At 40.9% G+C, this 126954-nt stretch overlaps 3 protein-coding genes across 4 annotated transcripts; 1 reads left to right on the forward strand and 2 right to left on the reverse strand.

Annotated features, from left to right (window-relative positions):
* Window positions 1-1385: 1385 nt before the first annotated feature.
* On the reverse strand, window positions 1386-23278 carry ATG3 (autophagy related 3). Its single transcript, XM_058825111.1, has 12 exons — window positions 23122-23278; window positions 20409-20450; window positions 17208-17257; window positions 16022-16092; window positions 14192-14299; window positions 12578-12627; window positions 10631-10712; window positions 10082-10116; window positions 9188-9343; window positions 8433-8560; window positions 2917-2985; window positions 1386-1672 (listed from the first exon to the last, which is right to left on the reverse strand). Exons 1-12 carry the CDS (start codon window positions 23191-23193, stop codon window positions 1591-1593), a joined length of 945 nt encoding a protein of 314 aa, XP_058681094.1. The 5' UTR covers window positions 23194-23278; the 3' UTR covers window positions 1386-1590.
* Window positions 23279-23464: 186 nt separating this feature from the next.
* On the forward strand, window positions 23465-34276 carry SLC35A5 (solute carrier family 35 member A5). Of its 2 annotated transcripts, none has more exons than XM_058825519.1 (7): window positions 23465-23542; window positions 24875-25027; window positions 25770-25868; window positions 27039-27175; window positions 30473-30540; window positions 31740-32535; window positions 33960-34276. In XM_058825519.1, the coding sequence occupies exons 2-7, from the start codon at window positions 24898-24900 to the stop codon at window positions 34026-34028; spliced, it is 1299 nt and encodes a 432-aa protein (XP_058681502.1). In that variant the 5' UTR covers window positions 23465-23542; window positions 24875-24897; the 3' UTR covers window positions 34029-34276. The 2 variants fall into 2 exon arrangements, with proteins under 2 accessions (XP_058681502.1, XP_058681501.1); XM_058825518.1 differs by lacking the exon at window positions 23465-23542 and adding an exon at window positions 23634-23872.
* A 4218-nt stretch (window positions 34277-38494) lies between these two features.
* Window positions 38495-60591, reverse strand: CCDC80 (coiled-coil domain containing 80). The gene is made up of 8 exons (XM_058825640.1): window positions 60006-60591; window positions 57723-59623; window positions 53217-53373; window positions 49220-49356; window positions 48433-48581; window positions 43416-43519; window positions 41750-41830; window positions 38495-39771 (listed from the first exon to the last, which is right to left on the reverse strand). Exons 2-8 carry the CDS (start codon window positions 59613-59615, stop codon window positions 39437-39439), a joined length of 2856 nt encoding a protein of 951 aa, XP_058681623.1. The 5' UTR covers window positions 59616-59623; window positions 60006-60591; the 3' UTR covers window positions 38495-39436.
* Window positions 60592-126954: the final 66363 nt, after the last annotated feature.

Raw genomic sequence — 126954 nt, forward strand, 5'->3', positions numbered from 1 at the left:
TGGTTTATACATTAAAAATAAAAAAATTATGCCACTTGCTTTCATCAAAAGCCTGCCAAGGAAGAATGTGCTATTTTATAACTTAACTCACTGGAGACTTATGAAACTAATTCACCTTGTTACAGGAGAAGAACAGATACCTTTTAGGGAAAAGGATGTTTCAAAAGATTCTGATGCATCAAAGGAAAAAATATACATCACTACTGGTTATTTTAAGTGATACTCCCTCTCTTTGCTCCCCTATTTTTTGGGTGGAGGACAGCTGCTTCCTTTGTTACCAGAAAGCCCAAAACACATTTTGAGATTAGCCTCCTAGGCAAATTCCTATGGCATGACTCAGTGGGTGTGGTTAAGTTTTTAACAGGTTTCAGCCAGCATTTCTCTTCAGTTACATAGACATTGCTTAAGATCTGTCCAAAAAAGAGGAAGTAAAGACATATCAAGAGGAAAGTCAATTTTAGCTTGAAACACACAACCTGATTATGTGTTCCCATGTAAGACCATGGTACAAAGGACAGCCAAAACAGGGACCAGCTGTGCCAGGAGTGGGACCAATCTTCCTGTCCAACAGTAAATTTAGTCCACTGCAGACACCCAACTTCTGATTATCTTGCAGAATGCAAGATGGATGCTTGGGAGACAAAAGTGCTTTCCTGAAAGGCAGTTTAAGTGAATCTAATGACTATAAATATATGCACAAATACATATACAGAGACATGATGGTCCTTTCCTCCAAGTTTCATTAATATAAACCTTACATTTTACAGGGCAGAAAGTGGCTGCTAAAGCCTGGATGCTTCTGCAATATCTGAATCCACAAACAACTCCATGCATGTTCATCCCAAGGAGGAAACCATGCTGTTAGACTGGCAATTAGTGTAGCTGAGGCAGACAAATAATCAAGATTGAACCTTGCTCGGACATAGCAATCTTTTCCTTTACCCTCCAGCTGTATTTTTGTCAATAAGACTGTTCTTTATTACAAGAGAAACAGACCACATAATGAATATCCTTCCTCTGCCTCCTCAAATATTCCATCTCTAGTCTTGCTCAAGTATAAATCACCTTTCAAAGACTGGTTAGTTAAAGTTACTTGTTAAAGCTGAAGTCAAACTTTCTTAACAAGACAATCACTTATTTTTTTCATCTTTTAAAATATTCCTCCAGCTAGATGAAATATAACCATTCATAGCTGGAAAAAAATCCCTCCACAAAACTCCCAAGTGAATTTAAATGGGAAAAAAAGTACATTTTTAGGAATCAGCAACAAAGCCATAACTATTAGGCTTCTACTACAAAAGTAGATTTCAGTTTCTAACATACATGAAAATAATCTCATGGAAGGAAATTAAGGAATTATGGAGAAAAAAAATCCCACCTCTTAGTGCAGCATCTGTACTGGAATGAAAGTGATTTATTTATATTACACACAGATTTTTATTAAAAAGGCTGGTAATGGAACATTTTATTTTAATGCATCAAGTTGATAAAAGATTAGTTACAGAAATTGTGTATAATGTTGTATAAGTGACATGGATGGGTTATTTAAAAAAAGATTTGATAATTAGAGGAACACATCTCTTATTTTAGTTACATCGTAAAGTGCCTTGTGTAGTCGTATTCTATCGTTGGAATGACCGCCTGTACAAATTTCAAGAAAATAAGAAGGTACCTGAGTTTCTTATTAAGGAAAATGTTCTATAGCTAGAAATCCAGCAAAACAAAGCAGAAGTCACATTCTTTGCAGAGAAAAGTTCCCTTGTATATGCCACTTTCAAATGCTTGCTGGGCCTGAATTTGCAGTCTGAAGTATCTTGAATAATTACAAGCTAAAGTCTCTGTCCATGTGGGAAAGAGGCAGATAGGAAACTAAAAATTTAATAGAAACCACTACTTTCAATTTACTATTAAGTTACGTTGGTATTGGATGTAAGTAAACCCAACTGTTTTGACATAACAGTCTCACAGACCATTTCTTCACAAAGAGAAGATGTATGAAAATGAGCAAAGAAATGCTAAAAATGTCCCAATTTGTTAAGTGATTAAAAAAAAAGAAACACAAGAAAAAAAAAAAAAGCTACCTGCAACTACTGAGGACTAGGAAACTTGAACAACCATGACAGACAAGTTATTTTCCAGTTCAGTTCCAGTTGCTCGTTGCACAAATTGAGCAAGTCTCAACTCATACAGTAAATGAGAATTTACTGATTCAAGACCTTTAGCTGCTCAGTAATTCCTGCTTATTTGCCCTACAGCAGCAAAGAACACTTTTGAAAGGACATACTTGCTTTTATCATGGAGGTTGCTCTAGTCAGAAAGTATACTATTGATTACTACAAAGCATAACTAAGATCATTCAGCTTCCTGAAAGAAAATTTTAATTGTGAGGCATTTGATATTGATGTTCAGAGTAGTTTAAGTGATTTCCATTGCTTTTTGTCAGCAACGTTGTTTAACCAAGATATTGCTCACATGCAGAAGAGAGCATAGTGGGACCTCTACACCTTTCAGAAATTAATTTCAGATTAAAATCTAATACAAAAGCTGCTCTGCCAAGCAGTGACTACACAGTGGATGGAGTCTGTGAACTCCAGTCTCACCTTCCCTACAGTGGCATCTTCCATTGGATGCTCACAGCTACCTCCTTCACACCTTTACAAACAAGGGCTCAATCCTGTCCCTTCAAACCTACCTGCCCTCTTCAGTGCTCCTGCCATACCCCACCTCATGTTCCCCCAAACACTTAATGGAGTCTGTTTGCACAAAGGAGCTGATGCCAGAACTCCAGCAAGTGTTACCCCAAGCTGCTATTCACTGCTTTCACACATAATTGTGCTTCAGCTTATGACCCTTGAGGTAACAGACATTACACTGCAAGAAGGGTCCAAGAATCTGTGTAATAATGAAAAAGGATACATGTGAACTCCAAGTTCTCCCCCACCTTCTGCAACAGTCTCGATTATTTTCTTCATGACTTCTGCATGCCTGAAAAATAAATCAGAAACAAAACATTTTAAGGAAGAGGCAACTCCCTCTTCATCAGGATGAATAGGTTTTGTGCAAATTAAATAATTTTGGACCATTAGGTTCAGAAGCAGCAAGATGAAATTTTCAGTTTACTGAGAAAGTAAAACAGCAACAGTAACTCAAAATTAACATTAAATGACGAATGTAACATTACTTAACAGCTCCTTACATTCCCACAGAAAGCCAAAACTGGGTATGCTACAATGTAGACTCAATGCCCTATGTCAAATGCATGCTCTAATGTAGAGTGCCACTAGAGTGAATGCATACCGCTTGACACCAGTATAACTTTCAAATGCTAAATGCCAATAAAGTCCCCAGGTAAGTCCCTAGAAGGTAATACTGACCAGCAGCCAGCCACCAGAAGTTCCCAGATGCCCCTGAAGATGATGTCTAGAAACTGCTGTATCATTTTTAGCTGCCTCTGCCGCACTCAAACTTGTAAGCCTTGAAGAGGTTTAAAACACTAAAACAATTAATTTCCTAGGAAAGGCAGATTAAATCAACCCTGCATCAATTCAGAACTATTGCTCTAGGAATGGTTTAGGGTATGGAAACTTTCTCTGGTGGTAACTTGGGTTCTATAGCAAATCAACAGTTTCTAAGCTAGCTTCTTCCTGTAATTCTATTATTGTAAAGCACTACAGGGAAGGATAAACACTTCTCAGCTCATTGAGTTTTTACCTTCTCATCAGTGACATCTCAGATCTGCTATCAACCACACAGCATTTGTGCAAAAAGCTGATCCTGGGAATGCAACACAAAATTACAGAATAGCCAGGGCTGGAAGAGACTGTCTAGTCTAAAGCGCTCCTTGCTCAACGAGAAGTTAACTAGAACAGATCACTCAGTGTTGAGCGCTAAAACTTGTCTGCTATAGTTTGAATATCCTTAACTTGTCTGCTATAGTTTGAATATCCTTAATGATAAAAACTTCAAAACTTTTAATGACCAGTTACAATTTGGAAGTAATGTTCTTGTTTTCAAAGCAGTTCTTGTATCCCATAAACTAAGGGATGAAGAACATATCAAATCAAAGGGGAGAACCACTGTATGTTAAATTATGTTTTATTTATGTACCTTTAACACAAACTCCCAGGCTGTATAATCTTACTTTTATGTATACTTCAACCTCGTTTGAAACAGAGGATTCTGCAGGTAGTCTTCACCAGTGATATAATACACAGCTGTGGGTGTCCATCTACACAGCACTGCAGCTAAGTGAGCAGCAGTAGTTTAAAAATACCCATCCCAAAACAACCAAAGTGCCAGCTCAAAAGAAGGATGAGTGGGAAGCTGAGTTTGCATAACTTTCTGACCATGCCTTGATACCAGTATGACAATCTACACAGCGGAGCAGCAACTGGCATTCAGTAATTACCTCCAAAGTTATCATGCTGCCAGTGGCTGCAAACAAGGAAGGAAGCTGTTGCAAAGTTACCAAGACACACTGTAAACAGGAACATGCAAGTCTGGGGAAATATTAAAGGTCAGCATTTGTCATTTACTGTTGGTCTTTGCAAGTCAACAAACCCTCAGAGCTGATTCCAATTCTGGATCCCCATGATGCCCTGCAGAACACATGCCATTTCAGGTGCCAAGACCAGCTGCTTCTCTGCAGGAAACTAGCCACTGCCAAAACCTAAGTTTTGACCTTATGCATAACTGTGGACTGTTTTTTTTACTGGCACAGAATACAGGTCACCATGCAGCCATTAGAAGTCCTTAACAGCATTCTGACTCAACTTCATACATCTTAATTACATTTGTTCTTTTTTGTTTCTTAAGAACTATTCCAGTACCTCAAATTCTATAATGGCCACAGAGTAATGGTCATTCTTGCTGTCATACAGTTACTCATGAAAAGCTTTGCAGGTGCTTTATAAACTTCATAAAGTTTGTTTCATGTTTTCAGCTCCTTCTGTAAGAAAACTTGGAGGAAAGAGCATAAAATATATAAATACACTACAAAAAGGAAATAAATAACTTTTGAAGAAATGTGATCTAAAATATCCTGCTATCTAGAAATCTTTCCCTGCAGATATTTAGAGCACATTAGAAGCAAAAAGAGTTCGGAAGCCTATCACTATTCTGAAATGGAGACAAATAAGTCCTTGGAATCAGTGCAAGAAATTACAATTTAATTGTAAATGTGTTAAGTAGTTAACCTGTTTGATAGTCCCTTCATAGCACACAAAGAAAAAGCTGACAATTGTGATTAAAGCAGCTTACAGCAATTAATGAGGAAGTTGACTAAGTTCCTCCCAGTATCATAAAAATGCTAACAAAAACTACAGCTTACAGAAGAGCTGTTAAGATGAACAATTTTCACTAACTACTCAAAACAGAAGTTATCCCAAGCAGTGACAGTGGCATCCTACTGCCATTTCTTTCCTTTCTCTGACACCTGACACGAGGATATGAACATTGTAATAAAAATGTTTGGAATCATACAAATATCCTACATTACACAATTTATATAACATGATGGGAAGCAACAGCAGCAGATATAACTAAACACTCCTAGCTCCTAGCTGAATTAAAAACAAAGCAACAGTTTGGCTATTGGTTTTTATCCAGAAGCCCAGACCTTCTTAGCTGTTAGCCTTACCAATTTGAAAAAAATATAACAGCTTACTTGGAAAAGAAGAAAACATTCTTAAAACCTCCATTTTAGATATGCTGTTAACCTCTTTTTTCACAGCCTGAACAGTACCTTTTAAACTCTTTCCAGTGTTAAGCAGTTGCAGATCCATGACATCACTCTTTGAGAAGGGCAACAGTTTCCTCCATTTTTAAGACTTGCAACAGACCTGTTTCACCTCACTATCAATCATCTCTTTCATGCTTAAAGCTAAAAGAAGTCTCATGATGTAAACCATTCCTTCAAGCGTAAGTGTAGACTACATAACAAAGGAACTGGCGCTTCACTGGCTTCAGAGGAAGTAAAAACATGACCACAGAGCTCTCACCTGTGAAGAGACTCAACCCAAATGCAGAGATTAGCAGTGCACTGCTAACACCTCTGCAGAGTAGTAACTAAAATTAAGCAGATAAAATTGCAGCCACAGCCCAATATAAACCCCACAGTTTTACCTAGTCAGTGAGGGCTATCATGCTGAAATATCTCTGCATCTTTGTTTGCTCTTAGAGTGCCCTCCAAATACACATCAACAGGAGCTTCTTCCCAACCAATTTACTAGCAAGGCTTCCAGCAAATAGAAAGTAAATTAAATTTTGGCTTCAGGATTTTTTTCTTCCTTTTCTCCTATTAATCATCTTCCCAGTCAGTCTATTAAGACCTCCTACATTCCTCCCACTTGACACTCCATCAAAAACACTAGTTGCACAAAAAAGATACATCCATTTTTTGTCCAAAATTCTTCGGACAGCAAAAAGTCAAAGTCACTAACAGGTTGAGATTGTTTGTTCATACAAGGTACAAATCATAAGAACACCTTTCTGGATTCAAACCAAAGACCTACCTGGTTCTCCTTTTTATTTTACAGTACATGCTCAATAAAGAGGCTGGAACAAGCACCTCATAAATGCTCTGTCCAAAGCACTACTAGAACTGCATTTCTAGCATACTACTGGAAAGTACCTGGGGACCTTCTTATTCTGAACCCTTCTAGTAACTATACTTTAAACTTTGACAAATCTTTATTTCATTAACATACTATTGCTTAAATAAGAACTTAGTTAGGTGGTGTGTGCAGAAATGAATCGTTTCTGGCTTTGAAAATGTCATCAGAGTAGCATTCAATGCCACCAGTTTCACTATTAGAAGAAAACTTAAATCCTATTACTTCACCTCCTGTGTCATTCATAGTGATGGTCATCAATATCATAACTCCCTGCTCAGCTTTTTTCAAATATTAAGGGACAGAGATTATGCAATCCTTTCTTATGAGAAAGACCTATATAACTTTAGTTATCCCACACGGATCTCCATATCTTGCCCAGTTTTAGTCTTCTTTCACCTCACAGACTACAGAACAGATGACCAGAGCTGTACTCCAGTATTCAACATGTGGTGGTCCCACAGATTAACAGAGGCCTTATGTTGTTTTATGTTCTATTCTTTATCATTTGCTTTGCAGTTCTTCCAGTTCTGCTTCTTGTATTACTCTTGAGCACCCAGACTGACATTCTCATGTTATTGCAGACTTAAACCTGATGATTTAAAGATCAAGCATAAATTTTACTACTCCAAAATTTTCAACTAGACCACTAGAGGGAAAAAAATTACTTCCCAGTATAATGGCTTCTCTGCTCAATACTATCCATATGTATTGTCCATATGTATGTAGACTGCTTGGCAAAAGCAAACACTTCTGAAAAGCAGCAGCTAATGAACTGTGATCTGCAAGAAACATACAGATTTACAAAGCACATGAATATATATCCTCTTCAGACCAAAATTAGCCATAAAATACTTGTTGCAAAGTTCCCTTGCTCTCTTCTCTAAAGACTGATGAACAAATAAATGCTAAGCCAGAAGCTCAGAGTTCAAAGAATGCTTTAAGTCTGGAAATGACCACAAGCTGGTCAACAAGTTGATTATTTGACACACAGCTAGTGACATGGATAGCCCAAGTTTTTAAGTCAAAGGAAAGTAAACTTAAACTGGCAATCTGAACTCTAATTTTTTTCTTTTAAACCTATGCAATCATACAAGGATTTTCTTAAAGGTAAAAGCCCAGATTTTTACCTACAGGAACTTCATACCGTCAAGAAGAGTTACACTGTTTCAGATACTGGCTCTGTATCACTAAGACACCTAAGAGGATGTTAGGGCTGACATCTAAGACAAGATGCACCTTTCAAAGACTCAAACTACAGTCTCCTTATGTCTTGGGTGAGAAACATGGAAAATGGAACACTAAATACCCAAAAAAACCAACCGTGTTTTGCAGTTGTATTCAACAAATACTTTGGTTTTGTTATATACAATACAATCACAGTCTCTCTATTAATCAGGGCAAAATTTAAGGGGGAGCAGGAGGTAGTTAGCATAAAACAAGAAACTGCTATTTAATGTTCAAATAGCCTTTTCATCTGTCAAAAGTATACACTGTACTTCTATTCTCCCCTAAAAGTAGACAAAAGGATAAAACTTTATTTCATGGAATTCTGGTAGTCTGCCACCTCCTGGAGTACATAGGGAAGATGAGTTAAAAAAGTAAGTTGATCAGAGAAGACAGTGCTAACTGCAGAACACACTGCAGTGAGCAGTGGAATGAACTTAGATAACTGCCTCCTTTCATACTGCCTCAGAAGCTAACAGGCCACTACAGCAGCCAATTGTAGATACATGTCCAGAAGACCTGAAAAAAACCTTAACAAGAGCAGTGAAGTGCCTTGTATCTGCAGGCTGTATCAGACCAGAAACAAAGACTTACCTGCATGGATGAACTGAACACATGGGAGGTGGAGGAAGATGAGGATGGTTTTCAATGGTCACTGTTTTTTTGACATGATCTTGACTAATATCTTCATACATATGCTCTACTGTCAAAGGCTGCCGCTGCTAGAGAGGAACAAGGAACACGAGAACAAAAGCGTTACTAACAAAGAATCTTGCTCCTTTCTAACATCAGTAACAGATGATACCCCAAAAATTACAGGCATCTAAAATATAAATGTTCTGAAGGTACAGTGACAGAACTGTGTTAAAATCCATATGGTATAAAAATAGTACTGCACAGATTTTCCTTTGAGTGGTGTGGTCAACATATTTAAAAACCAACTGTGTATCCCATCTGGGTATTTGAGCAGTGGGCCCTACCCAACTTTAACTCAAGAAACGTAGTGATTAAAGGGAAGAACTATTTATATATTCCTTTCTTTCAGAAGGAGATGAAAAGACATACCTGCTTACCTGACTGAGTTTACTGGGGTAATTACCAGTTCTACAGTGCTAACAAAAACACCAGTGGCTTCCTTCAAAATGTGTTCAGTTATCGTGCAGTTTTCAGTGACTTGTTCCAACTTACTCCAAGTACAATAAAAGTCCTGCCTACAAGCCTATACTGCTTAATGGTTTTCTCACCATTTTTTCCTTTACATTTCTATTGCGAATAAGCAACAAAATAGTCTATTTAATACAGTGAGCCTAATTTCACAGAAGTAGGAGAAAAATCCAAAATAGATATACCTCATCATATCCAAATAACCAGAGCCTTGGAGTTTGGTAATATTTGTCATAAGTGATGTAGAGGTCATAGGTTCTAGTCTGTAGAATAGCATCTTCCCCTCCAACATCAGCTTTAGTTTTGTTAGTTTCTACAATCTGTCGTGTGTCAAGCGTTGCCTGGTTCAAGGTAAAAATAACAAGATTAGAATAATCTTGCTTGAGTTCCCTCCTTTCCCATTCTAAGTAGTTATGTAAAACTGTAAAACTTTTAATAATGTTCTTAAGTGGGTACAAAAACCCCTAACTTATGGTTTGGTTTTATTTCTAAATTAGGAGCATCAGTTTCTTCCTCAAAAGGTTTTTTTTTTGTATTTTTGGGGATTTTTTTTTTACTTTTCAAAAAAGGTCTGATTTCGTAAGGAAGTAGGCAGCTATGCTGTTACACTCCCCACCTTCTTTCACAAACAACAGACAATTCCTATGAAATTCAGAAGGCAAAGGTCTCAGTTTGTGCAGGTTCATGAAGACCTTAGCATAGTACCACAAATAATGACGCCTTCTGTTTTCTCTATAAAAGCCTGATGGATTGGTGTAATCTAGTGAACCTACAGGCCACTCATCCTCCCTGTGTAAGCCCCAAGAACCACCACTGCATTTTTTAACTTCTCGTGAACACAGCGCTGTGTGTACAAGCAGAGCAAAAAGGATTAGCAAAACCAAGGAAAATTTCATGGGAAAAATCTTTGAGGACCCAAGGGTTCAAGTTAGTGCAGCAGATTGGCAGGAGACAAATCCATAGGAATGCAAGCTCAGTAACCCTACTACTCATAATCTTGTTATTTCAGCCATTTATCATTATTTTTGTTTTGCTTGTGCCTATATTGTAACAGGTAAGATAGAGAACTGTTCACTCACATCATCTGTCTCCAATAGCCCACTTTCTTCATACTCTGAAAAGAAGACCCATAAAATTCTGTGTTCAGCTTGTAGCCAGTTATTGTATTTGTCATTCATAAACAACTACTTTAAAAAAATCTACATGTATCTAAAGAAGATTTATTCAGATAACCTTCCCAATCCCCAAACCAGACTATCCCTTTTATAACACAAATTTGACCAAGACTACAGTAAGTAGGTGGAGCTATATTTCAGTGATTTTATATAGGCAGATTGAGTTTAAGTGTAGGTACGAAACTGGAAGGAAGCTGTGCTAAATCCCTAATTTATACTCCCTTAGATCTGCTCTGCTACACAATTTTCCAGTCACTAACATTCAGTCAGGTTTTTGGTACACAAGTTAGAGTAAACATGCATCAATAAAACCATACAAAGGACGCTAAAGAGCACAGGCCTACTGAAATTTTTCAGCATGAATTCCTTGCAAAGAATGATTGGTGTTTTAGAGTGTATTGCTTTAGTTAAAGACCTGAAATATAATATGTCCCACCCAAGTTAAGGAAATACCTTCCATATCTGCAGCTTCTCCTTCATCTTCCTCATCATCATCTTCACAAGATGCTGAACAGTCTGGTATTTTTAGATTATCCTTTAGAAGTTAAATTGAAAATACTGCTTTAATGACTGTTGCATCTACATAGCCTAACAGCCCTAAAAAATTGAACTAATAATTTCTGAAATATTAAACTGGACTACACTGAACTCAAATATTTGCTTAATAACTCATTCTTGTTTCAAAGACCTAGTATGACATCAAAACCCCATTTAAAAAGTTTTCCTTTGACTTTAAAATCTGGAATTATTTAATTACTAAACAAAGAAAAGAGACCATGGTGTTAAACAATCAAGAGATCCAAATGAAGGGCAATAACTAAACAGCTAAGACTAAACATGTAGGTTAAGATTTTTTTAAGTCCTAACCCACAGCCAACTGTGCAGCAGTTATAAAACATCTCAAGGAAGGGACCCATAAGGATGATTGAGTCCAACCCCCTCCCCATTGTGGGACTACATAAACTCTATTATATGACTAAAAGTGTCACCTGGTTTCCCAGACTGTGAGCCCTGTCCACAATTGTTTTAAAACACAAGAATCACAAAAGGTATCACATTTTGATATAATTCTGCAATGCAAGAATTACAGTCTAACAGAAACAAATACAGCACAAGCCCACCAGTAACTTTTGGGCCTTGCATAGCATAGAATCCAATGGACAGACAACGCCAAAGACATTCAGAAAGTAAAGGTCTTAATTTACAGAGACTTCATAAAGATTTTAGAATACTCCTAATAACTACTACAGTTAGAAGCTCCTCTAATTCTGAGCATGAGGTAGCTGATTTTCATTTAAAAAATCCAAACCACCAAAACCAGTAAGAAACTAAGTAACAAAGTGCATTGTCAATCAGAACATCAGCAGGAAAGAGTTGTCCTCCTGGACTGGCCCCACAAGCAAGCAAGTTTTTCTATACACAACAGAAATAAAATCCAATGCAAAACACACAACAAGAGTTATAAATCAAAATAACATTCTGCAAGTATTGTGTTTTGCAGAAAAAGTGATCAACTTAAGTTATTCCTTGAGTACTTCTTCCACCCTCATGTTATTGGCTTGTGAAAAGAGCAGTATTTTTACTATATTCAGTAAAGTCATTTGGAATACCTGCACTTCACTGTTCATCAAATCGATAGCATTTTGAGCTGCTTATAATTATGCAGTAGCATAGGGTCGCTCATTTTTTCCCCCTAATTTTTAGAATCCAAAGATTCTTGAATGCTCACAGCACACGGACAGAACTCCCCATACAAGTTCATCTTTAAAAGCATTTTGTGTCTCTGTGACTTTCTTCATGTTTCTTAAACATGACAGCCAATACATTTGCATTTCAAGTACCTCCTGAGGACTTAAATTTCAGGTTTGTTTCCTGCTGAAGTGACTTTTTGGAAACATGCAGAAACTGAGGACTTCCTAACATGTACACATTTAAACAAGTAAAGTTCTTCTAAACTGAAGGGCATAAACCTGTCAAACTGGACCAAAGTCTGCTTGCTATAGTTGAAGATCACAAAGAAATACTTTACATTCCCACATTACTTTTCCACATAAAAATTTCTTTACATTGGATTTCCAAACACTAATGTCTTGGAACACAAACGTGTGACATCAGTGTAAAGAGAATTTCATTTTCAGTTTGTAGAAGCCTGGCACAGGACCACACTGGCTAAAGACATTTCAAAAAGACAAATGCTGCAATAAACACAGCGATAAGGAGATGCACATGCTTAGACTAATATCACGGGCTCTGAGGGTCAATGTACATCTGCAAAACAATTCATGACAAAGTATAATTTAATCTTTCACAGGGAGCACTGGAGTATTAGATTGACACTGGTAAAACTATTATTACCTTCAGGTCTGTAATAAAGCATCAGAAAAATTGAGAAACAAGTACCTTACTGTCTAGTGTAATCTCCTTAACTGCCTCTGTTGCACCCACTATACCTGTAAATTGAACAGGAAGTTTGTGTTAAAAAAAGCTTCGTTCTTAGTTAGAGAACAGCATAGAAAGAGTTTGCAAGGATTTCAAATGCAGCGTCTCATCATTCCAAGTCACATCTCAGCAGGCTGTTCATTCGGTACTGGACATCCCTAAGCAAACCATGCCAGTAACACAGAGCGCCACAGCACAGATGTGCCATGTCTTAAAAAATCCGTGACAGAACTCTGTGAATTTGAACTTCTATTTCAAGGTATTTTTGCATAAAAGTGAATTCAGGAGAGGCACTCACATCACAACAATGAAACTCAGCTTCATTAAGAAGGCAGGCACTTATGAGTATTTCTGAGCTTCCTGAAAGCAATGACAAAGCAAAATGTAGCAGAGCACTCAATGCTTTTAGCTGAGGAGAAGTGAGGGTATAAAACAACCCCAAATCATAGAAGTGTCCAATCTTGAGATGCTCCCCATAGAAGTGTCCAATCTTGAGATCCTCCCTTCTAGTCGTACTGCAGTTCTCACACAGGACCTTTTGGGATACACGCCAAGATTCTGCTTTGACAGAGTACATTTATCTGATTAACTCTTCAGCTGTGGAAACAGATTTTATCTCATTTGACAGCATTTGGAGTCCTGGCAAGCTTTAGCCAGGGTGTTACAGCTGTGCTGTACTGCATGGTGCCCAAACCAATCAACTCTAAAACGAAAAACCTGGCAAGGAATCTATTCACAGCAGGAATGGATACTGCACACTTAATTCAAGGACATGATTAAGCTATTTCAAATTATTTCTTTGGTGTAGGGGCATGAAATTATGAACTATGATACCTTTAAGAATTGCCAATGATGAAAAATGTATGTCTGCAGAAAAAAAGGCATCTCCAACCCTTTTTCTCCCCACCCTGGCAAACTATTTAGAGAACTTTCTCCACATTACAGTAAAAAAAAATTACACCAAAGAAAGTAAAAACTTAGAGGAGTACTTTTGGAAATGGTGGAGAAACATCACTGAAGGACAGAATTTTATTAACACATGATAGAACATCATGAAACAGATTAAAACTAATAAAACTGCCAATTAGAAAAAAACAGAAGTATTTTTAAGACACTGCACTAGAAAAGCCAATGAGATAGATTCATATAAACAGTATTTTTTAGACTTCTTTATAAACATAAGCTCATTTAAGGGCTTATTGTAAAATAGGATCATCTCTCACTCTCATCTCTGAACTTAACATGTTTCTTTTTAGTACAGCATCCACAATTTAAACTAACATCATCTTCACAGGATTTCCTTACTAAGGAATGAGTCACTACACAGCCCATATTCTAAAATAATTTCCTAGAACTTTAGTGCCATCATCTCCAAAAAGGAGCCTGTTTCAAGCATATACAGCCACACAGTTAAACATCATGTACCAATCAGATGGGTAGCTGATAACAGAACTTTATTTCCTCCAGACTACACACTGATACACAGACATGTATTTAAAAAAGATTTTACTTTCTAAGAGTGGAAACTGAAAATCAGATTGCCAAATGCAAAGCCTGCAGCAAGACCTTGAATACCTGCATTGTGAAAAGTGTCTACCCATCCCCCATCACCATCATCTTCCTCTATAATTGCTTCCTGCTCGTCCGAATACTCCATCTGCTTACACCTTTTATAGCACGGCACTACAAAAAATGACAAAACAAAAAGAATGCAGTCAGTCATTGTTATACAAAACCAGACCAGAGCATGATATTGTCCTACAAGGCCTTCTAAAATGTGCCAATCTTTCATATATCCCCATTTAAGGAATCCTATGGCTGTATTTCAAATGCAAAAGTATGAACTTCCAAAAATATGTTGATATGCTGTACCACATATTTTACTTAATGTAAAATGCAATGATTGCTGTAGCCTTAGAAGTTCATCTTTCTGTTAAGTATTATAGCAGTTTCATCCAATCTCTTAAGGATTAGAATAGAATTCATTTCTCATTTGCTAACAACTAGAAAGAACTTGTACGTTTTCTTCATACTGGTAAACAACTAAGGACAACTTTGCCTGGATTTTCATGAATTTTCCAAACTCATTTAGTTTTTAGAATTGTGCTAAAAGTTTGCAGCAGCTACTTAAGCAATACATTAGGTATGTCTAATTATAATTTAACATCTAGAAGTTTAGAAAGTCAGAATTCATGTGATATTAAGTCTAACTTCTGTCATATGCATTACAGAGCCATTTAAATAGAGATTTAGATAACGTTTTCAGAAAATAGTCAAAGAAAGACTGAATATCTGATCAAGGCAAATCAGGCATTTTCCAATAGTGTAAACAGGCACTATGTAGAAAATCCTCCTTCCTTTCTATTAACATGGAGAAAAATAGATCTGCTGCATGAAGCGCAGCATTTGAAAACTGCTCTTTAATCTTTCAGAAAGGGATAAAAAGAGGTGTGAAAGTCAAAGTGAAGTCCTCCAAAGACTTCTAAAATGAGGTCTTGTAGGATGGTTCCCAGTCTCAACTACAGCCCACTTTTACTCAGGTGGGAGGCCAATGTGACACCAGCAGCAGGAAGCACGTTATTTTGGAATGTGATCAAGAGGATCAGAGCAACAAGGAACCTCACTAGAGGCAGGAAAAGAAACAAAGCAGATCAGTTGGCTATCAAACCATGAGGTCCCTGTCAGGAGAATATCCAATGCTACTGCAGTAATTTTCACATGATAGTGCACTGCAAGACTCCAAAAGCCAGCAAGGAAAATCGATGTATATAATACAATCCTCTGTGGGCATAAAATTTCCTCAGGCTTTTTTAGTGCTAATGCTTCATCAAATAGCTTTGACACATTTTCATACAAAATCTGAAAGATTTCCTCACAGTTGTGCCAAAATGTTATCCTTCTTATCCATTAAAAAGTCGTCACCACATGTACTATATAAACACAACTGTGAAGCCGAAAAAAATTAATTTAAGATTGTATCTATATTATTCTAATTGACAAGGGCATTGACATTAACTGCATACTTGAATTAGAAGTATCAGTGTCACTATGAAAAACATTTTGAGAACACTTTAATAGCCTGAGTTTTCAAAGGAATGAGGAAAATAAACACATCTTCACCTTAGAGACTGAACATGAGTTGCAGCAAAGACAAAGAGGTTAATAATGTTCAAAGTTCATTTATACTTCACCAAGGCAAGCTTTATGTCTCATATAAAACTCTACTATAAAGTGGTCTAAGAAAAAGCATTAAGGAGTGCAGGAAATACTTCTTCAACATTGCAAAGCCAGAGCATCCAAAGTGTGAGGTATTTGCTTCCCTTATCAATACAATTGGTAGAGCTGACAGCACAGTCAACCATACTGTCAATTCTAAGAACACTTATATTTAAATTTCAGGCTTACCATTTTTAGTTACCAGAAACTGTTTGTCTGTTGGCAGATAAGCTTTGACTTTTAGTTCTTCTCCTGAAGCCCTGTAAAATAAAGTGCACCATTTGAGAATTTGTTAACTGCAAACAAAAGAACCCTTCTATTCTCATGTTGTGTCAGGAACATTTTATATAATCCTCCTGACCTATTCTCAGAATTGGTTTGCTATGACTTTACTCTTCCCTACCTACATTTGGTATGGTGTTAGAAAGCTTGGCCACCCCTAACTGTTCTGAGATCAAAACCATTTTATGCCTCAAAAACTTTCACCTTGAGATGGCCAAGCAAAGATAGGTTGACAGAATAATCTATTCTGTATACAATTTTCTAGGATCAGCATCAACAAAGTAGCAAATGTCAGAAGAAAGCAGCTTCAGAAAAGCAAGAAATAGACCTCTATAAATACAAAATCTGTCCATAGTCACTAGTGCTTAAGTACTCTTAATTTCACATTACTCAAAACCATTTGTCTTTAGTGGTTTTTGGTTTGAAATAAGAGTAACATTCTAAATAGCCCATTCCAAATTGCTGCCAGACTCAACATCATGTTTTCTCTGAAGGAGGTGGCAAAGGGGTAATTTTTCCTTCAGCAATTTGAGGCTCAGTACAGAGGCAAGACCCTGATGACACCAACTGCACAAACAATGCTCATTTAGGAGCAGTTTCATAATGCAGGACACCAGTAAAACATAAGGAAGCACCTTATCTGCATCCTTACTGTGCACTAAACAGAAGGCATTTCTAAGGGCAAACACTGCACAAAGTGAACTGCTGTGGGCTAACTTGAATACATTTATTAGCAAATGCTTGTCAAAATACACCATTTACAGCTACTGCCTGGCAGTTCCAGTTGCACAGAGCCTTTGCTTTCTCAATCACCCAGACAAACCTGGGGAGAAATGCTGCTACTGCAGCTAAGCACTAAAAGCATTCACAGTACATAACAGATTATTTCCCCTAAAACCTTAGAAAAACAAACAAATAATCCCCAAGTTAATCCTCATCTCAACTACTGCTATACAGCAATTAGTAAACTCTATAGAGCCATCATAAAAGTTTTACTGGAAAAGTACACTTACTGCTCTGACAACTGTATGACTAGATCCAATGAAAACACACCAAAGCACAGCTTTTCTACAATTCTTTGAATTTTCCTTACCATTGCCAAGTAGGACAGTGGTGAACTAAGTGGTCTCCAGCTGCAACAAACTGTTAAGGCAGGAAAAAAAATCACTGTTACATATGGCCAAAGGCAACAATCTCAATTTTTTTTCTCAGCATTAGTATTTCAGTTCCACATTCCTTTGACCAAATAACTGTGTAATTAACAAATGCTTCAATCAGATAGATTCTTTGTTTTAACCCCGTATCTCAGCTAACCATGAAAAAGCAAAGATTAAATCAACTTGACCTGACATGCTTAGTAAGCACCATAGCAAATTCAGTGTTTCAGAAGCTCTGATACTACCTGCCAGTCTAGTAAGAACCAAAATAGTATCTGCACCTAGTAAGACTGTTTACTTTGTAATAAAGAAATTATTTTTATTTGCCACTATTCAAACTTTTGCAAAGATAAAAAAGAGCTTAATGTAAAAAAAAAGTTTATCTCTCTTTCCTTGTTCAAAACAATTTTGCAGTAAGAAAAGTGAGACCATCAATCCACTGAATCAGTGAGAGAACTGCAACAAAGAAATAAATAGCACAGATTTTATATAATGACCATCACTGTAATAGCTGATCGCTGATGTAAACTAAAAATGGATTACCACTTACTTAGCACACTAAAAATCTTATCAGTGACTTTGTTCTGAATAAATAGTTTTTAAAAATATTCCCTCTGCTTGTTCTTAGTATCAAAGATGAAGCCTTTTATAAAAGTGCATTACTATTTCAAAGTGATACTGTCACGTTGAACTTGCCAGCAATGTCATGCTAGACTTGTGTACAAACTCAAAATTCATGCAGCAAAGCCTAACCCTCTGGGCTTCTCTTTGTAAGCATAAATTGAGGAAGGCAAGCCTGCACTCAAGTGATTTTTGTGGGCTTTGCAGCAGTCCCTGTGGACTATGAGGTGCACAGCTCTTGCTACGGGTGCTCTCTTGCGTTGGAGTGCCAGTTTACACAAGCACCCTCCCCAGCTGCCCAGGAGCTGCTGCAGTGTGATGTAACAGGCTTGCAGCAGGTCACAGCCATTTCCTCACCGCGTCCTCCAAAGGGAGGCGGATCAGCACAGCAGAAACCACCACAGTGCACACGGATTAACAGCCTTAATCTCTGCAGAAGTGCTTCCCTTTCACCTATTTTGAACTGAAACCTCCAGCAAAACTGAACCCTTTAAAAAAGGATTCTCAATACACATGGAAATTTTAAAACTCGTTATCTCTTACATAGTAAACATAAATGAAACTCCAGAATTATTTAAAATTCTCTGTTCAAGGAATTGGAACTCTGCTTGTGACAGCAATGTTGAAATATATTACGAAAGATGAAAAACCAGTGTAGTTTGTGGGTCTAACAGATACATAGCCCTAAAACAGCATTTGAAATTTCATCTACATTTTTTCACCTTAGGCAGGAAAATTGTCTCGTTGGTTTCACTTTCTATTTCTCAAGCACTAATGCTACCACATATCTAAATCAGCACCAGAAAGTGGAAGGAGATCAATTTTAGGACATCTTCTTTCTAGTCCTGAAGAGAATGATTTTCACAATTTCCCTGTATTCACACACATAATTAAAATAGATGTCATCTTTTGGAGGTATTAACTAGTAAGAACTCATGACAGGCAAGAATTTTTTGAAAATAAATCAAGTGCACAGATAAGTGAAAAAGGGAGTAGGTGTTGAGTTTGATTAATGAGTCATCTTTAGCCCTAATTTATTCATCCTCAGAGCAAGCCACAGGAACCCCACAAAAATCTATACACCAGTTAGTGTCTCAGACTAAAATACCCAAGAAATCCAAACTCATTCAAAGACAACATCCTAGTGTTATTATTCTTCTTTAGCAATCATTCCTATATAAAGACTGTCAAAGGGACAATCAGCAGGTCCATGCTCCAGCTTCATCTAAATTTACCAAAAAATTTAATCTTCCTATACAACTGGTTCCCTTGACTACTGTTTTGAAGGATCCAATTTATTCATCCCAGCAGCATCTAATCTGACACAGAGAACATGGACTATTCACATTCCTAGTGGTGTTTAAAGCCTGAAAACTGTTTAATGTAATACAGTGTGGTTCTTGCTATGTTCTATAGAAGGTGCCTTTTCTTAAAATGCTACTGCAAATTCTTCTCCCATAAACCACAAAGGGATTAAGTATTGGTAGAGCATTTGTCCAGACTTTGTTATTCTAGCTTATATACAATAAAGACTATGTATCATTGTTTAACATATATGAATATTTATAGACACACATACTTACAGTTATCAGAACAAAACACCATGTTGCTAAGCCTGTTTTTCTGTGTGGTACTTCTGTGTCAGAGGGAGAGAATGGCTGTTTGCTTGCAGGGCAACACAGCAGAAAAATAGAGGCACCAATATTGGGAAAAATATCTCTGTCTACATTATCTACTTGCATCAGTCATCATTTGTTCCACTTTTTTTCCACCTCATCTTTACGATTTTTTATTGTTTTATTTTTTTCATTCTACCTAACAGTCTTGACACTGTTTAATTAGAACTCTGTAAAGATGAAGTATTTGCAGATCAATAGCACCTCAATATGAGAAAAAGTGTAAGGGAAAATTAAAATAGCTCAACACAGTCAGTGTTCTTACTGTTCCAGGAAAAAATCCTGTTTGCTGCTCTTTGCATTAGAGTTCTTAAAAAATACAACTGCTTGGCAGCAATTCAAAATACAACCTGCCTAAAGCAGCCTATAGAGAAGAAGAGGGAAAAATAATAATCATTGGATACACAGTCTGGAGAAATATATGAAATGATCTTCACAGAGCCTTGGAAGAAACAAAAACAGAGGTAAACAAAGACTGTTCCAAAGATAAAGGCTCCCCTTCAAGTTCCTCAGAAGAAAGATTTTAAAAACCAATATATTCCCATTTCAGTCCTGAACCCCCATGACAAATGGAGCTGTTGACCCAGCTTCTTTACAAACTTTTCACAGCATAATAGAGGAAAGAAGCATCTCACATTCAGATGCCTAATGCCGTCTCAGGAGAAATTATGTTGATCTACTTCAATCTGTAGAGTAAAAAAGGCTACTTAGAAATTTCACTTTATGGAAATTGTTTCAAGAAGCAATAATTGGCAAAGACACGATATGTTTAACATGGTCATTTTGCATTAAAAAATGCATCATTACTTTCAAAATAAATTTAGGTTTCTATATACTTACTTCTTCAGGTGTAATTACTCCAGTTTCTTTGAACTTGGACTCCTGGAAGAGAAAAGTTTAGAAATTTTGAGAACTGCTGACAAATCAACACAATCCACTTTACTGGAAAGACAAACACCTTCTCTACTCTCATTTTGCAATTAGTTATTTGGAATCAGTTCTGTCCAGAATCAGCCTGGAGGAAACCTCTGCCACAACTGACAGGAAACTTACATTAGCATATAAGAAATTACTTGTTGCAAATTATGAGGTATTATCACCTACACAAAATAATTGTTTTTGCTATGGCCAATTATAGCAACAAGGAAGAAAAGATGACTGGCACTCAGTAGTACATTTGCCAGTAAGAAACAGAAAATCAGTTGGAATTGGTGATCCAGACTGTCAAGGACTCCAGAGTTCTAGGCATTGAACAGCATTGCAATGCATCAATATGAGATCAATATGAGGCTTTGCAGTTAAGTAAAGTCATGAATGAAAGACCAAACCAACTTTTCTCTGGGCTAGAAAAAATTAAATACAAAGATTTAGTAATATACTCTCTTTTAATGCCCTTTTCTGTGCTTTCATCATGCATCCCATGGAAACTTCAGTTTTTGCATATTGTTGTGGGGAGTTCTGTTGATGAAAGAATAGATGAATACATGGTGAGCAGACACCAGACTTATTCTGCCTAAGAGAAATTAAGTACTTTAGCATTAAAGGCAACATTTATGAAGCTTAAGGATAATATATCTTCTGTCATATTCAAATTTAGATGAAGTGTATTATGTTTTGACTTCTGGTAGTTTGTTTCTTCAGAAAAAACTCAAGTACCAAGGTATCTTACTGTTCCTCAGCATTAGAGCTACTCAAAACCACCTTTGACAGAGAATGCAATTTCCACTATGGCACAGCTGACTTCTTGCCCTAAGGAATCTATTTTTCCCCCCTATCTAGACGAAAAGCATCAACTGAACATGTCTTGCTCCCAGCCACAACCTCACCATATTCAATCAGCCAGAAAACACTGAGCAAAAGCAGCCCCAGCTAAACTTGGTTATTCACATTCCTTCTCACAGTGTACACTATCACCTGTGCTACAGAAAATGAAAGGAGCACACCTGCTTCATACGTACTGATTACTGCCCTTCTGCCTAAATTCTAAGGAAAAAACGCTTAAGAACAAGACAAAGATGAGGAAAATAGCAGCTCTACAAACATTAGAATATGCTAGGTGACTGAAATCAAAGTAATTTCAAGTGCTATAAAACTCAGAATCCCCAATAACATATTGAGCAACACCATAGTGGAGACAACTTACTGGTTCCCCTCAAAATGAACCATAAGCAGTAGGGAACATGCACAAACTTGTGTCTCTGGAATTACAGAAAGAAAACATGTCAAGTATCCACCCTCTGTTCCCTGAGGGTAAATAGCTCATTTTTCTGTGTAAGTAAATTCTTCAATTGTGAGAGACACAGGTCTAGTTTCTTTCAAAAATTACCAAGTTGGAGTATTTAGTATTTCCCCCTTGTAAAGGGAACTTATACACATGATATCAACACCTTCCATTTCTGGAAGTTTCTACTGCTGCCTCTTCCCAGTAATCCATCTGGACACAAGAATTCATCCACTATTACAACAGCTGTGCCAGAACAACTGTACTACTGAACAACTCACTTCATCTTCCCATGGCACAACTTCACTGCAACCCATACATTTCACATTGGTGGGCAACTCTAGGACCAGACAAGAGTATCCCAAACACCACAGAGGGACAAGTTCAATTAATAATTGACTGTCCCGGCTATCTACCCAGAGAAGTAAGCTGCAGGGTGCAAAGCACATAAAAGGTCAAACCACAAAGCCACAGGCAGAGAGACTGCTGTCATAAACAAGAGGTTTTTTCAAAAGCATGCAGAAGCATCAAAATCAGTAATGAAAAAACTGCTGCCAAGTTAAGCACTTGTATACAGATTTGGGGTTTATATAAGAAATTGTTTGCAAATAAGAGTCAGAGAATGGGATGTAGTCTCACAACTGCAGAAAACCGTAATTTGTTTCTACCTAAATATGCAGTGACAGGACCTATAACAGATGTGCTGCCTACTTTTATAATGGCCCCATTGGGCCTCATTTCTACTATTCTCACCTACTTTGGTGGACAGAGGCTTGTATATTAATACTGTAATTCTGACACAGGAATAAGCTGGCTATGTAAAACCTGCTCACACAACAAAGGTGTGGCTAATTTTGTTGTTTTAGTCTGTGTTTTTTTATGTCAGCTGAAAAAGTTGCCCTTTACCCAAAATAAGCATTGCAACGCAATTCCTGAAACCAGGCTCAAGCCTGTCTGTACGCTCGGATTTCAATTCCTGGACACACAACCATGTAAAACTATCGTGACTTTTACAGAAAACGGCAGCACGTGTAAATCATTCCTTGAGCAGCAGGAGCAGCAACACCTATTCTTCGAGAGGCCCGCCCCTCCCAGACAGATGCTCCCCCCGCTGCGGGACGCGAGCGCCAGCCGGGGTTCCCCCGATCCCAGCGCGGGATGAGGGCCGATGGCCGGGCCGGCCCGCCCGGCACCGCGCCGCTCCGCTCCTCGGGCCCGGCTGACAAGGGCACCGACAGCCGCCTCCCGGGGCTCATGCAGGAAAGTGCGCCCGCAGGCGGGGGCGGCCATGGCTGTCCCTCCTCCCCACCCCGGCTCCCGCGCAGACGGCACCTTGAGCACGGGCGTGAGGTACTCGGCCACCTCCAGAGCCTTCCCCTTCACCGTGTTGATGACGTTCTGCATTGCGGCGGTCGGTCGGGCGGACGGACGAACAGCGGCCGCCCCCCCGCCCTCGGCACGGCGCTCCCGCGGCCGCCGCCCACGTGACCCGCCCCTCACGTTCCCCCCGCCCCCCGTCGCACGCGCGTGACGACGCACGGTGCGCGCGCGCAGGGCGGGAAGGCGGGGCGGGGCCGCAGCTTACGCAGCCGCCGGGGGGCGTGCGCGAGCCGGGGGGCGGAGCTCGCGGGTTCCTGGAAGCCGTGGGGGCGGGGCCGAGCCGGCGGTGCTGGAGCGGGGGAGGAGGGGAAGCGCGTGCCCGCGCGGGGCGGGGCAAGGCGGGGGGCGCGCGCAAGCGGCCCCGCCCCGCCAGGTGAGGCCGGAGGGTGGAGGCGGGGGGGGTGAGTGGGATGCGAGGGGGCGCTGAAGGGGTTTCGTGCGGGACGCCGGGGGCAGCCCGGCCTTGGGCGGCGGGGATGAGTGAGGGGGACCGTGCTGCCGCAGCCTCCCGGGACCCGGTGCGCCCGGGTGCGCCTGGCCGCGGTGTCCATGCAGCGGGCGCTCGCTGCTGTCTCGGAGTCCCGCTCGCCTCGCGCGGCCGCCGCCCCGCCGCTCGCGGTTGCAGCCCGAAGCAGCGACGTGGCAGGAGGCGGTCGGCAAAGCCCTGCGGCTGTTCCTCCTCCGCTGCGGAGGAGGTGGCGAGGTGGGTGTCCCCCGAGTCCGGTTAGCCGCGCTCCGGCCGCCCTGCCGGCATAGGACGGAGCCCAGCCCGCAGCTGGTCCAGAGCGGCTCTCCCTCCCCGCTCCTCCCTCGGCCGGCTGTTGCGGCCCCGGGGTCCGTTAACGGGTCGGGCGAGTAACGGCGGCGCTGGAGGCGGAGGGCGCGGCTCCGGTGCTCGGCTCCGGCTGCCCTGTGCCTCCCCCCCCTCTGGGAACGAGCCGGCGCCGGGTCAGCCCTGAGGGGTTGGTCTCGCTCCGCTGCTGTAGCGCTTCTCCTTGCTGGGATTAGGAGCAAGAGCACTTACAAATATTAAAGAAAAAGAAGCATATGAAATATTTAATCCTTTTAGCTAGCCCGTATGCCGTAGTTGCGGACTTCTCAGGAAGCAGCCTCCTTGTGCCACCTTCAGCGTCGCAGTGTATCGTTTATCCCCCTTCGATGGTCCTTGTAACGCATCCTTCTCTCAGGGGTGACCTTATCGCTCTCTGCCTGAAAGGAGGGTGTAGCCAGCTGAGGTCAGCCTCTTCTCCCAGGCAACCAGCAACAGGACAAGAGGACACAGCCTTAACCTGTGCCATGGGAGGGTTAGGTTGGACATCAGGAATAAGTTATTCACAGAAAGGATGATTATATATTAGAATTCTAGGTGATGGAGTCACCATCCTGTTTTAAAGAAAGACTGGATGTGGCACTTGGTGCCATGGTCTAATTGATGGAGTCACCATCCTAGGCGGTGTTTTAAGGAAAGACTGGATGTGGCACTTGGTGCCATGGTCTAATTGACATGGCAGTGTTCAGTCATAGGTTGGATTCAATTTTTTTTTTTTTAAAGTAAGAAAAGGATAGTTGTAGAACAAGATCATGGCTTGTTCTATTATATAAGCATCTTTGAATTACACAAAGCAGTAAAATGCACTTATTTTGTCTCGTGTAACCAGTTTCTGGAAGTACTGTTTACAGTGGTTTTTTATCCTGCCATCCAAAGGGCACTGACGGTGAGGCAGCAGGATGAAGGTGGAGTGGTGTAGTCGACTTGCCCTTTGCTCCAAGACAACCAGCCAGACCTTTCTGCTTGGAGGAGTGTTCATTGTGTTGGGCTCGAGTCGAATCCTCCTGATGAAGTATTCTGCCAATGAAGGTACAGTTGGGCAGTACCCATAATGTACCAGTACCTTAAATAGGAAAGCATTGATATTTGGGCTAAAACATACCCCAAAAACCTACTTCTCCATCCACAGAGTTCTTTGCATAAACATTCTCTTATATTTATAGGGATGTGTTTCTGCACTGGAAAATTTCTGTCTAGCCAGTAGACTACCATAAAGCTGTAACTTGGGCTGCAAGGTGTATGATCTCCATTTAAAAGATGAGGCAGGTGATTTATTTTATAGCTAACTCTTCAAAGATAACATTGTTGTGTAAGCACTCTTGACGGTAGATGATTTGATTGGAATGTTTTCCTTGCAACAGGCTTAGAAGAGAAGTGGTATCCTACTGGATAAAGTGCTAAAACTGGCTGGTATTGCCAGTTCTAAAATAAGGTTATGTCATCCTGTTTTTTGTGGGGGTTAAAAAATACCATATTGGTCTTTGGGGAAAGCCTTCCCATTTTAATTTGTTTTTAAAACAGCCATATTCTTAAGTTCTTCAAAAAAAGTTCTGCTGTAAACTGGGACCAAATGAGGAAAGATTTCAACTCAGAAAAGAGGCTCTTCAGGAGGTTGTATGCCATAAACTTTGAAACATTTATAACTGAAGTTCTGACAAAGCCTTTTGTGACTAAAATTGTGATTGTAATGGTTATAATAGATTCTTGCTCAAATTATGAATGCAGGAGACAGAAACTGATTGTGTACTCTCTGATTTGCTGGATCCCACAGATAACAAGTATGATTATCTTCCTACAACAGTGAACATGTGTTCTGAAGTAGTAAAACTGGTCCTATGTGTAGTGTTGGCAGTCTGGAATAGGAAAAAAGGTTAGTACTGATGTTTTAAATAACTAAAATGTGTTGACTTTCTAAGATTTGCTGTCCTACAAGCACTTTTTTTTTTGAACAATAAATGACACTCTCCACTTGCTCCAGGTTTTGCATTGCAGGTGATTTTTGCTTTTTCTTTCTTTTCTGTTCTGATGTAAAAACTATGAGAGATTAACTTAAAAGCATTTCAAAATGGTACAGATCAAATATTTAAGTTGGCTGAGGACGTTCATGTTAAATTGAACTGTTGATTTTGTCTCCTTCTCCAGGAAGCAGTCATGGCTCTGGCAAGCTGATAAAATTTTCACCTTCCCCAGTTAGTACAGTCTTACCTAAGACAGTAAATATATTCAATCAGTGTTTGCCATCATTGCCTACTGCTGACTGCATGTTTTCTGGTTTTCTTTATTTTTCTTTCTTTTTTTAAAAATCCAGATGGCTGAGTTTTGCTGAACTCAATGTGTTGATGCTTTAGGAGAGGATTAGATATCATTTGGTAGTTTTAAATCTATGCTAACAAAGTACTTTTGGCAGCAGCTCTAGAGTAGTCTAAAGTTTATCACAGTCTTCCTCCTAAAGTTTGTGTCCTGAATACCTAAGTAAATGTCATTCTTTGTGCTTTGTCCTTTCTTTCTTCTTTTCTTCCTATATGTTCTCTTTATACCCAGATCATGTGCTGTGGTCTGCAAATACTGAATTCTGGTTTATTTTGTACTTCTGACTTTACTGGCTGACCTTTGGGTGCTCTCTGAAGGAATCTACTGTCTATGTTGTTGTTCCTGTTGTAGATTTGATCAGTAATCAATAGGAAGTCACACCCAGTAAGGATGTCACTGTATGGAGGGACTCTGGAGGGCTTTTTGGCCCTCGAAGAATGGTTGACAATGGAATTTTTTCTCAGAGTGGACAAACACTGTGATGGATGTAACAGATTCTGTGACATTTTCTTTGCTGAGGCAAGGAAGTGAGCACCACACAGGGTTGCTGCTCCAGCTGTGTTCTGCCCTGGAACACAGGCTCCTGTGTTGCCAGAGAACTGAGGAACCCAAGGATTTTCAGTCTAATGGTGTTCCTCAAAAGAGGACAGTGGTACCTATTCTGTTACAAGGGAACAGACTTTCTACAATAGGAATGAATATCTTTCTTACTGATTTCTTTTCCTTTCAGAAAAGAGTTGTATGGATCATCTCTCTGAATGTTTTTCCTGGAAGAATGTATGTAATTCCATGAAATGGTCAATTCCTGCCTTTCTTTACTTTTTGGATAACTTGATTGTCTTCTATGTACTGTCCTACCTCCAGCCAGTAAGTATACTTACACTGAATAACATGACTTCTCATGTCTTAGTGGGTAATACTGCTCCTAGGCTATCTGCTGTGGTAACACTGGCAAGGCAAGATTGTAACTGAGCTGTCTGCTGTTTTAACACAGAAAGAATAATCTGTTACCTTCCCATTGTCTGTCCCACTGGTCAGGATTGTACAGCTTTCAGCACGGACAACTCTTTATATTTTCTCCATCCAACGTGATTCAGAAATAGGGTGAAAGTGCTTAAGAAGTTGGAGGGTTTTTGCTACTTTTCTTCCTTTGCCTTCTTCAACTCTGTATTTCTCTTTCAATCAATTTGTTTCTCTTGCTATTATTTGAGCTGCACGTTTCTGTGGGGCTTTTGCCACTCTGTGTATGTGATGTAAAGTGAATAAATGTAATCTCACAAAGGGAATAGGTGTAACAGAAACTGAGGAGGGGGTGAAGAAAATGGACTCAATTTTTGCATTTGTGTATTAGCTATGTTTAGGTACAAAATTTAGTTGATATTTTCTTCTAGCTGCCCTCCTCCTTTTGGATGAACCTGCATATGCTCAGGAAATTGTACAGGTTTTGTGCTTGCTCTTATTTTTGTACCATGATGCTTTTTGGTTCAGAATCTATGTTTGCAGTAAGATGGAAACAGTTTGTTTGTGATTGCTATAAAGTACTGTGGCTGCCCCTGTTGAACATTAAAAAGAAATGGTTTTCTACCTTGTCTATCAGAATTTCTCTTTAAAATAGTGTTCTCTTAGGTGTATATTTCTGCCAGGGACAGACCAGACCAGAGTCTAGACCAGGACTCAGCTGACAGCTCAGATATCTTAAAATAACATGCACAGCTGCTTGGTTCTGTGGTTTTTTGTATGTTTTTTTTATTGATGGGATTTTTTTGTTGGTAATGGTTAGGGTGTTTTTTGATTGGTAGGGTTGAGTTTGGGTTTTTTTTTTGGTTTTTTTTTTTTGTTTGTTTGTTTGTTTTGGGGGTGTTTTTGTTTTGTTTTTTGGGGCTTTGTTTTGTTTATTTGTGGGTCATTTTGGTTTGTTTTGGTTTCTAGTTTTAGGAAGGAAATTCAGTGATAATATTTGTAGAAGAAAAGCCTGATGCATAGGAGGTTCCATAAATGCTATTTTTCTCTTAAGCAATTTAATTTGGTTCAGTTTAGGTAATCCTTGGGAAATGGACAGCTTTTGTTTTACATTCACCCACACCCAGGCATTACCTTGTCTCTGTCTCCTCAGAACATGTGCTCTAAGATTCCTCTTTTTAGAACTCTTAGCGTCTTTTAATTAGAGAAATTCTATAATGGTTAACTGAATCTGTAACATTATTATGACAAAGAAGTATTAAAATGGATAACTAAATATCTCTATGATAGAATATCTTGATAATGTACGAGACCATGAATGTGAAACGTGAAGATGCTTAAAAGGAAGATGGCCATACCAGACTGAACTTGGTCATGTGATTTTAAATACAAAGTAGTTTTGGGACTAAGTAGTACCTGGGTGAGCAGCTGCTGGAATTGGGGTTGCTTTGGTGAGATTCTTTTTGCTTGAAACTTCAGCTACAACTGTGGATCCTTTTTAGTGGCTAAATTTCCTAGAGACTTACCTTTTGAGGCTTTACTTGGGATGTGCAGATTAGTGGCATGGGGAACTTTGGTATTCATATTCCTTTTCATCTAGAACAGAGATCTCTTGAGGTTTCAGAGAACAAAAGGAGTCAAAATTAATTTTTTAAACTATCCTTTGAAATATTTTGCTCATAATGTTACCAGAGGTGTTGGATGGGGAGCATTGACTGTAAAGCAAAACCAGAGTGTGCATGAACTACATCTGCATTTTGCATAAAGGCTCTTTTGTTTCTAGAGTGATTTCTGCCAAATTTCCTTGTTTATTGCATATTTTTCTCCTTCCACAGCGTTCACTTAACATGAATATTTACTGAGTTTTAATTTTGCAAAGTGGAAAATTAAGATGTGTTTTCTTAGGGAGGTGTCTCATTGTCAGTAAGTGTTCAGCTTATGTGAGAGCCTGTGTTGTGCTGTTTCATTAGAATTATTGTTCAGCAGATGGTATGTTGGGATAAAGTGGAATGATGATAATGAGGAAAGAGTCTGTGCTTTTCCTCTGGTGAAGGAAAAAGACACTCTATAGCAGAATTGGGAATGTGGAAATGATGAGAAAATTCAAGAAAAAGTCTGTGTTTTGTACTCCTGAATCCATATATGCTTATGTGTAAAATTGTCTAAAAAGCTGAGGCTCAATGGGACCAAAAACTTCAGCTGCCTGGATCTGTTGTACATTTACTGACTATGCAGGGCAGTCTGGAGTAACAGACAGTAAAACAAGAGGCCTAGAATATGCCACTCTGCAGGAAAGGGGAAAACTCATCAAAGGAGATGCATGGGAAAGATCAAGTTTGCAAAACACCCCCCACCCTCATAAAGAGGATTTTTTATTCCTACTGGTGCTGGTGGATTCTGGTCTTTATTGGTAACTGGAGTCTTAAAAGAGCCTTTTCTTGGTATGGTCTCCCAGTATAGAGTGTCTAATACAGAGACAAAACAGACAATCCTTGCCACAAGGAGTTTGCCGCTTGGGATCGTGGCCATGGATTAGAGCACTGATGTTATTATATAGTTATTCCAAAATTAAACAGAAGCTTTAGAGTTGTCTTCAGTTGTACTTCAAAATAGATTATTTTCTTAAAATTACAGTTGCAATCTTAAAAATTCAAGCCAAGCACCTCTTTATCTTTGATTAAACTCTACAGCAAAAGCACTTGACATAGAAGAAGTTTGTTTTCTGCAAGTGGCTTGTCCAAGTCTGGAATTTCATGAACACTGCAAATGGCACTGCAGCCAGGAGCAACCTCCTCTTGCTTTATTCTTTGCTTATTCTCATTTTGGAGCAACTTCCTCCTTTGTGCCAACACAGCTGTTTTTGCAGCTCACTGGTCAGCCCAGCTGGGGAACTGATCTGACTGAAAACTAAACTGTTCTCTGCTAAGTAAGTTTTCTGTTGCACTGGTTTCCTCACATCTTCATTTCAGTATAGCTTTCCCCACTGCAGTGGAGCTTGGGCTCTATGGTTGCCCTGAGATTTTGAAATGGGACTTGACTATCATTTTACAGGTGTGGTATTGTACCACTTGGGTGAGGAAGAAAATTCAGTACCAATGCTTTTCACTCTGGCATGTTGCAGGAAGGTGAACACTTGAAGTCTGTAGGTTTTGGTGTCCACAGTGTGTCTGAAGTATAACTTTATTCCTCTCCTTCTCTTTCAAGGCAATGGCTGTACTCTTCTCAAATTTTGTCATTATAACAACAGCTCTTCTCTTCAGGATAGTGCTAAAGTAAGTAGTATTTGCTACAGTAAATGAAATTTAAATCTTCCCAGCTTTGATGAAGTTAAGCTACATTTTTTCTCTTTGTCTGATGGGAACAATAATTCTCTTTTCTTGCGGCTGTACCAACTTGGAGAGGTGATTTTGTTTTCTACATCTGAAGGTTAGGAAATAATATGTTATTAGGAGTCCCTTCATATGTCAACACATTTGGTCAACTCTAGTAGAAAACAGTGGAAATCATGATTATATAGTCATTGAATGGTAAGAAGAAAATTTAAATATCTTATTTCATGATTGCCAGTACTTACCAGTCTTTTGCAGTTCTTAATTGAGTGTAATGTGGTCTAGTAAGAGGAAATGAGATACATAAGAGTGAAAGATAGAAGTGTGTTTGGTTCATTACTCGCGTGACAAAAGCCAGACTAAGTGTTTCACTTTGCTGAATTTGTGCTTTTTATAGTATTATTTAGATTAAGAAAAGACTATCAGGGAAATGGGTATTAACTTTTCACGGTAAAAGTTGCTTATTTGAATATGGCACAGATAAGCTTTTTCTATATGTGTTAATATGCCAAAACAATGCCTGATAGTCTGACTCTAAATGCTTTTTCTCATTTTAGTTTTGTCTCTTGTGATGTCACAGTTCACTTAATCTTCCAAACTTTTTATTTTCACCAAGATAAACAGGCTTTGTTTGAGTGGAAAAACAGCATAAATAATTCTAATAGTCTTATGAATTACATTTGTAGATTTATAAGAGTTACCATCATATAATAGTAGAAAAGTACTCCAAGTCATAGGGGAAAAGAGCAGTATAATGAACATTTTCCAAAGAAAGATGGTAATTATTTGGATGTCTGTGTTGTTTTTTGCTTTATTCGTCCGACCTTTGTTGCCATGCAGACAAGAGTTGCTTTTAAGTTGTTAGGCAGTCAGTATCTAGAAATAATGTGATCTTGAAAGTCCTTCCTTATTTCTTCAGAATACTTTATTTTATACTTCTTTGTTTGCCAGACTCGGCCCCCTTTGCCATAGTAAATCATGTTGCATTTTTGCACTTTATTATATTCTGAAGAGACTTTTCTTTACACCTGTTTGTCTCCTTATCTGTGGCATTATGTCTTTTATATGTTTTTTAGATCTGGGTGTTCTGTCATTTAATTTATGCCACTGTTTCTAAATTTAGTGGCTTTTTTGTGTACCAGGCGAAGACTCTCTTGGGTACAGTGGGCGTCTCTGGTGATTTTATTCCTGTCCATCGTTGCCCTGACTCGAGGAACTGGAGGCCATCAGCACAGCTTGGCTGCACATGGATTTCATCACAGTATGTTTTTTGGGCCATCTAACCACTGCCTTCTAGCTACTGGACCTGAGGAAGCATGTGTGGAAAAGGGCATCTGTCCAGCACCAAGTTTCCTTCACAGCTTCCAATGGAATGTGACCGGTACCATGGCAGGAGCATTGAAGCCTCTCCGCCTCAGCCTGGGCCATCTGCTTATTCTAGTGCAGTGTTTTGTGTCTGCCCTGGCTAACATCTACAATGAAAAGATGCTGAAAGATGTGGATCAGCTTGGGGAAAGCATCTTCACACAGAACAGCAAACTCTATGCCTTTGGAGTGCTGTTCAATGGGCTCATGCTGGCACTGCAGGCTAAGGACCGGAGGCAGATAGGGAACTGTGGCTTCTTTTATGGGCACAACATCTTCTCCGTGGCTCTTATATTTGTCACAGCTTTCCTGGGGCTGTCTGTAGCCTTCATCTTGAAGTTCCGAGACAACATGTTCCATGTTATGACTGCTCAGATCAACACTGTCATCATCACCACTGTGTCTTTTGTCATCTTTGACTTCAGGCCTTCTCTAGAGTTCTTTTTGGAAGCTCCTGTAGTGCTTCTCTCCATATTCATTTATAATGCCACTAAAGCAAGAGGCTTGGAATACGCCAGTCTGAGGGAAAGGGGAAAACTCATCAAAGGAGATGCATGGGAAAGATCAAGTGGGGTAAGGCTTTTCAGTACTGTCTCCTTTGGTTTCTCTTTTGTTTCACCTCCCTTTATGCTATGGTATGTTTGGAAGAATCAACTTGTGTGCGACGGGACTCATCCCCCAACACCAAAGTTCTGCAGTATTTCTTAGAGTCTTGGGTGTTGCTTTCCATTTGCTACTTCTTGAAATCATGAAGCCTAGGTAAGCATTGCTTTCCTGCTGTGACTGTAGACAGTCCTGTGAGCAACTTCAGCTTTGTACAAATCTTTTCTTGAAAGCTTTATAACCAAGAGAGTTTACTTACCCAATTGAGAAACTGGAATTGATGCCTGGACAGTAATTGTACCTAAGTAGAACTGGTAAGTCTGTCTAACTTAGGCCACATGATGAGGAAGCTAACTCTTTTGATGTTAAAGTTTCTGCCATAGCAGTAAAAGATAGCTGAAGACAAAAAGGCAACATTTAAACACAGCGTTTTAACATGGTTTGGGGTTTTTTTTCTTGCTATATATTTCCTCTAGGCCTGCTCGTGTTTTTGTTCCGATTTGAACAGTGGTGTAGTCAGCTAGAAGGTGTCAGGGACAGCTTGCTCCTAGAGGTGTCGTTCAGCCGAGCTGAGCAGCCGCCTGCTGGGAAGGGTTCACGTTTGTGCCCGTCGGCCCGCGGATGCACGTTGTGCCCAGCAGAGAGCGCTGTCCCCACTGCGTTCCAGCAAACATTACACTTTGAGCGCAAGCGTTAAACTTTCCAGAAGTTCCACATGGTGCCTTTTTAGGTTGTTGTTTAATGAACAATAAATAACACAAATTCGTATATTTTTGGTGTGCCAGGTGTCATCTATTTTAGCACTTACACCTAAGCAGCTGTTGTAGAAACGAATAACGTTATGTGTACATGCAAAGCCAGCTATATCTTGCTTGGGCTGCATCAAAAGCAGTGTGACCAACAGGTCAAGGTAGGTGATTCTGCCCCTCTGCTCTTGTGAGACCCCACCTGTAGTACTGTGTCCAGTTCTGGGGACTTGGATCTGCTGGAGTGAGTCCAGAGAAAGGTGATCAGATGGCTGGAGCACCTCTCCTATGAAGACAGGCTGAGAGAGTTGGGGATGTTCATCCTGGAGAAGAGAAGGCTCCAGGGACACCTTCTAGCATCCTTCCAGCACCTTCCAACCCAAACCATTTTATGATTGTATGGAAGAAGGGGCTACAAGTTGTCTTAGGCAGTGAGTCACTAAAAAGTGTTAAAGATGCAGGGAATGTTTTTTATGAGTATGTATTTCCTAAACCTTATAACACACTTGTAAGAGATTTAAATTACAGGGATTACAGGATTTTGCTTTAAGTGATACTTTTAAATAAACCTTAGTCTTTTTTTTCAGTGCTATTAATAACAAGATGACTTTTGATCACATTGCTCTCTTTTGCTTCTGGTTCCTGTAGGATGGAGAGGAATTTGAGAGGTTGAACAAACCAAGCAGTGACATCGATACAGATGAAGATTCCCTCTAGCATGAAGCTGTCTTGGAGCACTGCTATTGCTCACAGTGAGAGAGAGCTAATCTTTTATTAACATAGGGAGGAGTTGTTTTTCCCCACTGACAGACTATTTGGAACTGTTTTGGGGCTGGATGTCAAATATGGATGAGGACAATATTCAAGATGTATATATGGAAAGTTGTATTCATTTGTGCCTGTCTCCCAGTGTCTGGGGAAATCAAAGTCTGGAATGCAGCTGGTGAATTTTACATGCAGCTTACGTGGCCTAACTTTGAAAGAGCTTGAATAAAAAAAAAGTTTATTAAACATATGAATGCATCATCTTTTTTGTGTGTGTGTTTAGAAAGGCTTTGTGTAGAGGCTTAGTTTGCACTGAGCCCACTACTGAAAACAAATATTATGCAGCTACAGTAATGCCCTTCAATATCTAGAGCACTGAGCAAGAGAGTGCAGGTGGGAATATCATCTGGTGTTGTTCTACCCTGGCAGACTGATAAGGTCTTGCATTCATTTTGTAGAGAGAGGAGTCATTCTGCAGAGTGCCAGGCACAGTGATCTCAGAATTTCTGTTGAGGCATCTGCTGGATTGTATTTTGACTGAGATGGAAAATAGGTTCCAAATTATTCAGAGAATTTTGAAAGAGGCAAGGGAACAGGGATGCCGATAAGGGATTCCTGGTGTGTTCCAAAGCCTCTTGTCTCAGAGCAGTGGAAAAGATGTTGGTTTATAATTTCCTCCCTTCAAAAATGTGTCTTTCATAGTTGAAAGATACTGTCAGAAGAATTCTTAAGATAAGCAATGAGTTCAGTGTCAGAGCCTCATACCAGAGTATATAGTAAGCAGTAAGTGATGCATTTCTCTGGACTGAAGACAGTCTAGCCTTTGTTCCCCTCTGCCATCCTGTCCAGTCTCTGTGTATAAAGCTTGTGTACTGTATGAATGGCTGATTGCTATATTGACATACCTCCTGTCATTTATCCATCAAGAGGGGCAGCCTGTTTTCTTATGTGGCCCATGGTTTATAACTGTCAAGCTGTAAATGAATCTAAAATTTCTTTTTTCCCCTGTATTTTATAGAGTATATATCAAGAATGACCATACAAAATCAATTTAATGTTATTAGTAAGAAGATTTTTGCATCTAGTTCCATTGTGCTTGTATAGCAGGCTATTTCAACATAAGGAATCCTAGTTGTTTGCATCAGAATCAGTTTGTACAGAATTAATAGAAGGTATATTTCAGTGTAAATTCCAGAAACTCCATTGCTCTCATTGGTTTATGATGTTGTATGTTGAGAAATGAAACTTTAAAAAATCCTCAAATTGTTGAAGGCTTGGTGGCAATGAGACTTTGTTTTTTTCATTTCATTCAGCTTTACAATACATACCTGAGTTTGTTGCCTTTTTCAGTCACAGCTACCAACTTTGGCAGGTGCTTTCAAAAAGAGTGCAAGTACTGTTAGCTTTAGATTGCTTTGCATTGATGTGAGCCGTAACATTTTACATGAATTCCAAAGACCTTTTCCTTGCATCAAGTGAGAACATAGAAATCAGCCAAGATCTTACTTCTAAAGACAGAGCATCAAATCAAAGATGAATATCTTAAAAACCATATTTGACCTTTGTGCATCAAGAGACAGGAAATTTGGAAATGACTGATTTCAGCTATTATAAGGTGCATTTAGTTCTTACTTTCAACCCTTGTCCTGCCTAATGATTTTATTTTCTGTAAATTTCTCCAGTGCTATCATGCTTGACTTATTTGCCAAAGTCTAGGTTGCACAAAGATATTGGTTATATAACTGTTGATCCAAGTTTTTACTCATGTTGCAGATTTGGTTCTGTCTAACGTGTAGAAATCTTTCTGTTATCTTCAGGTTAGAGGTCTCAGAGAAATTATGTTGGAGGCCATGCAGGTTTCTTATTATGGTGAAGGAGAACTGTATATCCCCTTTGCAGCAACAGGAATATTAACTGATGTCTAAAAATGGGTAAGGATTTGTATCCACTTAGCAGTCACATAGGGTAAATAATAACCCAAAGCATAACATGCAAATGTTTGCAGCTGTGCTATTCATGGCAAAGATAAAATTTAGTGTATAGGTGAGATTTGTTAGAAAAAGTGACTGAATAATAGTCAGCTGGAGAACAGCCCTGGAGAGCAAGGGGGAGCAATTGTATGAAGTTACATGTTTCAGATAGATCATGTCAAATCTCACTTGATTAAGTACTTCCACTATATGGAAACTACTCCATATTGGAAAGCTTAACTTATATTCACTCAAAATTACGATAGGGAAATTTATGAGGATGTTTTTGGAGAGCAGCATTAGTTTGGCACATAGTCTTTAATGAATACTTTGGGCAGAGTGCTCTTGCTAAGCTTTGATTTAGAGCCCAGATTCACGAATGTTTGAATTTAATTGCTGCTAAGGGTGTTATGTTCCTCCCTCCGGGTTTGAGGAAATCGTTCACAAAACATCCCAGGAAGAGAGGTGTGTTCATGTTCCTCTTGCTTGTAACAAGTCAATTAAGGAAGGATTTATTTTGGTTAATTTCATCTATTTTGTGAATGTAGCAGCTTCAAAGACAGACTGTGGATGAAAACAGCCCTCTTGGAGCTGAATCAAATGCCATAGATATGTATAAGAAAAAAGACTTTCTTTATCACATAGAATCTTCCCACTAAGATATGTTGAAAAATGATCTTAGTCTCAGTAAATCTGTCCTCAGAGTGATGCTGCAGGGGCAGATCCAGTGATCTGGATTTGATTTGTTTTGCCAAATGAAGTCTTCATTTGATGATATGTAACTCCTGAATGCTTATAGCCTGCAAGATAACTACATGTTGTCGTTGAAATAATATTTTGGCTTGGTGCTCCTTCTAGCTTTGCTTTTAGTTTTTCATAGGGAAAAGTGGGTTGCAAAACCAGGATTTTAAATCATTGCTTTAAGTTTCTGGATATTTTGTATCATTTTGTAATGAAGGCAGAAATAGACACTAGAATGTAGAATAATGCAGATTCTTCTACAAATTCTATGAATATTTGGATGTGCAGTTTTGGTTAAGAGCCCATTCCTACCTCCCTTGATAAGTGGACAACTTGTTTGAAGTTGTCTTTTTAATGTAACTCCCCCTGAATGCCTAGGCAGGGTTTGGTACTTGCACAATTTGACTTTGAATTTCAGACAGGGGTATAAAAAAAGGGCCATTTGGATCAGGTGCTGTACTCTTTTTAATGTAAGTTAACCCTTGCAGCACAGGACATTTAATTTATGTGATTTGTAGTGTGAGTTAAAAGGGCTTTCATTTAAAGACTTTACATGAAAACAAGATTACAGGAAAGTTTAAATGAACACCTGAAAGAAAATGCTCCAAGGGTGTGTTTCTTTGTGTCTACAGGAGGTGCCTGTTAGGCATCTGGTATACTTTCCTCTGCTTTTGCTTTAGGCAAGGAAAGTTAGGCAGCAGACCTTGATACCGTAATGCAATGAGCTCTTGTTTTCTAAAAGTGAGCTACAGGACATTCCATTTTCTTCTAGAAACCCTTCCATCCTGTGATTCTTTTGGTTTTTTGAATTTCTCTGTCCACTGCTTTCAGCTGTGGAAGTGCTATTGTCACTGAGAGCTCAGAAGCTCTCTGCAGGCAGCAGTCCTCTTAAAATCATTCCGTTAAATGCCTTCCCCCAGTTAGCTCCAGTCACCTGAGAAAGGTTAGTCAGGAGCTGTACCCTGCACTGACTGGATGTTGTGATAGGGAGGGCAGCCTGCCCCAGAGAGTGACCAGGTTTGTACAGCTGAGGCCTTGTGACCATTTGTCTGCCCTTTTGGCATTCAGAAGGGCAAATGATGCTTGACCTTTGTGACTTAAGTTTCTAAAGAAAGCATCTGTTTTTGAGTGAACTTTTGTTTTATCCATTTTTGTTTTCATCTGGGAAAAAAGGAATCAGGAAAATGGAAGAAGTCAAAATGGAAGGCATGGTCTGGCCAGCTTAAAGCTGTAGCTTTTCCCTATTCCTGTGCTACTTCTGTGATAGCAATACCTAGTACAACTGCCCTGTCGTGTGCATCTATATGTGATGTGCACCCACATCATGGATTATAAAAAGAAATATGATTGGTCGGGCACACCTTCAACCTCAGAAGTGACCAATATTCCACTATAAAGGCTGACATGGTATCTTCACTTAAAGATATTCCATAATCTTTCTGCTGCATCTTTAATATTTAGAAATCTAACCCAAATGACTAGAAACAATGACTGTGCATGGTTGAAACCATAGCTATGCAAGCAGTTCCTGACACTGGTTTCAGTAGGGTAGAGTGGTGCTACAGTTCCAATGCCCAAGGACATCAATGAGAAGGGAGAAAAAAACCCATTTCTGAAAGTGTGGCAGAAATAGAGATGGTTTAGCAGATTAATTTAATCTCAAATACTTTTGTAAACATTTAATCCAGATCACTTTTGTAGGCAAGGGTATGAGCAGAAAAGGTAAAAGAAAATTTGAAATTTGGAGTAAGAGTTTAATTAAAAGCATTATTATAGAGAGCTAGTTACACCTCATGAAAAATATACTTGAATGAGATTTCTTTTTCTGATGAAAATAATGCATTTCAGATTTCTGTATTTCAGACAGTGCTAACTCTGGTTGGTATGTCCACTTAGCTCTCATTAACTTGGATTTATCAGTGAGGTGGGCAGGACCTAAAAGAACAGGGACCCCAACTGAAAGAATAAATAGCCATGCAGTAAGCTTTGTAGTTAAGAACTTTATATTGTATTGTATTGGAACAGGTTCTGCCATAGCCATAAGTCTTATTTTCATTCATAAAGTCAGCTAATTACAATGGTAATGCACTGTAGAAGTGATGCTGTCTTTTTAAACATGGTGTTTCAAAAAGATTTTCTTACTGTTGTTGTTATTATTAAAGAGCATGCCCCATGTTCTTTCTTAAATTTTTCTTTTCTGGGAGAGACCCAAAATGTGGTTTTCTGTTTTTCTTCAAAAGCATAATGAAATCTCACTTTCCAATAAATATATTTTTTTTTCCTCCTTAGAAAAAGTAGTAAAAAGCACATTGTTGGACAATTGTAGTGCCCATGGGCTGGGGCTGTGGGATTCTTTTGTTTGGTTTTAATACAAACAGCACCTGCTGATGGCCTTTGTTTATAAAGGTTTAAAAGTATAAAGGAGTCTTTATTGTTTAAAGCTTCAATGCTACTGGTTTGAATTGCTTCACTGTAAATGCGTCTGCATTTTTTGAGAAGGCAAGTAACCAAAGTCCCTTGATTGAACAGCAGAGGAACGAGGCGTGGATATCTAGGTGGCCTGGGAAGATTTTCTGCAACTGGCCACCTATTGCTTGGATAGCTATTGGAAGACAGACATGGGGGCAGCCGGAGGCTAAGTCACTCTGTTCAGTATGGATATCCATGGTGGTGACGGTAGTCATCTTGGTAGCCTTCCTGGTAGCCCTGGTGGTAGCTGTGGTAGCCATAGCCACCATACTCATCATCGGGGCACTGCATGCCCAGTGACTGCTGGATTGTCATTTCCTGGCGCCGGAGCTGCATGGAATCAATCAGGTCATACACAATTGCCATAGACCACATGGGAGAAGGATACCAGGATTTGACATTGCCATCTTTCCCCACTAGAAGCATGGAGAAATATTCGGGGCTAATTTGGAAATAATTCCGAATGTCTTTCACTAAGTTAGCCGGGATGTCTTCTCGGTCTACAGTTGAGCTTCCTAGAAAGTGATCACATAAAATCAGCATTAATGTTTTGTTCAGGAGATGATGATTTCTAGGTAAAAAAATTAGCAATGGGACATAAGATACAGCCCAAGAGTTGGCAATGTAAGATTCTTGTCATTTGCGAGTTCACATCCATTTTCTGTATCTGAAACGAAATTCCTTTGAACTAAGGATGTATTTTTAACAGCTTTTTAAAGTTGAGTAAACTTTTCCTTATTCTCTAGCTTGAAGCTACTGTAGTGTAATACATCTTTTTGTCACCCAAAATCCATTAATTTCTTTGATGTTTTTCAGCTTGGGTCACCAGTTTATGTATTGCAGAAGACATATGTGGAAAACAGTAACAATGAAAGAAATTAAAATAATTGAAGTGTGATAGAAGAATTGCAGGATATAGAGCCTCACTCTTGAACTGTCATGATATGTGCAGTATGGAATGTGGTAGATGTCAGTTCCTCTTTAATGTATATGTTCTAGGGTAAATCTGGTGAACTCCAGGCTTTTAAGTGTGAAGTCTGTGTTGGGTAAATGAGTAGAAACTGTAAGACAGTAAGTAAAATAAGATCAGCGGGCACATATGTACATAGTTGGCTTGGCAACAGGAGTCTTAACACTGTGGCACCTTGCCTTACAGACTTGAAGTTCTCTGAAAGAGGTCAGCAAGCAGATGGTTAAGAGTGGCCTGGCTGATAAAGGCAATGTGAATTTTCAGAGGGCTTCCAAAGGTCCAATGATAGCATCGTTGAAGCAGAGGCAAGGTAGGAGTGAATGTCAGTGTTACTACAGGGATGCATAGGGATTAAAAGTTCACCTTTCTTCCCACACAAGAAATAAGAGGAATCAAACAAAGGTATAGGGGCCAAATAAAAGGTACCTCTCAAGAAGCTCTCCCTGTAGAACACATGCTAGAAGTCAACATCAATTCAAGGAGAGATTAGACAAAGATATGTTGATCTTAACAAATAGGAGCTATGAACAAGGTCATGAAGCCCTCCAGTGAAAAATCAGTGGAGGCTGCAAGAGTGTTGATGGAAGAAGTCTGACATCAGCCTTCTCTGTTTATTTTTTCCTCATACATGGATTTAATATTCCTGTGCTGTAGAAGGACTAGAATGCTTTAATGCACAGAATGAATAAGCTGCTTTCTCTTTGTTCCTCCACTGATGGAGGCAGTTGTTTGGATTAGGTAGCAGAGGAACCCACAGCATTTGACAATGATTAAGGATTCTTTTAAGGATCTACCTGGAAGAGTATGCTGGGATACAAGTGGAGTACTAAAGAGAGCTTATAAGAAAGATGGAGAAAGACTTTTTACCAGGGTCCAGAGAATGAACAAGGGGTATTAATTTTACACAGAAACAGGGTAAATTTAGATTAGATATAAGGAAGAGGTTTTTTAGGATACAGGTGGTATGACCCAGGAGCAGGTTGCCCATGTGGATGTTCTGTCTCTGGAAGTGTTCAAGGATAGGTTGGATGGGGTTTTGAGGAACCTGATGAAGTGAAAGATGTCTCAGCCCATGGCAGGGGCTTGGAACTAGATTATCTTTAAGAGGTCCTATCCACTCCAAGCCATTCTATGAATATAAATGAGGAATCCATAGAGGAGAATCTGCTGAGTGTGTGTTCTATTAACCCTGCAAACTCTTGAGCATGTAAACAGGCACAGACATTCCTGTCTTTGACAGCAAGGCTGGCAGAAGAGCATCCTGGGAAATTCAGGATTTCATTTCGCAGGAAATCAAAATGTGAGGTGAACCTCAGATATTTATGCTTTTCTTTCCTGAAGAACCTATAAATATTTAACCCAGAAACGCCAAGAAAGCTTTTTGTTTTTGTGTAATTTCTTAAAAGAAACAAAACAGGAAAACAATCATACTCATCCTCTAAAAGAATTACAGCAAAGAAGTACTCAGCACTGTAAAATGCCCTTCATAGGTAGTACTGAAGAAACTGTAAACAGTCACTTACCATTAATTGGATACAACTCTAAGACACCTCCAATGTCTTCTCCAACTCCCAGCAATTTGAGGATTGTAATGTGGCGCAGACCTGTGGAGGAAATAAAGGTTTTGGTTCAATCCAGATCTTTGGGCAGATTTCAGTTTAATCAGCCAGGTCTGTTCTTGCTATATTAGGGCCCAGTCTCAGCCAGCCCTCCAGGAGAATTACTGATTTCTATGGAGTCCCTGCCAGTCAAGTAATCTGTCTCAAACATAATGATAAGCTGATGTGTTGAGTAAATGTGCTGTCAGTTGCATACAGCTGTTCCAAGGACAGCAGTATGGTGATGTGGTTCTGTAGCATATGGATACAAGCATCAGAATCACCAGTAAATTGCAAAGGCCATTCTCCAACTCCAGGATCTTCCTACACTGTTTTCTTGACTAATAAAGCTTTTACTTATCATACACACAGCAAAAAATTATTTAGAAGCAACATAATCTATGCCAGTTAAACTCTGAATGACTACAGGGAATAGCTTCTGACAGATACTTCTTCCATTTGTTCTGCACAGAGGCTTGGACTCTGTTACCTCTGCTTTGAAGAAAGACCTTAGGGACAGCAAGAACTGTTCATGTAACATGAGTCAGTACAATCTAAAAAATCTTTGATGTAACTGCTTTTATTACTTGGAGGTAAGATGCTTGGAAACATACCACTCAGTTAAAAGTGCTTAGTTGAGAAGTGCTTTAGAAGCTCACTGGATTATGTTCAAGCTACCAAAGGGTGGGGATACTCAAATGTTTTGACTACATTTTATTCTTCAGAAAGCATTTTGCAGTGGCCCATGTTGCAGTTTACGTTGGTACTTTCCAAATGAGGTGATGCTGATGCTCTGAACGTAAGCCAGGTGATTATGAGTTAACAATCATACTGTGCAGATCTCCCTTCTGGTGCAATTGAAATGCATTGAAATAGCAGCTGTTCAAAGGGACCTGTTTGTTCTGTTGAAGGACTTGAGTCCAGACCCTGTATGATGTGTGCATTGCTAGGGACTTAAGGAGTAATTCTCTCTGCACTTTGTGGCATGAAGACAGAAGAGTACCTCTGGGTCTTCCCCTTAGTTGTCTCCTGGAGGAGCCCTTCTCTCTCCACTGACTATGTAGGTGGACCTTGAGTACCTAGTTATGGGTCTGGGAGGGCCTTTATTGGATTGAAAAGGATTCCGTTAATATTCTTACAGATTTTGGCAATGAAGCAGTAAGGAAAAGAAAAAAACCTTGGTGTCCATGCATTTCCCTGATGCCTGGCCTAGTTTGCAGTTGGATTTTAAAGGATCTGCCCTTACCAAAGCATTTTCCTTGTCAAGTTGTGCAGTACCAAAACAACTATTAGTCTCCAGAAGTACAAGCCAGAAGTACAAGCCAGAAGAGAAGCTTTGGAGTGCTAGTATTTTCTGGTACATGAGTTTAATGTTTCAAAAATGATTCCAGGGAATCCTTTGTTTAGCTGTCTTAGCCACTAGTGTGCTGTACTACCTGCTTAACATAACCTTCCATTTGGATCTGGAGGAAGGTTTTCAGTTGACAGACTTCCGACTGTTCAGGTTCAAACTTGAGCAAAGGAACCGTGGTGACATCACCAAGGAAGGATGCGGTTTGGGGGAGCAAGAATATAATTCCTTCTGACTCACCAAAATTGCAGGCTTGTCCACTGAGAGCAGCAAGCTGCTGGGAATAAGCCCAGTCTTCATCACTGGGAGCAGAGATCACCACCAGGCGCCTTCTCCATCGGAACCTGAAAAGAGAGTGTGGCCAGGCATGGTCATGACATGTGACTCAAGTCCTCTCAGAGTTTCTGTTTTCTGTAGGCTGATATATGTCAAATCTCTCACAACTTCTAAGTAACAGCTGGATGGGAAATCTTCCCAGTTCTGTCCATCACTTGGAGAGGATAACGTTTTGTTTGAATTTTACAGCTTGTTTTGAACTTTACCCCTCCAAAACTTTCAAAGAAACACCTGCAGTGCTGCTGCTTCACCAAACAAACACTGCAAAGTTTATGATCTTTGCTCAAAGCCCTTCATAGTTCCAGCAGTACTGAGAAGTGTATATTCAAGAGAGAAGGATTCCTGTGGAATTCCTCACTAGGCATTTAGCTTTTACGTCATTCACCACTGCTGGAACTGCACAGTTATTTTGCAGTCCAAGAGGTGTCTGAGAATTAGGGTGGATCTTCATTTCAGACATAACTCATACTTCTGTGTAAATAATCACTGACCTCTTTTTTCTTTCCTGCACCACATTTGCTCAAAATACCTTCAACATGGCTCTAAATCTAAACTTGTTTGTAAGTGTGTGGTTGTGTCAGCCCATGGCTGTATAGGGCATGCATGGAGCAGTAAGTAAGATAGATCTTGGAATCTTGCTTTAATAGGGACTGCACCATCTATCCAAGATTTTGCATAAGGATCTCCTTTCTTTCCTGTCAAGAAAAGGCAGTGCCATAGGGACACTTAAAATTTTTAAAAATTCTAACCTCTAGAGGTTTTTAATACTCTCTCAACAACTTGTTTTTTAAATATAAGTACTTCTTCGCTTAACCTAAATAAATCAGATTTATAGGAATTTGCAAAGCTGCAGAGATATTTTTACAGCAGGAAATGATCTTTTAAATGGATGCAGATGTTACTCTGTTATAATAATAGCCTGCTTTTCTGCTGTACCATGTGAAGATCTCAAAATGAAGGCAAACAGGGGTGTGTTTTTAGTGGGAAGATGACTCGCCCTCAAGACACCTGCCCGCCTGGACTGGTTGATGGTGACAGGGAGCAGAATGGTTCCCCCATTATCCAAGAGGAGGCAGTCATAGAACTACTGAAATGCTTGGATATTCATAAATCTATGGGACCAGACGTGATCCATCCCAGGGTAATGAGAGAGCTGGCAAACGAGCTTGCAAAGCCACTCTCCATCATTTACCAACAGTCATGGCTCACTGGTGAGGTTCCGGATGACTGGAAGCTGGCCAATGTGATACCCATTCACAAAAAAGGTGCAAAGGAAGATCCTGGTAATTATAGACCAGTCAGCCTGACCTCAGTACCAGGCAAAATAATGGAACAGTTTATATTAAGCGCCATCACGCAAAAATTACAAGATGGCCAGGGTATCAGACCCAGCCAGCATGGATTTAGGAGGGGTAGGTCATGTTTGACCAACCTGGTCACCTTTTATGACCAGGTAACCTGCCTAGTGGACGCAGGGAAGGCTGTAGATGTTGTTTACTTGGATTTCAGCAAGGCCTTTGACACTGTCTCCCATAGCATACTCGTAGACAAACTCGCAGGCCGTGGCTTGGACAGGAGCACTCTGTGCTGGGTTCAGAACTGGCTGCATGGCCGAGCCCAGAGAGTGGTGGTGAATGGTGCTGCATCCAGCTGGTGACCAGTCACCAGTGGTGTCCCTCAGGGATCTGTGCTGGGGCCAGTTCTGTTTAATATTTTTATTGATGACATGGATGAGGGTTTAGAGTCTTTCATTAGTAAATTTGCAGATGACACTAAATTGGGAACGTGTGTTGATCTGTTAGAGGGACATAGGGCGCTGCAGAGAGATTTGGAATGGTTGGATGGATGGGCAGAATCTAATGGGATGAAGTTCAATAAGTCCAAGTGCCGAGTCCTGCACTTTGGCCACAATAACCCCCTGCAATGTTATAAGCTAGGGACGGTGTGGCTGGACAGTGCTCAGGTGGAAAGGGACCTGGGGGTGCTGGTTGACAGTCGGCTGAACATGAGCCAGCAGTGTGCCCAGGTGGCCAAGAAGGCCAATGGCATCCTGGCCTGTATTAGGGATAATGTGGCCAGCAGGAGCAGGGAGGTCATTCTTCCCCTGTACTCAGCACTGGTGAGGCCTCACCTGGAGTATTGCGTCCAGTTCTGGGCCCCTCACTTTAGGAGGGACGTTGAGATGCTTGAGAGTGTCCAAAGGAGAGCAACAAGGCTGGTGAGGGGCTTGGAACACAAGCCATATGAAGAATGACTGAGGGAGCTGGGATTGTTCAGCCTGGAGAAAAGGAGACTCGGGGGTGACCGTATCACTCTCTACAACTTCCTGAAGGGTGGCTGTGGTGAGCTGGGGGTCGGTCTCTTTCTCCGGGCAACAACAGACAGAGCAAGAGGACACAGTCTCAAGCTGCGCCAAGGGAGATACAGGCTGGAATTAAGGAGGAAGTATTTTACGGAGAGAGTGGTCAAATACTGGAATCATCTACCAAGGGAGGTGGTAGAGTCACCATCCCTCGAAGAGTTTAAAAAAAGACTGGATGTGGCACTTGGTGCCATGATCTAGTTGAGGTGTTAGAACATGGGTTGGACTCGATGATCTTAAAGGTCTCTTCTAACCTAGAATTTCTGTGATTCTGTGATTCTGTAATGCAAAGGGTCAATTCTGCTTCACTTAAGAGAAGCTGAAGATAAGGTGGGACTTGCTCAAAGTCAGAGAAGAAGTTGTTAGAAGAGCAGGGCATGCTGATGTGTTTGCTTGTTGATTGATACTGATGTTTTTTTACAACTATAAAAGTAAATCCTTGAAAAGCAAACCTCAATTTTCATCTTTCTCAGGAGGAACAGCAAAGAAACATGAATGTGCGTGTGCAGTTAAGTGAATAGGAATGAGAATCATTAAGGATCACATATGTGATATGAAGAAAAGGAGGGAAATTTTGTGTCATTGTTCTGCAAATTGCGAACAAAATAATATTTGTGCTATTTTGTATAGAAAAGCCCCTGGTTACCTATGAACAATGAGTGAGAATGTGGCCATTGGATCGTATTTTGCCTAGGGAAAACCTGCAAGTCACTTTAAGATACTTTTATATTTCTTTTTGGTTCTGTGTTTTTTTTTTTTTTTAATATCTCATTTGGAGTTACACAGTTACACGGAGCTGAAAAGTGTTGAAAGCCATTCAAGCTGTTTATTCCCCTACCCTAGGAGCACTTGGTGTGCTCATCTGGGACTACATCTTAGATATGAATTCAGTTGGTCCTTCACAGCTGTTAGTTCATCAACACTAATGTACAGATTTCTGCTTTATTTCTGACATCAGAAGTCATGGACCAATACTCCTGACAAATCTGCCAGACCCATCCCTTTGTGGATCCTTTCTTCTTCCTCCACCTGTTTTGCATCCTGTTCTCATGTGTGAGCCTGGAGAGCAGCACAGCCAGTGTCTAGATCTACGAGGGAGACTTGCCCCCAAACTTAAGCTTTTCCTCCTTCTACATGGCTTTTAAGCATTACTCAAGCTGGTTCTGGCTCTCATGGTCTCCTTTCACACCAGGCAGGTTTGTAAGAACAAGCTCTGGAAGGAGTAACACCAGGGAGATGATGCCAGGGCTCTTGTTCAACTGGGAACATGATACGGGACAGAGCTGGAATTAATTTTACTGGGAATCTGACCAGTTAATGTAGCTAGAGAAGTCCACCCAATATTTAAAGCCTGATGCTTGTTTCACAGACAACAAATGCATTCTGTGCAGCAGCAGTTCTGTTTATAGATGCAACATTCTGCCTTTTTCGTGCCCAGTTTTCTAATGTGTGTTTATTACTAGAGCTGTTTCCAAGCAAAGAAGGATTTGGGGCCAGTCCCTTTCCAGTATACAAGATCTTTCTTGTGCTGATCAGCTGTTTCCAAACTGTGGTTCTTCTTGGTGGTCTCAAGGATGAATCACTGGGACCTAAACAGGAGGTGGTGAAGTGGGTGGGGTGGATCTTGTTAAAAGTTCTCTTTCTGTTGAAATGGCCATTGAATTTTAAAATGTTTATGAACCAACAACTTATTCATTTACTTGTTGCTCCTTTCCTCCTTGTCATAGTCTATCATGCTGCCTCACTAATTTTAAAGCTTATTTTTAAAGCTTATTTTTAAATTAAGTGTATTGCCATGCATTCTCATAGTAGGTGACGAGGATGCAGTTGTAACAGGTAAGGTCTAGAATGATGGGTAGCCCTAATTTCATGTCAACTATCCTGTGGGCTGTCACTGCACAGCTCTTCTATGGGTCTGAATGCCCACAGTCCAGATACATTTATTGCCTGGAATTTAGGTCTCAGGGTAGAGATGCATGTAGAGATTGCAGAACCAAAATTGTCTTTCTGTAGAAGGTCTCTGACATTTTGCAAAAAACATCTGCAAGACCTTTAATAATATACATGACTAATACTAGCAAAGACAAACTGTTATCTCAAGCAGGATAAGAAATAAGTTATAGAGAATTAATTACTGATTTGAACTACATGGGAGGGATTAGAATGGAATTAATGAGATTGGGATGGTTGATGATCAAAACACATAAACACTATGCTTCCTACATTCAAAACACGGAGCTAACATCTGTGAATTAATCCTTATTTGTTCTTCTAATACAAATCAGTTTTATTATCTCTATGTCATGATGAGGAAACTGAGGCCCTGAAAATCAGTGTCCAAGGAAGATGTAGTTTGTCAGGAAGCATGCTTCCTGTCTTTCAGCCTTCTACACAAGACTACATTCAGCTCTGGCTGCATCTCCGTATTTGTTTAACATTGTAAATACTGTGAAATCTATATTTTAAAATTCCAGAAATAGTTACATGAGTATTTTTCTGGTAATAATAATTAGTAGATAATTAGTGGAACTAGCAGTAGATAAGAACAGAAGCCAATACCTGGATAAGAAGCTCTCAAGGGATTGTTTCTTATCTTCTTTGCAGACAATGCCCTCTTTTTTCTGTCTTTCCATGTCTTTAATTCGTGATTGGAAGGTGTCAATCAAATCAAACACAGACTTCATTGCTATGGGTACTTCATAGTATTGCTGTTAAGAAAAAAAACCAAGACAGGTGGGTAGGAAGATGCTCCTATTAGCAGTCTTTCTGCATGTGTCACAGCACTGTAGGACATTTGGAGATCCAAGTATTCTAATTTGCACACAGGCAACAGAGCCTAAAACAGATCAGAAACTAGAAAATATAATTGTTTTTGCAGTCAGACTGCCCTTTGGAAGTGTTATATTTTCAGTATTTGCCCAAAGTGATAAAGCCAGGACATTGCAGTTGTTATATCCTTTTGTAAGGCCATTCAAGTAGAGGATTATCCTTATGTAATGTGCTGTCATCCTGTTGAGCAGCCAAACTGTGTGTTTTAGAATGCCAGGTACTACATTAAAAGCCTGTCAGGTGTGAGGAGGTTCTGTTCCTCATCATCCCACCAGAAACACACAATTCCTGAGATCCCCTAAGTGCAGAAAATGAAGATAGCTACCTAAGTTCTGAAAATTTCGCTTACTGTTTGTTCTTTTGCTTGTCCTTGAGCAATAACCAGATCCTGCATCAGTATCTGATGTGCCTCACAGGCAAGTGAAGTGTAATTTCCTAAATTTTTCAATTTTTTTTTCATATGTTTCCAATGCATTTTCTTTCAAAAGAGCTGAGTTCAAAGAGTTGAAACCCTCACCTTGACCTTCATGTCAGTGTCTGTCAACACCATGAAGAAATCATTGTAGGTCATCCCATACTCTTTCCTCAACTCACTGATGAGCTGCTGGTCCACAAGATCTTCATCTTCTATCACTTTCATGGGCTTTTCATTATCTTAATGTGAGGCAAAGGAGAAATAAAAATAGTCATGGAATCACACAGCACTCTGCCTTTAATTTTGCCTTTTAAGAAAAGGGAAAATGCATTTCTCAGAAGCTCTCTTCCTGCTGCATATTCAATGTATTATAAACCATATGTGTGAACTTTTCATTCATATGACTTTTAACTGTCTAGTTTTCCATCCCAATAGTCTTTGAAAATCAGATGATCCTAGGACTCATGCACTTCAGTATTTATCATTTGTACATTCTTTTGAGAAATCTTGCTTTTTCCTGGAAAGATCTTTGAGATTTTTTCAATATGCTCATACATGTATATGCATGTACTAATCATTTCACGAGCTCCTGAAATGTAGCCACTTCTGTAATTGAAAATAGAAATTTTGACTATGTGCACCATGTGCAAATGAAACAGCATAGGTGATTTGCGTCAGTAAAATATAGCTAGAACAGCTTGAGGTAGGCCAGGAAAGTAGAGTTAACCTTACCAATCTTAAAAATTTACATGCAGTGACTATAAGAAACCAGAAACGGTTACACATTTCTTGAATGCTGCAGTGCTGGCAGCACACCTCTTTAGATACCCCACTTTGGCACTCTTCCTCCTTCTGCTTGCTGATTCTTGCAGCCTGACAGGCAAAAAGTTAGTTTTGGCAATGATTTGTACCTACTCAGTGGTCCACTCTAAGAAAACATTCTGAAACAATGAGAAAAAGACTTCTGAAGACAGAGATTTGAAGACAAGCCTGTGGAGCTACTGAGGTTCCTTACATCCTGTGCAACCAGGGTGCATTGCAGTCAACTCCTGAAAGTCTCCGTGTCCTCAGCACAGCTCCATACAACTGCAGCAGTGCTGAAACAAGCCTCCATAACTGTAAGCCTGGAAATCTAAGGACAGGCTAAACCACACACCAAGTGAAATGTTACCTGGGCACCAAGAGCTTGCTAACCTGCCTATGCCCTGTGACACCACTATGAATATTATATTCATCTCCTCACTTAGAAATCTCAGCCATGGCTTAAGCAACCTGCCTGAAGTCAGAGACACAGCAGGTCATCAAGAGATGGAATCCAGAGGTACAACTTTTCAGTCCCTTGGTCCATAATTATTTGTCAGCAAATAGAGATGTGATTAATTGATCCACAACAACACGAAAGATTTTAGTCATTATACAGCAAAGCATTTAAAATTGTTTTCTAAACATACAGGGCTTTTAAGGAGCATACTGATCTGATTCAAATTTTGCAGTAGATCCATCCTGTGTAGTGTATAGACTGAATGAAACTTCTGAATTAAAATTTTGGGAAAATGTCTGAATTAGAATCTGATCTTTAGATTTCACATCTTGAGCCCACTGCTTACAAAATAAAAGCCAAGCCAGAAAATATTAAAATTTGGTTATACTTATCATGCTATATATCTAATTTATATGAGTTTTCATTGTTATATTTACCTCAGTTCAAAGTTTTATGAAGAATTAACAAGCAATGCTATTAGCTTTTGATTGGATGTATTGCAAGATGTGCTAATTGGTTATCCACTTCATAAATATATCTAAATGTGCTTGATGAGTGAGATTTATGTATTACGAGTGGCAAGTATGACCATTAAAACTTAGACTAAAAGTTCATGTTTAAAAGCAAAGACTATCTCATTGGCCTAGATGGAGATGGAAAAATGCAAAAGTTGTTATTGTGAAATGTGATGGAAAACAGCTAAGGTACAGGAGTTACTTAGACCAACTGACCTATGGCACCTTTCTGCTTTAAACTCTAGGTATCAATATGAAGTTTATTAGCTCTTTAGAATTTTCTTTTTAGGAGATTTTCTTTCAAAACTTACAATGAGAAGAAGAATATTAAATTACAGAGTGATACACAAAATTCTGTATCAAGGAAAAAATAATACTACAAAGGCTGACCTGCCTTTCAAACTTGGAAACTATTTCTGTGGAGAAAAAGGAAGTTAATCTAGTTGCTTCTTTCCTTCCAAGTCACTGCTTGTCCCTGACACCCTCCTCATAGAGGACATCTGGGATTTGCATGAAGATCCACCAGAGCTGAGACTGTGCTACTACCTGCAAAGTCCTTACTCTCTTTGCTTTTTCTCTGAAAGAATGGATAAACATTTCTCCATACATCTTTGGCAGCTAGACAGGCTGGGAAGATGATTTATCTCTAGAAATAATTCCAATGAGGTTACAAAGCAGGTGGTTTTAGCAGTGCAGTGGCCTGATAGATTAGATGCTTGCTTTGATTGTAGGATGGGTAGCCAGGGGCTGATGTTTAGTTGATTAAAGCCCTGTTTCTCACGGGGAAAAGAAACCACATTTGCTACCTTGGTCTGAAGAGAGGACCTCTGCAGTGACACTCAGCTTTTGTGTCATTCCAGTGGGAAAGTGGGAAATATTCCCTGGTATCAGTGTGAGCTAATCTCAACCAGTGTCACTGAGATCTTTCATTGACCACTTCTAAATGTGTTTGAAATTTCAAGTGAAAAGTCTTTTCTGTTGACTTTTCTGTTGTTGTCTTTTGTATTTCAGTCCCAAGACACAGCACTCCTAGTAGACCTCATCATGCTGGGTGCTCAAGCTTCTCACTACAGAAACATACTGTGTACAAAATGTTTCTTAGGAGCTTTTTCTGCCTCTGATGCCCACAGAGAATGAGCCTTGAAGAGGCCATACAAACAGGAAGGATGGAGGAGAAAGGGAGGTAGAACAGAAAGATATTTGTATTATTTATTCGTATTGCATTTATTGCAATAAAGCTCAGGATTTGGTGTTTTGGACAAAATTGTAAGATGAACTTCATGTAAGGTTTAACCTATACCCTTCTAAAGCTCCTGTTTTTCTTCAACAATTACTCATATGAGAACTCAGCTGTTATATACTCTTATGTGGTTTGGGGAAAGTTTGGGTGTAGGTTAAGGCTGAAAGAATATAGTCTGTGTCAGAGTGAATGTCTGAATATTAGCCAGACTAGAGCTAACTATAATCCTAAACAGTCCACTGACAGGCAGATGGATCTAGGTACACAAAACGTGACCTTGAGTAACCTTGGCCTGATGTGGCAAATCCTGTACTGCTCCAGATTTGTCAAAGAGGTGCACAAATGGACAGTCTGGCAGGATTTGTGACTCACTGTCACTCAGAGACACAAGGCTAGATCCTTTCCCTCTGAGAGTAGCAGAGGCACAGCTGGAAGCCAGACATAAATCTGTGATCTTCTGGCCATTTCTGTACCAGACCTGAAACACCCTGCAGCTGGTCAAGTCCTGAGCTTTCTGTTCCATCACACATTTTTTCCCAAAGTTTGGTAAAACCAGATGAACTTTGAGGGGAAAGATGTGGTGGACTTGTAAGCAAAATTAGAAGCTTTTATTCTATTTGGAGTATAGAATTGTTGAATATTTGTATTTCTTTGGCTTCATCCAGCAAAGCACTCACAGTGGTGTTAACCTTTAGATTCAGAAAGAAATGAGATGATTCAATGATTCAAGAGATACCTAAGCTTAAGTGCTTTGCTGGACTGCAACCTGAAGTCTTTGTCCAGCCACTGTTGTTACAAAAGGGCAGGTTTTCACTGGTTTGATGGGTACTTCCCCAGGACATGAACACTGACAGCAGTTGTTTCAAAGCTACCTAAGAGAGATGGATGCCCAGTGTCACCTGTCTACATGGAAAATCTGAATGTGTGTGAAGAAGGTGGCACTAAATATATCTAGATGAACTACTTTTCAGGTCCTGCATAATCTTAGATTTTGACCCTGGGGGTCAAAAGCTGGGGTGATTTTTCCCATTGCTGTCTGTATTGTGCCCATGAGATGGAAGGAAAGTATTAAAAGGAAAAAACCTAGCTGGAAGTGGTCAATTTTCATGCTGCTGTTGTTCATGGTGCCGAAAATCGTGATGACTGAGATCTTCCTGGTTGCCATCTTGCAGAAGCTCTCCAGATACTCGTCTCGCTGCTGGATGTACATGGTGTTGTCCGCCTTGGGGGTTGTGATCAGCTGGTTGGTGGCAGAGACAAAACAGTTTGTTTAGTATAAGGAATGAAGCAGGTGATTATTTAGCTGAAGGAGAACCAGTGGCAGTCTACAAGGTGGGCTTTCTTTCCCATAAAGCTGTTATTTATTTCTGTTTGGAGTGTACCCTCATGCCCAGGCCTGACCCAAAGCCATTCAGTCAGCTGCAGGAAAACTTTTGGGAGCAGGTACAGCTGGTTGCAATTGCACAAGCTCCTCTGCTGCTTCTACCACAATGCTGGTAGAAGAAATATCATGATATTTTACAAAAAGCCACATACTCTCCTTTTATTCCTTGCTCTGTTAGGCCGACCAGGTCTCCCTCACAGCCTTCAGTGGTGCTCTGACTCACTCACAGCAGCTGCTCTGCCCTCATCCCACAGTCCAGGCAGGGCTCCCATGCCTGTTTTGACTGCCAAGGGGTGAGTACAATTAGGGCTACATGAGTACTCATGTAATTGATGGCCATCTAGCACGACCTTGAGTTCTTGCTAAGGCCCCTGTGACTTCATTTGAAAATAACTGATTTTGCTTTTCTTTGTTTTCTTTCATCTAAGCTACTTTGATGTCTTATGGGACTTACACTTGCACAAAGGCACAGCTGTGGGCAAAAAGGAAGATGAACAATTACAACAACAGAAGTATAAAAAGCTCTACATTCTACAGTGCTTACTTCAAAGCCTTCTAAGGATTGCAAAGATTTAATTTTAAAAAAAATTTAGAGCATACATCTCAGATCCTTCATCAGTGACGGAGATGAAAATATTCCAGGGAAGGGGTGCGCATAACAACATTCAGTCATCCTACGCAGTAGTTTCCAGCAGAAGATTGCTAGGAATAATGCAACTCTAGCACTGTAATCATTCTAACTGGCAGCAGTGAACTGCAATCAAACACCTGCCACTGATCCCCCAAATACAAAGAGAGCTGGAATATGGACTCACGTTTTATGATTTAAGGTCACAAATAATCACCAAAATCCTTCAAATACAAATTTATGCTTTAACCTGTAACAGGAGTAATAATTTTCTGGCTGCCTTCTGAAGTTTGTTGGGCCTGAAGGCTAATTTTTACTGTACACTCATTACAAATCCAGTTCAATGTAAAAACATTTCTAGGCTTATAAAATCTGCCTCTCATTTATGCAAAGACCCCTGGCATGACTACAGCTTTGGGACATGAAGGTGAATGAGAGTGATAGATAGAAAGGGGATTTTGTTTCAGGGTTACAGTATGTAAAACATTGCTTTTAAAATGCATACAAAAAAGCTTCAAATTAAAAAAAAAAAAAAAAAAAAAAAGGATTATGAGAAGGGTTTGAGGACTGAGATGAAAAACAGACCATTGGTTTATATTGTCTCCTCTTTCTTTTGGAGGTCATAAGCTGGAATGCAGAGTCAAGCCTGAATCTGATCTGCTTCATCAAACCTTGTAGAACAAAGCAGATTTCCAACCAAAGTTTTGTGCCAGGTCTGTTTTAACCCAGGCTGTTTGTGCACTGTCTCTATCAACAGAATCACTGGATGGTTTGGGTGAGAAGGGACCTTCAAGTTAGAAGTAAGAAGGAAATACTTCACAGAAAGAGTGGTCAGAAACTGGAATCATTTACCCAGTGAGGTGGTAGAGGCATCATCCCTTGAAGAATTTAAAAAAAGACTGGATGTGGCACTTGCTGCCATGATCTAGCTGAACAGTTAGAACATCGGCTGGACTAGACGATCTTATAGGTCTCTTCCAGTCTTGAAAATTCTGTGATTCTGTGATTCTGTGATCTTGTTCCAACCCTTCTGCCATGGGCAGGGACGCTTTCTACTAGACCAGGTTGCTCAAAGCCCCATCCAGCCTGGCCTTGGACACTTACAGGGATAGAACATCCACAACTCTCACTCTCCATCTTTTTTATAAGCTCTCTTTAGGTACTGGAAGGCTCCTATAAGGTCTCCCTGGAGCTTTTTCTTCTCCAGGGTGAACAACCCCCACTCTTTCACCCTGTTTCCAAAGGAGAGGTGCTCCAGTCCTCTGGTTATCTTCCCGTTCCTCATTTGCATGCGTGCATGTGTGTGGGTGGGTGTGCATATGTGTATATGTGCGTGTGGGTATATATGGAGTGTTAAAAAAAAAACCTGTCAGCTTGCATTTCGTCAACACAGAGAAATAAACAAAAAACCCAAACTCACAAGGCCAAAATTTCTAAACATTTGTAAGACTGCAACAAAACCTCCACCATAGAGAGGTGAGGCTATTGGACTAAAAACCCGTACAGTTTTTTCAATTTCTGCACTTGGGACCTATATTTGTCATTAATTGAACTTAACCCAGAATAGACTTCAAAGTCCCAGATGTTTGAAAGTCACACTGAAATCTGAAATTGTTAATGACGTAGAGCTTAAAACCCCATGTCCTTCTTAAAAGATGTTTGGAACAGCACTGAAACAATGTCCTCAGAAGCCAGTCTGAAAGAGAAAAGTACAGCAAAGCAATGGGGATCAACTTGGGTAGAGCTGCTTCTAAGAAATGTGGGCTAATTTTCTAGAGAGGGAGTTTAAAGACTCATGAATGACAGAGTTAATTGTAAGGATTGTTCCCCTAAGGGAACTGAAGAGTTTGATTGGAAGGAATGCAAATAGGCATGTGTGGGGATTCAAAGAAAATTGAGAAATTCTTTATTTTCCACATGGCAATGAGAAAATAGTTTAGCCATTGTTTTTACTAATAACCAAACCAAACCTATTCTTCAGGGAGCTTCAGAGTAGGCAGGTTGAGGATGTAATTAGATTCAGGAAAAGTGAGGTGCGGCATGGCATAATCATTTGTCTTTGGTGAGTTCTGGCCTGATAACCTGAGATTGTGCAACTCTTTTCTCAGATATCCAGCTGTGAGGTGGCCCAGTATCAGAAGGTTCACATTTCAGACAATCCTTTAAGTTGCCAGGACTGTGGTGGTCTGACATCTGTGAGATTTACTTTTGGCTCTTTTATTTTCAACTTTGTTTATATTTGTCCTGATGCTACCTATATTCTTGGAAACCACAACATTGAGATCAAATTTCAAGGATCCCAACTTCTACAGAGAGAAACTTCTATAGTTTCTCTCTCTGAGCTTTCGTTTTGGCAAAATATTAGTAAACAAGTAACTAATAGGCATTATTTGCAAAATTCAGTCAAGTTAAATTTTTTCAAACATATGGCTTTTTTCAACTTCTATGCTAGCTCTGCACATTCCCTACACCTTGAAGAATGGAGATGCGGAGAAGAAAGTTGCCTTGTTTTCAGGCCCATGGATCATTAACAGAATGAATCCTTACATTCCAACGGTTGAAATATTAACTTGGCATCTTAGCTTGGCACCTTAACTATTTGTACTGGAATATGGAGCATGAAAGTCAAAGGCATTTGTGACAATGACTATTGGACAATAACTGTGAAACAGACCAGCTTGCAGCAAGATAATTGCAAGAAACCAGCTCCCACAATAATATTTTTAAAGAAATGTTTTCCTCAGGACATGTGTCATCTGCCAGAAAAAACATTTGTACTACAACTAAAACTGTTTCCTGTCCCAGGTGAAGTGGTTTTTATAAGTAGTTGGGAAAACATACAGTGCTATGAAACCTGGGGACGAGTAACTCCAGACCATGCTGAAGTTCTCAGACTTGAAAACTTACTGGAATGTTACAGTTTAATACAAACAGCAGGAGAAAAACCCCAACCAAAATAAAGTTTGCACAGGATCTCTGAAGATGTCTTGGAGATCTGAATGCCAAATTCTCATCAGATCGTAATCCCAAATTCCCCATCCCTCAGGGCACCTGATCACATGCCTTTGTGCATATCCTCAGTCAGATGTGCACTAGTATTGCCAAGCCACCTGGCTTGCTTCCAGCTTTGGGACACCAGCACCAAGACAAAGCAGGTGTGCCAGCTGGCAGGACATGCAGAGCACTGAAACGTGGTAATTTTGGCAAGCACCCCAAGGTGATGAATGGATGTAATCCACACTAGAACCTCATTTTATTGATCTTAATGATACAGATCCTGACACCTACATATCCACTGGAAGCAAGATAATCTGATGGCTGTACGGTGGCTCATGGAAGTGGCTGGGAACAGATTTTATCCTAATGTCTGGGTGACTGATTCTTATACTGCATGTAAGATTTCCAATAGAAGGCTTTTGAAAACAATAATTTAGGTCTACAAATTTTACCTCTAAAGACAAAAGCACCAGAAAAGAGTACTGGAAGCCCACTTTAAGCTTATAGTTCCACATACTCCTACTACGAGGGAGGTAAGACTTTATTTAGGTAATAAAATTCAGATTAATGAATTACTTACAATGAGTCTCCTCTTGCCTTCAAAATATTCCAGGAGGTTAGTTGCTGATTTCCTGGGAGGCTGTAGGAAAGTCTTCTTGTTGGACTTGGGGAAATCCTCATTCTCAGTCCTGCTTCCTTTCTTCTTCTTACTGCGGTCTTTGTCCTGCTTGCTCTTTTTTTCAGCTTTGACCTTCTTGGACTGCTTCTCACTCTTCTGCTGCTTGTCAGGTCTGTCCTTCTTCTTCTTCTTCTCAGGTTTATCCATTCGGTCATGCTTCTTCGATTCTTTTCCTTTCTTTTGGGGAATATTTCCTGCTGCAAACTGTTCCTCTAAATGGGAACTAGCAGGCTTGCTCTGGTCATATTTATCTTCATACTCGTTACTGAGTATCTTTTCTTGAGTCTTCTTTTTTGGTGGTTTAGTCTTAGTTGGTTTGTTTTGCCCAGGTGTGACATTCAGGTCCCTGTGGTTAAAGTCCTTTCTATCAGTTCTATTATCTTTAAATCTACCCACACTTGCCTTTGTGTAGTGCACTGAGGGAGGTGTTGGGGGATCCGTGAAGCTGTCGTAGCGGGCAGCCTTGTTTGGCTTCCGTGTGGCTGCCAGTGGTTTCTCCTGGGGGCCACGCTGCCGGTCCCTGCGGTTTGTTCTCCACAAAGGAGAGTAGAAGTGCTCAGAGGCTGTGACTCGTGGCGTGGTGGCATCAGGGGCTACTGGCAGCCTGTGGTACTCTGTGGTGGAATGTGACTTCGTGGTCCAGGTCCTCTGTGTGCTGGGGAGGGGTGTAGTTGTTGTTGTAGACCGGCTGGCTGTTGTCACTGCGTGGGTGGTAGCACGAGTAGTTGTGGTGGTGGGAGGGAGGGTAGTGGTCTTTACTGTGGGCAGAGGAGTGGCCACAGTGGTTGTCATTGGTTTCCTCACTGTTTTGGTCCTTGTTGGCTGATTATTGGTCTTCCTCGGATCCTCCTTCTTTGCTGACACCTGGACATGTTCACTGCCAGGGGTAGGCTGCACGGTGCCCCCATTATTGCCTTCCTCAACCACTTGCCCCTCCACCCCAGCTGCTTTGCATGTCTGGATGAAACCCTTCTGCCTCATCTTCTCAATTTTTCTGATGGGGTTCTGATCAATGACTTCGTACATGGCCTCTAGCCTGACTGGATAAGGATACCTTTCCTCCGTTTGCAGGGTTTTCTTCAACAGTACCATGCCAAATTTCCCTTTCTCCAGTTTCAGAAAGCTCATGAGCTTAGGGATGAGGGCAGGATCCAGTGGCTGTTCCAGAATTTTTCCTTCATTGGTTATCCTTCTAACTTTTCCCCCTTCTTCCCCTTCTTCATGGAATAACACAATCTGCTGGATGTGCCTCTCAGCCAATTCACAGTAAACATCATTTTTCAGCAGGCTCATCATGAGCCGGTAGTAGCCCTCAGAGGCATGGGGGGCAGAAATGACCCACACCCGATTTTTCCCTGCAAAGCTGGCCAGGACATTGGGAGAACTTGACCCTGAGGGGAAACGTATCCCTCGTGACTGGGTGGTAGAGGATATCCCTTCATCCTTAATCATCTCAGACTTGGGGTATTTGGCTGCAGCTGTGAGTTTCTGTACCAATCTCACTCTGGTCCCTGTGCCCCTGGCCTGGGAGCGTGCTTCCCCTTGCAGGAGATTGGTGGGTGGCTTTGGAGGCGCTGAGGAATCCCTCTTGGTAACAGGGTGTCGAGGACTTGGGCTTGAATTCTTCAGGGATGCTCCAGACCTTCTCAGAAGGCTGCTTGAAGCCCTGTAAGCCAGGGGCACTTTCCGAACTCCATGGCTCCCCCTTTCCACTAGCCTCTCTGTCCTCTCAGAGCCACACACTAACCATGCTGCCCACAGCAGGGCTAAGCTGAGAGCTGGCCTCCAGTTCATTGTGCAATCTGTGTTGGGGGGGGGGGGGAAAGGAGAAAAATTAGATGTTAACAGTATGATGATGTCTTGCACAAGTGATTAAAACTGCAAAGCACAGGCTGGTTATTTAGTGTGATTTTTAGGTGCTTAAACCTCAGTCCTGCCCTAGTGGCTTTGTAAGTTTTACAGTTATTTTTGGGAAAAACACAGAATGGATCTCTTTAGGAAAAAATGAGATCATCCTTCTGTAACACGATACTGTCTATCTAAAACGACACCGGGATCTGCATCCTTCTCTCTCTCTCACTCTCCCTGTTTCTCTCACACTCTCACTGTACACACATGCAAAGACACACAGAGGAAGGGTCCCGGAGAGAGAGCAGAAATACAAGAATTTGACTTGAAACTTACACTCTCAGGGAAGTTCCTCTGCCAGAGACGAGTTCTCACGTCTTTTTCCTTTAAAAGGAGACCAGTGCCATACAGCTTTACTGTTGTTCAGTGATTTATCTTTGCGCAGCCCAACAGGTCGCAGAGCCTGCTGTGTGTCTTTTAACTTTCTTCTTCACCTTCTTGACAGGCGGGATGAGGTTAGCGGAAATTTCCTTTGTGATCTCTGCTTCTCCATTTACCTGCAGGTCTGGATTTTTGCTGTACCGGTTACCCACACAGGCAGCGATTTCATTTAAGAAAAGTGAACTTCTGGTTGCTCCGAGTCCCTCTCTTTTAAACTTCCCAAACCTCCTTCCCACTCCTTGCTTCCTCAGTCCCGTTCAGCTCCTTTGTTTCCAGAGAGGAAAGCACCAGCACTAATGTATTTTCCAGGCTGAAGGAAAACACAGGAATGTGATGCTGAAAAAAAAAAACAACAGCGGACGCTTCCCTTTCCCCTTTCTCCACGCTTTGACAAAAGCAAATTGTAAAACACTCGTCTTTTTTTTTTCTTCTTGGCTGGCCGCGGTCCCAGGAATGTCAGGGCAACCCCAGCCCTGCTCCGAAGCAGCCTCAGACAACGGTGGCCACTGGAAATGGGGGAAACTTCACTCAGGATTTAACAGCTCAGCAGAACCCGCCTCCTCCCCACTCTGACACAGCGAGGGAGGGAGGAGGAGGAAGGCTCTGGGGGCTGAAACACTGCACAGCATCACAGAGCACTTCAGAGAGGGTGACTCCAGCCTTAACTCTTTCCTTCACGCATCCCAGCTCTCCCGTGTTCGCCAACCTCAGCTTTTTCTTTCCTCCCACCAAATGGACACTGTCTGGATAAGAAAGTATGTTTCTCCATCAGTCTCAATAACAGCTCTGGTGTTTAAGAATTATTATGTTAAATCTCATTATTTCTGCCTTGTCTTTCCCCTTTCCTTGTTTTTATGGCTTTCTGGGAGTTTCTCAGTGAAATCCAATTTTTCTCCACTTTCCAACCAGTTTCTCTTTCAGGTCCTCATGTATGTCAGTATATTCTTTCCTCAAACATCACATGGGCATGACTGTTTGTTAATTTATAGTTTTTAAAGAGACCGGGTTGTTTACTATTGTGCTAAAATTAGAGTCATATCTATTTCCTATGAATATGCACAAGCAGTGGAAAAAAAAAGAAGAGAAAAGATACAAAAATACCTATAGAGACAAGGGTAAAGGCAGGGTCATGTCCTTTGCTCTCCCTTCATGGTCTAAATGACACCATTCTATTGAGCTGACGTAAACTGGCACAGTTTTGCTGGCAACACCTGGTCTTTAGCTGATTCACACTGGCTTCAGTGTGCTGAGCACCCTCAGTGTAAAACACCAGTTAATTGTAGTTGATGGGTAACACCTAAAAATATCCAACACCTTAATACTACTTAGTTTTCCAAGATTTTGCTTTATTGATAGGGATGCTGTTACATGTCTGTGATAACACACTGGATTTGATCTCAGTTATATTGTCTGGAGGTGAAGGTGCACCTTCTACTTTCCTTTAAATTAATGTTTCAAAGAACAAAACCTTTCCTTTCTTTCCATCTTTTTTTTTTTTAATTTTCAAATGCACTGATAAACGTTAGTAGTGGTTTTGCTAATATGCATTCAGTTTGTGTTTTGTGGCAAATGATTTGCCCTGGAGGTAGGGGAGAATGCTGAATGTCTGTGCTCATATTTACACGAGGGCAAAAATTCTCAGCCTTTCCCAAAACATCACATCCTACATTCACTGGGAGGTAAGGTGACTGTACTCTCACAAGAATCACAAAACTGGAGTTCTGTGGAATAGAGGTGGTTAACATTTTCCACTTAAATTGGTGTCAAGCCTGCTGGTTTATTTATCATGACAAGGGAAAAATGTCATTAAAAATTACCTTGTTTCATGATGACATTTTAAACACACTGTAAATAAAAATGAGGTTTTCATTTCAGTGTTTCATCTAGTTTCATTACAAAGATTAAAAAGAAGTGACACTACAGTGCAGAAGCCAAGCATTTGATTTGGGGTAAATCAATTAAAAAATTTAAACTTCCTCAATTTTCTTGGTTTGGTAATAATTTGAAACCACACAGAGGCAAAACATCACTCATCTGCACAAGTCTAATGATGCCAAGGAAAATACGCTCAGTACATGACTGCAGAGAAAATGAACATATTTCCACATCAGCTTTGCTGTCTATCCTGTCCAATCATAGATGTGCTGAAGAATTTCTGTGAGGACTTTCTTTTGCTTTCCCAACCTGATTGAACAAGTAGCATGCTACAAAATCTGCTTTAAGTGAGTCAAAGGGAGGCAGATCAGTGAAGATGATGGGTGGTAAGTCAGGTGTAGGGAGGATCTAGCACACAAGAAAACATGCAGCCATGGGGATTATTCTCAAGGCTGATGTTTGATAGTACCTTTGTCCAAGGTAGGGAATAAACTTGAAATGACCGCTGGAGATATTTTAATTGCTTAGAAAGTAAATAATTTATACATGCGAACAGGGGACTCCTAGTAAAGTGAACACATATTTTGAAGGGCCAGTGTAAGGTTTTACAGCAAGAAGAAAAAAAATAAAGATGTAAAACATTCATAAGATTCAGAACAATATACTTGAAGAGAGCTATTCAGTAAGAGACTTAAAGGTCACTGTACTGTATATAGCCCCTGGAAATAGGCTTTTGGTGTGGTATTGCAGCAAGGAGAAAGCCTGCCAGCTGCCCAATGAAAGTTGGAAAGTCATATAGTGTCAATAACGTGATTTATGCTGTACACACCAGGCTTTTCAAAAAGATTGCAAAGGATGTGATAGCTGGATATGATCCTACTGAAAGGGAGATGGGGAATTAACTATGTGTATGGCACAGCCACACATTGTTAATTATTTTCTCATGCATACACAGAATACTGACATCTGCAAGTGAATTGCCTTTTAATCCAGCAGAGGAAAGCAGAAGGATAACCAATGATTAGGAATTAAATCTTCCTAAATGCAGACCTCAAATAATTGCAATTACTTGAAATTTTTACTAATTATCTTACTTAACCCTGGGATAATTTGGTCAAGAATGTAGCTATTTTCTCTGGCTTAGTCTTCAAATCAAGGCTTTAGGAGACCTTCTTGGCTGGACTGGAAGTAATCACAAAAGGATGAAGCAAACTCCCCCTGGACACCTCTATGTGGGAAATCTGAGATCAAAATTACACACACCCCTGAAAAGTGCAGCTCACTGGAGATTTACGGAAATGAGTTTTGTAGCTCACTGAACTGAATTGAGCAGTTTGAGAAAAGTGGAATGCAAGGTACACTTAGAGTGCTTTCAATTAGGAGCTGAAAGTTGATGCTAGGTCCACAAAGGGAAATTATGTATCTGTTTAAGGATGACAGCCCTGCGAGTGTTTTCATACTCTGCTTTAGGCATCAGATGTAAATATATCAAATGTGTCAAGAGGTGTGCATACAAATACACTATTTCAGCTGCTAAATAATTAATGGGAGTCTTGACTACTCCATGAACTAGTATTCCTTCTCAGTCCTTCAAAACGAGGAGAAATAAGATAGCAGCAAGAAGGAGACAGCCAGAGGACCAACTAAGAACTTTTCTTTAAGTAGACTCCAAGGCAATCCTGCAGAGAGTGTGGGAGAAACAACTCCCAAGGAAGGTGAAAGGAGGTGAGAGCTTGGGAAAACTGGCATTGTCTGCTCTGCACAGTGCTGGGAAGCTGGGAGCCAGATAAGCAGGTGTAGGCTCCCCTGCTGATGCCAGTAGGGGATTATTAGAGTGGAGAGCACCAGAGCCTGAATCCTGTGAAGCCAGACATTGTTGATGCTCTAAGAAGGGCCAGGTTTCTTGAACCCTGCTGGGTCCTCACTTTCCTGAGGGGAAAAAGAGGCTATTATTAGTAATGGGACTGGGGTCATAACCCAGCCAGCAGCTGGAGAAATAACAACTAGCAGTGTAAACAGGGGAACTGCACTTCAGCCCCCTGTATGTGAGCAGGAAAGGGAGTCAGTACAGGGAGGCTTGCAAATGCAGTGACCCATGATAAAAAGAGCAGTGCCTGGTTAGTTGATCAAGCTCCTAAAATAGAAAGCAGCTTTTGATAAATGGGTTGGCTGGACTCATTTGAATCTTCACTTTTTAAATATACATTTTTTCTGTGGAGTCCTCAAGAATGTTGCCTAGAAACAAGTGATGCAATATGACACTCAAGCTTTAAAAATAAATATTACAAACCATAACATTAAATGTTTTGAAAAAGGCTAAGCTTCCTAGGTACTGATAGGATTGCAGCCCCAAAAGTTCAGCCTATAGTTGAGATTCAGGGAAGTTCTGATGCCTGGATGTTATTAGTGGCCTATGCTCAAGCTGACCTTGACCTTAGCACCTCTGCTTGTGCAGTTTACAGGGCCTCCTGGTGAGAGGAAGGCTCTCACACAGACCCATTTCTTGTTCTACATCTGGTTGACATCTGGGACAGAAACATCAGACAGAGAGGACAAAATATCTTCTGGACAGGACTAACACAAGTTCTGCACCAAACTGACTGATGCAACTGTCACTAAGATGAAAGTGTTGTACAGAGGGCAAATGAGTACAAAGGTTGCCATCTGCCGGCCTTGCAACTGGTGTTACCCAGCCACAGGCTGAGGGTGGTAAAGCCACTGCAACATCTGCAGGTGGCCTCTCCATGAAACATCTGCTGAGGTGCAGCCTCCAGAAAACCACAGGAGCAGCCTCAGAATAGTTACAGACAGACAGTCACAGGAATTGTTCTTGAGATGATAAGGAAAATAGGCTTAAATTAACTGAAATTGTTAGTGGGTGAGGCCAGCATCCCTCTGTTACAGTGATAGAAACCCGCTGGGAAGCTGTGCTAAGGCATCTCATAATGCTGATGTTGAAGACTGTCCCATGAAGTGCTGTTAGTTACAGCTCCCAAATCACATGCCTGCACAGCTAAATTAATTTGGCCACTGCAGTGAAGTCACCAGCTGCAAGGGCTTGGATTCCCATTTCAATTTCACACCTCTGTAGCAGAGGGCTTTATGCTGGCACAGGTCTGAACACCGATCCATGCCACGTCCTTTCTCTGGTGTCCTTCATTTGTCCTTCCTTTCTCCCTTTGTCTGGGGGCTGCCAGCTGATGTTGAGCCTTTCTGAACAAGAGGGGAAATTGTCTCATGGCTCTCACAGCCCCACTTTGTGGTACAAAGCAGATTCAAGCAGGATAGAAGCTGGTGCTTGTGCAACTTCTCTCTGCACAAATACATAGTTTCTTAATGCAGAACTCCCAGGCCTGGTCTCTTTGACAGCTGTTTTCCAAATACAATCACTTATGGCTTTGCACACTTGGAATAAGATCAAGTAGAAGTTGTCCTGCAATATAATCAGCTCATTCACTCACCAGGGAAGACTCAGCTCTCCTCTCCACTGGTAGAGGAACTTCAACAAGATTCTGCCAGAAAACAGAGCCCACTGATTCAGGAGGGATTGTTCCTTATGTATTTGTGGGACCTACCCTACCCATTACCTACCCTAAAATATCCTGCCTTACAAATTTTTTCTTGCACCCTTTAATTTAAATTTTAAAAATGTTGGTTTGTTTGTTTGGTTTTTTTAAAGACTTGTTTTGATTATGAAATTGAAGGGGTAGAAATGGAGTAGTATTATGTTTAAAAACAGACTGTGCCACAGTTCATCTGTAGAAGAGTCTTCCAAAACAGGGCTGCGCACAGTGATTACTCTCAGGGACTACATGTCAGAATGCCTTGGGGATGAGTATAAAAAATTACTAGTTACATGGTTGCACACATTCTTGACTAACATTCATTGGTAGTCAATGGAGAAGATTCAAATTCTGTGATGGTTTTAAGTCAGAAAAGCAATTAAGCATATGCTGAAGTACCACCTCACTTTGCTGCTTGCATGGCTCAGTGGAGGGAAGGCAAAGAAAGGCAAAAGACTGAGGTAGAATGAGAATTTAACATTTATGTCCCATTACTTGAGGTCAGACAATACAGTTCAAGCCAGAAAATGACAGCAGGAAATATCATGTGTGGACAATGTACTACTCTTCATTTCAGGCTGTTTATGCTCACTTGCAAGCACTCATGGCCCTTGTCTTTATTTACAAGTACAGGTACATCACAGAGCTTAATCTTCAGAGAAGCCACTCTTCTTTCTTTCTTTCCTTCATAGAAATAGGCACTCCTGTGTCTCACTCAGTAGCAATCTTTGGCACTCCCTTGTCTCATCTGGCCTGAACCAGATCTTCTCTGCCAGACATTTTTGGAATATTTCCTTGATGGATGGCAGAGGGGGGCACCCATTGCAGGGGGTGCTCTTCCAGGTGCTCCACAGGCCAGGTGTCTGTAGGTGGAATCAAAAAATTGGGAAAAGGAGTACAAATAGGTGGAAACTCAGGGCTCTTTAGTTATTTTCTTGAAGTAGTTTTCAGCAGCAGTGTCTACTATCCAATGTCCACTGGGAGACAGAGAAGAGGGGGACAAGTATCGGCTTAAACTTGAGTATTTAGAAAATCAAGTCAGAAGCTATCTTATTTAGAGGGAGAAAAAGATCCATGTTCTCCTTTCAGGGGTTTCATTTGCTTCAGGAAGGCCCATGCCAGCCTCCTGAATACTCTCTTTGGCTGGTGAATACAGATATTCCTATTTCCCTATAGAGTTGTTTTCCCTTCTGTGGCTATGTAGGGTCAGAACCTACTCCCCTGGCAGAGGGAGAAAATGGCTAACCTGGTTAGTGTCATCATTCCACAGACATGAATCTTGTGACTTCCCTGTGCTACTTCTGGAAGTAGAAGTATGCACAGAACAATGTAGGTAGCTGGTTCTTAAACCATAATTCATGAGATGATGGTAAGTGGTCAGCAGCTGCCAATAGAACAATGCTGACTACTCTGGTGCTTTCCGCTGATAACAAGAAGAGGGTGAAAAATCGTGTGAGAAGTCATTATATTGGCCCAAAGGTTGGGAATTAGGAGTTCTCTTGTCTGTGTTTTTTAAGTCTTTGACATAATCTCAGCTCAGGTTGGAAATGAACCCTGGTGTCATGTGGATAGACTCCCACCAGACCAAAACCTAACAATACAGCTGAATCCTAACAGCCTCCTTACCGGAAAAAACAAAGAATACAAAAGGCTCATCTCAGATAGAATGTCTCACGTTGAGGAGATGTACATATGTATCTTTGCTGATTGATAATACTAGTACTACTTTATAATCAAACAATAATAAAAAATCTGGGTTTTTTGATGTTGTTGATGTAGTTACTTCACAGGCAATAAATTCACATAAATAAAATTGGTGCAGAAGGGATTAAGATATACAGCAGAGGTAGGGAGTGGTCTCTGCCAGGCACAATTAGTGTCAGTATTCTCATTCAAGATAAAATGCTTTTAAAGGGTGGAAGAAATTATGCACATAAATTCCAGCTCAATTTTGCACTGCAGGGTAAGAGACATTTTTCACAGTTATTGACAAAGGACATTCCAGCAACTAGTGAAATCTGGATTTCATTATTTATTTTGGGCTACAGTGCAAAAGTACTATCTGCCAGAAAAAATGTGGTCGAAGCATGTTTTATTAATATATTGCTGCTGTTCTTGGATTATACCCCTGTAGAGGCTCACATCTGCAATGACACATCTGATAGTCTATAAATTAGATAGCATTTCAAGGTTTATTTTTGGATGAGTTTCCCTTACAATATACAGGGGCCATGCATATTTTTTTTTTTAAGCATTCACAGAAAAAACCTCAGTGCCTTTCTCCAAAAGATCATTGTGGGCTGCTCATGGGACACATTAGTGCTAAAAGCACAAGTACAAATACAGTGCAGCTAGCTCTTACCAGTGAGTTTGGTACGTCTGTGTGTATTTTATGATAAGAGACTTTCTAGCCCAGGCAGCTTCTGTGTAAATACATGGAATAAAGCAGTTCAGTGCTGCCAAGATTTCTGTCCAATGAGTGGGCTGGGTCACTGGAAGTGTCAGGAGGCCCAGGAAGACCTGGAAGACTGTCACCTCAGTGTCACCTCACCTTAGAGAGTTATGTTAGTAATAAAACCTCCCTAGCAATTCACAAACTCCAAAAATAACAAAAAAGAGAGGGATAACAGATTTCTTCAGAGAAATACGTGGTAAGGACTGATATTTCCATTGCTGGTTTTGCTTTCTTATCTTCATGTTAAAGGCAGGCTTGTATGTGAAGCCACACATGTTCCTGATATATGGAACCCAGCTGCCTTGAAATCAATGGCAAGGTTCCTCTGTTCAGTGAAGACTCTTGGATTTTGCTCATATTTATAGGATACAATTAAGCTGAAAAGTTAAGAGAATCCACAGCCTTCCAAAAATTAAAGAGGAGAGAGAAAGAAATGAGAAAGCAAATATGTGGTGAAAGAGATCCCAGGTGAAATAAGTGGTCCAAGTTTTCATGTCTGGATGTTGTTATTTTTTCCATAATTGCTATAACAAACTCCTGCTTTCACCGAGGGGAGGTGGCCTGGGATTTTTCCAGTAGCAATGGAAATTTAACACTCAAATGACCAGAATTGTTAAAGCTTTTTTACTCATGTATGTCAGCACTGGGAGATTCAAGATATAGCTGACATAGTTTAGTCAAAAGCAAAATTTTGTGACTGTATTTGTGTGTCTATGCACTCAAAATGGAGACTAAGGAACCAAAAACCTCTATCTACCAAGAAGAGATTGTCTTAAGTACCAAGTAATGCACAGTTATGTAGGCATGAGTAAAACATGATTTAGATATCTCATTTTGTTCAGTTATCTTTGAAAGTCACATTGTTGGAATAAGGAAGTGCAATTGACACTGATACCACCTTGAGCTGACACAGGACATCTGCTACTGTTGGGAAGGCTGCTGTATTTGGAGCTCCAGTTCCCTTCAGTGTCCTTTCCACAAAGGTGACTCATATTACAGTAGCCAATTTACTTCACCTCCCATAATGAATGATTTTCTAATCTCCAGAAGCATAAGAATATATCCATGCTCTCCAAAACCATTTGGGATCAGCTTCATCTCTGCTGGATACAAAGGAGATGATCAGATACCCGGTCCATTTAATTCCTTTTCCACAGACTTTCTGATTTTCATTGTGTCACTATGATTATAGTTACGAACCCTTTCAGAGGACTAAAGAAAATAAACAACAACCACCACCAAAAAACAGAGAAAGCAACCAAGTCCTGTTGTGGACTAACAGCACTGCAAATTTTTCAAAAACTACCCACTGAAAAGTACTGTTTCACTCGTCAACTAATGCTGCCCATCCCGCCTTGAAAACTGCCTGCAAATATCTATCACCAATATTTGTCTGGTGCTAAAACTGTAGCCAGCACACTGATCCTATTTGTCCTTAATCTCACCCTTGGACATATACTTTTACATCTGAAAATACCTTATTCTCGTTAACTGTTATGAATTCCTGTAGGGAGTTTATGGTTTCACCCATGGCTATTAGTAGCCTGGCCATGATTCTATTGTACCTACAGTCTAAAACCTGGACATGAAGAAAATCTCCTCTTCAGAGATGATAATCTCTGTTGAGACAAGGTGGAGAGATGGATGCAAGGCTCAAGGGACAATGAGGGTATGGAGGCAGGAGTGTCAGGCCATTGTGGTGGTGGCCAAAGTTTTGCCAATTAACTCAGTGGCAGTGGTGTGGGGGCATTTTGGCTAAGAGATTAGAGGGATTTTTAAGGAACAACATGAAGGAGAAGAATGAGCACTATTTTTTCCAAATGTAAGTGGCAAAATGTGATGTTATTCATCAACAGCAAAAAGCAAAGGGAGCCCAGTACAGAACTAGCCTTTCATTACTTAGTTCATTTAAGGCGAGATCTCAGGTTTTTGTGTTAGAGAAGTATTTCTTTATTGCTGTACTGGTAGCCAAAAATGTCTGACATCTGCATGACTAACATCTGCATGCCATCATGCACAGCCAGATGGTGGGCTATAAAATGTCAGGAAATTTTGGTAATGGAAATATCAGCAGCAGACTGAAGCACATACCAGAACTATTTATAAAAGGAGAGATTTCATTTTCTTTGAGAAGGACAGCACAGGTGATTGAGAGACTGAGAGACTGACTAATGAGGAGGTAATGAAAAAAGTAGCTATGTTAAGCTTGGGCAAATGACCAGCCACCAGCCAGTGATATGAAGAATCAGAGAGGAGGAGATTTCTTGCTAGGGAGCCTAGAGTGATGGGATCACTGGTCAAAGACAAGTCCAAGGTGAAGCTTTGGAGGCTAAGGAGGAGTTGTATTAAAACTTTGCAAGTAACTCTCTAAGGGAGATAGCAAGAGCTCATTGTGAGTCATGTATGTCTGAGCTGGCCAGAGCTCTAGAGGATCTCTTGCTGGCAGGAGATTAACTCCCAGATGACCGTATTGGCCTTTTGTATGTGCCCCATCTCAATCTGGCATTCCAGTCCTGGAGAGTCTTGGGTGCATACACAAATCCCATGCAGAAAGAAGAAGGAAAACAGGAAGTGCCCACCCAAGATTTCAGGTGTGACTTGGCCTTTTGCAAACATGAGCCTGCTGACTGCAGAACAGGCACAGCTCTTGGCAAGGGAACTGGGCTGCGCCAGGCTCACACAACATCAGCAAACTCGTTAGCTGAACCGTAGAGGCACAGCCAAACTGTTCTCCCTTTTAATATCTGCCAAATCTAATGCCTCCAGTTCAGCTACACAGCTGCCACTGAGCACAGACCTCAGAGGCAAGGGGCAGTGCAGTTGTAATTCAGAGGTAAATTCAGCTGACAGCCCCGATCCAGGTGGAGATGGGATACTGACTTGATTCCCAAAGCTCCCAGCAGAGCAGCAAGCTAACTCCTAGCTTTTATTTTTCATACTGTCAGGGTTCCATGAGCTAATCTTAAGTATTAATAGACATATGACCTCCCCATATAGTTTTTGGAAAATCAGCTACACCACAAGCTTTAAGGGAAGGCGGTGACTGAATTTGCTGCTTGACATTACAATGTGCCTGACAAATTTTCCAAGTTAGGGCCCTATTCAGTGTGGAAACAGCCCCAACTTTGCCACTTTCCCCGGTTTCGGTGGATTAACTTGGTATGAGTGAGTGTGTGGCTTCATTTGCAGGAGCAGCATGTGGTAGAGAAAGAAAATGAGTGACTCCTATGTGTTGATTCTTGCAGTTTATTCACACGTGAGTTAAATATGATTAAAAGAGACAGGAGCTGGTACCCGAGCCTGTTTTAGTCACCGTGTAGACATAAACAGGCTCTGGGCAGGCCACTGCAGTGAAACAGAGCAGTCTATTACACAACCTTCCCAGCGCTGTCGTCTGCCGCCAAACTGTGCCGTAACTGTTTTCCAACGCCATCTAGTGCCACACGGGATCCTCGGAGCGCTCGGGATACTGCTTGTGTTTTGTTACACCGAGTTAAACAGCCATGGCTTGGCAAGGAGAAGAAATGTTTGCATTTCACAGCACTGACAATTAACCAACAGATAGGAGAGGAGCGTTTGATCCATAGGATTTGAGCTGTTAGTTTATTCTAAATGGGGCAAAAGTTGTGTACTGAGGCAATAACCAGTTCCCAGGCAATACTCAGAGTCCCACCTCAGCTTCAGGTCTTGGTGTGAGGCTTCATGATACCCAGATTCCCTTTGCTTTTAATGTCAATATAAAAAAAACTATGTCCATTTATATTCCATGGAAAAAGAGCCCCCAGATAAGTATAGTATGTAAATTATGCTAGTGATCTTTTAGAGCAAATTAAAATACCCTTCACTTAATCATAGGCCTATTAAAATGGAAGCCTTGCTAAGAAGTTACTGATAAGTACCCCACTTGATGAACCTGCAACATAGCAAGCTTCCAAAGCTTCCAAGATTTATAAATCTCTGAGGAATGAGAGGGAGAAGAGTGATATAGTCCCAGTAAAACTAACAACCTCATTCTATAATCTTTAGCTGTCTAGAAAGCAACAAATAATTTCCCCCCCCTACTTTTGAAAACTTTAATATTTTGGAAAGTGTTGGATTATTGTTGGATTTTTTTTTTTTTTTTTTTTTTTTTTTTTTTTTTTTTTTGTTTTGGAACGGATACTTTTTTCTCAACTTATTTGTAAAAAAGGATTAATAAAAACCTTATGCTTGAAAAATGTAGTAATTTGGACGAGTGGTGAAGCCTTTTTCATCCTGTAACAAGTTAATAACTGAATTCTCTGCCTTTCTAATGGTAATTCTTACTCTGGTTCCTCATTTGCTTTCTTGGACAGGACATAATGAGAAGTTACTTTGTATCTTCTAAATTCTTCCCATCCTGTCTGTTTTGAAGGGTTCTGCTCTGTTCTGTTCTGTTTCGCAGCACAAACATTTGGTGCTGTGTTTTTTGCATTGAGCAGAAAGTTTTGGAACAATCTGTTAATCCAAACCAGACATCTCTTCCCTCGCCCCTCTCTCCAGCTGACTCTCTAGCCAGCTGTGTGATTAAGGGATGTGCTCTTCTCTCAGCAGCAGCCAGCATAGGCCAAACACACTTGTAGGGGGAAAAATGGCACTTAAAACTTTCTACTCCATGTGTGTGGGGAAAAAATGAACACATTCTACCCTGGGGGAATTCTCCATCATCTGTACTGAATACTGGGTGCCCTCTAGAAGGCAGCCTGTAGTTTGAGCAGAAGCTGTGAGAGTGCATGCAATGCAGTGATAACCAGAAGCCGCATTTGTGTGCTAAACCTGTTTTACTTATAAAACCTCTGCCCACAGATCCATGTCTGCAGCAGGTCAGTTCCCCTTCTGTTATTCCAGGAAGCAAGTGTAATAACACACTATGTAACAGGTCAGAAATACATGTGTCTAGGCATTGCTAAGTGTTTTTATTAGAATCAAGTGAGACAATGCTGAACAATGCCATGGTGCCTTCATTTAGTGCATCCACTGACCCATCTCAGGCCAGTGTTTTTATGTGGCTCTGAACAGACTCATACAAACACAAGCCTCAGTCCCTGTCGCGCCATTCACAAAGGAGATATTATGGCAGTGCTCTGGGTTTTTTCCTGTTTCACACATTGTGGCCTATCTTGGAGGATAATGTTGTCTATATCTATTATTTCCTATTGGAGTTCCTAAACTGGAAGCTGACATTTAGCAATATGTAAGCCTCTGCAAGAGGCACTTTTGAAATACAGCATTTGCCTTGTGACAGCCTTTCTGTCAGCCAGAATCTGTAAATACAGAAGCAAAGATTGTAAGAAATTCAGTGGTTTTCTCTGTCACTCCTTCTGTTTAGAATACACTTCAGCAATGTCAGCTCCTACTCTGTTTTAGCCTGCATAGGACATGGGCTCAGACCTGCTGTTCTTGAAAGTGGGTTTATATCTCATCATCACTTCTAGTCAATAAAACTATGCAGAATGGGAGGAGGAGGGGAGAAGTGCATGAACAAACATGTAGATGATCCTTCATTCTTATGTAATTCTTGAAAAGCTTCCTAAGGATATGACATAAGTTCCATCATTCTAGTTTGGAAATGCATGGCCTATAAATGTCCTGTTAAAGCAGACAGTCTTAAGAAAATGCATATTTTTAACTCTGGAATGTATGATTCATTTTTTAAAATGGATTTTTTGTGTTGCTGCTTCTAGTGGGCCTCTCATCACCTCCTCTGTGTATTTCTGCCTTTTTTATCCTTACTGACAGAAGATAGGGTTCTCATTAATGCATCTTTTCCATCCCATACAATGCTACAGTGATAGCTGTGGGTTTGTTGGAACACCCCAAAGTGCCCTGCTCCCTCTGACTGAGCATGCTGCATGAGCAACAATGACTATGCAGCTCTGATGTCAAGGAAGGTTATTACAGTTCAGCAAGCCTGGCAGGCAGCTGTGCATATAAAAGGAAACCCAAAAAGGATAGAGATGCAAAATCACACTAGGAGAGCAGCAGGCAGAGCACAGGGCAGGCTTCAAAGCCAGGCAGGAACTTTGAGGCTCACCTAGGCCAAGTGGACTGAGAGAGCATGGCCTTGCCTACCAGAGCATAAACACACTGGCTGGCAGACTGCTACCTGATGGCAGGACGGAGGCTATAAATTGCAACTCACCACTAAATTCTCCCTTCTCAGCACCTTTCCTTCTACCCTGATCATGGCTGAGAAGCTTTTTCTTTTGATTTAAAATAGCTCTGTATGCACTACTGTCCTAAGTCTTCACACACTGCCACTGTTTCTGAAAGTGTTGTCATCTCTTCCTTTCTTCCGTGGCATATGACCCCCTTCTCTCTTTCTCTCCTCCTGCCCTGGCTGGGAGTTAAACCTGGTTATGAGTGACTTGCTTATGATTGCTGCTCTTTGCCATTTCATTTTCACTTTGTCATTTCACTTCCGCTCTGGCAGTGGCCAGGTCTTAAATCATAGCCTGCAGCACCCAATGTCAGCATGACAAATCTGAGATGGCAATGACAGTCCTGGATGTGAGAAGACTCAAGTTTGGAGTTTGAGTCCCAGCTCAGTTAAAAAAGTAGAAGTTCTGATGAGGAAGAGGAGAAAGAGCATATTGGAGAGCTGATCTAAGCTATTGACTTCAGAAAGAGCTTAAATTTGTTTGGACCAGGTCTTGACTCTTCATGGAAATTTTATAGATCTAGAGAAGGATTAGAGACAAGGATGAGGACATGGACTGTATAGTGCACTATGTGAACTCCAGATGTAAGTGAAGCAGCTGCACACACAGTCCTGCTCTTGAGCTCAGACATCCCAGGTGTCTTCCTGCAGAGCCAGCAGAGCAGGCTGCACTGCTGGTGTCCTCTGTACAGCAACAGCTTGTCATGTTTTCCTTGGTTTCTGAACATTGTGCAGATGGTGGCCCGAGGGATCCTGTTAGCTCAGGGAATGCTGTAATACCTGTAAGATACTGGGATGAGTGTTCTCAATGTCTATGAAGCTCTGTGCTCCTAGATGGTTTGAGAGGAGAGAATTTTGTTTCATCCTCAAAACCACAGCAGATATAAGGAATCTGTAGGTACATTATGTTACAATATGCAGCCTTGATGGCCACATTAAACATAGTGATTCTCTAATTAAAGGGAAGGTGGTTTGAGGATTATTTGATTCCAGCTTATTTGAAAGACTGTGATAGAACAAAGTTAGCCATATTTAAAAAATTCACCAAAATACCAACATGAGCAGAATTGTTCAGAGGAGGGAGCAAAAATATTAGTAGATATTTGAGTAGGCATTTGTGATCAACCAGTGCACTGGTTCAAGCTGAAGGAAGGGAGAAGGAAATGGAAAGCCTGGAAGGAATAGCCCTACTTTTCTTGAAATTTGGGCTATTGCAGCCTGTGAACAGTGAGGTAAACTGAGGATCTTCACTGAGTTAACACTGAATCTGGCACAACTCATTACTGATGATGGAAATACAACTACTTGATTTACCGGGAGCAGAAGAAGTGAAAGTCCTCTGCGATGTTTTCAGTGGGTTGAGATTGCCTTTGTCAGAATATTTGCAGATGCCTGTTTGCACAAATGCTTATGGACATCATCCACCTCCAGTGCTATTCCTCTGTCAGTTGAACCAGGTGCTAGAGGAATTCCCAAGAATTCATAAAGCTTTATAAAGAGATTGTAAGAGGCAAATGGGAAGGTTGCAGAATACCACTAACCAATAATCCAAGAGGATTCTGTGGCTCCTCTTTGAAGGAACATTTTGAGAGCTTCTCGACTTTGGGGGAACCACCATACATGTTCAGAGCCCTAGTCTGGGCTATGTCCTAGTTTGGGACAGCATCAATTAGCTCCTTGTGCAATGGAAGTGAGAATGAGCGAGAAGGGAGTACTTTCTAATTTGTGTTGTGCACTGTCCAAATGAACTGGCTAGCTGAAACAGCTCAGACATATCTGAGAATCTCTTTCATTTTACTTGTTCTTCTCAGAACAAGGGTGAGTTGTGGAGGAAAATGAACCATCTGTTGAATCATGACATCTGATAGAAAATCCAGAAATCCCACCATTTTTGTGGTTTACTACCTGAGTAAAAAGTTTATTTATATGAAATGCTGGATTGCTTTGCAAACTACTCCAGCAGGCCAAGCCAAGTTGGTGTTCCAGCACCATGAATTTATGTCCTTGGCGTGGCTTTCTGCCAGCATCCTGTCCATTGAACTGTATTTACATTAGCTCTGTAAAACATTACTTCATTCAAGTGTCTGAAGGGAAGCACTCACTTACTCCATACACTTTGTCCTTGACTGTTGCCAGCTGGTGAAAAGGTGGCTGGTTGCCTTTCCCAGATGGGCCCTGCCATTCTGAATGTAATGAGAATTAAAGCCACTGATTCACTGGGGCTGCTCAGGTTCCAATTTTGAATGAAGTTGTCTTAGCGAGTACAAATGCAAAATACTGGACAATTAATTTCTTCTTCTAAGATTGAAAGATAAATCCTTTGTTTGAAAAATAAATGCCTTCAGCAGGCATTGCCTTTGGTATCAGAGCTTGGCATACTTCAATCAATATACTGGTAAACTAATCTGGTTTATGGTTCACTGAATTTCAGTTTGTTTTTTTTTTCCTTCTGTGACTTTCAAAGCTCTTTACAAAGTGGAAGGGTTTTCATTTTATAGAAGGGAGAAATGGAGGGAGGAAGAGGCAGATGCTACTGTCTAATCTAGTATAGATCCTCATGTGAAGCATCTTGAGTTTGATGAATAAATGTGGTGGTCCCAAGGTCTCTTACTGCCAGAAGTAAGTCAACTTCTGTAGGAATGAAAGATAAAGGAGGTGTGACTCTCTTTGGTGTGCTCTGGTGCATAAACGTTCATGATGGAATTAAAGTCATAAGTTCTTCTACATGTTCTAAAAGGGCTTTCTGGAGACAAAGATTTGCTCTATTACAAGAGAAGATTTGAATTAGGATTCTTCATTTTAAAATTTGTTAAATAGTTTGGAAATGAGATTTCTCAGAGAAGTGTCCCCGTTTTGGAACATGTAACTATTTCAGTGTTAATATGCAGACTGCAGTATAGCAAAACTTTTCTGATTTAAAACACAGATCTGCATGTCAGGAGACTTCACTTTCTGGCTTAGTGTTCCTTCATTTGAAAAGGACAATAGCACTTACCATTCATCACCAGGGTGCCAGGGGTGTGTAAAGAGCCTCAAGATGCTTGGATACAAGGTTTGAAGGAGCTAGTTAGTACTGCTATGTCTCTTAGTATTATTGTTTCAATTTTATTCCTTGCTCAGATTTTATCTTCAGTCTGTGGAAACCACAAGCAGAGAATAAGGAAATGTTTTCTTGGCTTTGTGAGAGGCAAGCAAAGGAAGTTTGTTGTAGAGCCGTAAGGATGGTCAGCCCTGAGAACTACTGGCACAGCCTTCTTCCCTAGAGACTAAAAAAAATCCCCAAACAAACAAAAGTAAATTTCTCCATTACTGCTATGGTACCTACCAGTGGAGTATTGATATTCATCAGGACATCTGTGCAACACCTCCAGAATTTGAAAGAAAAATTAAGATAAATCAAAATTGTTTGTTTAAGTTTGCTATACAGGTGCTTGCACCTTTGTGGGAATAAGCCATTTCCACAAGCCAAAACCACTGTAGAACTGCAGTTTTCATGGAGGTAGCTCATCTCTCTCTCCAGGGCATACAGACAGCTGCTGCCCTCTCTCATATCCAAACAATTTCCCAGTACTGTGAGCCTGGGATCTCTCTGAAGCAGGTCTCTCTTTCTGAGTCCTAAATGTACCATCTCTCCTACCCTGGCTGAAAATACATCCTGCCTTCCATGCTAACTGATACACCTCTGGAAGGATTCTCTTGGAGAAGGTGCAGATGACACCAGTGAAGATGCATTTAAACTCGCCTGGGAACTTGGTCTTGTTTTAATGAAGAATATATTGACTACTTTCATCTACGAGGTCATGGCTGGTCAGCAATGAAGGAACTTAAAACACTCTGGAAGCCCACTTTGGACCTGTTAAAGAGCACTGTGAGCACTTCTGTTTATTTACTCTCCCCTCCCTTCTCTTTGGTGTAGATTAGAGGTAAAATTCTCCAGAGAGTGAGTTCCTCATTAAGATTTCCGGTACCTCCCAGTCTGCAGAGGCTGGGATTACCACATGAAGGGTATCCTGCTATTCTTGCCTCTGGTCCAGGCCCTTTGAAGGGACCCTGGAACACTTTACAATAGTACAGATTTATGAGCACTGTGCAGCCTGCCAGAGCCTTTCTGAGATACTTCTGTAAACTAATTATGGGAAACTGCCCCAGGCTTCTGTCATTAAAATACATTCTTAGCATTTCATGAACAAAGCTTAGTTTCCTCCTTCTGTTCCTATAGGATATGATCTGTTTCCTGACAGATGTTTACTCTAAAACATCAAGTGATTGTTGCTGAGGAAAGTAAGTGAAAAACAGTGTGTCACCTATGATGAGTCACAATGTGAATCCTGAAATCCCAGTGTGATCTTAACTTCTCCAATGCCCAAGGAAATTGCTTTTTAAGATTTTTTGCTTGTTTACATTAATCTGATTAGAGACTGGGCACTTGGAGTTCTGCAGTTTGTTGTCAAGCCTTCCTTTTCAACACTGTCTTGGCATGGATTTTGATCAAAAGCCAATACCCACCCACTGGCTACTTGGGCACCTGAACAAAATGAGCTGATCCATCCAACTGCTGGCTCCTAGGTGCTGCCCCGCGGGGTGGCAGGAAAGGCAGACATACAGCAAGAACAAGAGGGGCTGTTGGCAGGAGTGGAGAGCTGGCTCACGAGGGCAGGGACACAGGGAGTTTGGGCTGGATGGTGTGTGTGATCCCAGAGCTGGAGCGCCGGGTGGGCTCGATGCACAGGGACCATGACTGCCATGGACCATGACAGATGACCATCCTCTCCATGGGCTCATCCTAAACACTGCCTTGAGAGACACTTGTTCCCTGCATAGGCAAGAGCACAGGGGCAAGGTGGAATAGAAATCCCAGATTCAATTCATCCTCGTGGAAAAGACTGAGGAACCTTCTGGTTCAGACAGGTGGTGAGGTAATCACCCCTTACTTGATTATCTAAGTCCAACTGAGCTGCCAGAACAGGGTAAGCTTCAGATTGCCTAGCCTGTAATTACTCAGTACCTGGCAAAATAATGGAACAGTTTATATTAAATGCCATCACACAGAATTTACAAGATGGCCAGGATATCAGACCCAGTCAGCATGGGTTTAGGAGGGGTAGGTCATGTTTGACCAACCTGGTCACCTTTTATGACCAGGTAACCTGCCTAGTGGATGCAGGGAAGGCTGTAGATGTTGTTTACTTGGATTTCAGCAAGGCCTTTGACACTGTCTCCCACAGCATACTCCTAGACAAGCTGGCAGGCCGTGGCTTGGACAGGAGCACTCTTTGCTGGGTTCAGAACTGGCTGCATGGCCGGGCCCAGAGAGTGGTGGTGAATGGTGCTGCATCCAGCTGGTGGCCAGTCACCAGTGGTGTCCCTCAGGGGTCTGTGCTGGGGCCAGTTCTGTTTAATATTTTTATTGATGACATGGATGAGGGTTTAGAGTCTTTCATTAGCAAATTTGCAGATGACACTAAGCTGGGAATGTGTGTTGATCTGTTAGAGGGACGGAGGGCTTTGCAGAGGGACTTGGAACGGTTGGATGGATGGGCAGAATCTAATGGGATGAAGTTCAATAAGTCCAAGTGCCGAGTCCTGCACTTTGGCCACAATAACCCCCTGCAATGTTATAAGCTAGGGACGGTGTGGCTGGACAGTGCTCAGGTGGAAAGGGACCTGGGGGTGCTGGTTGACAATCGATTGAATATGAGCCAGCAGTGTGCCCAGGTGGCCAAGAAGGCCAATGGCATCCTGGCCAGTATCAGGAACGGTGTGGACAGCAGGAGCAGGGAGGTCATTCTTCCCCTGTACTCAGCACTGGTGAGGCCTCGCCTGGAGTATTGCGTCCAGTTCTGGGCCCCTCACTTTAGGAGGGACGTTGAGATGCTTGAGCGTGTCCAGAGGAGAGCAACGAGACTGGTGAGGGGCTTGGAGCACAAGCCATATGAAGAATGACTGAGGGAGCTGGGGTTGTTCAGCCTGGAGAAAAGGAGACTCAGGGGTGACCGTATCACTCTCTACAACTTCCTGAAGGGTGGCTGTGGTGAGCTGGGGGTCGGTCTCTTTCTCCGGGCAACAACAGATAGAACAAGAGGACACAGTCTCAAGTTGCGCCAAGGGAGATACAGGCTAGAATTAAGGAGGAAGTTTTTCGCAGAAAGAATGGTCAAATACTGGAATCATCTACCCAGGGAGGTGGTGGAGTCACCATCCCTCAATGCATTTAAAAAAAGACTGGATGTGGCACTTGGTGCCATGATCTAGTTGAGGTATTAGAACATGGGTTGGACTCGATGATCTTAAAGGTCTCTTCTAACCTAGAAATTCTGTGATTCTGTGATTCTGTATCATTAATTACTTTCATTACCTCAATGACAGTCTGCCATATGTTGTCATTCACCTGAGCTAGAACCTAAACTTGCATTTTGCCAGTGAGCAGGGCACTTATAAGCACCTCAGCTTGTTGCTGCTTTTTCATGTGGAGGGTATCAGCTGCCACCCTAATTCCCGTTAACACTTGAACTCCATGTGAGTGTTTTAGATGCAATGTGCATGTGCACAGTGCTCACACAGATCTTGATTTTAAAGGAGCTGAAAACTCCAGGGTGGAGTTCTTACCAAGGCTTTCAGCTGGTGTATAGGTCAAGTGCCAGATGATCTGCTACAGCACAAGGCTTTGAACTGTTCTCTGAAATTCTACAGCCGTCTTCCTGCTATAAGGTTTTGAGCTGCCAAGTAAAGTGTACTGGGAAAAGTAATATGCAGAAGGACATTCATATTTTCCATCTGTAAATTCTTAAGACCAAAGATGCCAGAAGAACAGACATATCTGTTTTGGGGTAGTATTATTAACTGAAGTTCTGATTCAAATTAGCCCCCTGAAGTTCTGATTTAAATTAGCCCTCTCTTCATCTCCCCCTTTACTTTTTAGTGTTTTGTTGGTTTTTTTTTTTTTTTTTTTTTTTTTTTATTTGTTCGTTTTGACTTGGTTTTCAGGTTTTTTGTGGGTGTGAGGTTTTGTTTTGTTTTTTATTTTTAATCTCTCACAAGGCATCTAGGTTAGTAATGCAGGCTGGCCACAGCAGGATGTTTACAGTGCAGTCTTCTGCCATGCAGGTAATTTTTTCCCCTGCAAGTGATGGGTCTGGAATTCTTCCTCAGAGTGAGACAGAAGCAGGAAGAGAATCTAAAATCACCCTCCTCCCCCTGCCACACATGCGTACAAGAGGAAATACTGAGAAGATTTTCTATGGTGTGAAGATTTTAGGGGGCAGAAGGCCTCTTATAAATGCTGCTGGAGATGACAGTAGCTGCAGAGGAGTCAGTGAGGAAGAGGGTATTGAGAGACGAGATGAAGGTACATGCAGGAAACTCCTGGTACATGCCTAGACCAGCTGAGGTGGGTTAGGGAGGAATTGCAGGGTTCTCTTCCTGTATCTCATCCCATGAGGAGGTGTGCAGGCAGGGAGAGACCCTTGCTAACATGGATGATGGTTAACTGATTTCCATTAGCTGAAGCTCTGTCTCTTGACCTCATAGCTTTCTACTCAGTCTTGACTTTGGTGTAAATGATTTTTAAAAATGGGGGATAAGAGGAACAGGCTGTGAGCCCCTGGAATACTGGAGAAGCAGGATAGCACAATCTCCAATTTGAAGTGGCTGTAGGTGAGGCAGTAATTGAGGTGTACAGGGTGGGGAATGATTTGGTCAAGCAAAGAATTGGTGGATTTAGCTGTCTGTTTACACATGTGACTCTTCTGATTATTTTTCCTTTTCTCAGCAGCATAGCTTGGATCTAAGCCTATTACAGACAACCTTAACTTCCCCCTTCCTTATTTCCCATAGTAAAGGTTAAAAAAATCAAATTCTAAACAAATTGTAGGCTCAAACTTTCCTTTATAACTTAGAGGAAAAATTCCCTCCCTTCCCTCTCCGCTCAATTTCTCACACTCTTCCAACCTGTTTTGGAAAGATTCTGAGCTTTTCCTCCTGAAAGCTGATGTTGATAGATGTGGCCAGCAAGGGAGACGGAGAATTCCCACAGAAGAACAGGGCAGAGATGTGTGCATCCCTGTGATTCTTCTGGAAGGGGAAAATGAAGGAGGCAGGGTAGGCTACTTTGCAGCTGAGGTCCACCATAGCCAAACAAAAAGCTCAGAGCCCAGAAAAAAATAAAGAATTGCTTAGATGGCTTTTGGACTGGCTTATAAATGTGCTGCAGGGGCTTCATTCTGCTACAAGGCATTTAATTAACCCTGGCCCCCAAACCTGTCACCTGCAGTACAACAGGGCTGCCCCCTATGCCAGGGCCAGCAGACACCAGCTTGAAGGGCATTTCCACCACATTTCTCTGCACAGCATGGGCAGCATGGACATGACTTTCTGCTCTACCATTGCCTCACAGGGCATCTGTGTGTCTGTGATCTGATGACATCATGCTCCTGTTTCAGCAGCAGGAGAAAAAGGCATTTTAGTGCCACTAAAGCTTGTGAACCACAGGCTCCTCCACTCCAGCTTTTCCACTGATGGGGCACTGACTGCTATCCAGACACAGGGGAAGAGTTGTCTTATTCATGACCTGATGCAGACCTGGCTGTTTCAGCTTCCATCTACTTCCACTCCAGAAGAAACCAAAGGTAGAAGCAATACATTTGGTCTCTCCTAATTAATCTCTGGCAATGTGGAATAACTTACTATGATGCTGATATTTTGTTGTGTTTCTTACAGAGTAAGTGCTCTCCCTTCCTTTTAAGTCCATTCCACATCCTGACAGACTTCTCTGTCTTACGTCAGTAAGAAAGAGACACTTCTGGAGCTAAAAGAGTGATAAGAGGCTTAGAGAACATGAACTGGGAGTGAAGACTGAGAGAGTTAGTTTTGTTTAGTCTAGCAAAAAGAACGTGGCAGGAGCAGAGGTGGGAAATATGATAGTGTTTGAACATTTTCAGGGGTGTTACTCAGTGATCAGTTCAGCAGGTCAGGTTTGCGTACAGCAAGGAGAAATCAGCCTAAGTTTAGCAAGAAGACTTACATTAGATATATAAGAAAGGTAGAAAAAAACAAACAAAAAAATCTTTCTAGCTGTAAGGGTAGTTATGGTTGTCTAGGGACTTGTAGAATTATTGCTCTTACAAGGTTCATGAGAAGGCTGGATAGGCAAAAACTGAAGAAATAGGATCCCAAAATTTCACTGCATTTCCACATTAACTTTTGTGGATGACCACCAATTCAAATACTTTTTAGTTTTGACTGTATTCAGCTGCTTGCAATCACCTGTCTTTTCATTTTCTCTCCCCACCTTCCCACATATAGGTGTTTTCCTGTATTCTGTATTCCTCTTGAGGCATTTCAGATGAAAAGACTGAGTGATTTTAGTGTTTCTGTAATTTCTGTACATCAAATTTGGACATTGTCATTGTAGAGTAGCAAAGCTCAGCATTTAGCTGTTGTTTCGTATGGCTTCTAGCATAGCAAGATTTTTGTCTTTTCTGTCACTGAAACCGCAAATGATAATAGAATCTGTGATTCTAGAATCATAGAATGTGCTGAATTGGAAGTGATCCACATGAATCATCAAAGGCCAACTCCTGGCCCTGCCCAGGACACCCCAAGAGTCACACCCTGTGCCTGAGAGTGTTATCCAAGCACTTCCCGAACTCTGCCAGGCTTGGTGCTGTGACTGCTTCCTTGGGGAGCCTGTTCCAGGGCCGGGCCATCCTCTGGGGGAAGAACCTGTTCCTGATACCCAACCTAAACCTCCCCAGACACAGCTTCAGGCCATTGCCTTGGGTCCTGTCACTGGTCAGCATAAAGAGATCAGTGCCTGCCCCTCCTCTCATCCTCACAAGGAAGCTGTAACTGCAGTGAGCTCTGTCTTCAGTCTGCTCTTCTCCAGGCTAAGTGAGCTCAGTCTTCCCATATGGCTTCCCCTCAAGGCATGGCACTGTCTTCATGGCCCTTCTTTGCACATCCTCTCATAGCTTTATATTTTTCTTATATTTGTGTTGCCCAAAACTGCAAACAGGATTCAAGGTGAGGCCACTCCAGTGCAGAGCAGAGCGGGAAAATGCGACAGGAAAAATAACAATAACAATAACAATAATAATAATAATAATAATCATCATCATCATCATCATCATCACTATTATCAGTCTTCTAGAAATAACTCAGCTTTATCTTTGGCTGCAGTGAAGCATTAAAGAGAGCCAGGGATGTTTGTGGTGTTGAGCTGGATGAAATATTATCTCTTGACTACGGCAGGATAACTGCAATGTGGAAGGTACAGTATGTTTCAGTTGAGAGGTCTGTGACTGATTATGTAAAGCTTCATGAGAAACACATTTGGTGTTTCATAAGTACTCACCAGAGAGCAGCAGGTCAGCAGTAAGATCTCATGCTTTGGAAGGATACACTGTGCTACATGCATTTTTGAGCTAGTGTAACCAGTTTTTTTGAAAGGAATCCACTGAAGGCTTGGGATGCAATCAGACCTCATGTGTCAGCTACCCACATCAGCTATCCAGTGAGCAGGACCAGCACTGTAAGTCTGTGTGTGCTCAGACCCTGACCCTGAACAAAACAGATTGAAGGCAAAAGAAGTGAGGGTTAAGTCATATGTCCTACTTAGCTACTCAGTGTCTTTGAGCAAACCCCAATCATCCTGTGCTTGACTTTCCAGAGGCATTACTGTCCCTAATGAGGAAGAAGAGGCTTAGGTCCTCCTCTGTCTGCATAGGGCCACACGTTGCTTCTGCATTAGCATCCAGACTTGCAGCCCAAACAGCGTCATGTAGCACAGCAGAAACCACAGCCAAGGTTTCCTGCGGGAAAGCTGGCAGCCCTCAGGAACCTCCTCCAGGTTCCTGACAGCCCTGGAGGGGCTGCCAGCCCCCCACCCCTTAGTCTGGGGCTGTGACCCTCCATCACCCTGGGCACTGACTGTCCTGGGGCTGCAGCCCCTGTGGGAGCCCTGCAGCCCAGCAGGCACTGGGACTGTCCCTTCAGGGGAGCCGTGTCTGGGTGGTCAGTGTGTGTTCTGAGCTCTTGAAACACCTCTGTGTCCAAAGCCAATATCCTCAAGCTGAGGTAAATCAGAAGTTAGGGGTTGCTTGTGAAGCTTGAATTGTGACACTTTTAAGGACACTGAGACTCATTCAGTGCACACTTTGGCAGTGTGTCCAGCCTGTCATGAGCATGTTGTCTGAGCTAGTGGACGAAGGTAAGGGAAACATCATCTCTTGTAACTCAATGTGTGTAGACATTGTTTGGAGGTAATGGGGAATCAGGACCAGTCAGCACCAACACAGATTTCCATGGCAGAGTATCTGGTATTAGGAAATGGCTGCTGCCCTTGGATTGAACTGCCTCTGCCCAAGTTATGCCATTTGGTAAGAATAATGGTCAAGATTTGGTGGAGTATTTGGTGGAGTATTTGGTTTTGAGGCTGATGTGTAGATAATGTGGGGAACATGCCCTTTTTAAAGCATTTCAACCTTAATACGTGGCCTCTTTGTTCTCCCTGCTTTCCAGAGTCCCCTGGAGGTTTAAACCCTTCCATGGTGCTTCCTCTTCCACGTGCAGTTCCCCCCACCACTGAGGTGCTTACCAGCTGCTGCTTTTCAGGGTTTTCAGTCAACGAGGCAATAAAGAAGAATTGCAATTTAAACTAGTCCATAGGATGCTGATGACATTTCCCCCTACTGTATTTTAGACCATGCTGGCTCAAGCCATCTTGTATCTATCCAAAGTTAGTGCAGACAAGGCAAGCTTTGATCTTTCCAAAAGTGCAGTGGTGTACGTCTGCCGTAATGTGATGTCTCCTCTATTATGGCTGAGCCTGGAACACAATAACATCTTATAGAGGGCTTTGGAGTTTAGACTACAGCCCATTTATTTATTTTGCTGGAGCAGTGTCCCATAAGGAAAATCCTAGGCTGGGTTTAAAGAGCCAGACAATGGAGCAGCCATCACATTTAGATGTTGCTTTTGAAACAATACCCTAATGCTACATCACTTTGCTTTGCTGGGTTCTGCTTCTACTTGCCAATGGCAGAAATCACAAGATCAGAATTAGTGAAAAGGGCCTTAGGGCTGTTTAGTGCAGAGCATGTTGAAAATGAAAACACCCACTCAACACTGCTGCAAAAGCAGCTCTCTGGTTCCTAGGTTCCTTCTTGATCAGTGGATAGAGGCATTACCTCACACTCAGTATGGAGTCAGGCTGTGTGTCTCAGACTTCTGCAGGAAAACAGAAATGTTACGCTTACAGTAAATATTAATAGAGCCAGATGTATGTAAAAAATTTAGACCATCTATTACCATGGAAAGGGCCTTGGAGACTCCAGTATTTATAGAAAATGAAAAGAGACATGTCTAGTCTTACTGTCTGTGAAAAGAATCTTAAAACATTTTTGGAGTCTACAGATAGCCCAAAATAACAGCCTAAAATTGTATGACTTGCTGTATTTACAGCCTATTGATTTTTAATGATAAAATGAAAAAAAGAGCAGTATTTCGTAACAATATATTCTATTGGAGGTTTTTTTTCTAAAACTGGGTTTTAGTGAAGAATTTTAATGCTCTATTTGCAAAGCTTCTCCTCCTGCTCCCAGTTTTTAAAAAAAATACAAAAATCATAAATATAAACAGGTAAAAACAGCTGCATGTTGCAAAGGGGCTTGGGGTGAATAACTTTTTCATTTATTAAAAAATTATGGAAACCATGACTGACATTGGTAAACAAAAACATGAAAAGGCATTGGAAAGCAAACACTTTACATTTATTCTGTAAAGTGAGCTTTTAATTCTCATTAGCTTGAGTAGAGCAATTTATCTAAGAGTTCTGTTGTTGTCTTCCCTGCAATATTAGGCACCTCTTACAGATTGCTGAATATCCTAAGCATCTAAAGGGACTTACATGGCACTTAAGCACCTCTGAAACTTCTAAATCTTACTTGCTGTCTTAAAATCAGTGATTTCTACAATACAATTTTGTGCAGGGATTTTGGAATCTGGAGTTATGTATGCACATATATCTGTACATATATGTCCAAGATAGAAACTGAGACATTGGGGCAAAGGGAATTCTGCATTATTTATTATTTCCTGATGAACCCCTTCACATTGTTAGTACTTTTCAGATTTATGAACTCCTTGACATCTGTCATGTCAGATTGCTGCAAAACCTGGGATTCTTGCTGTGAAAATTAGGGCTAGTTTGATATGGATTACATGCATTTTTGCTAGTAATTATAGGAACAGCACATTTGGCAAGCTGTCATTTGACAGGGGTACAAGTATGGCAGGTCAAGCAGGGTGACAGAAATTACTGGGAGCAGCTCTTTCAGCCAAGTTTGGTTTTTAAAGGACCAAGTCAGCAGCAAGACACCAAAATAAAAGAGTCTAAAATCTAAACCAGAACAGCCAAGACTTTGTGTGATACTCTACCTAACTGCCTAAATCTTTCTGATTACTGCTTTCTGTGTTTATTATGAATGAGTACAGAGTTTCTGGGCTCTTGCTCTGAATGTGAACCCACAGCCCTGCATATGTGCAGCTGTTAAGATCCATTTAGAACTTACTTTGTGCAAAGGGATACTCTATTGGATAAACTGAGAAATACCAGGTGATAACAGAGCTGAAAACATAACACATGCTTGGGGACAAGGCAGAGGCTGCGGACCCAACTGGAAGGCTGAAATGACTGATTTCTGTATGATTAACTATGTGATCTTTGAAAAGCCTGCACTGCAGGAGCTTCATACCCTCAAGATTTTTGTGAGATACCAACAGCATAGGTCTATGTGGTCTTTTTGCAGAATGATTCAAAGCCTGGAAACCTTACCTTGGGGGTAGAGATACAAGAGGCTTAATCTATTCATTTTAGCAAAGAGAAGGTGAAGAGGTGGCTTGGTCAGAACCCACAAGACTTTGGTGTGGTAGAAGGTTTCTGTGAACAAAGAACTCTTTTATGCAGCAGGGAGAAGCATAATAAACCCTGTGTGTGGAAGCTGCAGCTCAGTTTATACAGATGGGAACTGAGGTGCAAAATCATGGGCTTGAGGCAGGAATCACTGGCAGAAATTCTATGCCTGGTGTTACACTGCGGATCAGACTAGGTCATCACAACCAGCACTCTTGGCTTTGAAATCTGTGTGCCTATGATTAACGTGATTCCCACATTATATGCACACATCAGCATTGCATTTAGTCACTGAAGAAGAGAGAGAATGTATTCAATTAGCTCTGGGCTTTCTGCCTAAAAGGGGAAAATGAAGTGAGATTTTGTGTAAGGACAACCCTGGTAACACTGAAAAACACCATGGAATTACTAGCATTTGGGCAGATTGGACAGGTTTTCAAGGCCCAGCACAAAAGACCCTGCAAAAAGATCTCTGTTCACTGTGCTGCACAGAGAGAAGGCCAGAGCAGTGCCATGGAAAGGGACCTGTGGGTCCTGGTTGATGGAAAGTTGAACCTGGGCCAGCAGTGCCCTGCAGCCAGGAGAGCCAGCCCTGTCCTGGGGGCATCAGGCCACGCATCACAGCCAGGCAGGGGAGGGGATTGTCCTGCTCTGCTCTGAGCTGGGGCGGCCTTGCCTCCAGTGCTAGGGGCAGTTCTGGGTGCCACAATGTAAGAAAAACATAAATCTATTAGAAAGTGTGCAAAGAAGGGCTATGAAGATGGTGCAAGGCCTTGAGGGGAAGCCATATGGGAAGACTGAGGTCACTTAGCCTGGAGGAGACTGAGGACAGAGCTCCCTGCAGTTACAGCTTCCTTGTGAGGATGAGAGGAGGGGCAGGCACTGATCTCTTCTCTGTGCTGACCAGTGACAGGACCCGAGGTGATGGCCTGAAGCTGTGTCTGGGGAGGTTTAGGTTGGATATCAGGAACAGGTTCTTCCCCCAGAGGGTGGCCAGGCCCTGGAACAGGCTCCCCAAGGAAGTGGTCACAGCACCAAGCCTGGCAGAGTTCATAAACTGTTTGGACAATGTTGTCAGGCACATGGTGTGATTGATGGACATGGTCCTGTGCAGGATCAGGCGTTGGCCTTTGATGGTCCTTGTGGGTCCCTTCCAACTCTGCATATTCTATGGTTCTGTGATAGCATGCAGGGCTTAGTTGTGGCCCCAGAAAGCATTTGACATGCTTAGATAAACAAATCAGAGGTTGACAGGGCTATGCTAGAACCCTTTATTTCATTCAAATCCAGTTTAAATATAAAGGAAAATATACTTTTTAATGGTCTATTAAAAAAGGGTGGTATGGATGATTATGATGGAGATGGGAAGGAACTACATTCTCTCCAGAGCAGCCCTGGTTTAAATGTTTTGGTTTGCTGGAAAACCCCTAAGTTCTTGTAGGAACCTGAAGAGAGTCACTTTAAAGTGTTCCTGACTCACATTACAGGAATTCATTGCATTTTCAATGCAATTTTCAAGGCTAAAAGATAATGATTTTCAAACACAAAGTAATTTGTCTTTGAAAAGGCAAGCAAGATACCATTTTTAACCAGCACTTTCAAATCTCATTGAAGTACTTAGAGGGTATTAAAATGAACTTTTTGGTGATTCAGAGAGAAAAAGTTTTAAAAATAATTATGGTACATGAATAATGTTCAGTCCTTTGACAATTTATTAAGATTGGAAGTACTTTGAAGTTGTTTATCTCAGAATCACAGACTGGGTAAATTTGGAAGGCTTCACAGTGGGTCATCTGGTCCAGCCTCCCTGTTCAAGCAGGGTCATCCCAGAGCCCATGGCACAGGATTGCAGCCATACAGATCTGGAATATCTCCAGTGAGGGAGACTCCACAATCTCTCTGGGCAACCTGTTCCAGTGCTTGGTCACCTCCACAGTGGGGAAGTTCTTCCTCATGTTCAGATGGAATCTCCTGCACATCAGTTTCTTTCCATTGTCTCTTCTCCTTTTGCTTGGCAACACCCAGCAGAGCTTGGGTTCATCCTCTTGACACCCTCTTTTAATGTGCAGGCCCCTGCATTTGCCTTTGTTGAATTTCAGCAGGTCCCTCTCTGCCCCCCAGGCCCTTCTGAAGCGCTGCACAGCCCTCTGGTCACTCCTCCCAGCTTTGGGTCATCAGTGAACCTGCCGTGAAGGTGTCTGCACCTTCACCCAAGGCATTGATGAATGGGACAAAAAAATTACTTTCTGTACAGTCTTAATTTCTGCTGCCATGGGATGCTAAGGCATCTGTAGTTGTCACCCACATACACAGGCAAGTCCTTTCAATGCAGCTGTTTATTTTGCTTTTCCATTTTTTCTATCAGAGTGCTGAGTTATTGCAGACCAGCGCTTGTATTTGTTGAACATTTCCTATCATCTACCTCCAAGGTCCTCTGTTTAAGCAGAACACTAAGGCATGGATAATTGAACTCACTCATTTGGGAGCTTGGGTTGTTGTTGCCTTCTCTTCTCTCTTGCAAACTGTCATTTTAAAAGATCACAGTTGTTTTTGTCAAGTTGTGTAATGTGGTCTTGGCTTTTCTCATTCTGTTTTCCAGTCACCTTGCAAAGGAAGTATCCTGTGGAGTCATGCTTTTGATCTCACCTAGGATGCTGGGTCTGCACTATGCACATCTGAAATAGCTGGTTTAGACCCTTTTCATTTTCATCTTGTTGCTTTTGGCAGGGAAAAGAGTGTTCAAAAGTAAGAGAATTTGTTCCTGTCCGATTTGAAAACTGAATGGCTCACTGTTTGGTTTTTTTCTTTTTAAAAGTCCTTTACATGGGACTGTTTTTTGAGGGCTTGTGATCATGCATGTAGTTTGCTTTCTGTCTAGCCACAGCAGTTTACCAATTACAAAAGAGTCTTTCAGCACCTGACCCTATATTGAGGGCAAGCTCTGCAACCTTTAATTGTTTAACTACTGGTCCTAGCTTAAAAATATTTAACCGTGCTTTCTCAGGTAACTCCGTTGCTATTCAGGAAGCATCCCCACGAAATATTTTCACTCATTTTCCTTTGCAATTTTACCCATAAAAGGAAGAAAAGGACATCTCTGGCAGTGATCAGCTCAGCTTCAAAATGCTTCCAAATAGCCCTCATCTTCTCAACTAATGAAATAAAAGCTATTCCCTGAATCCTCTTATACACTATGCTGTGTGTGGCCAAAGTGCTTTCTGCTGAGGAGGGGTGTGAGCGGTGGAGAAAAAGAAAAAAGACCTTGTATCTTTTATTGCTTTTTTGTTTAGTGGTGAGTGGGAAATCCTTTCATCTGAAAACTTGTGTATTCTCTTTTTCTCCTTGAAAGGGTGGAGTCAAATATAACCCCAAGCTGGGTATGAAGGTACTTTAAATACAGCGACAAACAGTACGCAGAACAAAGACTGCTTGTCCTGACTTCCAACGTTAAAAAAAAAAAAAACCAAAAACCAAAACCAACATAATGAGAGAAACAAAGAACCAAAGAAGCAAAGAAAAAAGGTGAAGAGTAAAGGTGAAAGGCAGTGCCTCTATAACTACTTGAAATATATTCTTTTTAACATCAGTTAACAGTGGAAGGTGGCACTGACAGAAATAAAATCTAGTGGGTTTGCAGATTTTGACACAATGAGGGGAAAATTGAGCTACTGTGTTGTTTTTATTCTTCTTTTAGTGACATTCAGCCACTCCTGCTAGAGGAAGATGAGTTAGCATTTGTTTGCCACCTTTATCAGGCTGTCAACTGATCTCTTCTAGTTTATTTCTGGTAGGATTTCCAATAGTGTTGGAAGCTAAAAGGTTAAGAATATGCTGCTTCAACCTTTACCTTTTCTGTTAGAGATAAACTAGAGTGAACATAAAGTACATCAGCAGCACTTTCAAGGAGCCACTTTTTAGACTGTAGCTCGCTCTTAAAGTCAGCATTGCACTTGGCTCAAATGATGAGATACTGACATTAAATGCTACTCAGGCAGAGACAGCGTTAATATTTTTAATGCCTTATGAAAAAGGAAAGAATGTAAACTAATTCTATTTCTCTTGTGATGAAGTTCCTTCATAATATCTGAGCAAAATCAAGGCTGTTTCAGCACTTAGACAAAATGTAATTTTCTGCTGTTTATTTGGGGCAGGAGCGGAGTGGGAACAATTTTTTACATGCGTACTAAAAGTCAACTAATTTTTCTCATCCCTGTTTGAAAGTTTCCAAAAGGAGAGCATGAGGAAATCAGGTTGACTCCCATGGTCAACAGCAGCCAGTGCTAATGAATGCATGTACTGTTGGTTAGTGAAACTCATTATCCCTGTGTGCCAAAACAGAGACAATGGAGACAAAACCCACAGCCTTTCAACTCCAGATATATCACTGGCTAAACTTGCCTGACATGACTAAGAAATTGATTGATCTAAAGGAATTACAGTGCAAGAAAAACCCTGCTTCTCTATCCCCAATCTTGTCCTCTCCAGCATCGGGCACTGGCTAGATATTCAGTCTGCAGGGCACCTCACTGGCTGCTCTTATTTAGCTACAGGAAAGACAAAATTTCTGCAGTAGCTGAGCACTAATGCATTAATTCTAGTAACCCCACTGAAAATCACCAAAGTGTTAATCTATCCATTTTGCAGATGAAGAAAAGGGTATCACTTTCACTTCAGCATTAATTTGGTCTGCTTTGAGTCCTACCCATGTCTGTATAATAGACCAACATATTTCAATTTTAGAAGGCTCATTTGCCATGTGCTTGCTTCATAGCCCGAGCTGATCTGACTCCTCCACTGTGTGTTGCTACAGCCCTACCCTATGCAGTTCACTCCTCAGTTCACCGTGTGGTCAGTGTGGTCACCCTCTATTCTAGCTTCTAACCACTGCACTTCATCCAAAGAAGGGTCCTCTTGTGAAAATCTGGAAATGAACAATGCTGACTGGGAAGCAAGAACCAGACCATCTGAGAACTAGACTATCCCCTGTTGGGATAAAACAGGATAGACCAGAGCCATTCCACTGCCACAATTTATAATCTGCAGTCTTTCTGTATCTTATAGTGACAGATCTTATGAATGACAACTCCTTCTCAAATGCTCCATCCAGGTGGTGATAAATAACATGAGTAAGTTTAAGCAAAGTTAGGCAGTCCAATGCTTTGCATTCGGTAGAAGTTAATAGGTGTTTCTTGCAGTTCTCTTTTTACTCTTTGGATGGCTTTGGATGGCACTATTTTCCTAGAGGGTGGATAAGGATATGAATTCTGTGAGGGTAATGTGGTAATTCTTACTGTTACTCACATGAAAGAAAAAAAGTTGAAAAAGCCTGTGAACTAGAACCAATGGGATATATAGAGATTTCCTGCTTCTTGTCACAGGATGTTGACTGAACAACTGTGTGTCATGACCTAAGGTTATGCCTGGTACCAGCTTAGCTGTATCTCAGCCAGGTCAACCACTGAAGAAAGGTGGACTTTAGGAATTTATTCTATTCAGTTTGCAAGTGGGAGGAGAAAGTTCAGTTTCCTGGTACTGCTACAGCTGAGGAAACACTGTGATATACAGCTCTGTTAAGCAGAGATGGAAACCAAAGGAGAGTTATGTACTCATGGTGAATAAGTGAGGCACCAGGAAGATATTTCTGTTGGAAGAAACACAGAAGGGTTTTCACTATTCCTCTCCCCAGTTAAACAGGACTTATGCAAGTAAAAGAGTTGCACTGAGAAATACCTTTATCTATGTTTCTAACTCCTTCAACAGAAATCTAACTAGGTCCAAAGATTCACCAAACCTGATCCTGCAGAGAGACAAAAGCACAAAGATGTGAGGAAAAAACCCCAATTTCAGTAGTTTTTAAGCTGCTGCCTTTCATATTCACTGTAATCTACTCAATTCTCTTTTACAGTGGAAAAAGAGAGATGTGATTGCCCCGCCCTGAACATCACAGTGTAATCTTTTCTTTTTATTTAACTGCTGTCTTCGTTCAACAGCCAATTGTATGTCCATCAAATTCTCAGTTTAAAATTTTTCTTAGGCTTAGGGAATTTTTGCTGCCAATCTCAAGAATCCATCTACTTGTCTTGGCTACAAACCTATGTCATCTTAGACTAATTCCAGCTGGCCAGACTGCAGTGCCCTTGCCTGTGATAAACAGTTTTGCTACACAAACTGGCCTGCTCTCATAAGGAAGGGATTGTGCTCAGCAGAGGAGGTTTGAGCTAGCTGCAGTAAAATCTATTGTCTTGATATAAAAGTCTGCTCTGTGATAAGAATCTTCCTCATCTGGATGATGAAAATCTGTTCTTTTCTTCCTTTTGTTGACCATGTTGAGTTCTATGGATGTAAACCTGTCCATGTTCAACATGTGATTTTTTATGGCCATTTCTGTGATGGCTTCCTTCAACAGTGAAAGAACCTGTCAGGAAGTAGAGAAATTGTCTTTGAGAAGCTGGAGATAGTTTTTAAGAGCTATAGGTAATGACAAAATGAAAATTTTGCCAGGACACAATTTTTTAAAACATTTGGTCCAATGATTTTCTAGTTGTTAGGTCTATTTGTTAAAATCTGTGTTCTGTGTCTTAGAAATAGCTGCACTATATTTAGGTGACTATTTATAGAAAATTTAAGCCCTGCTCCTAGACCTTGTCTCTACTTTTCTCTTTTTTAAAACTTGGTATTTATATCATCTAACCATAGGAAAGCGTGGGCTTCAGGACTGTGGTTCACCAAAGTCCTGAGGGCCTGCCACACAAAGGATGATTTCTCCACTGGTTAAAACCCATCAAAAACAACTTTTCCACTGGGTATGCTGGGAAGAATCTCACTGAAAAAGGCAACTTTTCTAAAGAGGATAGAGTTTTGTGGGATAATTCTGCTGACTACACTGAACTTCTCCCTCAGAAGGATTTTGCCCCTCACCTCTTGCTTTTTCTATTCAAGATTTTATAACATTTGCTATTATAAACTTTGCTGTTATAAACTCTTCTGCTTTTAATAGAGAATTGAATCTTGGTGTGTTTCTTCTGAGTAAGCTTGCACAAAGGCAAACTGCAGCAGGATTTTGTAGGTTTCAGCAAATCACAAAGGATAAATCACTAGAGTATTTTTCATAAAACCGAAGAAAAAACCATATCCTACTCTCTGCTGCTTGAAATTCTTGGCAAGTTTAATGTAAAAAACAGAGACTGTATAGCTCCCATTTCAGAACATCAGAAATGCCAGATCCTCAAGTACTTTTTGACAAGGTCTACCACTTCAGTTGCAAAAATTAGCATCATTTAAGGTAAAAGGCCATTGCCAGTTTCATCTGTGTTTTATAAGCAGAAATTAACTAAAATTGGAATGTTACCATCTCACTTATCCAACCACTGAGGTTTAGTCATAAGGGAACACTGGTATGAGCCATCCCATGACCGAACTAGCAGAGCAAAACCAAAATTGGTGAGGTTTTCTGACATCAAACTAAGCCTACCTCTCATAACAGAGATAAGAATAAACTGAAACCTTTTATCTGACTCCCAAACTGCAGTGGTTTAGATAAATAACGACCTGAGGCCAGGCTACCCACAGAAGGTGGAATGCAGCCACGCGGGTCAGAGTCTGGTCCCAGCAGCAGAGGAGATTTCTTGTGGTTTCTAAGAGAACTGGAATATCTGTCATGCTCAGAAGGCTGCTTTCTACTCAGAGAAACCCCAAATGTTGACACTGTGGTGCCAAGCTACAGCCATTCTGCAGAGCAAGCTCTCTCCTTTGCCAGTCCCAGCAGGGCACTGCAGCTAGCTGTTTGTGGAAGCAATAGTCTCATCCATAATTAGTGTCTGAATGGCTACACATGTAAAATGCTCTTGTAACATTCTCTCCTTGCATTAGTTCTCTTGCTGCAGAAACAAGGATAAGTGACTTTCAGGTTTCATTTGGATTTATTGATCTCATGACCAGCTGTAGCCTCAGAATGACACTTGGCACATATCATATGGCCATTTGATGACATCACTGTTTACTCAAGTGGTCCTGTATTTTTCATCTCCATATTCAAGATAAGTTGGCTTAGCTTCCATTAAAAATTATGTTTTATTCAGGACTGAGATAACCTTTCCCAGCCCACCAAGCTTCATCTCTCTCTGCTAATCTTTCAGCTATCTGAAACTTTTTTTCTCTAGTAAATAAGCAGTTATCTTAAAGAAGAAATGTGGAAATAACTCTGTGAAAAGGGTAAATATAAGAAAAACAGGGAAACAAGATTGATTCAGTCACCCAAGCTGTTGTTTAGTTTAGGGTCTCCTAGCCAAATGATGTATCTATCACACTCGAGGATGTGAAGAAATAGATGACTAAAAGCACATGTGTTCTTGCAGAAAATCTGAGTCTATAAAAATGATGAAATTTGCATTTATGGTGTTTATGCAAGATAGAGTTTTTAACTGACCTTTGTCCAAGGCACCTTGGAATGCTTTGTGTCAGCTGTCTCTCTAGCAGCAGTGCTCTTTCATTTTCTAATTAAGTCTGTGCAACTGTTCACATTGGAATTAAAACTCAGCAAAAGGTTGCAGGGTGCTGTGTCTTCATTATCTATTTTTCTCATCTTGTGGCTCATGCTGAGTTGCATTCTGCTTAAACAAAGCAATATGGTTCTTACTGTTGAGAACACAGGACTGCAAACAGCAAGCTAGTCCATGGCTGTGCTGTTGTTTTGTGCAGTACCAGCTGGTTTTTATTGAGGAAACTGTACTCTGTAGTTGAATAATTTTGGTGTCTACAGTACTTATTGTTCTGTTATGGAAGGGGTGAAAAAGAGAGTACTAAATACTCTGAAGAGCTAGGAACTGACATAACTGGAAGAGTATGTATTGCACAGCTGATGAAGAACCAGATGATCTTTTTTTTGTGTGTCACTGAAAGCACTGATTGACGTATGATGAGTTTACTGAGAAGAAAAAACAAGAACTTTCTTCTGCTTTCCTTGTTCTAGTTTCAAAACAATTAGAACATAACACTGCTCTTCCAGAAATCCACCAGATTTTTCTTATCAGAATTGTCCCATTCTATTGCTGCCTAAATTGATCACCAATTTGCAACACCTCACCATGCATCAGTTTCCTCCTCTGTAAAATATCTTGAGCTCTTAAAAAGAATTCTTTCTCTTACGTTTATGACTTACAAACTTTGAGATCTGAGTTTGAAAAGAATGAAGGCCACACTGTAACCACTTAGCAATCTGATTATGGATGGGGCTTAAGTTATGACACTAATGCTGACAGATGTCAATGAAACAGATATTTTATTTCTTTTGCATACGCATTTCTCTGTGCAGTACCCTGAGGACCTTGAATTTCTCCTCTGTTGAATGATGAATCTTCCACTGAAAAAAGGTCTTTTGCACATATTAGTAGAGAATTGGGCTGGTGCACTCAGTGAAACTTGTTGCTCTGCCCCTATCTACTCTTAGGTACAGCATGCAGGTTGGAAATTATGTCAGCCATGTTTTGTGGCATCTTTTGACAGCAGCCATGAGTTGAATGGACTTTGGGCTGCACCTCCCTATGGTGTGGAGTCCTTCTTTGAGTCAGGTCAGAGGGAGAGAATCAGCCTGGGATGTGGCAGAGGTACAAAATGTCTCCTTTATCTCTGCCAAGTGAGTTTCTTGGGAGCATATCCCAAAGCAACAAATGGTGTGAGATCAGAGCACAGCTCTAGGCTTCATCATCCAGTTTTCTACTGTGCTTGTGCCAAAGCAGAGGGTTTGGCTTGCTGGGAAGGAACATCCTTGTGGAATGGGGACGCATCTTTTAAATGAATGTGGTTGGATGGGGAACAGTGGGAAGGGCTGAGTACAGAATTTATCCTGGTGCACATTTCACATGATGAAATTTCCCTTGCTAAAGCAAACCAAGAAAAAAAAAAAAAAAAGGAAAGAAACAGAAAGAACAGAGGAGTATTTTTGTGGTAGAGCTGTGCATCACATGCTGTGTTATGGAATGAATCCAACTCTATGCAGCACTCTTTAATTAACTTTTTATTAGGAGGGAAAAAATCAGCTCTACAATATAGAAGACTATTTAAAAAATGAAGCATATTGGCTATTTTTGATCCCAAATGTACAAAGGAATGAGACTACAATACATTCCAGTGACTTGAAATATTTTGATTGTAATAAAGAAGTGTAGCTAGTTTTGAGTCATACAAGAAGACTTTGCCACATCCTTAGGTTTTATTGCCTTTACTTGCACTGAAAACAAATAGAAATTATTTACTGTGAAATAATGAAGAAATTATGGAACTAAGAATGGCATCTTCACAGTGAATTTCTGCTTTGGGTGGAACATTCAGAGCTAAGTTGCTAATCTCTTCATAAAGTCTTTAGCTGAATGAGACAAGCCTGTGAGGAAGAATGCTGATTTTGGGCTTAAGATCAGCAGTATACGTGTCCATATCAGAAATTACATAAATAAACCAGGATGAACATGGAGGCCCTCTTCCTCTTGTTCCCACTGCTTAAACAATGGCTAAGTTGCCTCTAACCTACCCTCACTCACTCTATTTTTTTTCTGGCAAAAATTCTAGAGTATAATATTTTCTTCATTTGAAGTTAAAGGAGGATGACTTTTTTTTCAGCTGAGTTAGTAGTCTAGCTTTCCTAACCCTAGCTTTCATCTTCACCGAGTAAACTTTTGAACCTGATGGAAATCCCAAAGATTATTGTCTTCCTACAAGTTTTGTGCAAAACAAGAGAAGGAAGGTGCAAAGCAATGCCTGTATGAAGGAGAGACAGAAAGTAAGCAGGCTTTATTTGTTTTACCAGCCATGCTATCTCTTACACAGGAGTTTGCACAAGCAGACCTTTCATAGAGTGGAAATTACCAAAGTAGGAGAAAGCAGGGGAAAGAGTCATACAAAGTCATGACACCAAGTAACTACTTTTCTTACCATTTTGGGGCAAAGTGAATGAAACTATTTTGTAAAAATATTAACACCTTCTCCTGCCCCAAGAAAATGTAGAGTACAGCATTTACCTAGTCTGTGTCTTTAGAGCTGTGTGATTCTGTCTTAGAACTGACAGAATAAATTGTGTTCAAATTCAGCTAATTTTTAGATTTGCAGAAAGAAGAATGAGAATAAAATTCATTAAATTCATCAGAAAAACATTTGAAGTCATCTTTAAAGAGGTTAATTGGACCTAATTTCTTTCAGCTCTCAAGGGAACACAGCAAATGATTTGACATACAGGATCCAGAGAGCAAAAATGTATAAACCAGTTCAAGCATGTCTTCTCTCAAATTCAGTTATTCCTGAAGCTGAAGTATATTATATGATAGCAAACTTGTCATCTTGAAGTCTGCTACTCCTGTGTAATTTTTATTAAGAAATAAAATACTTACAGTCATCTTAACTTTTCCTTAATGTAGCCTAGAGGAAGACTGTGGGAAAAGTTTCTTTAAAAGATAGGCATTTCCATTAGGATCACAGAATATTCTGAATTGGAAGGGACTCACAATGATCATCAAGTCCAACTCTTAAATGAATTGTTCATATGAATTGTTTCATATCAATTTTTCAAATGCATTGTTTAGTTGTGATCGAATTCACAACCTTGGTGTTATTATCATGATGCTCTAGCCAACTAATCTCAAGGGGGTAGGAGGTTGCCCAATATTAATATTTTATCATCACATCATATTATTTAAGGATTGTTGTTCAGAATAAACCATAAATTTGAAGTGTAGAACAGACTAAACCATAAAAATAAAGTGTAGAGCAGAATTCAAAAGCATTTTGATTCCGTGCAACCATTATGTTGTCACAGGGCATATTTTAATTTTCTCTCCATTAACATCTTCATTGCTTCTAAAACACAGAATCCATACTTTCTTCCCAAACCCCAAACATTTTGTGCCAGTGTTAGAATACATATTGCATAAATCTCTCCAATCCTCCCTGATCTAATGTAGATGTAAATATCTAATACTTTCACAGTAAAATGGTGCATCAGAATGTAGGAGATATTAGGCCATAAACATAGAGAGGGCCCATAGTTAAAGTATTAAAAAATCTCTCCTTTTCAGTTTCCCAGTTTAATGCTTTAAATTTGAGGAGTGCATTAATGCTTAGTGTGGGACAGAACATGCCATGGGGGAGTGTGGAAATGTTTCATTTGGAGACAAATCCCACTGAGGATTTGCATGTGCCCAAAGCAATGCCCAGCCTCTGCTGTGAGGGGCACACAGCCCGAGACAAGGGCCTGTCCCCAGGGCCTCGGGCATGATGGGCTGACAAAGAGAGCCGTGCATGAGTTCCCAGCAGATCATAACTTCCTCACTATCACTGCCTGTGTGTCAACAAAGGCTGGGAGCTGTCAGGATACACTGAACTGGGAAAAAGGGAAACTGGAAGCTGCTGGCATCCAGCCCAGGCTTCAAACAACACAGCTATCCTATGTATTTTTTTGTGTATCTGAACAGGGGTTCTGTTTGAGGTCATCTTTAACATCTGTGTATTCACCCGAGGACCAGTCCTATATATAGCACACTTGTTTATGTTACCCTGATGTGCCAGATACCCTCTGTCCAGGGGATCCACATCTTTGACTCATTTTGTCATTGTTCTTTCCCAGCTCTTGCTCGTAAAGGGCATATCTGTTGCAAGCTGGTACTCTACTGAATTTGCAGTTCATTATGTATCAAATATTTCTGAAAACAAATGTCATCGTTTTTAGTCTTTTCAGTTGCACACAGTCTCCAGCTTTGTCCTCCTATTTTATTCTCATTATAAAATAAAGTTGACTTGAAGAGATGGGGAATACTTAAAAGAAAACCTCTGTGTGTAGGGGAATGGGAATGAAATACCCCAGGAATAGTTAATTGGGAACTACATCTAACACTAAGCCATTCAGAGTTGCTTCAAGCCATTTATAAGTTGCTTCATTTCCAGAACTTTCAACTCTTACAACTCTTATAAGCTATTGCTCGTCCAAATGTAAAAACTCTACGGTTTTTGGTGACTTCTCAGTGATGGCTCACTGGTTACTGCAGTATCTCCTGCCATACAGAAGTCATAGGTCTAAACAAATATGGAATATAAGGATAACTCTGGTTTGGGCAGCTGGATAGATTCCATCCTGTGGTTCACCATGGCACTCTAGTCCTCCTCATCATCAGAAATTCTATCTGGCTGGATGAAGGAAGGTCCAGGAAGTCATGTGGCCACACTGGGGCTGCTCTGGACCTCAGGATAAAGATGATGCAGTATGTGTGTGGCAAAACAGCATGATGTTCACAGAGATGTTGTCTGGCACCGGTGTTATCAATGTATCAACAAAGGCTGGGGGCCATCATTGCAGTGAGGATGCCTTTACATGCCAAGCCTCAAGATAGGAAAGAATTTGTCTATCTGCTTCTCTGCTAGGGCTGTCTGGCACTCCTGAATGACTGTTTCTTTCTTCCTTTCTAAATCCGCCTTTTTGACCAGAAAATGTTGGAGCTAGGCTGTAGCACAACTGAGGGTAGTTACGGTATTTTGGCAGAGCAAGGAATATCTGGCTCACCAGTGTCAAAGGACTAGGAGCTTCTCTGCCTTCTCTGACAAACCTATGCTTGGGAACTCCACACATCACTCCTGATGTCCAGAGTTGCCGAGATAACCCCTGGGGGGCTCGGAAATCCTGGAATGTTGCCAGAAGTGCTTGGTGGCTGGATCTTCACCCTGCACGGGATGTACCACCTGTATGAGGACGAGAAGATCACTTGGGGATAAGTGGTGAAGAAATTGATTATTCACAGGGTGAAAACACAGGTTTTGGGATTTTGGTGCAGGGGGGTGGTTTAGGAGACAAGATGGAGGAATTAGGGCATGTCTTGTCCTTCTCTTCTTCTTGTCATCCATCTTTGGTGGTGATGTTGGCACTTTGGGATTGGTTCACGCTAAGTCTGCACTTGTTAATAAGGGTAAAAGGTATTGGAAGGTAAAGGTAACTACCTATCTTATAGGTAGTTTTTAGTATAAAAATAGATGACCGCCCAGTGGGAGGTCAGTGTGCCCATGGCTGTCTTGCTGGTCAGACCTCTGTCAGGCTGGGAGACGACTTTGTAGATAAGAATTAATAAACAATATCGAAGACCGAAAAATCTGAAGAGTGCACTCGTCCTTTGGAGTGCGGGTTGTCCCAAGGCCATTCCACGCCTAACCGGGCAGAGACAACAGGCTGAGGAACAGAGACTATGCCTGCACAGTGTAGGAACATACATATCTACACCTGGGATCTAAGCTGCACTCAAGGCTGTATCCAGGTGCTTGAACTGGAAGGAGCAGACACAGAAGGATCTCAGCAGACTTTCAGGACATTTCAGACAGGAATAAAAATTTTGGCAGGTTTCTCCAGTGAGGAGCATCAATTTAGACAGGTGAAAACGTTGCTGTGGCAAGCAGCCTGCTGCAAAGTTCTGCAGAGCAAAGCAGAATCACAGGGCACATTTGAGCAAAACAGATGGGAACACTGGTGAATGCCTAAAGCTGTGAGGTTCAGGGCCTGCTAGAATCAAGTTGTTCTCATGCAGAAAGGTCCCTGGTGAAGCTGTCAAGTCCTGTTCTGTTATTCTGAACCAGAAAAGTCAATGTTTGCTCATCCTGGCTCAGCTTCAGCAAAATCATCATAATAGTTTCCTGTGTGGTCTGAGATGAAAAAAAATAGCAGCTCAAAATGGTTTTCTGTTCAGATTCAGTTCAGTGCCCTCTCCAAAAGGCACTCTGGAGGACCCACTCATTCTCACAGCATACTGGTGTGCCTGGATGGTAAGAGGGAAGGTTTTAATCGCTCTGTGGATTTTGATCTCAATTTTGCCTGAGCTTTGTTGTACCTACCATTGTGCAAATCACTTTGTCACTGCTCCCTACTCACTCAGCAGCTTCACTGGGATGAGCAGGTGGGTCACAACTTGATTCCTGGTAGGTGAAGACCCATCTTTACAAAATCACTGCTGTGTTTGTACCTTCACAGAATTAAAGAGGCCACTGGCTGACTAGGTCATGGAAATAGGCTTCTTGCCCTCAAAAAGGACCCTGGAGATTAGGGTTGCAACACATCAGCATGTGCTGTTGGCAGTAGCCACTGCTATAGCTAATCTTTTAACACATGGAAGATATCAGGCTCCAGGATCATCAATCAAACATTCATTTATTTTAATGAAAGGAAGGAACGAAGGCTCCAGTTTCTCTGGAAGAGGATGAAGAAAAGCTTGAACTAATGCCAGGGTAAAAATTATTAAAGGGAGACTGTCCCTTTCCCTTTCTCTGTAGATAGGTGTGCTGCCAGTTTCTGGGCCCCAGACCCTTCATTCACTGGAGCAAAACAGCCATCTTCTGTGCTATTCTTTGTGCAACAAATGCAGTGTTTAGACCAAGGTCAAGCTGGAATTAGTGCTTGTCCCCTTGAGGGATATCACTGCTGGATTATGCCAGAGCCTGTCTGCACTGGGTGAAGTTCCTTTGCTGGATTATCCCTTCCCATCCTGTCTGACTCCTTGCCCTGTGACCCTCAGCCTATTCGTGCAGTGTCCTTAGGGCTCCTGCAGTGCTGGGATCCAGCTGGCAGCTTACCCAGAGCTGCTCTGGTGGAGTTTTTGCTGGGCTGTTCTCCTCTGCCTCGCTCCCACCCTAAAGCCACATGCTTTCATGTTCAATGTACACACAGGCACAGCACATATGGACCTGTACAACAATCTGCTTTATCAGCCTGCACGTTTTCATACATTGAGGGTTTACACTCCCAGCTGCCATGGTTACAGCCTGACTTCACTGGCAGGGAATTAGACTACTGAATGTCTCCTAGACTGTGAAGGCATTTGAAAGGCAGCTGCTTTTGCAGTGAGGAAATTTATTTTGTGTAGAAGGAAGCAAAATTATCAAGTTATCCATTTTATCTCATTTTGGGCCAAATCTCCCCAAATTAAAGCCTTTGAAATCCTTGTGCACATGCAACAAATGAGAGAATTTGGACCACAATATTCAAGGCTGTTGCTGTAGATAGAGTGACAGAAGCTCTCTGGTTATGTTGCAATGTACCATAAAACAGTCCCTTTCAGCTGTGTTTGGGCAGTAGAACACTGCTTCATTTTATAGTGAAGATTCCCCTTTGATTTACAGCTGAACTTTTTCCATTGTTGTCAGTGAGCTGTTCCAAAAGAGGCTTTATTTTCTCTTCTGTGTCCTGCAGTAGCTCTTTCTTTTGCTGGTGAAATTTGTAAAACATCTACTGAGAAATGTGACAAGAAACAAGGTTTGCTGGATGCATTTATTTTCCATTCAGTCATACCTGTACCACAGGAGAAAGCAACACGAAGACAACAGTGAATTAATAACTGGCATTACTGAACACAGAATTTGACTTACCTGATTTCAATAATTATCACACTGTCTTTAACTTTAGCTTATTTTACTTCTTTCAAAATAACCTGTGAAATCATAGGCAATCCACTCGGGAAGTGCATTTCTTCCATCATTTGTTCTACTTCATTTTGTCTTCTGTAAGCAATTTTTTATTTCCAAAAATTTAAGAAATGACACATAGAATTAGTTAAATATTTCTGATACTTTGTATCCATATATTACCCCTATTAATTGCTTCAGGAAATCTACTACAGTATCATTAGTCAAGACTAAATAGTGGCTGTTACATGAAATTATGTTCTTCCACCTTTTTCCCTGCATTGCTGAGGAATTAGTTGTGCCTAGCACAATATACCTCACAGTATATTCTCTTAGTCACTCCCTCTGCCTCGGTGTGGATTTTTTTTCCTCTATGAAATTTTCATTTCCTTTCTGTATGTCCCCAAATTCCTAGCTATAGTGACTGCTGCAGTGGCTGCCTGGGTTCTTCTTTTCTTCTCTCTGAGATGTGAACTGGACTTTAAAGCATACTACTAACCTTTTCAGTCTGATGTTAATCTGGGCTGTTTCCCCCTCAGAATTACTGCACGTATGTGACAGCAATAAGATGAAGTCCGTGGTACTCAAAACTGCTCTACAGATTTACACAGGCTCTGTGGCAGTTGTCCAATGTTCAGTAATAATGCAATGGTTTTGGATAATTTCCCGGTTTATCTTAAGCATCTTCATTCTGATCTTAATAGCCTCAGTCTCCCCTGTACAGAAACTTTCTGCTCCTAGTCATATTTGTTACTTAACTCTGGTAAGTTCTCTGTGGCTCTTTTGGAGGTGAATACAGTATTACAGGCAAGTGTGTGCCATTGATTCATATAATGCTTCTATAATGTTCAATGCATTATTTCTCATTCTGACATAATAAACACATTTTTAAGTCTTAGGAAATGAGTAGGTAATGCAATACTCAAGTCTTCTAGTCATCCATCACAGAAACTGCCATACATAAAAGAGACCCATTGTTTCATTTGCAGTTCATCCATTCTGTCCTTTGGTCCCATCAGGACTTTTGGTGTGTCTGTTATCCAGCCTTGGTGGCTTTTTTCTCTTTTGTTTGCTCCTTCAGAACTTCTGGTTTCTAGCATATTATCTTTATTGTCTGAAGAGGCTAATGCCAGACTCAATGCTGTTCATTTAGCCAAAGGCCAAGGTGATGAAGTTTTTCTGCAGCCAAGTCCCTTAATCATGCTCCATTGGAAAAGTGGAAACATTGGAAGCAGCCAGCTGTTTTCAGAAGCACCATGAAAAAATAGATTACAGAAGCATTTTATCGAAAGGAAGGAGGGATGAGAGGAATTACCACTAACATAGGGAGTCTCCTCCAATCTGTGATAACCAAAACTTGGTTAGTCCTGAATCTCTTTGATTGTTTTGTGCTCCTTGTCATTGTAGTGAACACCTGTATCAAAACAAGCACTAACAGCTCCAACTGCAGCTTGTTCTGCAGCAAGGCACACTGCGCAATCTATGGATGACTGAAGCCTAAAGCTACACTTAAAGTAGCACTGAGATGGATTTACACTACTCCTGTGCAGCTCTCACAGTGGGGAAGAAAGATATGGAAAGCTGTTACACTAGTGCTAAACAAAACCTAAAAGGAATGCACTTACTCCTCAGTGTAAATTCTTGTCCTAATGTAAACACTGGAAAAACTCCCCCTGAATTATTCTGGATTTAACCACAGAACCCTGGAATATTCATGTGAATAAAAATGGGATGAGTCAAAGAAGGCTCCTGGCCAAGGTGATACAGCCTGCCTTGCAAAGTGGTGGTTAGACAGGCTTTACAGACAAAGTGTTCACTTTTGGTGTTTATTAATGTATATTTAAAATTGCTTTGGAAAGGAAAGGATAGAAGTAGACAGGCTTTCACCTTATCTGAGTTATAATCTGGACCTGATTATATATTAATCAGGGTAAATCAATCGTGGTGATTGGACCTGTTCCACAGCTCCAATGACCACGATTGACTTACCCTGGTTAACAAGGAAACACTGCAGTAGAGTCTGTATCGTAGCCCTGACCTCAGCCAAAGCCTCTCCCTGGGTATGTGCTCAGGTATGCTTTCATGGTGCCTGCCCTGAATATTTTGCAGGCAGGAACAGCAGCCTGAAATGCTCCCAAGTTGTGAGGGAGAGCCAAGGTGCATTATATCATACTTTGGTAATTCAACCAAGAGGCACTTCTACCAAATCTCTGAATTTCTCTTTTCCCTCTTCTTCTGGAAAGAAAGGAAATTTCTATTGTACCAAGTTCTAATCACATTTTGTGACTTTTCTGGATTGCTCAAATGGCCTGTTGGCCTAAGTGAGTTAGGGAATAAAGTATCATTAAAAAGGTAAAAATTAATCCTAGCAGTCTAGTCAGAAAAATGATGTTTGATCAATATTTTCCCCAATATCCTGCACACAAATGCTCCATCAATAGCTGTCGCACTGGTATATAAAGTATTTTTGTGGGAATATGTAGGTTTGTGTGGACCTTTGTAGAGTCTCAAGATTCTGTGCAACCAGTGAGTTGCTATCTATGTAAACAGATGTTTTGCAGAGAAAAATCTATGATCATTACTTGTCTTCCATTCTATGTGGCCTAGGATTTTCACTAATAATCTTTTACTCTACTAGCTAGCACTTACCTTCAAGAAAATCTTCCTGACTCAAAGCCTTCAGCAAAGGAGAGACTATGACACATCCAGTCAAAAGGTTGACATCCCTTTGCAGCACATAGAATGAGCAATATGCAGCATATATTAGTTGCATATTATCTTTAAACTAAATTTTGCTCAAGATTGATTTCTGGTAATGAGATGCAATGAAGTAGCTGGGCTAGGATTAAGCACATACTGCTTTGGGCAGAAGCACATCGTTACATGCAAGCATGAATCTGGAATCTTAGCTCTGCCTACAAATTCTTCATGATGCAGCGCTTAACTGCTGAAAATGTTGCAAGGAATCCTGAAGATCCTGGGAGTAGGGTGTCAGTGACTGAATAAACCAAGCCATTTTTTTTGCCATAGCAGTGCCATTCGAGAAGACTTCCTGGAAAGTCTGAGGCAGCATATGTTAATGGCAGAGGCAGACATTTGCTCCAGCATCTGGCTGACATCCTTTCATTTGTTCATTTGTTTTGTGCAATGTGAGGTCCTTTTCACTTTTTTAATCAGCAGCTATATAAATTAATCCTGGCTTAGTTCTTGAGATGTAGTGTACTGTAAAATTAGTATATCATTCTGTAGGAGACTAACATTCCCTCTGATTCTGTTTATCTTCTTTTCTTTTGTGCAGGAACATCTTTGAGGACATTTTAGCACTGAGAGATGGGAAAGGAGAAGTAAAGCCAGTACCTGAACGCTCCACAGCTAGGAGAGGATGTGGGAAGTTTGGAATTAGATCCAATCTGGCTTTACATCTATTGTATTGCATTTACCCTTCATGCTTGATCAGAGCACTATTACATTCACATGGGGAAGAAAATGTTCAACATCTGAATCTGGAAAAAAACTGTGTTAAGTTCCACTCAACATCAGGGATTTACCTTTATCAAAGCTGATGGCTTACCCACTGACACTGATAAGGAGAATATCCCTTTTCATTGTGTTTCTGTTGTTTTTAATGTTCTGGCCTCTTCGGAATGTTTTAAGCTGAGGCAGAGTGCTTTCCCAGATGAGCATGTACATTAACCATGTGGAAAAACAAAGCATCTTTTTTGCATCCAAGCATTTCTATAATTATTCTGTACATTCTATACGTGTCAGGTGAATCAGTCAGACCCTACTGAAGCTGTCTACAGGCTTGCTTTGTTTGGTGTCTCGCATAAAATGATTCACATTTTTATGAGAGATTTTGAATTCTCTTACAGAGCATCAGCCCTGGTGACTGATCTAGAATTACTGAACTGCTGTTGCAGAACTGGGTCACTGATGCATAAACCAAATGAGTATAGAGGAAAAGAGGACCACAGTGATGGGTAAGATTTGCATATTCTCTGAATCTGGGGGTTTTTATGTTATTCCCTAGTTTTTCACTCTTCATGAACTCATCAAACTCATCTTAAAACAGTTGCTTACATTACTTTGTCAGCTTTAAAGGTGATTCATGACAAGCTACTTTATTGGCTTCTGTACAGCGCTGCAGCCGTTAGGACAACTTGGAATAAATCCCCTCCTCCATAGGAGGGGTCCTGTTACTCACCTGGGCACTGTTAAAAGATGTACCTAAACTGTAATGAGTGCATTAATCATGAGTCCACCACTGTTCTTCAAGATATGAATGTACCTAGCTCCTTGTTGAATTTATGTCCTTACTTTAGACATGCAGGCTCTCTTGTAACTAGTTCTGTAGGGTTCTTCAGAACATTATTAGCACTCCTAACAATTCCAAAAGGTAGTAAAGAAGTATTAAAGATAGTAAAGACGTTGAGGTGACAGAAAGGAGTTGAAGCCCTTTGCAGTGTGTGAGATGGTTCCACATGTCAAACAGGAAGCTGAGTTGCCCATTCTGCATGATTATATAATGAAAGACCCTATTGTAACAACGTGATACACCCAGGGAGAAGGGGCTAGAGCTGCTCTGCGAACCTTCAGTCTGAACTTCCTGATCTTTCTGCAATTAAAATTTCAGACAGCCTTGCATGTGTGCATTCTTTACACACTGCATTCCCTGAGAGGACGTCTGTTTGGATTTGGGGCAAGAGAGTTGGAAACACTGTTGGATAAATAAATGTAAAACAGCTGCAGATGCCATTGTGTAACTATTACTCCTCCCTAAAATTCCTGCAAATACTAAACCTCTGTGTAATGAATGAGTGGTTTACATTAATAAGGTAGTTTGAAAGGTGTTAGGGTGAGGGAAGGGAAAACAAAGCAAGGGATCATGAAGTGCTTATGAACTTGAGTCTGTTTTTCACTGGCAGCACAGCCAGTGCTGCACAAAACGCACACTTGTTGCCCTCTGCTTTAACTCGCTTTCCTTTACAAATTCCAAGCAGCCCCCACACTTCTGACTGCTAAGCACAGTCCTGCTCTTCAGGGTGTCTAGCAATTGCCTTTGCAGTTGTAAGTCTCAGTCTCCTGTAACTTATAAGTTACATGCTGCATATCTGAATATGCTGGATGGATGTGTGGTCTTTCTATGACTGAATACTTACAGTGTATGAGGTCCCTCATGCCTCATCTGAGTTTGGACTGAATAACCCAATGTAATTTCTGCCACATGATGCTCAAGCATGCCTCAAGAATACTATTTTGGAGAGAAATGTGAGCCAGTCCCATGTATGAAGGTGTCTCATCTTCTCAGCAAGATCAATTAGCCCAACTAGATTTCCATGTTAAACCGTTTCTGAAGTAGTTTTTGTACCTGGACAGTGCCAACATAACCCTCTAGGGACAAGGCCTGAACCTGGGCTGTGGATTTCTCTGCTATCCTTTGGACACAGGCTTTTAAAAGCTGCAAACCTCATCTTTGTGCCCTCAGGCTTCTCTCAGGCACTTTAAAGCTCTTAACAATGTAAGACTGCAGGAACATGAAAGCAGGAGACAGTACAATTTTCTGCCTGAGCAGTGCTAAAGGCTTTAGTCATTAAAGCTCTTCAATTCTGGATAACGCAACACAATCAGTGACACTAAGTCCTTGGAATTCATTGAGGTTTTCTTTTCTTTCCCCCAAAATGAGAACAACCACCGTCCCAGGTCACAGGCTTCTAAAAGGGGAATATTTCCAAATGGAAAATGGACTAAGCTCTGCTCAGAGAGAGCTCTTTCTGGTATGGAAAGAATGAATAAACTATGATACATGTCCTCCAGTACACTGTAACTTCCAAGTGAGCTAACAACATGGTTTCCTACGATTGCTTCACATCAGATTTCTCCTCAGGTATATCAATGGGATTAAGAAATTGTAGCATCACCAAGGATGTTGTCACATCAGGAGATCAAGTAAGTTGCTTTTTTACCTCCTTTCCAGTTCAGGTTAGTCTGGAGCCAAAATCGTTCCTGTTCAGTTTCAGTTCAGATCACTAACAATTCCTTAACCTCTTGCACCTGACTCACAACAGTCAGTTGCTGGAAAGGATTCAGTGGAGCAGAGCTAGAGGCACAGAAAATATTTTCTGTCTTCCCTTGCTAAATAACTAAAGTAAGTTTTGAGAGAGTCTGGTTCTAGTTGATGTACCACAAGCCTCCAAAACTACACTCCAATTCTGGTTCAAAAGAAAAACCACATTTTTAGGTGGCTTTTGGTTGGGTTCCCATCTGCATTGCCAGCAAGTATGATGTCTTAGTCACCCACTGTAAGAAGTGATGGGTGCTACAAACACAAAACTCCTAATCACTCATTTATTCAATGTTTCTGGTGAAATGTGTTTATTTGATTCCTTGCATTTACAATTCCTTAGTCCAATTAATTGTATTTGAAACAGTCAATAATGCTTCTGTAACTTATAAGACTGCTGTTCTGATTAACAGATCTTCCTATCAGAAGTATCTTAATTTTCTTACAATTTCTTCCAGCATTACTGCAGATAGTTTTTCCTCCAAGGAGGTCATACCAATTAAAACTTGTGGTAGCTTTTTCTCCCTCTGTGTGACTCCATACAGAAGGCCAGATTTGCTCCCCCTCTCGCCATTGATAACTTCCTCACATGAGTAGTCCCACAGAAGAGAACACACTTGTATGACTAATCTGCTCAGCAGCATACAAAGTTCACTGTCTGGACTAGAATTAAATGACTTTTCTGTAGAGCACTATAGAGGTTGCAGAGGGGATGGATTAAAACTCAGGAGTCCCTAGTGGCAAATGCCTTGCTTTGAGAACTAGACCGTTCTTCCTGTCTAACTTAACGGAGTCTGGACACCAACATTTTTTCTCAGTTATTTTCTTTCCCCTTAAAAAATAAATAAAAGACAAAGAAGTTTTTTCCTGTAAGGGTCTCCTCAGTTGTGCCACTCTGTCTTAGCTGGATGAAGTGCCTGAAAATGGTCTTGTTTTCCCAGACATTTGCTTGCCAAACTCGTTGAGCTAGCAGATGTATTGCTGTATCTTGGCGCATACATTCCCTCAGCTTAAACTAATTTATGGGATGTGGCACCTCTGACAGAGTTCCCCTGTTCCAAACAACAGTCTTAATCAGTCACACTCAGAAACATGTATAATGCTGAGGAGCTGTAACTACTAGTAGCTTTTCTCCTGATTAGGACTTTGGCGCTGGTCCATTATTCAGCCCTCTGTGAACAAATGCATGAAGCAGCTCACTGGAGCAGAGATGGCATTGACAGACGGGTCAGTGATTTTTTTTCTGTAAGGAAGAACAAAAATGTGTTGAGACAACTGGGAGACAAGGAAAGTCATACAAGGGAATTCTGGCTTCTTAAATTTCTTCCTTGAAAAAAGATGTCTGGAGTGAGCCTGCACTAGGCCGTGGTAGCATTTATGTGGTTTTTTCCTCGGGGTGCTATGGAGGATAGAGCTTCCTGAGGTACTGGAATATCTCTACAGTAATTTTGGAATTTAGGGATGCTGATTCTGGCTCTCTGCTCTGCTTCCTAGAAAACTGCCAAATGTGACCCTCAATATAAGCATACCCAAGGGGCTGTTTCAGGTTGGAACAAGGTTACACATCTCTTCATGAGCTACTCTGAAGTGTGTGAGGACTAACATCTCTACAGAGTCCCTTTCCTAGGTCTAATCTGCTTCATCTTTTCTGAGCTAAGAACTACTTAAGAGAGCCCCTGGTTATGACCATACTTCTTCCTGCATAGGCTGTGGTCACTTTCTCAGCAGAGCTGTCAATTTAGTCTGATATCCCCTTCGGCATCATTTTAACCAAGGCAAAGGAAGGAGATGCAGGAACTGAGGCTAAGAATTTACAGAGAAATGCTAGATACAGCTAAATACAATCTTCTGTCCATCTGTTTCTGTAGCTTGTTTCATAACTCAGGAAAAGAATTAAGGTAATTAGCTAACAAAATTCACTTTAAAGAGTGATCAGTACGTTTAGAATTGTTTTCCTTAAAGTTTGCAAAAAATATTTTTTTCCATTTAACTTACAATTTCTCACTGCCTCTTCCTTTACTTTCCAGCTAAGTGAGCTGTTTCAAAAATATTTGCCTACCCTTTAAAGGAAAATGGAGAAAAAAGGCAAGAAGCTAAAAGAATGGTCAACAAAGCCAAATGAAAACATTCAAGTTTTTTCATTTTTACAAAATAACTTGAAACCGAGGAAAACTAAATCTCTCTGAAGTTTGGTTTAGCCCTTTTTTCACCCTAAAATATGTGGATGTGCAGTAAGATGGATGAAATTTTACTGTGAGAAATGGGCTCGTGGTGAAGGTCCCGCTGGTGGGTCTGAAGCAGCTTCTTGCTAAGTTGGCCCAGCTCAGTCTCATGGCTTGCAATTTTACCTTACTTCGCCCTGCAAAGGACATTCTGTCATGCCAGGAATTTCACCCCACATTTGAAACAAAAAACAATTAAAAAAGAAGGAAAATATGACTGGTTATTTTTATCAGCCTGGGTGGGGTGGAGCTGCTAGCAGTGCACCAGACCCCAGAGCTGGCACAGACTGCACTGAGCTGGGCAGGGAGGGAAACAGAGCAGGTTTCAAGCACTCCTGAGTTGCCAAACCACCACTTCACATGGCACTGACCCTGCCCTGACCCTCCTGCCCTGCAAAAAAGGCCATTCTGCCCTACCCCAGGGCAACACTGCCTCTGCACGAGGTTTCAGCCCATGTAGATACGCAGGTTATGTCATGGTGTTCGAACAGAAAATATCCTGGCCCCAGAGCTGCGAGGGGAGGAGAGAGGAAAGGAGAGGAGGGCAGCCCATGGGCAGGGCATGGGGATCAGCTGCGAGGCACAGGCACAGACCTGGGGAGCTGTTCCTGAGCAGCAGAGAAGGGACTGGACTCCCTGCAGCCCTTGCTGAGGTAAGAGCTGGTGGCCATGGCTCCCCTGAGCTCTCTTGAAGTGGGGAGAGAGGCCCAAACCAACTCGTGGTGGCCAAGCTGCCCTGCAGCTGGACAGTATGGACACCTCCTGTGGGATGCAGGGGAGACTCCCGCTGTTTGACTGAGGAGGGAACTCCTGGTTCATCCTGCTGCTTCTTTCAAGCCCCATATGCCTTGGTAGTGTTTTTAGGTGTCAGACAAATACCCTGAAATCTGTCACTTTTGCCAACGAATTATGGGATGTGTAAATATGTGGGATAACTATGTGTATGTTCTGTTTGCCTGAAATAAGATTTTTTTTCATCTGTCTAGAATGAGGTAGAAGGAACAGGAGGGACACTGTCTAATTTTAAAAATATAAATAGCCATAGATGAGTCTATTTTTCTCAGTGAATAGTGTCTTGTCACCTAGGAACTAAAATATAATAAGAAAAAGGTGCAAGAAAAATGATGTCTGGAGGAGACATTGGAAGTACCCCTGGTTTTCTAGATGCATCCTTTTAGAATTATATCCCCTTTTCAATGTGGAACCAACTTTCTCATCCCTCAGATTTAATGGGTTTACGGCAAATGTATTTGTGTACTATGGGCTGAAGATAACAAAACCTAAAAAGATCAAAAGCCAAAAAAATTGACAAAAGCCAAACCCTAAAGCTTTGTAAGTTCAACTTCTCCTCATGCTTTCCTTCATATGTCCAGCTTCTGTGTGTTAAACTAACCTGGAACTCTCTTCTCTCTGGTACCTCCAAGGAGGACTAAGAGGCTCATGATTCTGCACTTGGTTTTTTCAGCACACTGTGCTCTCTGACTGCCAGCATCCCATAAGAAGCAAATTGGCATGACTAATAAGTTCCATCTCACACTTTACATGAAGAGGTTTGGTAGCTTTTTCCAGAGCCTTAAACTGAATCAGGGATAAGCCAACGAAGAGATTACAGATATATCAAGTTTACTTTGTGTGATTGCCACATATTTGCTGCCAAATACAGTATCCTGTTTTCCCTCTACACTTCACTTGGAGATCAGATCAAATAAATCTCAACTTCTCAGCTATGTAGAAATAAAGCAAACTGCCCTCCAGTTCTGAAATTCTTTTTATTTAGCCAGAAATGAAAAAAAACCCCAGACACTATGTTGAGAGAATTCACTTGATTTGAAAAGAAATTTTGGTGAAAGGTTTTTTTCAAGTCTTTTCTGGGAGATGACCCTGTGAGTCCAAACCATGACAAACAGGACTTGAGGGAGAGAGAAAAAACAAACCTCTGTGGACTTTTTCACTTAAAAGTACTTTGGTTGTTTTCTGAGAGCTTTTCCTCTGAGCCCTGACCTATTTCCACCTGCTGCCTGGCATTTGATGAAGCACATTACTAAATGAATCCATTGTTATGGCTGGAAATAAATTTCCTTACTGGCAAAGGTTAGACTTTAGGATGCTTTTTGAGGCCTTAGACCTTACAGTCAGCACATATTTGGGTGGATGCTCAGTTTTCAGGAGCAGCTCCTGGCGTTGCTTCTCTTCTTAGGTCTCTTGATGTGTCTGGGCAGAAGTGACCTTTCTTTGCTTTACAGAGACCAGTGCAGCCTCTGTAGTCAAGCAGCTGCTTGTTACCCAGAAATAAAAAAATGCTTCAGCTTTTACCTGACACAAAGAAACCCATTGTGTTGAACTGACAGTAAAATCATCTTCAGGGAAATTATGCTGCAAGTAGTGATATATTTTAAAAGTTTATCCGTCTTTAGTTGTGGTGAGTGAATAGGAGGGCTAAAATGATCATGCTGCTGAATGCTCTTGAAAGAGTCAGGTGCTGGTGACTGCAATGAGCTCTGGAAAATAATGTGTAAGTCTGTGGTCTGCCAGGACATTTATCTATGAGCACACGAGTCACGACTGCACACCAACATGCCCACCAGACTTACCTGTTCTCTTCTGCACTCTTCTGTGTGCACTGCTCTGCTTACAACTCGGGCCAGGTCAGCACCTGGCTCCACTGGAACTCAAACAAATCTCCTAGAAAGCTGTCATTCTGACAGCTCTTTACTAATGAGGTAAGTCCTTTCTAGCTGCTGGTGGGAAAAAAAATCAGCTGATCCTATGGAAAGCAAATGTAGGCACTCCAAGTGATCTAACTGGAGGAGGAGAAGTTGTGGACATTGTGATATATATGGTGGATTAGAGGGAGGGGCTGGGGAAATTCAGTTTATTGGGTTTGATGGGTGTGAGATGTTGGGATGAATTTTACCATGGATGTTTAGTGCAGAAACTCTGCAGACACTAATTTCATTCGTCCATCCACTATTAAAATCACAGAGTCTTAACAGCAGAGCCTGAAGCCTTTATTGGCACAGTAAAATGCATCTGTTAGTATATAAAAATGTGTTGTACTATACAGAATAAAAATAAGGCAGATTCCTGCACCAGGAGCTCATCGATTTGATTCCAAATGCCCATGTTGAATTCCAGCTTTCAGAATTTTGAGTGCCAGGCAGGCTTTCCACATGCCTTGAACTCCGGGGTTTGCTGGGGCCTCAACTCTTGCTGCACAGCTCCAATCCTTTCTTCTTCTGCTACTCTGGGCTAGCTTTTAGGAGGCTGTTACACTGTGAGCTGGGAGAGAAACAAATGATTCCACAAACTATTCCAAGATTTTTAGGGCTCTGAAATAGGTTCAGAACTGGGAGGTGAATTTGCAGATTTATACCCTGGCACTTCCTCTGTAACCAGCTGAGCCTAATAGGTGTGAGTGGGGCATTCCTACTGGAATGGGCCACCTCTAGAGGAACCAGTAGTGGCTTAGGGCCACCACGCACTCGGGCACAGCAATGAGGTTGGGGCAGCTCTGCTCACTGCCTTTGGTAAATGCACTGGAGAAATATGTAAGGACACTGGGTGCCTTCCCAGTGATCCCCAAGGCTTGACTTTGTTGTTTCTGATTAGAAATATATTGAACCCATGTCTTCACATCCCAGAGTTTAGAGGAAAACCTTGAAATTCACTGGTAATCTGCATTGGTTGGCTCTGACCCAACTGTAATAGGGAAAAATGCCTTAATGGATATAAATAAATATCAAACTTGAAGGAGACAAACTTGACAGAGGGAGATGGAGATCACTGTGGCACACTGAGGAAAATTTCACTTGCTCTGACCTACAATTTTTAGAAGTGCTGATTTTTACTGAGAACAATTTCAACCAGAGAATCTGACCATTCTCTTCAGTGATTTATTTTCACGTTATGGAAGCTAACTCTGTTCTGCACGTCCTGATATACTTGGGAGAGTGAGCCTCATTGCATAGCCTTTAACTCTGTTCAAAAGATAAAAAAATAAACAATAAACAAACTTCAGCTTTGTTTATTCTTATCAACATATAGCATCGATTGTTGCCAAGGTTCTGTGGATGGCAAGAATCAATTTCACTGAAGTGCCTAGATAACAGTCATTGTGATGCTAAAGAAATCACCCCAGCAGAGGACTTCAATTCCAGTTTCCCAGCAGAGCTTTGTGGACTCAGACAGTTACTGTCTCTTAGTGCCTTATCCCCTTACTGAAATTTCTGTACGTCAGCCAAGGGCTGATGAAGAGGACATATTGAGAGAGGCTATATTTTCCTGATAGGAACTTCATTTTTAGAACTCTCAAGAATGCATTAAGTTCATAAGAAAAAAATATTGATATTATCTTACAAATACTTTTGTCTGTCTCCAGGCCAGAAAGCTGCTTTTCTGGAGCTTCAACTGTAGCCCTGGAAGCATGTAGGCTTTGTGAGCCTGCACTATGTGAAGAACAGGCTTGCCAGTGAACATTTCAGGAATTTGCAGTTCATAAGGATGTAGTGCTTGCAATAACATCATAAATATTTCCTTTCACATCATGCTTGCAGTTCCCAGCACTGTTAATACAGATGTATTGTCAATCCCCAGCTGCTGAGGAAGGCGAGCTTGTCTGGAAACTGATTCCTTCCTTTACTGGAAAACCCATTCCTTCCAAAGGTCTGTAGTGAGCTGGTTGTAAAGTGTGGGCCCCTGGTTTCCCTTCTAAGCACAAGGAGATTATTTTTGTTATTTCTTCTTTAGTAAAGACTCTGGAGTCTCTCATCTGACTTCCTGATGTGTTTGTTTATCCTGGGCACGAATAAGTTCTCCACCTCTTAAAGCCACAGACATAAGAACATGTCTCAGCATAACATCTCGATTCCTTTAAATCTATTGCGGGATAGATGGTGGAATCATTTGTTCAGCCAATTTGCTTAGTAATGCATTGAGAGCAGGACTGTAGTAGATGTAAGGCAGCATTGAAAATAATGAAGATTTTCCCCTTGCAAGGCAATGTGTGTATATACACATTAGAATCCCACCAAGCTTCCTAAATCCTTTTGTGCTTCTTTATACCTTAGCTTGCTTAAAAGTGGTTCATTATGAAGCAATCTGAAAAGTAAAGTGTTTATCTGAGAAATTAGCACAACTTTAAATCTTTTTTGTTTTATATATCTATAATAACAAAAGTTTAAAAAGTCCACTCTTTGCATTGAACCTGAGCAAAGAATGAATATAAAAAAGCTGATTTTGCTCTGATTTTGTTCAAGGTTTCTCATGTGCAAAGTGTGAAAGTATGCCAGAAGTGAATGGCAAGATCTGTGAGAATACAGGTGCAGACATCAGGGCTCTTTCTTAAAATTTAGAGATGTGTGTCCATGGGACTGCTCCATCACCATATCCAACAGCTGACTCAACACTCTCTAGCTGAGAGTTCAGCAAATGAGATTTTTGCTAAGTTGTGTTCACTCACCTCTGTTCCTGTCAGATTGTGGTCCAGGAATTCCTGACTTTCATGGTCCAGTCCAGCAGCAGCTGTGACACCATGAGCCCTACCTGGAGCTGCAATTGCATTGACAAAGCTCCATGGAAATGGACAGTGGAGATGATGAGTTTTGCCTAAGAGCTAAGGACATAGCTTTAGGTTTTAAATCTTTGAATATTCTTGAATGCAGTCTTGAATGGAGCCTGGTGGACCTCCTTTTAAAAGTGTGTCGTTGCCATTGGCTTTGCAGCTTTATTCTTGCACAAATTCCATGTTCCATAGGGTGGAACCCAGCAGAACTGCAGCCCTTGTTGAGTACCAAACTCTGCCAAGAACAAAGAGTTTTAATGCTTTGTTGTTTGAAATCTGCAAGAGCAAAATCTTCGGCGGAACCCTGCAAGGGGGATATCACAACATCCAGTTTTCTGCATGGAACTCAGATGAGTAAGATTTGAGTGTCAAAACACCATTGTTTCTGAAGAGATTGTTATCTTGCCTAATGATACAAGCACAGATTATAAACCTTGGATCTCATCTTGTCTATTTACAAAGCATGCAAAACCGGGAACACACATTCCCCCGAACACAGTGGGAGTCAAGGTGTTTTCAGTTCTTAGCTTTTCAGAGACATCATGGTGAAATGTTCACTGCTTCAATGTTGAATTTGTTTCTTTTCTTTGCCCTCACTTAAGTAACTCTGTCCTATGCTCTAATACACAGAAGAACATGCATGCCCTTGTGATATAAATATGTACCTAATGAAGCCATTCTGCTTGTGTGTTTGAGGTTTCCAAATTGCTTTTTGTTTGCCTGTGCTTTGGGTGGTTAAGGTACCTGTGCTTTGTGGTTACTATCAGCTCATGCTGTTAGTTATCAGACTTTGATAAGTTGTTCTCTAAAGGCTTTGTGTTTATTGACCTTGTCCAAAGGACTCAGTTGAACTTTAAGGCAGTTTTTAAGAGCCCCATTAATTTCACTCTTTTTCAAATTCAGATAAGCAAATTAATGAGGCAAATGCTGATCCCTCTGAAAACTCAGCTGGACTTTTTCTATCCCTTCCCATAGATTACCACTAGGAAACACTCTGCTGGAAGTGAGACAATAGCTACAGGAGCAGTGGCTGTTGCAGACTGCACCCCACCTCAGAGTGGCTGAGGCTGGATGTGTGGCAGGGATGTTGGGTGTGTAACCTCACCTAGCAGGAAACACAGCAGTCCACAGTCCTGGCCCACGTGGAGTGAAAACTGTTCTTGTAAAAGGAGCAGGAGAGAGTTATGTGGCACTTTGGCCTCTTCACAAGGACAAACCCATGTCAGTTTACTTTGTTGCTTTTCTACAAATAAGCACGTTTTGAGGGAGATTTTATTTCCTGTCCCAAAGTTTGTATATTCAGAGTAGTGTTTCCTAACACAAGACTCAGTGCTCATCCTGTGTTCTTTGTCCTTTCATCTCCAACAATCCAAAATTAATATTTTGGTTCTGTGGTTTTCCAACTATACTTTAGTATTACACATGGATGCCTCCAGTTTGACTTATGACATGTGCCTTGAGGTATTATTATTATTATTATTATTATTATTATTATTATTATTATTATTATTATTATTTCTTCCAGAAATTAATCAGGCTTTTTTTTTAATATGAAGCAATACTTCTCATTGTTTATTTGCTTTGTAGGGCTTGTTGTCACTGAGTTTTGCTTTTATATGTTTTCATCCGTATCTACTGGAGTCTTATGGTATTTCTGTTGATGTCTCTTGTCAGTATTGCCTTTAAATTTATTTAGAGAGATGACCAAATGGAACGGGATGAAAGTATTCTCTGCATAGTACCAAGTGTAACATTTGTTTCTGAGACTGCCCTGGCTTTGGTGCACATGGCTGCTGGGCTTTGGAGCCAACAAGCTCCTTATATTTCATTGTCTATCACACAAGCAAGCCCCAGTTGCATCAAATATTGTCATGAAATGCAGTGTAATTTTGCAATCTGTGAATTGAGTTGAGCTTGAAGCAAATCTCCCTTTCCTGTGAACCTAAGCAATGGTGAAATTTTGAATCCATGTGTGAATTCTGTGGGTCAGGCTATCTGCAGCAATTTAATTGCTGGATATTGCTAGGACCTGATTAGTACCTGAGGATTCAGATGCTGACAGTGACTCATTTCCTGCTTACTGCCAAGGGAAATGCACTTCGACATAAAGCAACGTGGAGGAAGAAAGGATAGGGAACAGTCAGCCATTTCACAAATGGCATTAGACTGAAATCTTTTGTCCTAAGAATTGTTTAAAACAATGCATGATCTGCGAAAAATAATCTGGAGAATCTCCATGATTAATCTCTCCAGAGCAGAGCAGACTGTGAAAGCCAACAACAAATAAACCACAAAGCTCAAAGTGAAAAACAAACAAACAAACAGAAATCAGAACCCAAAAATCCATTCCAGGGTTTTTAATTTAGGACAAAAAGTGGAAAATGCTTTAGATTGACTTTAAAAAAATTTAAAAGGCATGTTCTATCTGATTGCAGTGAACCAAGAGTTCTATCACTCTGTTCTTCCAGTAAAGCAGACTGGATTTATTTTTGTAGTTTTGGAAGGGGGGAAAGAGCAGATTCTCTCTCAAATCAGTTTAGTTCAGAGTGCAGCCTGATGTAGCTCTACTTTCTGTCATCAATGGATGAAACAGCATTTTCTCTTCACACACAATAATAACTGCTACTGGATGTTACTTTCTCTCTTGCTGGTTTCCAATTGCACTTTCTATTATTCTAGAATTCACTGACCTTCTTGGAAGAGCCTCTTGAAAGTGCTTATGCAGATCATAGGCAGGTCTTTATGTCTTATGCCTGTAATGCAAACAAAATCTCCTCAGCATATGGCATCTCATTTGCCCCTTGAAGTCAGCCAAAAACCCTCCGATTTATTTTAGTGCTGTTTGGCTCAGATTCTGAATGTTGATTTACTAATGTCACACCAATAAACACTGCTTGAGTTTTCTGAAAAACAGCTGAAAGTTGTATATTTACTCTTCCTAACTTTCCTCTTAGAAGATGACACACACATCCTTAAGCCAAGCCTAGTCTGAATTAACTGCTGTCAAAGAATACCTGACATGAATAACATTGTGTAAAAGGGAGGAATTTTTAAACTCTCACAGTGTTCTCATACTCAGACTTGCTGTATTAATAGGACCTTGTACATACAATTTTGACTAACAGGTACTAAAAAGCTCCATCAAATTAGAATCTTCCCCTTTGGACTGCCACTGCTCACTGCTTCCACGCTCTTCATTAGAAAAAATATATCTGATCTATAGTTCTACCCATAAATTGGTTTTCAGGCACTTTCTCTGCAGATTACCAGACAGCTGGCTTAAGATACAACAACTCACATTGCCTTAGAGAATGTCCAATGAGAGCAATTTGGATCAGAGAGCGAATTTAAGGATATTTAGCATAAAATGTAATGGGTAAGTGATACCAGGGGAGGGTTGTTGTCATGGGTCTTGACTGGCTCTTTAGCAGAAAATAACTGGGGTATTTCAGGAGCTCTCTAGCAGTTTTGGTGATCCTGCCTCTCATGAAAATGGCTCGGTTTCATTGCCTCCACAGAAGTAAATATAGCAACAGGTTTCAGCAGGGATGTAAGAATCAGCTCTTTTCCATCCTAACTTAAAATCAGGACTCTGTATGCTACTCTACTTCATGAAAATACTGCTGTTCTGTCCATGCACAGATACAAGGAAATGAAAAAAAAAAAATTTAAACTACTCAAAAGCCATTTATGTCCACTTTTATAACATAACTCCTCCAATGGTCTCTTCTAAAACAAGAGGAAATATATGCTGAGGTCTAATTCCAATTCAGAAATGTGCTTGATTCTTCTGATTAACTGTAAGCATATTAAAATACTCCTAAATGAAGATGTGAAGGTAAACAACCTTGTTGTAAATCAGGTTCACAGTTTGTGATAAGATTTCCTATTTATTGCATTGTTACTTTCATGAAGCACAGAATGCTTACTGTAAATTTAATGCAGTAACCCAGCAATGACTGCCAAGGTTTCTTTTAGAAGGAGCCAACTTTGTTTACATTCTTCTGTATTTTTATGTAGTGAATATTCTTTTCAAAACCCCTCTTTGGCCTTTGTTTTTCTGTCAGTGTGGATTAATGAAACTGCTCTGTCATAGGGATTGTCACGTACATTGACATGGAGCTTCTGTTACAGGTATAAGTTGAACAATTTGCCTCTAAATGACAACCTGCAAAGGGTTTTACTCATGTTCCTTGCATTCCTTCCTCAAGAAGTTTTGCTGGTCACTGGTGGCTTTACCAGAGTGTGCCAGGTGCAGATGAAATACAGGGCTGTCACCCTCAAAGAAATTGAGTTCCACAACAGTATCAGGCATTTGAGTTGTGTTCACTGTGTTAAGCAGTTTCTATGGAGTCTACATCGTGAATCTGACAAAACAAAATGCTGAAGGGAGAAGCACAGGTTTGTGGAGTGTTGGAATGATTCCTCAGCTGCCTTGAGCTGAATGTAGTTCCTAACAGATGAAAAACATTTTTGTTCACTTGAGATAACTGCAAGGCAGCCAAATTATTACATTCAAACTTTCCAAAGCTTGGAAGTATTTGCTTCTGAGTCACAGCCAAACATGAACAACTGCTGCCCAGAAGGGACATTGTTGTTTGGAAAGAGAGAGACAGTGATAACTGATTGCCATGCTGAGCCTGGAAATTCCATCTCAACCTTGTCTCCAGCATCACGCTTCTGCAGCGCTCTCTTGAGCTCCACCACTGCTGAAGCAGCAGCCCAGGAGCAGCAGACCCTCCTTCATGATGCAACAAACTGCTCCAACAAAAACTGTGGTGAGTTTCTACACTGAGAAACAAGTAGTCTAGCAAGCAGGTAGCCCAGAGAACAGAAAGCAGTCATCAGTGTTCCTTCCAAAAAACATAAAGGTACTGCATAAAACTCAGCAACTTTTTTTTTTTTTAATTTGATTTTGAGTTTTTGATTTGTGTGGTCAAACAAGATGTTCTGCCAGAATTAAATACAGGTCAGCCTTTATCAAATGAGTGTGAATAGTTGGCTATTAACAGAGAATTTGTGACTTCAAATTGCCTATGGCAATTTATTTTTGCATGTGAATGCTATTTCATCTGTTTTTTGAAAAACAGTTGTTCTTGGAGTAAGAACTAAACATTCCAAGGACCTACCATAACTTAAAAAGAAACATGTAGAATCTTTGCAGAAAAAGTCACAAAGCAAATGCCTTCAAAACAGTTTTACATTGGACTGAGTGAGAGATACCCACTGGGATACTTGTGGGGAATCAAAAGGGACAGACATGCAATATTTGCTCTTTATTTAAGGTACCAATATGTCTCTATCCAATCTTCCCCAAGAAGTCTTTCTTGAAAATCTTAGTATGATCTTCCCTTCTCAAGTATCCTGCCATTTTTTTTAATGGGAGAGGGTATTAACTTCAAGAAACAGTAAAAAAAAAAAACAAAACAACCACTTCTAACTTGAAAACAGTGCTTTTCCTGTGGTGCTTCAAGTCTGTGTATGGATTTCACTTACCACCAACCAAAATATTCCTTTTCTAAGAGAAGAAAGACTGACTCTTGGAAAGGACTAAAAGATTCTGGGCATTTGGAGTTTCTCCTTGCTGCCAGCCTTTCAGCTAAATACAGTTGCAGACTCTCCACTATGCATATGGGGATAAAAAGCAGATGTCTTTCAAATTCCCTGAAGTTTCTGTAGCTGTCATTTAAAAGAAAACACCTTTGACTTGTGCAGCAGGCAAGCCTGAACTGAAACCACAGGGAGAGAGTAAATATGATCCTCCTGGTGTAATTTTTAAAGCCTCTTTTCTGTCTGTAACTGCTCTTTAAATGTAAATAAACACTGTTCTCTTAATATGTGAGTTTCTACCCCAGAACTCTATTAGGGATTGCACAAATTTAACCTCAGTGTATATTCAGACATTATTAAAACAAATTACTCTATTGCAGCAGAGCTAAGGCCCATTCATTCATTCATTCATGATGGTGGTGGACTGTGCAATGTCCCTGAGGTATGCCAGGAACAACCGTGCTGTTGTAAGCTTACACAATCAGTTATTCAAAATTGATTTATTTTGTTAATATCGTATAATGGCTCCCAGGAGGAGATGAAAACAAACAGATCAGAGTTGATTATGCCTCCAGGTTATAGCTTGAGACAAGGCATTAACCCGTGGGTTTAGAACTCACAGCTACAGAAAGCCACTGCTTTGTGCTCTGTGTGCCTTTTTCTTTCTGCTGCCCTTTGAACCTCACAGTATTCATGAGCCTCAGGTCTTAAACCACCACAGGCCTGCATTGTACATCTTGGCCCAAAGTCTCCAGATTGCCTGGACTGTACCTGGCAGAAGTCTAAAGGGGTCTGTCTTGTACACACAGCTATGGGTAGTTTTAAAGCATCCTTTACAGCTTCCCTGTTCTTGGCCTCCTCTAGTCTTTGGCCAACTACTGGCATTGGATAAAACTGGCCAAAGAAATAATATCCAACAGCTGAAAATCCCTGGTGAACAGAGACAACTACTTTGCTCCCCCTTTTATACTCTGTGTATTGAAAACACCAAAGGCGTGACCTAGAACAAAAAGGTCTGTACTGGAATTGGCTCAGCCTAGATAGAGAATTTGGAGCCATTGCTCTGGCTTCCAAGAGGCATTTTAACATTAAGATGTCTCTCTTCCTCTCAAAATCATTGCTCATGGCTTCATCATTTCAGGGTTTTTATCATTCATGGTCATCGTTTCATGTGTTGCGTGTTCCTGACTCTCCATTTGTCTCCATTTTCCAGTCAGATGAAGGTTTCCATTGCCTTTAATTAGCTTTAATTAGTCAGTGATATAAATGTAAAGCAGCTTTCTTTTGCCACAGAAGAGGGGTCATTACTAAGCTTGCCGCTGAGGTCATTCCTTAACCACTGCTGCTGTAAACAGCCCATGAATTACTTCGGCAGGAACAAAGCAAAAGGCCAGAGACACGATGGCAGCAGTCTGCTATGTCCTGTGTCCACACTCACTCCAAACTGCTGTGAATGCTCTCAAACCTGAGGCTGTTCATCCAGCTGGATGAGGCTCACTAGAGACAGTGGCTGAGAATATTTCTGAGTAGGACTGTTACTCTGGCTGCTGTCAAATGCCTTGTGGCTCAGTCACATATGAAAACTGCAATACTGGGAGCTGCTTTGCTCATAAGTAGTGCACCACAAAATGGAATTATCTATCATACACATTCCCCTTCCCAGCAAAGCTGGATAAGGGCTGTCAGATCTTTGCTCTAAACCTAAAATTCTTACCTTGGAGCTAATTGACTGCTGACCATTTTGTAGCTCCACAAGACTAAATCCTTGGGATTCTGTTGCCAGGTTGTGCTTGCCTCTGCAATCCATTCTCTTAGATGGTTCCGGTGGAGCAGAATCTGCCTGGCCTGAATGGTGATAGATTGTTGAAAGAAAAATTATCCCCTATGTGTAAAAGAATCACAAGTTTTCCTTACATTCCCGTATCTCTGAGGCTTTAGTGGATAAGAAGTCCTTATTTCAATCCTTTGGCAACAATCTTGGGATCTGTCCAATTAAACAGTTATATTAGTTCAAATAAAAGAGGCCAGGACCAAGGGTACATTTCTGGTTTCTTAAAGTCTAAGTCAACTGTTGCTACTTTAATGGTGTTTGGCCTTCAGATCTAGGCCTGATTCAAATCTCTGAGGGCTGGGCCTTCAAGGCAGAGTTGCCCACACATCTCTTGGGCAGCTGTATTGAGTGTAGCAGACTGACACAACTGCGGCCGTGGAATGCTCCCACACCTGTGGCTGAAGGCTCTCAGTGGACACTTGTGAGTGACACTTCTGAGTGTCTTCTGGGGCTTATTTAGAGAAGGCCTAGACAGCATCTGCACATTTAAAAGCTGTTGGGAATCTCTGCATAGCCTGAGGCCTGCCCAGAGCTTACTTTAACTGTGATCCTCCTTGCAGGGGTGGCAGGGCTGTTGCAGGCTCCTAATGCAGCTGTGTCACTCTGTGCTGACAATGAGATGGGCTTCATTCTTTGGGCTCTGCTTTATTACAAGATGTTTCGTTTGTTTCTTTTCTTTTTAGTGATGTGTATAAAACTTACTGTTGTTTAATTTGAGAGTTCTTTATAAGCTGAATGAAAGGCATGAAGTAAAATTGATTGAAAATATATGTGTCATGAAGACTTGAAATGATTTTCTTCCACACTATACCTATTTTGACTATTCAGATGCTTAACTACCTATGGTTTTCACTAGAATCTCTAAATATACCAGTAATGCATAAACAACATTAAATAATAGTAGTGTTATATACATATATCTATAAATACATATATTATATATAGAGCATAAATCTGTTTTGTAAATATCAATTTAGGGCTCTGCTTTTTTATTCAGAGCTTTTTATCAAGGCAATCTTTTGGTTAAATTTAAAAGCCCATGAAATTTCCAATAAAAGTCAAACTCTTGAAAAATAATAGAGCAGGCACTAGGACAAAAAGGATGAGCAAATAATAACATTTATATGTAGAGTATGGATCAGATTTCAAAAGCAAATGGAATAAACTTAAGCAAAACAGCATGTATTCCAAATTGGAATCAGCTATAATATTATGAGAAATCTGTGT

Source organism: Ammospiza caudacuta, chromosome 2, assembly GCF_027887145.1.
Source record: "Ammospiza caudacuta isolate bAmmCau1 chromosome 2, bAmmCau1.pri, whole genome shotgun sequence".
NCBI classification, from domain to species: domain Eukaryota; kingdom Metazoa; phylum Chordata; class Aves; order Passeriformes; family Passerellidae; genus Ammospiza; species Ammospiza caudacuta.

What these genes read in the sequence shown, in the direction of transcription:
- SLC35A5 (XM_058825519.1), top strand. Translation starts at nt 24,898, where the DNA reads ATGAAGGTGGAGTGGTGTAGTCGACTTGCCCTTTGCTCCAAGACAACC. An exon ending in AGTCTGGAATAGGAAAAAAG is followed by an intron (nt 25,869 to 27,038) that starts GTTAGTACTGAT and finishes TTTTCCTTTCAG; the next exon opens with AAAAGAGTTGTATGGATCAT. An exon ending in CATGGGAAAGATCAAGTGGG is followed by an intron (nt 32,536 to 33,959) that starts GTAAGGCTTTTC and finishes TGGTTCCTGTAG; the next exon opens with GATGGAGAGGAATTTGAGAG.
- CCDC80 (XM_058825640.1), bottom strand. Translation starts at nt 59,615, where the DNA reads ATGAACTGGAGGCCAGCTCTCAGCTTAGCCCTGCTGTGGGCAGCATGG. An exon ending in AATTGACCACTTCCAGCTAG is followed by an intron (nt 49,357 to 53,216) that starts GTTTTTTCCTTT and finishes CCTCACATTAAG; the next exon opens with ATAATGAAAAGCCCATGAAA. An exon ending in AGAGTTGTATCCAATTAATG is followed by an intron (nt 39,772 to 41,749) that starts GTAAGTGACTGT and finishes ATCACTTTCTAG; the next exon opens with GAAGCTCAACTGTAGACCGA.
- ATG3 (XM_058825111.1), bottom strand. Translation starts at nt 23,193, where the DNA reads ATGCAGAACGTCATCAACACGGTGAAGGGGAAGGCTCTGGAGGTGGCC. An exon ending in CACTGTCCTACTTGGCAATG is followed by an intron (nt 16,093 to 17,207) that starts GTAAGGAAAATT and finishes TTTATTTTACAG; the next exon opens with GGCTTCAGGAGAAGAACTAA. An exon ending in AGACACTTTTCACAATGCAG is followed by an intron (nt 12,628 to 14,191) that starts GTATTCAAGGTC and finishes TTCAATTTACAG; the next exon opens with GTATAGTGGGTGCAACAGAG.